The sequence below is a fragment of the Scyliorhinus torazame genome, chromosome 2, assembly GCF_047496885.1.
Source record: "Scyliorhinus torazame isolate Kashiwa2021f chromosome 2, sScyTor2.1, whole genome shotgun sequence".
In the NCBI taxonomy this organism is placed as follows: Eukaryota; Metazoa; Chordata; class Chondrichthyes; order Carcharhiniformes; family Scyliorhinidae; genus Scyliorhinus; species Scyliorhinus torazame.
The window spans coordinates 208,235,751-208,379,929 of record NC_092708.1 but is presented as its reverse complement, the minus strand read 5'-3'; the positions used below and the strand labels follow the sequence as shown (position 1 = coordinate 208,379,929).

The 144,179-nt window shown below is 47.7% G+C and overlaps 2 protein-coding genes across 6 annotated transcripts in view; both read left to right on the top strand.

The window, feature by feature from the left end:
- The window catches only part of spag16 (sperm associated antigen 16), a 1,374,442-nt gene extending 1,329,478 nt beyond the window's left edge, over positions 1 to 44,964 (top strand). For both annotated transcript variants that reach the window (XM_072483243.1, XM_072483236.1), the window contains one exon: positions 44,591 to 44,964. In XM_072483243.1, coding sequence (XP_072339344.1) covers positions 44,591 to 44,766 — 176 coding nt within the window. In that variant the 3' untranslated portion in view covers positions 44,767 to 44,964. The remainder of the gene's footprint in view (positions 1 to 44,590) is intronic.
- Positions 44,965 to 46,170: 1,206 nt separating this feature from the next.
- On the top strand, positions 46,171 to 128,430 carry vwc2l (von Willebrand factor C domain containing 2 like). Of its 4 annotated transcripts, none has more exons than XM_072483195.1 (4): positions 46,178 to 46,510; positions 47,698 to 48,162; positions 48,669 to 48,798; positions 127,561 to 128,425. In XM_072483195.1, the coding sequence occupies exons 2-4, from the start codon at positions 47,743 to 47,745 to the stop codon at positions 127,710 to 127,712; spliced, it is 702 nt and encodes a 233-aa protein (XP_072339296.1). In that variant the 5' UTR covers positions 46,178 to 46,510; positions 47,698 to 47,742; the 3' UTR covers positions 127,713 to 128,425. The 4 variants fall into 4 exon arrangements, with proteins under 4 accessions (XP_072339324.1, XP_072339296.1, XP_072339317.1 ...); XM_072483216.1 differs by lacking the exon at positions 46,178 to 46,510 and adding an exon at positions 46,716 to 46,801; XM_072483223.1 differs by lacking the exon at positions 48,669 to 48,798 and having other exon boundaries at positions 46,171 to 46,510; positions 127,561 to 128,430.
- The last annotated feature ends 15,749 nt before the right edge of the window (positions 128,431 to 144,179 follow it).

Genomic DNA, 144,179 nt, shown 5'->3' with positions numbered 1-144,179 from the left:
CGGAGCTCATGCATGCATTTTGTAGATTTTCTTTTATATAAGTAAATGATAAATCTCTGCCAGTGAGCTTACCCTGCACCCCAATCTTCATATCCACACTTCGAAGAAACACACCGAGCAATCTAATTTATCAGTTTGCACTTTTTTCATTGAGCACTCCTGCCTCCTTGTTCACATTCACATTGCAAGTTAAATAATCTAATGCATCTATATGATTCATTCACCTCAGCAGTTTAAAAATCTGAATATTGTCTTCCCAGGAACCCTGGCAGGTTGTGAATCTCTGGAATTCCTTGCCCAGTGAAGCAGTTGAGGCTCCTTCTTTAAACGTTTTTAAGAAAAAGATAGATACCTTTCTAAAGAATAAAGGGATTCGGGGATATGGTGTACGGGCCGGAGAGTGGAGCTGAGTCCACAAAGATCAGCCATGATCTCATTGAATGGTGGAGCAGGCTCGAGGGGCCAGATGGCCTACTCCTGTTCCTAGTTCTTATGTTCTTATGTTCTCTTCATCTTTTCAGAAGAAGTGAGTTCAGTTCCATCGGTCTCACTCCGTAGCATCTCTCTTCTCCCCAAGGGGGAGAAATTCTGCTTGTGTACTGACCAGTGATCACTTACTGGCTCTACTTTGAACCTTCGCCACTACTTTAATATTTGTTTGCAGAAAATATATCCAGAATTGCACCAATCCTAATCTGGCACTACCAGTACTGTACTAAAAACAGAAAAGGCTGCTTCGGGTTAAATTAAATTGATGGGAACATTGTTGATTCCAGTCCTACTTTGGAGTCCTTAGCTCAAATGTAGACTAACACTCCCCGAGGGAGTGCTGTGCTGTCAGAGTGCTGTGTTTTAAATGAGGTGTTAAATTGTGGCCCTGTTTGCCCTCTCAGGTGAAAATAAAAGATCCTTCAGCACTATTTCATAAACGAGTAAAGGACTTTTCCCGTCGTCGCGGCAATATTGATACCTTAACAGAAATCACTAAAAGATGATCCAGAAACTATCAAATTACTGTTTGTGAGCCAATTGGCTGCTGCTCTTCCTAAATTACAATGTAAAGTACTTTGGAACAGCCTGAACTAGTAAAATGTGCTTTATAAATGCAAGTTCTTTCTTTATGTCTCATGAACTATGCTTCTTCTTCATTAATGCCACATGCGTTATCCCCATTGGAAATCATTGGCTCAATCGAATGGCCTCTTTGCGGCCGACTCGCAAGAGGCTTCTCGCGAGATTTGCACTGCTTGGAACGTCTCATGAGACCTTGCAAGTCTCACGACCTGGATCTTGCCCAGTGAGGGCGAGGTCCGGATTTACATATTCAAGTTATCCATTAGGCTCATTTGAATATGTCAGCACCAGATTCTCCGAGACTCGGGAACTAACATCCGCGCCTGGAAGACCTCGTCACGGTGCCATTTAACACTGGTCTGCACAAAGGTGGACCAGGCATAATGGAATCTGGGTGAAGTCTCCCAAGTCAGAGAAAGCCCCCAGGTGGTCAGGCTCTAAGCAGGGTGGCACCCTGGCACTCCCACTGGGACCCAGGCACTTTGGCACTGAGCCTGGCACCTTCACAATGCCACCCAGGAACCCTGGCAGGAAGCTCGGCTGGCAGTGCCAAGGTTCCCAGGTGTCAGGTTGCATGTCAGGGATTGGGCCCAGAGGTGCCCTGCCCTTCAGAGGTGGGATGAGCTCGTCAGTGCAGAAAGTAAGACAAGTGAAGCCTTGGCAGGACTTTTCCGACCGAAGCCCCCCAAAAATAGATTCCTGTTTGATAGCGGGGTCATTCTTGGCGCTACAGGGGCCGAGAAACACCCACTATCAAACAGGACTCTGTTTTTTGGGTGTTAATCGCATCCCATAGTTTCTTGAATACATGGGACATCACGTCATGTCACAGCACACCTTATAACATCACGTCATGCCACATCATGTCACGCAATACCATATCACGCCATGCAATGTGCTAATTAATATATAACTAAAAAGTTACCATATTGCACTTCATAAAAGGTTCAAAGAAGTAATCACTGCTTTTGTCAGCTTTTTGTTGTCTTTCCATTTTGCATGCCACAATATTGTCCATAAAGTCAATAAAAATTGTTGCTTTTGGGGAAATAAAATCTGTTTCTGGAGACTCGGCTAGATGTTAATAAAAAGGAAATGGGTATGTGGAAATGAATTATATTGCCCATATGCTGTTCAAATCATAGAAAAGTATTTTATTTCTAAGTGTTCTATGTGACTCATTCACAGTAGCATGACAAACCATGCTTACACCGATTTTAATGCCAATTGTACTATGCTTCAATAAAAACAGAAAATGGGCGAGAGGTCATTTCAGCAGCTCGATCTGCTTCTTCCACTTTGCAGATTTTTTCCTATTTTGATTTGTGTGCATTTTAAAAGGTTCTGACTAAATAAGTTTCTACAATTGAACTACTTTCAATTAACCTCCAATGTGCAGGAAGTATTTTTTTTGTGTGTAGAAGCAATCTTCTAATAAATGTAACAGGTCGGTAAACCATACACAACCTTGACATAGTTTCACTTTAGGCCAGTTTTGCACTTCTTGATTAACTTCCTAGATGTCCTGTTGGAAAGCTTTCTCACAATGTTTCTAACAACCTCAAGGTTGTTATTCTGAGCATTTGGTGACAAGTGAAACAAATAATGTTTCCATATTTGGACAAACCACTTAAACTCCCCTTCTTTCTGCATGTTGTGTCACATGTGATTAAGAATTGGTGTTAGTGTCTTCAACGCTAACATTTCCTGGTCTAATTCATTATTAATTGGGCGGCATGGTTGCACAGTGGTTAGCACTGTTGCTTCACTACACCAGGATCCCAGGTTCGATTCCAGGCTTGGGTCACTGTCAGGTGCAGAGTCTGCATGTTCTCCCTGTATCTGCGTGGGTTTCCTCCGGGTGCACCGGTTTCCTCCCACAAGTCCCTAAAGATGTGCTTATTAGGTGAATTGTACATTCTGAATTCTCCCTCAGTGTACCCGAACAGGTGCCAGAATGTGGCAACTAAGGGATTTTCACAGTAACTTCATTGCAATGTTAATGTAAGCCCAATTGTGACAATAATAAAGATTATTATTATTATTGGATGCAAGCTTAGTGAAGTATGGGGGGCACACCAGTGATAGGTGAAGAAATGTGTACCTAAATGAAATATAAAAAGTTAATTCGTCATAGGGAAAAGACTAAGGGGGAAAGAATAGGTTACTCATTATACAGCTGGTCCGATTTCCCTTTGACTGACTCTAATGGAGGTGCAAATCAGGCAGGGTATACAATCCGGTATCGGCAGAATTATAATAAGAATAATCTTTATTACTGTCACAAGGAGGCTTACATTAACAATGGCAATTACTGTGAAAATCTCCTAGTCGCCACATTCCAGTGCCTGTTCGGGTACACAGAGGGAGAATTCAGAATGTTCAAATTACCTAACAAGCACGTCTTTCGTAATTTGTGGGAGGAAACCGGAGCACCCGGAGGAAACCCACGCAGACACGGGGAGAACGTGCAGACTCCACACAGACAGTGACCCAAGCCGGGTATTGAACCCGGGACCCTGGTGCTGTGAGGCAACAGTGCTAACCACTGTGCTACCGTCCCATACAACATCAATTAAGGTATTGTATTGGGTTAAGATGTCAAGGTGTTGTATTCAGATGATTTGGAATTTGAAGGGAAGGACAGAGAATAAATACACATGGACACAGAGAGATAATTGTCTCTGTAATTTAAAGTCTTGCATCCTATTACTAACTAAAAATCTGGTGAAAGAATTTAGTATGAATTTAGTAGAATTTAGTCCAGAACTTATTCTGGACCAAAACAAAAGGCATGGGGCGGGATTCTCCGCCCCGCTGCGCCACATTTCTGCCCCGACTGACCGGCGAGATTCTCCGATACGGCAGCCGATCAATGGGGTTTCCCATTGTGGGGCAGCCCCACACCGTCGGGAAACCCCAGGCGCCTGCATAACGGAGAATCACGCCGGCGGAGAATCTCATCCAAGAAATCGAATTTGCAGCACAAGTTTACATGTCAGGATGACACTGAAAATGTGTCTCATACCACATTGGCCACAAATGAATGTTATTTAAATATGTTAATAAGCATGAACAAGGACTTTTAAAATTCTTTCATGAGATGTGAACATCATGGCAAGGCCAGTATGTATTACGCATCCCTAATTGTCCTCGAGAAGGTGGTAGTGAACCACCTTCATGAACTGCTACAGTCCATAAGGTGTAGGTACACCCACAGTGCCATTAGAGAGGGAGTTCCAGGATTTGACCCAGCAGCAGTGAAGGAACAGTGATATAATTCCATTCCAAGTCAAGATGCTGTGTGTCGTGGGAGGAAACTTGCAGGTAACACAAGTTCCTGTGTGTTTGTTGCCTTTGTCCTTTGTGTGGAAGAAGTCACAGGTTGAAGATGCTGCCAAAGGAGACTTGTTGAGTTTCTGTAGTGCACCCTATACCTCAGAAAGAATATATTGGACTTCCAGTGTAGATTCATCAGAACGTTACCAGGACCCAAAAATTAGATTATGCGGAGCAATTGTATAATCTAGACTTGGAATGTCAAAGATTAAGGGGTGATTTATTTGAGGTTTTAGGGTTTTGAAAGAAAGTAATAGGATAGAATAAGCAAAACTCATTAAGCTGGTGAGAGAGTCAAGGAAGGGGACATATCCTTAAAATCAGAGCCAAACCATTCAGGGGAGAAATTAGGAAACATTTTCTCAAGCAAAGGGTGGTAAAGGTGTGGAACTCTCCCCCATGTAAAATTAAATTCAATCATTCTAAATCTGAGATCAATAATTATTTGCTTGTTAAGGATATAGTGGGATATGGAACCAAGACAAGTGGATGGAGTGAAGATATTGACCTGCCATAGTCTCTTTGAATAGCAGAATAAGCTCAAAGGTCTGCATGGCCAATGCCTATTCCAAAGTCCCTGTGCAATCAGGACCCTTTTCTGAAATTGGCATCCTTCTGCACCTGAAATATCACTCCCTTCACCAGCGTAGCAAATCAGGGAGGGAGCAAGCAGCAAGCAGCTTTCATCAGCCATCTTTGAAACCTCCATTAAGGGAAGTCTCTGATTAGTTGTTTCTAGGCTGCTTCTTGGCCAAGTTATCCATTGTTTTGGCAAATGTTTTCCATCATATACAGTGCGCTTTCAGAGTGACTTTATGGATAACAAGAACTGGTTCACTGCATTTTCTGGTTCTCGATTGCTGCTCACTTTTGCAGGATTATCCTGAATTGCAAAAATAACCCATAGTTTCTGTTGCCCACTACAAATTGTCTTCTGAAACCCTTCTCCTCTGCTTCCTCCATTCTCACCACCAACAATGTGAGAGGTGTTTATGGATTTTCTTGTCACAGATATTGGGACGATCTGTTCAGCTGCCTTTACCACCACCCTTCCTTCTCCGAGCACACCAGGCCAAAATTCCCATAAGCATCCCCCTGTCCCAGGCCTGAGCTCACATCTTTTTCTAGCCTTCCCATCTCCTTTCATGCTCTCTCTGGGCTCACCTTGTCCATGAAACCACCTCCTGCTCCCTCAACCCTATTCCCATCAAACCACCGACCATCCAACTTCTCTTCCTGGCCCCCATGTTGGACGATATTGTTAATGGATCTCTCTGCTCCGGTACTCCCCCCATCTTTCAAATCTGTCCTCTCCTTGCAAAAGAGTATCCTAAATCTAAACTTCCCACCCTTTGCAAAGTCCTTGAATTTACTGTTTCCTTCTAAATCTCTGTACCTCTTTCCTGCATTTCCAGTTGGGTTTCTGACAATGCCAGAGGACCAAAACAGGCCCTTATCAAGTCACAAACAGAATTTAACTTAACTGTGACTGTGATAAACCATTCTTCCCCACCTTCACAACGTGTCTGCAAGTTTTGGCATGATTGAACAAATAACCTTCCTCAAACTTGTCCTCCATCATCCAGATGGGTTGAATCACCCTTGCTTTGATGTATTCTTATTAATCCAGTCGTAGGCAAAGATTTACCTGCAGGGGCTTTCTTCTAGTTCCAGAATCATTTCCTCTGGAACCATCCCCAACCCCCTCCTCATTCCCCATCTACTTGCTGCCCCTCGGCAACATCATCCAAAAACACATTAGGTTCCACGGGTACACTAACGACACCCAGATCTAACTCTCTCGACTCGCCATTTTCTTACTTTCCCACCACAAACTCCATTCCTAGTAATTGTCTCAATCTTCTCTGCCAACCGTCTGAGTCTGAACTGCATGGTTTGCAATCTTGCTATTGCAATTGACAATGAGGTAAAGCTTCAGACCATATATCCACTCCAACTTCAAATTTGCCTAATTCTACCTTGAAACTACTTCATATAATGGGAAACACTTATAATGGGATGTCTAGTTTGGCTATTGACCTGATGGCCTCCTGAGATGCCCAGTGGAGGAATTGAGGGGCTTCTCACAACACATTTCAGTGGACAGGTTGACATGATGTGATCCATGGTCTGAGAATCATAGCCACAATAATTCTTTGGGCCATCTTTCACTTTCCGCTTGAGGACCATGTGGTTTATTGTCCATGCTCTCTATGTATTTGGTTGCATTCTGCCCGTGGACTTTGAGGAATGGCCATCCCGGTTTTAAATATTTTCTTCACGGGTTTTTAATGTCTTTCTGAACAGGAAGGTCGGTGATACTCGTGACTTTTTTCCATTTCATTGAGTAGGGTAGTATCGAAGCAGAAGACGGATACCAGGAACCACCCAGTTGGAAGGGACACAAATGTCACAGAATCATAGAATCATAGAATTTACAGTGCAGAAGGAGGCCATTTGGCCCATCAAGTCTGCACCGGCCCGGAAAGAGCACCCCACTTAAGCCACACCTCCACCCTATCCCAGTAACCCCAAGTAACCCTGCCAACCTTTTTTGGACGCTAAAGGCATTTGATCATGGCCAATCCACCAATCTGTGCGTCTTTGGACTGTGGGAGGAAACTGGAGCACCCGGAGGAAACCCACGCAGACACGGGGAGAACAGACAGTGACCCAAGCCAAGAATCGAACCTGGGACCCTGGAGCTGTGAAGCAACAGCACTAATCACTGTGCTACCGTGCAGCCCACTGTGTCTCTCGGGTTTTAGGGGTGTGAGGGGAATCAGTGTGAATCAGTTGGGGGGGGTGGGGGGGTCAGTGTGGGTCTGTACAATAGCTACTCAGAAGCAAAAACACTGGGCGAGATTCTCCACTCCCGCGCCGGTTGGGAGAATCACCTGGGCCGCCAAAATCTCCTGGGACGCCGGTCCGATGCCCTCCCGCGATTCTCCCAAGCGGCGGGAACAGCCCGGTCGAGTTTTGCGGGCCGCAGGCTGGAGAATCGCCGGAGACACCCAAAATGGCGATTCTCCGGCACCCCCTCTATTCTCAGGCCCGGATGGGCCGAGCGGCCAGGCAAAACAGCAGGTTCCCCCCGGCGCCGTCCACACCTGGTCGCTGCCGTCGTGAACGGTGCGTGAAAGCTGGGGGGGTGGCCTGCGGGGGGGCGAGGGGGGATCCTGCACCGTGGGGTACCTCTAATGTGGGGTGGCCCGCGATCGGTGCCCACCGATCGTGGGCCGTCCTCTGTGAAGGAGGACCTCCTTCCTTCCGCGGCCCCACAAGATCCGTCAGACATCTTCTTGCGGGGCGGACTTAGAGAGGACGGCAACCACGCATGCGCGGGTTGGCGCCGGCCAACCCGCGCATGCGCGGATGACGCCCGTTATGCAGCGACGGCCGCGTCATCTATGCAGCTCCGCCTTTACACGGGCGACAAGGCGTGGCGCATGTAGATGACGCAGCCCCGATCCTGGCCCATTGTCAGGGCCTGAATCGGTCGGGATCGGGGCCGTTTCGCGCCGTCGTGAACCTCGACGCCACTTCGGCGTGGGACTGGAGACTCCCGCCCACTTTTTCTGGGTAACTATCAATTTAAAAGTTTGTTTAATAACACACTTGTGAAGCGCTTTGGGATGTTTAATTACATTAAAGGGCACCATAAAAATTCAAGGAGTTGCTGTTCTTTTCCAGAAACAGCTTAAAGAATATTTCTTTCTACCTCAGTTTTTTGCTTTTTGCTTGCATTGCTCGTGGCCGGCAATCCTGACTGTCCAGTGATATTGGATGCCGATGTCACTCAGTGTTGAGACAGACTAAGATGGTGCAAGCCATTATAAAGACTCCTGGGTCATTACCAGTGATCTGTATGTCTTTGCTGAGCCTGAATGCTCGGCTCCTGATCACACTTGTTTCATTGGCGGAAACATGCATCAAGGATAAGTGAGGGACTTGCAGGCTGAAGGATTCCTGTCTTTTCCTTTTGCACGAAATTGTGGGATAGAGGAAACTTTTTCACATAAGATATTAAACCATTGAAAGACTTACACAAGTAATGATCAATGCTAAATTGATTGCGGTATTGGAAAAATTGTTGGATAATTGCTTCAAGGAGGATATCAAAACCATTTGGGAGAGAAAAGAAAAATTGGATTTTTGTGAAATAATCCTCCAAGAGTGACCTAGATTCATGCAACTAAGACTAAATGGTCCACAATTGTATGGTATTAAGACTACTATTCTCCCATTTTTTCAGACAGGAAGTGCTGGTAATGGCTTGTAATGCAGAACAAGACCAGCAGCACGGGTTCAATTCCCATTCCAGCCTCCCTGAACAGGCGCCGGAATGTGGCGACTAGGGACTTTTCACAGTAACTTCATTGAAGCCTACTTGTGGCAATAAGTTATTATTATTATTATTATTATTAATGGTTATGTCGCTGCCATTTACAGCTCCTCCAGACCAGTGTTTTTCAAACTTTTTTTCCTGGGACCCACTTTTACCAACCGGTCGACCTTCGTGATCCACACCGACCGACCTTTGCAACCCATGCTGGCCAATCTTCGCCATCCACCATTTTCGCTTACCTTTAATGTGACAGGTGAGCCTGCTTGATCCTTACAATCTCTCTTGCTTTCTCGTTCAAAGTTACATTTCTGCTGAGGACTTCATCTGATGGTTTAAGTTCTCCCTGCATCCTTTGAAAAAAATCAAGAGGTTTGTCCTCAAACTTGTCATGCTTAGTCTCCCTCTTCCTTAGAACAAAACAATCTCTCTTCAGTTCTTCACAGTTCCTTGTCTAGCTGGCTCGCAGCTAGAAAATGGAGAAATCTCTCCTCTGTGATTTTGCACCAAATGCACCAAAAGCACAGGACAAGTGACATTGCTGGACGTGGCGGGCATGTGACCTGCATTCTGACGTGGCTTCCAGCCGGAAGACTACGTCATTTCATTTAAAAGCCAGTTGCAGCTGACATTTTAAATTTACTAGCCGATCGCTGTTGTTGGGCGCTTCGCCCCCGATCAGGATCGCTGCAACTGATCGCTCCGCGACCCTTCCGACATCCGCCTGTGATCCACCCGCAGGTCGCGTGACCTGAAAAACCCTGCTCTAGACCTACCTTTCATTTCTTTACTTGCTTCATTACCTACTTCCACCTTATTACAGACCTTCCCATTTTATCTCTCTTCCCCTCTCCCACTTTGCTTGCTGCTGTGCTCTCTTCAAAACCATTACATCCCTGACATCTTCGTGTTCTGACAAAAGATCATCAGCTTTTTATTTTAACTGTTTCTCACTCGACTGATGCTGCCCCACCTGCTGAGGACTTCTGTAAAGTTGTGTTTTTAATTTCAGATTTCCTGCTTTTGTTACAGCCTGAAGGGAATTGTTCACCTTCCCTTGCAGGCTTTCTGATGGATCATTCTGAGCATGACAGAATTTCAGCAGCATCAATTAAATGCTTCAAAAAAGGGACCATCATCTCCCACATGAATATCTCCGCACTTGAAGGCATCCAGAAATGACCTGTTTACTATTTTCTTAATGCAGCAAAGAAAAGATTGGATATTAAAGCAGCTCCCAAACCATGACTGTGGTAAATGACGCACCGAAGTACTGGAACGTTTTGAATAGGTAGCCAAGTTAGCAGTCCAAAGCTATCAAGTGAATATAATTGGATTTTCAGAAGACTTTTTATAAAGCAGCATGCATGAGGCTTCTAAAGGTTAAAGCTTGCGGAATTAATGTCGCATTATGAAACCAGACTGAAAACATATGTCAATCGGAAAGGAAGCAGCAGATGATAAATGGGAGAAACCTCTGGCATGAGCAGTGACAAGGTGAGTTTTCATGGAGGTCTGCTCTAAGTCCCCTGTTGTTCACATTTTTCATGGATGATGAGAATATCTCTGATACTATAGAGTCTACTGACGACATTAAACCATTGGCCAGACGACAAGTACAAAGAAGCGTTCAAAAAGATCGAGCAAACAGATCTGAGGAAGACAGATCAAACTCCAGGATGCATGACATAGAATTTACAGCACTAAAATAGCCATTTAATCTAACTCGTCCATACCAGTGTCTACTGTCCATGAGATTCTTCCTATCCTACTTCATATAACTCGATCATTCCTTTCTCCATCATGCACTTATCTTGCTTTCTCTTAAGCACATCCATGATATTTGCCTTAACCACACCACGTGATAGCATGTTCCACATTTGAACCACTTTGGATTCAGGAGGCCCAAAAAGGTTAAACAACAAAGGTTTATTTGGCAAACAAAAATAAAAGCTGCAACTTGACATACAGCACATAAGTCCCAGTTGGGACTATCGATCATGCCGGTCCCACCAGTGGAGCTCGTATTCCACAAGCCCCATGGGGAGATCAATTGGATCATCCTCGTGGGTCTTGTGAGGGCTATTACTGTCTATGACCCCAGGTGGAACGATCTGTGAATCTATCCTATCAAATATATTCATAATTTTAAAGAACCTCTATGAGGTGATCCCCCAGTTGTTTAATTTCTAGAGAAAGGGTCAGCCTACTCATTTTCAGTTATTTTAGACATTTCATCCCAAGCTAACAAATGTTATTCAAGTCTTGTTTACAATGTTACGGATGACACAGATGGAATACATACTGTGCAGGTAACCATTAACTGATAGACTAATTGGAACAGGGTTGCAAAATGGTCTAGAATCACATTCCACTTGCAATCCGTTCATTTCCAAAACTGAGCCTAATGCTCAGTTTCTAATAAGCGGGTAGTGAGAGGGCAAATTCTCCAGCCACCCTTCCCTGCACCTCAGGGCAGTGCTAGGTCTATTTCTGGTGGACCTGTCCTGAATATGAAAATGATGTACATTGATAATAGAACATTGGGTTCTTCCACCTGCAGAGCAACTCAATTGGGTTTTTTGGCCCTGATTTTAACCCAATCCACCCTGGGTGGCTGTTGGAGCAGTCAAAACAGTGAACATCGACGTGCAGGCCCATTCCTGCTGAAACCCCACCGACCTCCATTTTATCTTGAGGCCTGGCTCTTCCTCCAAACGCATGGACCGAAAATAAGTGGATACCTCATCACAAAATGTAAATTGGGGCCTTATAATGCAATTCAGACCAGTATACAATTTAAGCTGGTCAGTTAAAACGTTTGCCCGACAGCAAATCTGCTGAGTAAAACGTTATTGGATTATCTTGACATGCTGACAGACAAGTCTGGAAACTGGATTTAAAGGGACAGCAAGCTGCAGGCCGCCTGATCACAGTACTCTGATTGTACAGTGTACTGTCCAATGAAGAAATTGCGAGGAAGTTCTTTAAACAACTGAGTGCGCTCTGAATTCTGGCCATTTGTTCAGTGCTTCCCGGTCACAAGCAGCGGGGGTTCCTGTTTCCTGACAGTAAGTTTTAAAGTACTGGTGGACAAGGATAAGAGTGGTCCGAGGATGAATGTGCTAAATTGGGGGAAGGCTAATTATAACAATATTAGGCGGGAACTGAAGAACATAGATTGGGGGCGGATGTTTGAGGGCAAATCAACATCTGACATGTGGGAGGCTTTCAAGTGTCAGTTGAAAGGAATACAGGACAGGCATGTTCCTGTGAGGAAGAAAGATAAATACGGCAATTTTCGGGAATCTTGGATGACGAGTGATATTGTAGGCCTCGTCAAAAAGAAAAAGGAGGCATTTGTCAGGGCTAAAAGGCTGGGAACAGACGAAGCCTGTGTGGCATATAAGGAAAGTAGGAAGGAACTTAAGCAAGGAGTCAGGAGGGCTAGAAGGGGTCATGAAAAGGCATTGGCAAATAGGGTTAAGGAAAATCCCAAGGCTTTTTACACTTACATAAAAAGTAAGAGGGTAGCCAGGGAAAGGGTTGGCCCACTGAAGGATAGGCAAGGGAATCTATGTGTGGAGCCAGAGGAAATGGGCGAGGTACTAAATGAATACTTTGCATCAGTATTCACCAAAGAGAAGGAATTGGTAGATGTTGAGTCTGGAGAAGGGGGTGTAGATAGCCTGGGTCACATTGTGATCCAAAAAGACGAGGTGTTGGGTGTCTTAAAAAATATTAAGGTAGATAAGTCCCCAGGGCCGGATGGGATCTACCCCAGAATACTGAAGGAGGCTGGAGAGGAAATTGCTGAGGCCTTGACAGAAATCTTTGGATCCTCGCTGTCTTCAGGGGATGTCCCGGTGGACTGGAGAATAGCCAATGTTGTTCCTCTGTTTAAGAAGGGTGGCAGGGATAATCCCGGGAACTACAGGCCGGTGAGCCTTACTTCAGTGGTAGGGAAATTACTGGAGAGAATTCTTCGAGACAGGATCTACTCCCATTTGGAAGCAAATGGACGTATTAGTGAGAGGCAGCACGGTTTTGTGAAGGGAAGGTCGTGTCTCACTAACTTGATAGAGTTTTTCGAGGAGGTCACTAAGATGATTGATGCAGGTAGGGCAGTAGATGTTGTCTATATGGACTTCAGTAAGGCCTTTGACAAGGTCCCTCATGGTAGACTAGTACAAAAGGTGAAGTCACACGGGATCAGGGGTGAACTGGCAAGGTGGATACAGAACTGGCTAGGCCATAGAAGGCAGAGGGTAGCAATGGAGGGATGCTTTTCTAATTGGAGGGCTGTGACCAGTGGTGTTCCACAGGGATCAGTGCTGGGACCTTTGCTCTTTGTAGTATATATAAATGATTTGGAGGAAAATGTAACTGGTCTGATTAGTAAGTTTGCAGACGACACAAAGGTTGGTGGAATTGCGGATAGCGATGAGGACTGTCTGAGGATACAGCAGGATTTAGATTGTCTGGAGACTTGGGCGGAGAGATGGCAGATGGAGTTTAACCTGGACAAATGTGAGGTAATGCATTTTGGAAGGGCTAATGCAGGTAGGGAATATACAGTGAATGGTAGAACCCTCAAGAGTATTGAAAGTCAAAGAGATCTAGGAGTACAGGTCCACAGATCACTGAAAGGGGCTACACAGGTGGAGAAGGTAGTCAAGAAGGCATACGGCATGCTTGCCTTCATTGGCCGGGGCATTGAGTATAAGAATTGGCAAGTCATGTTGCAGCTGTATAGAACCTTAGTTAGGCCACACTTGGAGTATAGTGTTCAATTCTGGTCGCCACACTACCAGAAGGATGTGGAGGCTTTAGAGAGGGTGCAGAAGAGATTTACCAGAATGTTGCCTGGTATGGAGGGCATAAGCTATGAGGAGCGATTGAATAAACTCGGTTTGTTCTCACTGGAACGAAGGAGGTTGAGGGGCGACCTGATAGAGGTATACAAAATTATGAGGGGCATAGACAGAGTGGATAGTCAGAGGCTTTTCCCCAGGATAGAGGGGTCAATTACTAGGGGGCATAGGTTTAAGGTGAGAGGGGCAAAGTTTAGAGTAGATGTACGAGGCAAGTTTTTTACGCAGAGGGTAGTGGGTGCCTGGAACTCACTACCGGAGGAGGTAGTGGAGGCAGGGACGATAGGGACATTTAAGGGGCATCTTGACAAATATATGAATAGGATGGGAATAGAAGGATACGGACCCAGGAAGTGTAGAAGATTGTAGTTTAGTCGGGCAGTATGGTCGGCACGGGCTTGGAGGGCCGAAGGGCCTGTTCCTGTGCTGTACATTTCTTTGTTCTTTGTTCTTTGTTCTGACAGAGTACGTTTAGTCTCATGCTATAGAACTCTCTAAGCTCACACAGCTTGTCACAGGTGTACTTCTCTTTCAATACTGTGCAAATAGAGCAGCAACTGGACCTGCTTGAGTACACCCAGTGTGAGGTGCCGCTCATCAGAGGCCTTTTACCAGCCCATAGGCATGTAGGGTAAGAGTTATTTCTTGGACGTGGTTGAGGAACACCACGTCGGGCTGCTATGCTTCCCCAGGCAGGTTGTCACTGATTTAAGCAGCCTCCCACATCAGGCATTGTTGCTTTCTAGACCAGATGATCAGTGGCTGTCACAATTGCTACTGTGCTTAACCTTTTTTGCCTCAGGCTCCTTCCAGGCTGTTCCAGGGGACGTTTCTGAGTCTGTGCAACTCACCAAGCAGATCAACAAAGCCCTTAATGTCCAGCTTGACAACAAGGCGGCGCTGTTGGGGCGAAACGTGGGCAGGGGGAGGGGCGCCTGTAGGGGGCTTCGGTGCCTGTTCGGCGCTGAGTAGGGGTGGTGGCAGTACTGACCCTCCGGTCAGGTGCTTCGGGGAGGGTGGGGGCAATGGTGCGGGTGCGCGTAGGGCTCCGGAGGGCGCCAGGTCCCGAAGGGAGACCGTTCTTGGCGGCCGTCGGAGAACGCTACATAGGCGTACTGGGGGTTGGCATGCAGCAGGTGGACCCTCTCGACCAACGGGTCCGACTTGTGCGCCCTCACATGTTTCCGCATCAGGACGGGTCCGGGTGTCGCTAGCCAGGTTGGGACCGAGGTCCCGGAGGAGGATTTCCTGGGGAAGACAAGGAGAGGTTCGTGAGGTGTCTGGTTTGTGGTAGTACAGAGCAGCGACCGAATGGAGTGAAGGGCCACTGGGAGGACTTCTTGCCAGCGGGAGACTGGGAGATCCCTGGACCGAAGGGCCAGCAGGACGGTCTTCCAGACCGTTCCGTTCTCCCTCTCTACCTGCCCGTTTCCTCGAGGGTTGTAACTGGTCGTCCTGCTGGAGGCGATGCCTTTGCTGGGCAGGAATTGACACAATTTGGCGTTCATGAAGGAGGACCCCCTATCACTGTGTATGTACGCGGGGAAACCGAACAGTGTAAAGATACCCTGGAGGGCCTTGATGACGGTGGTTGTGGTCATGTCTGGGCAGGGGATGGCGAATGGGAACCGGGAGTACTCGTCAATCACGTTAAGGAAGTATGTGTTGCGGTCGGTGATGGGGAGGGGGCCTTTGAAATCCATGCTGAGGCGTTCAAAGGGACGGGAAGCCTTTATCAGGTGCGCCCTCTCTGACCGGTAGAAGTGCAAATCTCCGCGCAGATTTGGCAGTCCCTGGTGACGGTCCTGACCTCCTCGATGGAGTAGGGCAGGTTGCGGGTCTTGATAAAAGGGAAAAAGCGAGTGACCCCCGGGTGGCAGAGGTCCTCGTGGAGGGATCGGAGGCGGTCCACTTGTGCTGTGGCACAAGTGCCGCGGGACAGGGCATCAGGAAGCTCATTTAGCTTCCCCGAACGGTACAAGATCTCGTAATTGAAGGTGGAGAGTTCTATCCTCCACCGCAAGATCTTGTCGTTCTTAATCTTGCCTCACTGTGCATTGTCGAACATGAACGCTACCGACCGGTGGTCTGTGAGGAGAGTGAATCTCCTGCTGGCCAGATAATGCCTCCAGTGTCGCACAGCTTCTACTATGGCCTGGGCCTCCTTTTCGACCGAGGAGTGGCGAATTTCGGAAGCATGGAGAGTGCGGGAGAAGAAAGCCACGGGCCTGCCCGCTTGGTTGAGGGTGGCCGCCAGAGCTACGTCGGACGCGTCGCTCTCGACCTGGAAGGGGAGGGACTCGTCGATGGCGCGCATCGTGGCTTTTGTGATGTCCGCTTTGATGCAGCAGAAGGCCTGGCGGGCCTCCATCGACAGGGGGAAGGTTGTGGACGCGGTCAGGGGTCAAGCCTTGTCTGCGTAATTAGGGACCCATTGTGCATAATAGCTAAAGAAGCCGAGGCAGCGCTTTAGGGCCTTGGGGCAGTGAGGGAGTGGGAACTCCATGAGAGGGCGCATGCGTTCAGGGTAAGGGCCTATGACTCCATTTCGCACTACGTAGCCTAGGATGGCTAGACGGTCGGTGCTAAACACGCATTTCTCCTTATTGTAGGTCAGATTAAGGAGGTTCGCGGCCTGGAGAAATTTTCAGAGGTTGGTGTCGTGGTCCTGCTGGTCATGGCCGCAGATGGTGACGTTATCAAGATACGGGAACGTTGGCGTAAGCCGTACCGGTCAACCATTCGGTCCATCTCACGCTGGAAGACCGAGACCCGTTCGTGACACCGAAGGGAACCCTTAAAAAGTGATAGAGCCGCCCATCTGCTTCGAAGGCAGTGTACTGGCGGTCCCCATGATGGAGGGGCAGCTGGTGGTAGGCAGACTTGAGATCCACCGTGGAGAAGATCTTGTATTGCGCAATCCTGTTTACCAGGTCGGCTATACGGGGGAGAGGGTACGCGTCCAGCTGCGTAAACCTGTTGATGGTCTGGCTATAGTCAATGACCATCCTGAGTTTCTCCCCGGTCTTTACCACCACTACTTGAGCCTCCAGGGGCTGTTGCTCGCTTCGATGAGCCCTTCCTTCAGCAGCCTTTGGACCTCGGACCTGATGAAGGTCTGGTCCTGGGCACTGTACCGTCTGCTCCTGATGGCGATGGGTTTGCAATCCGGGGTGAGGTTCGCAAATATGGAAGGCGGGTCGACCATAAGGGTCGCGAGGCCGCAGACAGTAAGGGGGGGGAATAGGGCCGCCGAATTTAAAAGTCAGGCTTTTCAGATGGCACTGGAAATCCAGCCCAAGGAGGGTGGCTGCGCAGAGGTGCGGCAGAACGTACAGGCGGAAATTGCGGAATTCCCTGCCTTGGACAGTGAGGTTCGCTAGGCAGAACCCCTTTATCTCCACTGTGTGTGACCCGGAGGCCAGGGAGATCCCGTTGGTTTACGGGATGGGTGACAAGGGAACAGCGCCTTACCGTGTCAGGGTGGATGAAGCTTTCCGTGCTCCCGGAGTCGATCAGGCATGACGTCACGTGGCCGTTGATAGCTATCATTGAGGTGGCTTTCGCTAGCGTCCGGGGCCGACTCTGGTCCAGGGTCACGGAGGCCAGCTGCAGCAAGGAGGAGTTCTGGTCAGGCAGCGTGGAGTCGGCAGCGCTGGGGGCTTGAGGCCCCATCCAAGATGGCGTCAGCCACGGGTCGCACATGGAGTCCGGGGATAAAGAAGATGGCGTCTACGAGGGACAAAATGGCAGCGCCCATCCACCCAGCGTGGTGGCTGGGAGGCAAAATGGCCGCGCCCGTGGGTCGCACAGTGCCTGTGGGTAGGAGGGCGGCGGTGGGCCGGGACCTGGAACAAAGGCCGATGATAGTCGCTGACGACCGCTGCCACGGCGTGTGCCTGGCAGACCGCAACATAGTGGCCGCACCCTTTGCAGGTGACGGTGCGAGCCGGGCAGCGTGCGCGCGGATGATTTGCTTGGCCACAGAAGAAGCAGCGTTGGCCGGCGGTGAAAACGGGCCGTCTAGCGGCGCAGGCCTGCGGGGTTAGCGGGAAAGTCTGGGGGGCTGCATCCCAGGGGGGTGCAGTATGCCCGGGAGCAAAAGCCAGTGCGTTTTTGTGCGCAACGTCCATAGACCCTGCCAGGGCCCGTGCCTCAGTGAGGCCCAGCGTGTCCATTTCAAGGAGCCTTCTGCGGATGTCGGGAGAAGACATGCCTGCCACGAAAGCGTCCCGAATTAAAAGTTCTGTGTGCTCATTCCCCGTGATTGGTGGGCAGCTGCAGTTCCAGCCCAGCACTAGTAGAGCCCGATAGAAGTCCCCCAGTGTTTCTTCAGGGCTCTGCCTTCCAGTTGCCAACAGGTGACGGGCGTAGACCTGGTTCAGAGGACGGATGTAATGTCCTTCTAGCAGCGTGATAGCTGCAGCATAATTCTCCGCCTCCTCGATCAGAGGGTAGATTGCAGGGCTGACTCGGGAGCATAGGAGGTGCATCTTCTGCCTTTCCGTGGGGGTGTCGGCGGCTGTGTCGATGAAGCTCTCAAAACACGCCAGCCAGTGCTTAAAAATACCAGCGGAGTTGTCTGCGTGGGGACTGAGCTGAAGGCACTCCAGCTTGATGCGGAGGTCCACCTTTTCAGAAGTAATAGCTGATTAAATTGATGCACAATCAATTACTCGTGAGACAAGGAGAGTCATACTAATCGGCTTCAATCAGCTAGAACTGTACCCAGCAGCTTCGATACAGAAAGTGAAGGCTGTTGGGACGGCATGGGTTCTTATACCCCGCCTCGCAAGGCGGAGCTATGTGCATTAGCCAATGGTAGACTCCTAGGTCTAGCCAATGGGCATCCACCTCTCAGGTACTGCAATACCTGGTATTACCACAGATAGGTTTCTCATCCCTTTCCTCTTACCTCTACTTGGTGCAGCCCCTGTGACTCAGCAGAGCTGGGGGCAGTTTGCTGGTTCCCCTGCTCTGGGACATGAGATGCCCGTCTGGATCTCCTTAGAACTTTGGAGCCTGTAAGGGCCCCGTCAAAGACTGCCCACCTCCACCTGTTCAGCGACAGACTTGGCCATCGGGGCATGTGTGCATCTGTCCGAGAAGGGTGGGGGGGGCGGGGGGGGGGGGGGGGGGGGGGGGGGGCGGCGGCGGGCAAGGGATGAAAAGTGGAGGGTGCCTTCAGAAGAATCCCCACCACCATGTGCCCTTTCTCCATCTTCTCTCTCGTGGACCACCTATACTTTTCCTGCTAGCCAAAAGCTTCAGAGGACTTGTCTGTGCGTCAGTGAAACATTGAGCAACCAAGATGAGACTTTGCTGCAAGCTGTGTAAAGTGGCAGTCACAGTGTGCAGACCTATGGTCTAGGCCAGCATGCACTTAGCGGCCTGCTATGTCTGATTCTACATGCAGGTTACAACTCTTTCCATGGAGATGAATGTCTGCACAAATGCTTGAGGCATTATTACATGCCAGAGAATGAGTCTTCCATTCTCCCTCCACGGGTGCTCTCACTACCTCTTGGAAATGCTGATAGAACCACACACATTTTCCATTGCTGCTCCACAAATTCCCTTTTCATGGATGACTCTGGAGGCTCAGTACCTGAATGTACTGTGTCCTCCAATGGAGACCCACCGCTGCTGTCCCTGTCTCTGTCATCTGCTCTTGCTCATAGAATGCTCTTGTGAACCTAAATGCAAATTGACTCTTTAGCATAATCCATTTTCCTGCCACTAATGTGACTTTTCCTTAAATGGTCAGCTGCAGCCCTGGAAGAGCTACTGCCTCAGCAGACTTTTTTTTCTTTATTCTTTCATGGGATTTGGGAACCGCTGGCAATGCCAGCATTCGGTGCTCATCCCTAACTGCCCTTGAACTGAATGGCTTTGCTGGGCCATTTCAGAGGGGCAGTGAAGAGTCAACCATATTGTTGTGGGTCTGGAGTCACATGTAGGGCAGATGAGGTAAGGACAGCAGATTTTCTTCCCTGAAAGACATAAGTAAACTAGATAGCATTTTACAACGATCGATTATATTTTCGTGATCCCCATTCCTGAGATTTGGATTAAATATTAAGGCCATTGAATGCAAGCCTCGCCGTGGGTTTCCCGACAATAAGGGATGCATTCATCGGGAAATCCCGTTGACAATGTCAGGGTCAGAAGATCCTGCCACCGTCAATGGTGGACCACCTCTGCCGTGAAACACATGACGGGCTGCACACTAAATTCCACCCCAGATTTATTCAGCGAATTTAAATTCCACCAGCTACCATGGCGGAATTTGAACCCATGTCCCCAGGGCATTAACCTGGTCCTCTGGATGATTAGTTCAGTTACATTGCCACTATACCACCAACCAAATATGCTGCAAAGACAAGTTCACTGGACAAGCTTTTCCTGTGCCATGATCCAATAAAATTAGGGACGGGAATAATTTGGTTGCAAACCAGACATATTCTCATCAGTAGAAAAGATCATCTGAAGCACCCTGGATGTCAAAGGGAATGTCGGTTAAAATAAAATAGGCGAAGGAGGTTTATGATAAATGTCAGGAGCAGAATACAATTAAAACCCAGGCAGAATGCCTGAGAGAGTGCAGGGGGAAATTGAAAAACTGTAATAAGAAGGACAAAGAGAGAGAATGAAAAATTATTAGATGACCCTTTTAGCTTTGACAAAGGGTCATCTGGACTCAAAACGTTTGCTCTTTTCTCTCCCTACAGATGCTGACAGACCTGCTGAGATTTTCCACCATTTTCTCTTTGGTTTCAGATTCCAGCATCTGCAGTAATTTGCTTTTATGAGAAATTATTATTCAGTAACATAAAATGAAACCCAGAAATGTTCTAAAAACATTTAAAAAGGAAGAGGATAACTAAAGGAAAAGTGGGGGAGATTGGGGACAGCAACAAGAACATGTAATGCACTCGGGGCCCGAGATTCAGCAAGCCACAACCCCGATATCTCCTGATCTTATGCTGCCTCAGCATTGATCTATCCAAACTCTGTGGGATCAACTGGAGAATGACCCATTTCCTTCAGATCACCAGCTGGACTCATGCTTCTACAGATACATCACAAGTATGTGTCTGCACTTGTGGTCAGAAACCTCAATGCTTCGTTGCCTTTTAAGGGAGATTGCAGGGGTGGTGCAGGACATACCCAGGCTCCACTACCACCCTCGCCTCCAGGAATCTTATGCATCACCACCCACTCTCCATCCATTTGATATCCTGGGTTGGTGTCTCCTCTTCCCCAGCCGCATGTTTCTCGGCGGCACGCCATTCGTTGGTGGCGGGATTCTCTACTCCCACCACTTGCGCCTTGAAATTAAAAAATGTATTTCTGCCTAGTTTTGGAACAGGGACACTGGGCGATGAATTTTTGACCCTGTGTGATAGTGTGAAACAGTTACAGCAAGTTGCCCATATAAATCTGTCCCTATCCTCAATAGAAAGATAAAATCCCTTTTAAAACAGGCTGTTGATTTGCTGTCACCTGTTTTATGCTATCATTCAAAGTCAGAATCTATTTCACTAAAACTGTCAGAATATTTTACTTCAAATCCTTTACAGCTAGCAGACAGACAAACACTTCTGTCCATTTACACAAAATGACCCCAGCTTCTCCAATCTTTCCCATAACTGTAATCATTCACCTCTGGAACCATTCTAGTAAATCTCTTCTAAACCCTCTCCAAAACATTCACATCCTTCCTGAGGTATAGTGGTCAGAATTGGATACATTACCTGAGCTGGGAGAAATCTACTGTATTATATAGGTTTAACATAACTTCCTGGCTTTTATACACAACACCACCATTTATAAAGCCCTGTCAGCATCAACGGGGCAGAGGTGGGGAAGGTCGACAGCTTCAAATTCCGAGGTGTGCACATCACCAACAATCTGTCCTAGTCCACCCACGTCGCTGCTGTGACCAAGAACACACAACAATGCCCATTCTCAGGAAACTCAGGAAATTCAGCATGTCCACATTGACTCTTACTCATTTTTACAGATGCGCCATAGAAAGCATCCTATCTGGCTGCATCACAGCCTGGTATGGAAACTGCTCGACCCAAGACCATAAGAAACTATAGAGAGTCGTGAACACAGTCCAGTCCATCGCATAAACCCGCCTCCCATTCATTGAGTCTGTGTACACCTCCCGCTACCTTGGAAAAGCGGGCAGTGTAATCAATGACCCCTCCCAGCCGGGTTATTCTCTCTTCCATCCTCTTCCATTGGACAGCAGATAAAAAAGTCTGAGAGCACCCACTAACAGGTTCAAAAACAGCTTCTTCCCCACAGTTACCAGACACCTGAATGACTCTCTATTGGACTGAACTGATCTCTTCACACATCTTCTCTACTGAGTAGTACTACACTCCATATGCTCATCCAATGCCTGTGCCTCTGTATTTACATTGTATGTTTTTGTAAATCCTTTTTTTCATGTATAGAACGTTCTATCTGGACTGTATTCAGAACAGCACTTTTCACTGTACCTCAGTGCATGTGGCAATAAATCAAAACCATCCAAACCAAACAAATCCATTGTTTTATTAACTGCCTTATTAACTTGCCCTGCTACCTTCAAAGATGTGTGTGCAGCATCCCCAGGTCTCTCCCTTCTTGCATCCCACTTTAAAATACCCATTGTATCATTTAACATGCATTGGGCCAGGTCTTGCAGTCAGCGGTGAAGCAAGGACATTTGCTTCTTTCTCACAAGTATGTCACGCTGACAGGTCGACTGATTCCTCTGGTGAGGATTTCAATTCTCGTACTGTGCAGTGATAGGGCAGCTAATTGCAACATTGATTGGATATTCACAGTGTGGAGCTGGAGTGAAGTCATCAGGTGATCCAAGTAGCCAATCGCATTAGAGGATTGTCACAGCCAACCCCCGAAGCAGGAAACTAAAAGTATTAATATAAAACCACTTTTTAAGAAAGTTTCCACAGAGCAAATTAAAGATTGGGCGTGCACATGAAGGTAAAGACTAAAATATTTCAAGCAATTTCTTTAAGAAATTATTTTTCTCAAATTAGCTCAAAAATCTACTAGTTTATCATTTAACATCGCATCATAATTTTAAAAAAAAATTTTCATGACCAGTTTTCTGTTGTTCATCAAATACTATTAATCACATCACCATTGGAAACTGAGTTACACTTAATTGAGCAATGTGTAAGAGATCCTTATAGGTAATGAGTGGGCAGGAAAGTTGAAATTCTCACTGATTTCCTGTGCCAGCTCCTAAGTGACAGACTGCAATTTCAGGATTTCATATTAATCTGAACAAACCTGACATCCTGAAGTTGCGGTCCATTTTAGAAGGGTAATAATGGCAAATGCTGACAGTTCGCCATCAAACCTGCTTCACCTCATCCCCACCTCCCACCCCCTCCACCCTCAATGTCTCCCCTCATTCTTCTTAGAAAGGTGAATCATCTCATAGGTTCCTGCATTGAATTTCATCTGCCATGTGTGTGATATCCCACACGGGACCTATGGAGCGGAAATGCTTGTCTTCCCTGTGCTCCTTGCGGAGTACGAGCTCCCCCGCTAGAGGCGGGGTATCTCAATTAACCCAGTGTGTGTAAGGTCAGTCATTAAGGCATTGGCCAAGGAAGAACCCGGTAAGGGGTGTACCGAGTAATGTATATATCATTTGTGCATACTAAACCGTGTTCGTATTTTACTTAGTGTGGACACCCCGTGTCCTTATTAAAATGTGCCTGCCCATTCCATTAGTCCATCTGCATCCTCATGAAGTCCTTTATTACTTTCCCCACTGCTTATCCCACTTTGAAGTTTTGTGTCATCTGAAAACTTTGAATCTGTGCCCAGTGTCCCCAGGTCCAAGCCATTAATGTGTATCAAATACATCAGTTGACCCAATACCTATGCTACTGAACAGCTCTCCAGTCTGGAAAATAGCCATTCACCACAATTCTCTGTTTTCCGATGTTTAACCAATGTTGGTATGACATTGATATGCCCCATGGGCTTCAACTTTGCTGACAACCCTGATATGTGCCACCTTCCCAGATACCTTCTCAAAGTCCAAACACACAAAATCAGCTGCTCTGTTCTCATCCACCTCCTCAGCCACCTCGTCAGAAAGCTCAATCAAGTTAGTCAAACATGATTTGCCCTTAACCCATGTTGGTTCTCCTTTATAAGCATATGCTATTTATTTTTCTCCTGGATTGTTTTTCCTAGCTTCCTTGCCGCTGATGTTAATATAGCTGGACTGCAATTATCAGGTGAATTATTTTCATCTTTTTGAAAAAGGATGTGAAGTATGCAATCCTTGGCTCCTCTGGCACCATCCCTGCCGATGAGGAACATTGGGAGATTGTAACTAGCACCTGCAGAATTTCTACTTTTTTTTTTCAACAACCTGGGATGTAAACCCACCCAAACCAGGTGAAATAATCACTTCAGGTATTGCTAAGCTTTTTAGTACCTCCTTTTTAAAATTTATATCTCATCCAGTATCCCAAAAGCCTCCTCATTTTGCGACAGTTTCAACAAAGTCCTCTTTATTGATCAACACCGATGCGAAGCACTGATTTAATGCCTCAACCTAGCCTGCTGACCCCACCAATAAATCTTAATTTTGGTCCCTAATCAGATCCATCATTTCTCTGACAACCATTTTACTGCTTATATGCATCGAGAAGAACTTTAGATTCCCTTTTCAATGAGCTGCCAATCTACTCTCATACTGTCAGCTTGCCCTTCTTATTTACTTTTTCACATCTCCTCCACACCATTTATATTCAGCCTGATTCTCCCTGGCATTATCAAGCTGACATTTCTCATGGTTCCCCTGTTCCTGCTTCATCCAACTCTCTAACTCCTTCATCATCCAAGGAGCTCTGACTTTGGTTTCCCTCCCTTTCCTGGGATGTAGACCATACCCAAACCATTTCCTCGACAAAAAACACTCATTTCACCAGTGCATTTCTGTCCGACTATCTTTTCACCTATTTACCTGTGCCAGAGCCTTCTTTAATTGGTCAAACTAGCCTTCTGCCAGTTCAGTATTTTAATTCTAGATTTCTCCTAGTCCTTTTCCGTAATCAATTTAAGCCTTTTTAAAATTATCACATGGGCTGTGGGTGTCACTGGCTAGGCTAGCGCTTAAAAAAGATATATTTTATTCCAAACATATTAAAAAGTATAAAATCATAAATAAATCAAAGTTTGTACAAGTCTTTCCCCCTTTTCACCCCCTCCCCCATTTCCCTCCCTCCTTCCCCCTCCAGCCCCCCGCAACAAACAATTCCTCAAACATGGTCAAACCGTGTCTCAAAGCCCACCGTTTATCCCCTCAATTCAAATTTTCTCTCTTCCAGCCGGAGAAAGTTGCACATGTGCCCCAGCCAGGCTGCCCCCGGTGGCGTTGTTACCGCCATTCGAACAAATCCTTCACCAGGCAACAAGAGAGGCGAAGGCCACAACATCAGCCTTCCTCCCCTCCATCAGCTCCGCCATTTCTGATACCCCAGAAATCGCTACCATAGGGTCCGGCCTGCCCTCTACCCCCACAGTCTTTGATAACGTCCCAAACACATCCTCCCAGTATCTCTCCCAAGTTCTCGCAGCCCCAGAACATATGTGCGTGATATGCTAGTCCTCGACCACACTTCTCACACATGTCGACCATCCCCTCCAAGAACCCACTCATCCTCGCCTGAGTTACATGCACCCTATGCACCACCTTAAATTGAATAAAACTCATCCTCACGCACAAATTCACCCTATTCGTAGCCTCACTCCACACTCCCCAACCTATCTCCCTGCTCCCCCAATAGCCCCTCCTCCCATTTCTCCTTCGTTCTCGCCACCTGAGCTCCCTCCTGCTCCCCCAGCCACCTGCATATATGCCAAATCCTACCCTCCCCATCCACATCCAGGAGCCGCAACCGCTCCAACAGGGTATACTCCGGCAGCTTGGGAAATCCTCTCCATTCCTTTTGCGCAAAGTCTCTCACTTGAAGATACCTGAACAAGCTTCCTTTCAGAAGCTCAAACCTCTCCGCAGCTCTTCCAGACTTGCAAACCTCTCCTCCAGGTATAGATCCCTCACATTCACCAGTCCCACTTCCTATTGTTGTGAGTTCTTTCCTATACTCTTTTCTCTGTCCTTTCTGTGGCTCTGTTCCAATTATGGCAATCAGTGAGTTTGCCTTTCTTTCTATGTTATCTATGTCCTAATGCTTAGAGTCGCCAGGTATCAAATGATACCACCACAAGTTTCTTAACCAATAAGTGGGCGGGGATCTGGATGACTGACCCCATTGTTTGCGTTTCCCTTGAACAGGGAGTGGCGCCGAAATGTTTGGGACTGTCCCGGTTGCTCGAGACCAGTCCTTTGTTTCGGTGAAGATGGGCCATCAAATGCTAATCGGCCCCATTAAAATGCTAATTGGACGGAGTTTCGATACCATCTGGACTTCTTGCTTGCAAATATGCATTTCAGGCTCTGAGCCTGCCTGAGTCTTGGCTTGTCCATTGTACCTGCTAGGCTTTGCAAATTTCTCTGTACCTAGTTGGAAGTGGCCATCCCAGATGGCTACACTCCATCCTCTTGATCCCCAACGTGAAGCGTGAAGGATCAAAATACTGGGTCTTCTTTGTTCTCTGAAATGCCGGGTACCCTCAACCAAGGACAGGTTCTACTCTACTCTGCCCTATGGGTCAAAACATTTACCTAAATTTCCCTAAAACAACACATATCTAAAAATTCCTAAGGGACCATTTAACATTCAATAAAAAAAGGGAACCTCAAACTGTCTCTAACTAGACGACACTCATGCTGCTATTTAACAATCAAAGAACTTATCTTACAATACAAAAATCCGATAGCAGCATCACATTTCTTCTTATCACTAACATTCATACACAGAAAAATAAGCTTTATTGACAAAAACAACAACCACGGAATTTATTAAAGAGGAAGGTTCAGAAAGAGTGTGGGGTTTGCTGGAGTCCGAGGAAAGGGGCTCTAAGTGTGTATATTGGAGGGCGGGAGGCTCTCCTCCTCCATTTTCGCAATCTAATTGTCTGGATGACACTGCACAATATGGCTATCACTAGTAAGGCTTCCACTGTGTAGGACAGGGAATACCACTTAACGAGATTCTCACACCATGTGGGGGTATCGGTGCCTGGGGCTATGTGTGGTGTAGTGTCCGGGCTGGGGGTGTTGTGTTGGCCTGTGTGGTGAGGGAGGTGGGGGGTAGGTAACGCGTGCAACTGTACTGTTCCAGCGACGATCATGACGTAGATCATCAGGGTTGTCTTCATCTTGTTCAGGCTTTTCTCCGTCTGTAAGTATCTTTGTATCTTCCTAGGGGAACAAGCATAATATCTATTATTATCTTGTTGCTTAATATCTCGTTTGTCTATTTCTCCTTAATGTCAATTTCCCATTAGAATCGTCACCATATGTGGCTCCCTCATGTTTTTTTTAAACCAACCATTTGCGGAGACAAGACATCCGAAAACAAAATACCGTCAAGGTGCGAGCAAGGTCAAGGTGTTTGATGGGCTGAATGGGTGGACAATTTCTCCGTCCTCTGCAAACTCGTTTTTTCAACCAAGTGATTCTGACATGTAAATAGTAGGCGTGGGGGATAGCAACCGAAGGGTCGTCGCAAAGGGGCAAAAGGTGTGGCAAAATGCATTCTTTAAACCACAGGAATGAAAACGAACAGCAAAAGGGTTTTGAAAACAATTCTCCGAATGGGGTGCGTATGATCCGCGGCAGGGCAAGAATGGGTGGAATCCCCGGGTAGGGCGGTGACCAGTGCCGTTACTCCGCTACCCGAGCTTTACTGACCAAATGTATAGGGGGTCCTCAGGCAGGGCGAGGATCAGTGCCGTTACTCCACTGCCTGAGTGACCTTTCAAGAGCGGTAAGAATTTGTAAATATATGGGCTCCAACAAACTTGTTTCTCTAACTGCCATGTGGCGTCAGAAGAGTAATTATGACTATTTCAAGAAAGCGTCCGTGAGGACGACGCACAAAATCATACAAGAGAGAACGAACAACATTTAAAAACAAACTAAACATCAAAACGGGCAGGTTCCATCAGAGTACAGGACATCGTAAATCTCAATCGGTTCCTGACTCTCATCATCTGGACACTTCAAGGTTCCATTCCAAAAATATTTTCAAAGGGGTAACCATGGTGGGAGTCAGACTCGGAGTCATCGCCATCTCCCGGGTGCCAAACCCGCTCATGGAGTTTGCGTGCTGACGCGGCGTGTGCCGATGTGGGGTCCATTTTATCATTCCTTGTCAGACGACAGGAATTATCATGGTGCCAGTGTTTCATGTGCCGTAGGGCGGTCGCAAGGGGGCTGTCGCTATCGTTGGGTGGCAGGTCAGGTTCTGGTGTGGGCAAATAAATTGTTTCAAACAGGCTGAGCGTATCGTGGTCGGGGTCTCTGGGCCTGTAGTGACTGGGGACTGGTTCGTGGGAGCTTTGTTCGGGTCTCTCAGGGGCTTCCGTTGTGCTGTCGCTGTTGCTGCCACTGTCGCTAGCAGCCAAATCAAGCATCAGGGTGAAATCTGATTCTGGGGGCGGGGTCAAGGTCGTGTCTGTGGACCTGCTGCTTCTGCTGGCGGAGGGGGGGAATGGGTTGTCAGTGGGCGGGTCCTCATTGTCTGCCATCGCCAATGAGAGGTGGTGTGTCTGGCTGCACTGCGTTCCATAAACCTTAAGCTGGTTTACATGGAACCATCCTGATTTTCCGTTCGGATACGTGATTTTATAAACTGAGGGGCTTACTTTGTCCGAGATTGAATAGGGTCCTGCAAATTTAGGGGAGAGAAATGAGCTGGGGTAGTATAAGGTGATCATTACTTGCTGTCTGACTATATACTCTGTCGGGTGTACTGTTTTATCAAAGCAGGCCTTACTCTGCTTTCGTTTAGCGCCCAATCGAGCAACTGCAGCGAGCTGTGATGCTTTAATATTTTCTACAATGTGCTGGACTGCTTTCTCATGGGTCAGGGCGGTGACTGCGGGGCTGGCCAAATCAAGTCCAAATAAGTATTTGGTACCCTTCATGGGTCGTCTGGTCATGAGGGTATGGGGGGTATATCCTGTTGAGCTCGACACTGTGTTCCTAATAAACATCAGTGCGAATGGGAGCACTTTGTCCCATGACGTGTTGTGCAGCTGCACCATATTCCTAAGTGTGGCCTTTAGTGTCCGATTCATGTGCTCCACAATGCCGCTGGACTGCGGGTGATAGGCAATGTGGAACTTTGGCTTCATCCCAAATATCGTCATCACATTTTTCATGACCCTGCCCGTAAAGTGGGAACCTTGGTCCGACTCAATACTATGGGGGAGTCCCCATCTCGTAAAAATTTGCTCTGTTGAGATCTTTGCCGTGGCCTTGGCTGTATTTGTTCTCGAGGGGAACGCTTCAACCCATTTCGTAAATGTGTCTATTACCACCAACACATATTTGTATCCATTTCTGCAGGGGGAGAGGGAACCAATATAATCTAATTGAAGGTTTGTCCATGGCCATTTACAGGGCGGGTGTGGTGCAGCTGGGCTTTTTTCGCGTACCTATCTAGGTTGTTTTGTGCACAAATCAAGCAGTTTTTGACGTAATGGGATATGTCGGTTTTCAAATCAGGCCACCAGCAGAGGGGTCTGAGTTGGGCAAGGGTGGATTCAACCCCTTAGCGTCCATGTCCATCATGGAACTTACAAATTATCTCATTCCTATCCTGGGCGGGGACTACATAAATTCAACCTTTTAAAATGATTCCCTCATGGACTGTCAAAGAATTCATAAACTTTCTGTAGGGAGCTGGGAAGTTTTGTTTTTAAATTTCCTTTAATGCCTCGTCTTCCTTTTGAGCCTGGGCTAAGTCTTGGATGTTGGTCTGTGAGACCTGAACCGTGTGTACTGGGGCACTCTCGGAGGGTTGCCAAAAGTGGCCATGTCGTGAGCCTGCCTTCGCTAGGGCGTCAGCTTTCACATTACCGGGGGGGAGGAACGATGGTGACTTCTTACTTTGACAATGCCATATTTCCTGCCTTTAGCTGTCTGAAGGATGTGTTTGAGCAGTGGGGCTGAGGGGAGAGGTTTTCCATCGGCGGAAATAAATCCTCTAGATTCCCACAGGGGTAGGAATTCCGTTCGGCTGTTGCAGACGTACAAGCTGTCTGAATATATGTCTGCAGAGGTCGGGAACGAATTGGGGTGTTGGACAATGTCAGCAATGGCTGCTAACTCGGTTGCCTGCGAACCTAAGTGTCCAGGTAATTTTAAAGCTATCTCTTCTAAAGCGCGTCCCGGCACATCCTCTACATAAATCCCACATCCTGTTATCCTTTTTCCCTCAAGGACTGTGGAGGAGCCATCTACGTAAATTCTCAGTGCTTTGTCTGTGGGCTGGGTCGTCTGTTGTCCGATACCTGTCTTTCTTGGTACTAATTCGGGAACAAAGGAGCCTGTTCTGTGCTTGGGGGCTATGATCTCGCACACATGTGGGGTTCCTGCATAGTGCAAATTATCAGCCAGAAACGTGTGCGTTTTTGTCCGTTTTACAATGATGTCGCGTCCCTGTAGGAGTAGGGTCCATCGCGCTGCTCGAATTTGGCTTACTGTGCCGTCCTTTAGTCTGCCGTCCAATAAAAGCTGCGTCGGGGTGCCCTCGGTCAAAATGGTTACTGAGTTGAGTCCGGTTATGTACGAGAAGTACTGTACCGCCCAGAAAACTGCTAACAGGTGCCTGTCGCAGGCTGAAAATCCTTGTTCCACCGGATCTAAGACTCGTGAGGCATAGGCTACAGGTCCTAGATGATCGTGCCTTTCCTGCAGGAGTACAGCCGAAAGGGTTCGGTCGGTGGTCGCTACCCCTATCGCGTATGGGGAGTGTGGATCTGGGGCTTACAAAGCAGCCAATCACAAGCAGTTCCACTTCTCCCTAGCCCACCGCAGAATCTTCTCCTTTTCCACAAACTTATGGAGCCTTACAATCACCGCCCGCAGTGGCTCCCCGTTCTCGGCTTCTGCCTTAGGGACCTGGGCGCTCTATCCACCTTTGGGGCCTTGTCAAGCACCCCCTCCGCTACCAGCCCTGCCAACTTCCTTGAGACGTATCTCATGGTAATGGCGCCTTCCACAACTTCAGGCAAGCCAATAATACACAGGTTCTCCCTTCTAGATCTGTCCTCCTAATCCTCTACCTTTGCCCTTAATGACTTGAAAAGGTCTCCCAGGAGCCCATCTCCACCTCCAATGCCACCACCCGATCACTATAATCAGACATCACTGTCTCCATCTCCTGGACCTGCGGTCCCTGTACCTCCAAGCACTTCTCAACTCTCCCCATCGAGCTTTTCAGGGGTGCTACCGCCCCCTCGATGGCCTTAGAACAATCCTCATGCGTATCCTTTCTTTGTTGGCAAAACTCCTCTCTGATGAATGCCATCAGCTGCTCCTGGGGTTTTCCAACTTGCGATGAACCTTCCCCTTCTGCCATCTTTCCAGTTGTTGCTGTGCCACAGATCTCTCCCAATTACTTGGCCAGGTCTTTAACCTTCTTCTGCCGGGTCTAGTAACCAGAAGACATGCTACTCATAGAACATAGAACGATACAGCGCAGTACAGGCCCTTCGGCCCATGATGTTGCACCGAAACAAAAGCCATCTAACCTACACTATGCCATTATCATCCATATGCTTATCCAATAAACTTTTAAATGCCCCCAATGTTGGCGAGTTCACTACTGTTGCCGGTAGGGCATTCCACGGCCTCACCACTCTTTGCGTAAAGAAAGGCGGGGGAACTTCTCCCGGGGGAGCTTCTCCTTCACACCTTCAGCTACAGTTTCCTGTCGAAATTCCCCCGCTTTTGGGTAGAAAGAGCTCAAATCAACGCCTTCGAGCCGGAGCTGCCCTGTGTGCGACCAGTCATTCCATGACTGCCACCCGAAGTCTGGCTAGGCAGGCATTTAATGTCCAATATTAACTGCCCTTGAGAAGATGATGGTAGTGAGCCACCTTCTTGAACTGCTTCAATCCATGTGGTATTGATATGCCCACAATGGTGTAAGGGAGGGAATTCCAGGATTGACCCAGTGACAGTGAAGGAACGGTAATATAGTTCCAAATCAGGATGGTGTGTGTATTGGAGGGAAACTTGCAAGTGGTGGGTGTTCTATTGTGTCTGCTCCCTAGTCCTTCTAGGTGGGCGAGGTCACAGGTTTGGGAGCTGCTATGATTCTATGGTCACTATTCCCAAGATGGTTCCCCACTATGACATTCACCACTTGACACATTTCATTCCCTAGGGTTAGAACCAGCAATGTCTAGGTCAATTACTAGGGGGCATAGGTTTAAGGTGAGAGGGGCAAAGTTTAGAGTAGATGTACAAGGCAAGTTTTTTACGCAGAGGGTAGTGGGTGCCTGGAACTCACTACCGGAGGAGGTAGTGGAGGCAGGGACGATAGGGACATTTAAGGGGCATCTTGACAAATATATGAATAGGATGGGAATAGAAGGATACGGACCCAGGAAGTGTAGAAGATTGTAGTTTAGTCGGGCAGTATGGTCGGCACGGGCTTGGAGGGCCGAAGGGCCTGTTCCTGTGCTGTACATTTCTTTGTTCTTTGTTGTTCTTTGTCTTCATTATACAGGAGACATATTGTTCCAGAAAGTCCCCCTGAACATTCTTCATAAATTCCTCCCGTTTCTGCCCTTAAGACAGTCTCTGACAGACAATAAGGTCTCCCATTGTCATTACTCTACAGTTCATGCGCCTCTCAGTAATTTCCCCGCAAATTTGCTCCTCCATCTCCTTCCCATTATTTAGTGACTCATAAAATACACCAACAGCATAATAACCCATGTACTTACCTAACTTCCCTTTAAATGCACCTTAACCAGTCCATATGGTGGCAAGTTCTCCATTCCTAACACTCTCTGGATAAAGAAGCTTCTTCTAAACTCCTTATTGGATTTAGTAGTGATTGTCTAATATTCATGGGCCCTGGTTTTGGACTTTCTCAGAAGGGGAATCAACTTTTCGATGTCAACCCTATTGAAACCCATCATGATGAAACCTGAAGTAAAGACCTGTCCACACAGATTGACCTAAAAGATCCCATTGCATTATTTTGATGGTGATCAGGGGGTTCTCCCCAACATTTACTCCTCAATTAGCATACTGAAAACAGATTATCTGCTGTTATCATAGAATTTACAGTGCAGAAGGAGGCCATTCAGCCCATCGAGTCTGCACTAGCTCTTGGAAAGAGCACCCCACCCAAGCCCACACTCCCACCCCATCCCCATAACCCAGTAAGCCCACCCAACACTAAGGGCAATTTTGGACACTAAGGGCAATTTTAGCATGGCCAATCCACCTAACGTGCACATCTATGGACTGTGGGAGGAAACCGGAGCACCCGGAGGAAACCCACGCACACACGGGGAGAACGTGCAGACTCCACACAGACAGTGACCCAGTGGGGAATCAAACCTGGGACCCTGGAGCTGTGAAGCAATTGTGCTAACCACTATGCTACCCTGCTACCCATCAGATCTGTTATCAGATTACGTGTTTTTGTGGGATCTTACTGTGCACTGTTGCCTTTGGCGTATCCTACATTTTCAACAGCGAGTATTCTCAAAAAGTATTTCATTGACTGTAAGGTGCTTTGGGATGTTGTGAGGAAGAGAAAGGCGCTATATAAATGAAGGCCCTTTTTCTCTTATCAGTTTGCCTCGCTCTCAGTCTTCCCTTTTCTCGAGAAAAGAGCTTCTGCCTATTCAGTTTGTCCAAATGGATTTGAAAAGGGCTGTTTCAAAACCAAGATCAAAAAGAATATGCTAATGTTGTAATAATATTTACCCTGGGGGGATAAGAGGTGTGCTTGTACTGCATTACCCAACTATGCGGTGTAGTCACCCTGTGAAATAATAGATCGTTAGGGAACAATGTTCATGATTATACTGCATCTACAATGAATTCAAATGTACTGGATTGGGGGAATCCCAATAATAAAATTAAATACAAGAAAAATTAAAACAGAACAAAGAACAAAGAACAAAGAAATGTACAGCACAGGAACAGGCCCTTCGGCCCTCCAAGCCCGCGCCGACCATACTGCCCGACTAAACTACAATCTTCTACACTTCCTGGGTCCGTATCCTTCTATTCCCATCCTATTCATATATTTGTCAAGATGCCCCTTAAATGTCCCTATCGTCCCTGCTTCCACTACCTCCTCCGGTAGCGAGTTCCAGGCACCCACTACCCTCTGCGTAAAAAACTTGCCTCGTACATCTACTCTAAACCTTGCCCCTCTCACCTTAAACCTATGCCCCCTAGTAATTGACCCCTCTACCCTGGGGAAAAGCCTCTGACTATCCACTCTGTCTATGCCCCTCATAATTTAAACATGCTGGAAATACACAGCAGCCCCATTAGCATGTGAAAAGAAAAGAACAGTTTAATGATTCTAATGCAGCTCCAATTCAGAACTGCTTTCACAATGTAATGTGTTATTTTATTTTTTATTTTTGTTTTGCCGAACAAACATTTATATGGTTTGCTTCATTTCTGGCTTTTAAGAGTGTCTTCGGCTCACAATATTTGCAGTAAACAGTATAGCGACATGTATACAAAAATATAATTTGTTTAGGTAACATTGTACTTCAACAAGTTTATAGAAAGATATGCACATTCAATCAATTCTAAATTATGTATGCTTCAGTTTGTTGGACTTTGGTTATCTGTGCGGTTGCTTTATTCCTTATTTATAGATAGGAATGACATTATCGGCCTTCTCTATTATTGTCTTGTCTTTTGAGTTCTAAATGCCACTTAAGCTCTGGTATTGTGATATTTACTTTGAAGAAAATTTGCATTTGTCTCTTGATAATAGACCCATAGGAAAACTGCTTATTGAAAAACTTTTCCTCATATACTGCACATAACAAATGGTTTCCATGTGGAGACCCATCCTATTTCCCCGTGTAAGATTGGATTCCAAGGGTCGCAGATGATTCAAGAGTCGAGAAGATTTACAAGCGATTTATTAAGAACTCATAATTCAAATTCAGACTAAGGACACAGAATATGACCTGTAAGAGGTGAGGATGGTTTACAGGCATGGTGTTCCGTGCTCGTCCATCCCGACCCCACGGCCCACCTGCTGGCCATCCCCCGCTATTCCCCCCAGCCCTGGCAGAAGCCCTCGACCAGTGGCACAACTGTCAGCAAACTATGGTGACATTGGACACTTTCCGTACCCCCTCTCTCTCCCTCAGCAGCCATGGCGCCTGTTTCCCGATTTTTGAAACCACAAGTGAACCTCGTCATCGGTAATTCCTCCTGGCAGAGGCGGAGCATTGCGGAGACCCCGGAGAGTACCGGGTCAGGCCAGCTAATGATATGCCAACTATACGTGTGGAGTAGAACGCATTGACGCTGCTGTCTAGGTACCGGAGCATGCCATTCTGGGGGGCACCCGACGCCGACCACGATTTTGGCTTCACAACCGATTCTCCACCCAATCGCCTTTCCCGATTTCAGCGTTGGCCGATGGAGAATCCCACCCATTATCCTTTGGTCCTCTCTCCAGCTGGCTGCAGGTGTTAATCCAAAGCTAGCATGGAGGCTTTTCCACCTCCAACATGATCTTTCCCCCTGGGCTGTCTGTTTATATATGTTATCTTCAGGACTGATGGGTACCTTATGCCAGTCACTCATTCAATCACACCTTCTCATTCAATTGTCCAATACCAGGGGGTGGGTACCCAAGTTGAACTCATGCTACTTCAACTCCTAGGCAGCGAGGTCACCCTTGACCTATCTCTTATATGGACATATTGCTACCTTCTTTCAGACAGCTTGTGTTAGATATTTGGATTTGAGATTAAATCTTATGAGGCCCAGGAATGCCTACACAAAGGCCTGTGCTTAGAGTTATGCCCTTGGCAGAGAAAGCAGCCCTTGTGAAAAATCCTGACCATGCTGTTCTGTGTCTGCGTCAGCTCTGACAAGCTGCTGATTTAGAGAGAGCAGAGAATAATTTCTTAAGATTTAATAAGGCCATTATCCTATAATTTCTTACATCCATGCTTTATCAAGGATATTTGTCCCAAATATTCTGGGAATGAGTCTAAAACTAACAAGAGGCCAGTGACAGATTAACAGAGTGCAATGGCAATTTTTCCAAGGACAATTCAATTTCTTCCATTTTCAGTTATAAAAAGGAAGGGCTAGCATTGATACGGCTCCTTTCATAACCTCAGGGTATCCCAAAGCACTTCATAGCCGATGAAATACTTTTGACGTGTAGCCACTTTTGTAATGTAGGGAAGTGAAGGAATGCCTTGGAACAGTTGAAGAATTGAATTGCCGTCTGCAATATTCAATGATTTCCACAGTGTCGAGGCTGAGCATGGTGTCAGGATGATTAATCAAATACCCTTTCCAAACATCTTTGGCTCAGTATGTTATAGATCATAGATCATTGAATTTACAGTGCAGAAGGAGGCCATTCAGCCCATCAAGTCTGCACTGGCCCTTGGAAAGAGCACCCGACCCAAGCCCATGCCCGCACCCTATCCCACAACTCCACCCTATCCCTGTAACCCCACCTAACCTTTTTTGGACACTAAGGGCAATTTAGCATAGCCAATCCACCTAATCTGCACATCTTTGGACTGTGGGAGGAAACCGGAGCACTCGGAGGAAATCCACGCAGACACAGGGAGAACGTGCAGACTCCATACAGACAGTGACCCAAGCCGGGAATCAAATCTAGGACCCTGGAACTGTGGAGAAACTGTGCTAACCACTGTGCTACCGGGCTGTTCTCAGGGGCCTGGAAGGAACATCGACTTTAAAAAATAAAAGGACAAGGGCATTCACCTGACACAAGGAATGCAGATGGTAGGTTCCAGACTGATCACTTTATTATCTTTTTGGACCTAAACTGTCAGTAATTTATCCTTTGACAAGTGCAGGCCATGTTTGCCAATGCCCCATGTAATCTAGCATATCACTTTAGAAAATCAATCATCTTTGAAGTTTGGGCTATAAAAGCCTGTCACACACTAATGAATTGAATTTAAGTATCCGGACCATAACAACTGGAGCCATGTGGCTGCATCTATAGTTACCGACTGACAGTGATAAGATTCTGAATCGGACACATTAGTGAAGTAGCTCACCAAACGCAACATAATTTGAATATTGATGAAAAAGCAATGTACTGTTGAGGTTTTTCATCTTGCAGTCATCAAGACAGACACAAGAATGCCAAATTTCAAAGAGAGCAACAATTTGTAATGCATAAACAAAGGCTGATGATTGGTTGGCAAGTTGACTCTGATTAGTCAAAGTATTTCCATGGAGAATGCACCTGGGAACTATTGGCCCACACACTTATATTTAATTCAAAAAGGCACGATGGCTGGACATATTCCTTTTGCTTGCATATTCCTTGGACATATTCCTTTTGATTGGTCCCTGTGTATAAATATGTACAACTTCTAGCAAGCATAGGTGAGCCACATTGCATACCGAACTGATAATCTTCAATTGGTTATTAGCGTAATTCCTAGCACATTCAGGATTGTTCAGCAGTGCTGTCTAATTGCAGAATCCTATCTAATGTGAAAAATTATGGTCTGGGTTTGAAGAGCATGGGTTGTTTAACAAAGGTCATTATTCTGCCTATTACAGACTGTCTAAGGCACATGGTGTTTGATACAATCTTTGGGACATAGGGCCTATGTACCTGACATCATACCAGCACTGAAACTCACATACTGTCATTTGTATGGTCGGCAGAACATCTTTTTAGTTTGACAGCAGAATCCTGTTAGTGGAAAATACCATCTGTGTTGCTACTGCAAAGTAACAATGCGAAACAGCTAACTTGTTCAAATTTTTGAAATACCTTACTCTTCCGTGGTCATTTGAGGTAGACTGGGCACTTTTCAGGGCTGAAAGTGGTGGCTTTAGGCCTGCATGATACACATTGAATAATAATCTGATCTAAGTAGCCATTATACAGCAGGATCACATTGACGATCCCTGTTTCGGTGACTTCCGGTGAAGGCCATGTAGTGTGTGGTCACACACAGGGCAGCTCCAGCTCGAAGGCATTTGTTCGTGCTCTTTTTACCCGAAAGTGGAGTAGTTTCGACAGAAAAGTGTAGTTGAAGGTGTGGAGGAGAAGTTCCCCCATGTATGGCATGTCAGCTGGTTACCAGTCCCAGCAGAAAAAGGTTAAGGACCTGGCCAAGGAATTGGGGGAGACCTGTGGAGCAGAAGCAATTGGGATGATGGCGGAGGAGGTAAGATTGTCGCAAGTTAGAAAGCTCCAGATGGAGCAGTTGGTGCCGTTTATTAAAGCACGGTAGCACAAGTGGATAGCACTGTGGCTTCACAGCGCCAGGGTCCCAGGTTCGATTCCCTGCTGGGTCACTGTCTGTGCAGAGTCTGCACGTTCTCCCCGTGTCTGCGTGGGTTTCCTCCGGGTGCTCCGGTTTCCTCCCACAGTCCAAAGACGTGCAGGTTAGGTGGATTGGCCATGATAAATTGCCCTTAGTGGCCAAAAAGGTTAGGATGGGTAATTGGGTTACAGGGATAGCGTGGAAGTGATGGGCCGAATGGCCTCCTTCTGCACTGTATGCTCTATGACTATGATTATGACTAAGAGTTCCACCAGTGATGGAAGGAGATGCACGAGGATCGGTCAAAGGCCATTGAGGGAGAAGTAGCACCCCTGAAAGGATTGGTGGAGCGAGTTGAGAAATGTCTGGAGGTACAGGGGTCGCAGTTCTGGGAGATGGGGAAGGTGATGTCCAATCACAGTAATCGGGTGATGGCGTTGGAGGTGGAGGTGGGGGTCCTAAAGTCCCTTTGCAAGTCACGAAGGGCAAAGGTAGAGGAGCAGGAGAACAGATCCAGAAGGCAGAACCTGCGTATTGTCGGACTGCTAGAGGGTGTGGAAGTGCCATGAGATACGTTTCAAGGATGCTGATGGGGCTGGTGGCAGAGGGGGTGCTGGACAAGGCCCCAGAGAAGCACATGGCGGACAGGTCCCTAAGGCAAAAGCCGAGAGTGGGGGAGTCGCTGTGGGTGATGATTGTGAGGCTCCACAAGTTTGTGGAGAAGGAAAAGGAGAAGCAGGGAGAAGTAGAACTGCAAATGGGAGGGGAACCGTGTCCGAATTTATCAAGATATCGATGCAAAGCTGGTGAAGAGCCATGCAGGATTTAACAAGGCCAAAGCAGTGCGATATCGACAGAAGATTCATTTTGGGGTACTGTACCCGCTGAAACTATGTTAACTATTGATGGTCGGGAGTACTATTTTGAAACTCCAGATGAGGCCAATGACTTCATAAGAGACCATAAATTGGGAGAGAACTGAATGTTGATGGGAGATGGAGGAGCTGGAACAGCAGCAGTCGGAAGATGTCGGTATTGTGGGGGCCGGTGGTTGGGGGGCTTTTGGGTTGGGTGATTTTGGCATTGCCGATGGCCCCTGGGCTATTCCATGGGACGGGAGTGCAAGTGGAGCTATCTCCTGAGGCTCCCCCGTCACCTGCCGCTGCCAGTCCTGGAGGCCCACTCTTGTCTTGACCAGGTTCTGCATGCTCCCGCCATGGAGCACAGGGAGCGGACCATCTCTGTCTGGGACTGCGCCAGATCATGCTGCAACTGTGCTACCACCTTCTGGGTTTGTGTCATATCAGCTAGTGACTGCACCATCTCCCTCTGGGACTGGGAAACCTCCATCTGTGTCTGTGCCACGGTGACCAGCTCAGGAGTGCCACTGCGATTTCCAGATGGCTCTGGGATATGGTCGCCTTTGAGGCTGCAACCCTGTCCTGGGCCTTGGCCAATGCCTGCACAGAATGCCCCAGGCCTTGGACATGCTGATCCATAGCCAAAATCGCCATCCCCAATGCCTCCACCGTGGACGCCACCCACGCGGTGTTGGCCTAGGTGGCATGCATTGTCGGCACTACCTCCTGGAGAACACATAAAACACCAGTGTTAGACAGTCTGACGCATGCAGCCCAGGAGTGGATAGGTGATGGCCTCAGTGGCCAGGCCACCCGGCCATTGCAGCCGGTATGGCTATCCGCATGTGGTGCAGGGTGGGAGTTCGTCCGTCCCCCGTGGGGGGGGGGGGGGTAAGGTTATGGGTGTGGGGACAGGGTTATTAGCAGGGGCACAATGCTGCCTACTCACCCTGGCCACCCTGAGGAGGTCGTCCAGTTCTTTCCGGCACTGCTGGCCCATGTGCGCCCAGACACGACAAACGGTGGCAGCTGGCAGCCTCCTTTCCGGGACGAGGTACAGGGTCATCCACTGCTCCTCCATTGCCTCCAACAGGGTCTCCAGCTCAGTGTCTGGGGACCTTGGGGCTGCTCTCCTCACTGCCATCTTGTTGGATGGGATGGTGTATTTGGAGGGAGAATTGTTTATGTGCAGCTGCAGCTTGTCAGCCTTTGCGTGTTAATCGTGAAACTGGTGAAGCCGGCACTGTTTTCGATTAGAATTGATAGTGTTCCACCTGGCGCCAGTGCTAGCCACGTAACGGTAGCAAAATCGGCCCAGGTGCGGCACCAGTTTTTCTGTTGTAAAAGACCACAGATTCAACATTGGGTGGGATTCTCCATCCCGCCGCGCGGCACACCGTCGGAATTCTCTGTTTTGCAGGCTGGTTAATGGGGTTTCTCGTTGTAGGGCAGCCCCACGGCGTCGGGAAACCCCGGGCTGCCAGCAAAACGGAGAATCCCGACGGTAGAGAATTCAGCCCTTAGTCTCAGAACCGGAGAATCCCGCCCCATGTCTCACATAATTGATTGAGTTTTTTGAAGGGGTAACCAAGAAGGTAGATGAGGGCAGTGTAGTCGACATCGCACCACGAAGACTCCTAGTGAATTGAGGAAGGATAATGTGGGGCAATACACTGAGTGAACTGTTCTGCTCTTCTTCATAAGACGACAGGGGATCTTTTACATCAATTGAGAGGACAGATAGAACCTCAGATTAGCGTCTTATCCAAGGGACCTCCAACAGTGTAGTACTCCTTCAGTGGGGCAGGGGGGTGCATTTCCATTTCCTGCGCCAGCCCCATCAGAAGATATAAACCATTTTCAAATTCTAGCCATTTGGTTTTGAAATGAGAAGCGAAAGTGCACTTTAACACTCTAACAAGAGAGGCGGGGGGGGGGGGGGCGGAGGATCATTGTTTTAAATCTTGTGGGAGCATTTAAGATAAAGTGTAATGATTCAATCTATTATCTGAATGCAGTTTTACAACTCTGGTAAGATCACGTTTCGATTAAGATCAATTCCTCTTCCACAGCATTAAATTGACCTTCTTATGCTTTGTCTGCTTAAAATGAAACTATTTTATCGACCAACACTGGGGAAGTATGTGGGCAGATTCACTGCCTCGCATTAGAGCACAGTGGAGTGAAGTGATTCTTGTATCTATTTCTTCTCCCTAATGTTCTTAGTTGTCGCATATTCAATCCTTCTGTACAGATGTGAGCCCTGTTTGCTTCTAGGGGCCATCTGTTTGGTGCTGATGGTGTGTTTATATTCCTGAGGCAGTGGGGCAGTGTCCGTTCCTCAAATTGTTGGCATCAAGAACAAAAAACACCTGGAAACTCGATGTGAAGCCTTCACTGGACTCTGTAATAAATATTAGAACCTGCTGCATTGGACACCCCCATCTATCCAGTAGCTGGTGCTGCGTCAGGTTTTGTTCTAGCTGAAGAAGCTAGCTAGTTATTAAAGGCTGGTAAACAGTGTGAATTTATCACACTTAACTGCAGACAACAAAATACACCTTTTGCAAAGGCATTGGAATATTCATGGCAATTACTGTAGAAATATTTTTCGATCTAAAGTATGTACATTCATGTAACTCTCTAGCTGTCTCAATTGTGCTGTCTATTAATAAAAGGGAGGGGATTGATTAAAGTTTATGTGTTATGCCCCACCCCCTTCCATTATTTATGTTGTGTGCAGCCAAAGTCACAGTATTGAGAGCAATTTAATTTCAATTGAGCAGCAGGACAATTCTCTGGTCACATTTACATACAGAAGGTCAGTCAAGGCTCACAGTCTTTCTTGCTGTCTCAAGTGTCTTTGATATTTTAAATCTGCTTCCCAGATTATTATTTGTATTGATTCATTGGTGTCATCACAGCACACTTTAACATGACCTAAAATATACCAGACATGATGCTGCTCGGAAGGGATTGCATTATGAGTTGTAATAAATGCCTGTCCACACCTACAACCTTATTTATACACATGGGCCCCCAAATTAGGCCTTGAAAGAAATTCATCGATTTTTCACTGAGTGCAACTCATCACTATAACATTTAGTTCATAAGCAGAAGGACATTAGCATTCTGAATTCTGGTGAGATAGATTCATTCCCTCCTAAAGGAAGCCAATACAATATTGAAAAGGGTTTCAACTATTAATGTCAAACACAATCATTAGGAGAACTGGCGTTATGTGCGGGTTTATTAAGTGGTATAAAGTTGGCTGATTTACAGACAGTGTACAATGTGTATCTTGCACAATAATTAACTGACCTAACCATCTTGTATGAGACTGTTGGTGCATGAGTTGGCCATGTTTCTTTCCACCTGGCTGCACCTGTGTAAGTAAAGGTCCATCCACTCTGGCCTACTTGATTCCATGTAAGTGGACATTCTGTACCAAAGTGGTTTTCCAGAAGCAATCTCTCAGAGCCAAATACATAGCCTGCTCTGTCAAAACAAATTCAGAGAAGGATTTCTTCCTCAACAAAAATCAGAGCAACAATATGTAAACAACACCTAGTACCAAATGAGCCACGTTGAACTCAGCTTCACAGGGAAAGTCTTCAGGCCTTCACTCATTGGACTAGGCCATTCAAGCCCTCCAGCCTGTTCCACCAAACTGTTGGATTATGTCTGATCTGTATTTGAAATCTATTCATCTGTATGGTCCCACATGCCATAATATCCTTACCAACAAAAATCTATCAATCTCAGTTTGGAAATTTTCAATTGACCCCCAACCTTAACAGCTGTTTGGGGGAAGAGTTCTAGATTTCCACTATATGGCAGTTTCATGGTCACCGTTCTGGAGATCTTGTGGCTCAGTATGTAGTGCCCCTGCCTCTGAACCAGAAACCCCAGGTCCGCATTACATGAAAGGAGTGGTCATAATCAAAAGATTTTGGGGGAAGGTGAGATCAGGCTATTGAGTTGAATGATCAGCGATGATCATAATGAATGATGGAGTAGGCTCAAAGGGTCGAATGGCCTCCTCCTCTTTTCTATGTTTCTATGATGTGGTTCAACAGCCTGATAATAAGCCTGTTAATCCGTCTAACACTTCCCCACTAATCCCCAAAGGAAAGAAAATGTGGGAGATGGAAAACAAACATGGTCACAATGTACTGAGACGAGTTCCTTTAATTCCAGATTTATGAGTTAATTGAATTTAAATTTTACTAGCTGTCATGTTGGGATTTCAGCACATTCCAGAACATTAGTCAGGACTTCCGAATTAGGAGGCCAGTGACATTTTCACTACACCACGGCCCCCTGCTTTGTCAAGTGGCATTTCCTGACATCATTCCTAAATGGTCTACCTCTAATTTTAAGGTTATCCCTTTCTTCTGCGCTCCTCCACAAGTTTCTATCTCTCTACCCTAAAAAATCCTTTAATCATCTTAACCACTTCAATTGGATTACGCTACTAATCCTCTATACCCAAGGCAATACAGACTAGTTCTAAGCAACTCTTCTCATAATTGAACCTTTTTAGGCTGACCTCAAATACAAGTTCCAGTGGAACCGTGGAGTTATAGAATCATAAAATGAGACAACAGGCCATTTGTTCAATCCAATCTGTGCTAGCTCTTTGAAAGAACTATTGAATCAGTCCCTGCCCCCATGCTCTTCCCCCATAACCCTGAAATGTTTTTGTTTTCCCCTGAAGAGTCTATCAAATTTATTTTTGAAAGTTACTATTGACTCTGCTTCCACCAGCTTTTCTGGCAGTGCTTTCCAGATCATAACAATTCACTGCCTAAAACAACTACCCATCATCTCTAACCTTTGGTTGTTGTACCATCCGTGTTTAAATCTCTGACCTTTGGGTCCCAATCGTTCTGCCGGTGGATTTAGTTTCTCCTTATTTATTCTACCAAATGTTTGATGATTTTGAACACCTTTAGTAAAGCTTCCCTGTGGGCCTTCCATGCTTTGGGGGGAACAATTCCAGTTTCTCTAGCCTCGCCATGGAACTTCAGGCCCGCACCCCTGGTATACCATTCAAAGGTTCTGTACCCTCTCTAAAGTATTGAGCCCCTTTTTCCAAAGGACAAACAGACTTTACACACAGGCACATTGCAGAAAGGACTAGGATGTTTTGTGCTCCTTCTACACGTTCGTGCACTCGGCACCAAAAGCCTAATTTCCACCTTATGAGATTGTTTGCTGCCTAAACACAGAAAGTTCATTCATTCAAATCCCTGTTGCTTTTGATCATATTGGCAATAAGAAATTAAAACAAGAACATCCGAGCTGCTGATGTGATTTCCACAGCAGGGCACTCTTGACACCATGTGACCTTTTAATGGGTACATATTATTACAAATAATTTATGAGCCATTTTGCGAGAAACTGTACGTATCTGAGGGGGGGGGGGGGTTAAGCAGGTATCAGCAGTTTTTTCTTCAGATGGCACTGGCGTTAAACCGGTGGTCGCTAGGCAGAGATTGAGTCCATCTCAATCACACTGCCCTGTTGCCGTGATGACACTGATAGTGATGCCACTTTCATTCAAGCTAATGGTTGTACATTTATCGTGTGTGTTTTGTGTTCCTTCCTAGCTCACCTGGTGGTCATGGCCAGCAACGATGGAACTGTGAAGATACTGGATCTGCCCTCGGGCCAGTTGCACAGTCTAGCGGGACATGAAGATGCCGTCCAATGTGTGCGGTTTGATCACAAGGGCGAGTATGTGGTGTCAGGCGGCTCTGATGGTACTGTCCGCCTCTGGACTTGAAGCAGAAGAACCTAACATTGAGTCTACATTTCCTTCAGTTTAACACGTGCCTTTGACTCTTGCTGTAATGAATCGGATTTATTTCTGTAGAAAAAAATGGATAGTATAATGGGCCCGTTCTTCTAAACTTTGTATCTGCGGTGTGCAACTATCAGCCTTGTTCAACTTCTGTCACTTAATAAACTGTTGTGTTTAAAATCGACTCTGTTTTTTCCAAGTAAACAATGTTGGTATTTAATCGCGTCAGTGATGTTCATTTAAATATCAAAGCTCCATAACTAGGAATTGTTCGTGTCTGTGTTATTTGCAAGAAGCTGCATTAATTGACGCAAAAACAGTTAACCCAGCTTCGACAAAGAGTCATCCAGACTGGAAACGTTAGCTCCCTTCTCACCTCCACTGATGCTGCCAGACCTGCTGAGATTGTCCAGTATTTTCTGTTTCTATTTCAGATTCCAGTATCGGCAGTAATTTGCTTTTATTTCGCCTTGTTGCTCTGCTAGCTGGTATTGGGATACTCCAAGTTACCCTCCCTGAAAGGGGCCTGAGGCAGACTCAATATCAGCTTCCAGCAAATAGTTGGATAAAATAATTGGAGGAGAGGAAATTGGGAAAGAACAGCTGTGTGGGAATAGCCCCGGCACGATGGGCCGAGTGGCGCTTGCAAGATCCAATCATAAATCTGGCCAATTGGAATTGGGGTCACTGCAGAAGCCGCAGTGTCCCAGTGTTTGGTATGTTCTGTGTGTTACAGCGCTGCATTTGCACTGACCCTGACCTGTGCGTTCTGTGCTGGGGGGTAACGATCCCTCGGTCTCACCCCCACCCCCTTCCGATCGAGATATGCATATGCTTGCTTGACAATGACGCCTAATGACAACGCCAATGTACTGCATGCCTGCAAACCTCGTGGCCTCTGTCCCTCTTCCGGGAGTCTCAGCCAAGAGAGCAACATGACCTGGAGTGGAGTGGATAGCTGCGAGCTGCAGCCCAGTGAGAGCGGGGGAGCTGCAGGGAGGGAGTCACAGTGCCTCCCCGGGCCAGGACACTCAAACCTCATGTAGACAGGCTGCAGTGCCGACAGCAGAACATTAAAACCATTTCCGAGAGGCGAGGAACAGCTTCAAATTGTGAACAGAAATAAGCAGCGCCTCGCTCAGCAGCCAGTGAGGGGGCTCCAGACGGGGTGGTGAGGGAGATCCAGCCAGGGTAGTGAGGGGGCTCCAGCCAGGGTGGTGAGGGGGCTCCAGCCGGGGTGGTGAGGGGGCTCCAGCCGGGGTAGTGAGGGGGCTCCAGCCGGGGTAGTGAGGGGGCTCCAGCCGGGGTAGTGAGGGGGCTCCAGCCAGGGTGGTGAGGGGGCTCCAGCCGGGGTGGTGAGGGGGCTCCAGCCGGGGTAGTGAGGGAGTTATTGAAGGGCTCCAGCCGGGTGTAGGATGGGGCTCTCTCCCTTGCCGCTGGGAGCCTGTTTGCAGTGAGACATTAGCGGGCGGTGCAGGCAGGGCGCCGGGTCTGGAGCATCAACAACAGAGTGGGAGAGCTGTCCGCGGTGCTGTCCGTGGTGCTGCCCACGGTGCCTGTCCGTGGGGCTGTCCGCAGTGCCTGTCCGCGGTGCTGTCCGTGGTGCTGAAACTGCATTCCTGGCTGCAGCCAGTGAAGGTGATGCTCAGTGAGTGTGGACACTTGGAGGGATTGCGAGCAGGAGGGATCGGGAGCTGCTGACATGCAGGATCTGCCAGACACCCAGGTGGGCTCCGCACCGCTTTCCCCACACTCTCGCCACAAGGCGGCTTCTCTCGGTTCTACCCTCACTTGCCACCGAGCCTTTGAGACGGGCAACTTTCTATTATTTTACCGGGTTGGCCATTCCCGTTGGGGTGGAGTGCGGAGGGGGGGGGGGGGGGATGTGTACTTCCCGAGCTCCCGCTTCGCCACTCTCCTCCTGCCTTCATTGAAGATGCGCTTTGCGTAAACAAGTGTCAACTGAGCACAAATCATCTTGCGAGAGACCGTCGCGATCATAGTTTATTGGGACCAGGTACAGTCTCCCCCACACACCCACATGGTCACTGTATTGCACTGAGCTCTAACCCTGCTGTGGGCTGCATGTTTCCATTACCTGCTCCAGCCCAATGCTATTCACCCGCGCACAAGTTGCCAGGCGAAAATGCGGCAATGTGTGCAACTGGTGTCAATGTTGCTCCCATTCCCGGGCTTCCCGTTCTGTGGAGAGAGCTCGTGTCCAGGAACTGATCCCACACACCCATCTCCCAAGTCACCTTGTCCTAGCTTCCTTCGCCAGCCAGTGAATATTGCGGAGCTGGAAAGCAGCCTGCACTCGGTGTAATTCTGAATCCCGGAAGACCGCAGGTCCTGCCACTTCCCGAGGAGAATGAGACTCCGCGCCGGGGCAGGAGGTCATTCTGTCTCTCTGCACCCCACGCCCTATTTCTTTTGTTTTAAATGTAAAGTTTGACCTGCTTGCCATGCTGCAGAATGGGCTAGTGTTCTCGGTTGAAAGTTTCCCTGTGCTTCGCCTTTGCTGTGTGTGTGTGTGTGTGTGTGTTTGAGATGCAGCTACTTTGGTGTCAGCCTGGGTTCAGGGGGCAGCACTGGGTATCTGGGAGCTGCAAGGTTGTGGGTTCAAGACCCACTGCAGAGACTCAAACACAGCCCAGCACAGCGCTGAGGGGGTGCTGCACATTGGTCTTCTCGGGTGGATTTAAAAGATGGCATTATTGGGGAAAGAGCGCTTGTTTCTGCCGACGACACCGAAATCGGGTGCTTGACTGAGAGCTTGCTGAGGATTGGCAGGTCGCCGCGGTCCCTGCAGCTTCACAAAGTACTTGAGGAAGATGCGCTGGGTTGTGGCGAAAGGCGATGTTCAAAGACAAGTCTTTCTTTAAACTTGTTATTCTACCATGTGTTTTGCAGTGTGGAGTCGATGGGCAGCTGTAGCCCGGTGCAGAGCACGAGCTGATGGCCAGGCAGAGACATTTGTGGACTATGGCTCCTGGGCTTGCTGCGGAGTGTGTCCTCCTGCTCCTCCTGAGCCCCGTGCTCCTCAGCCCGGCTGCAGCCCACCAGGAGGATGAGCTGGAGGTTGACAACACCCTGGGGCCGGCCAACAACGACATGGACTTCGACGACTATCGAGGCAAGGGCTGCGTGGACGACAGTGGTTTTGTGTACAAGCTGGGCGAGCGCTTTTTCCCCGGCCACTCGAACTGCCCGTGTGTGTGCACCGAGGACGGCCCAGTATGCGAGCAGCCCGAGTGCCCCCAAATCCACCCCAAGTGCAGCAAGGTGGAACACAACGGCTGCTGTCCCGAGTGCAAAGAGGTGAAAAACTTTTGCGAATATCGGGCGAAAACCTACAAAGTGCTAGAAGAATTCAAGGTAGGAGCATTGCAACGCCAACACAGCTGTGTACACCATTCCACATCTGTCACCATGCCAGAGCTTAAAGGCAGATGTGAGTGCAAACACTGATCCCAGTGTAGAGGGTGCATTATCTTCCTAAAGTGGCCCATTGCAACATGAAGGATTCCCTAGCTGTACTTAATCCCGAGAATGTAATGCCCCCGCGCCCTGGCTACCCAGAGGAAACGGTGGCAGATCGATTTTCTTAAATGGCATTACACAAATTAAACAGGCCATGAATCAGATTGAGTGGGCAGCAGAACAGTAAGGAAGCGAAGTGAATTGGTGTGAGGAAGCATTTTAAAGGAACCCTCCCCGCCTCCCAGATATTTATTTCTTTCTCTGCTGATTTATTTTAATTTGGGGCGGCAAAGGTGGTGGGTGCTGTTAAGTGTGCTGTAATGTGAGTGTGTGTCTCCACTTGGGCGACTGTGTGCAGTCTGAGGATCTGAGTTAAACACCAACCTGTGTGGTTCTTTCAGCCGTCCCCCTGTGAATGGTGTCGGTGCGAGGCGAGCAGTGAGGTGCACTGTGTGGTGGCGGACTGTGCCGTGCCCGAGTGCGTCAACCCGGTGTATGAGCCCGAGCAGTGCTGCCCCGTGTGTAAGAACGGTAAGGAGCTGTGAACCGAGACGAACTCTTCCTATCCCCCTCCTCGGGCCACTCACTCAGTCAGCAGCAGGGGCTTTTATTTCAGAAAACAAAATAATTCCACATTTCCATAAGATTCACATTGGAACACTTGTCAGACGGGTTTTGTCACCTGTCCGGGAGGTGAGAGTCAGAACTAACCAAATAAACTTTCATTCCACCCCAAAGCCATTCTAATCCGCTTTCTTTCACCGCCCCGCTTCGGGGGAATTACAATTGTTGTGTATTTCCAAAGCAGACGGTATTAGGAAGGAACTCAGGCACCAAGTAAATTGCAAGGAATACATGAAAGTGCAGATGAAGGAGGAAACTGGAGACATCAGGAAAGACACAAGAGCAGGGGGCCCAAACATTCTGAGGTGAGGACTTCAGAGATGGCGAGATGCCCCCACCTCCTCAGTGGACACTGATGTGTGATTAGCCTAAGCCTGCCTGCTCATTATTCATTTCAACTTGCAACCAGTGCTGAGAGAGCTGCTGGTTCACAGGGGGCCTGAGCAGAGAACCAATAATGTGGATGGTTCGGACCAGTTCAAGTCAGCCCACAGCTACCTTAAAGGAAGGGGAGGGTGTGGTGGGGTGGGCGGTGAGGTGCCTTGAGGCGGGAGCTGGTATTCAGAATCGTGCAGGAAGTGATCCCGATCCCAGCAATATTGAATAGTGGCACAGCTGGGAAGAGAGCTGGCTCCAAGGTTTTTGGATGCTGTATTGGATACCTTGATGGAGGAAGTGCAGAGGAGAAGAGCTGTTCTATCTGTACAGGGAGAACAGGTGGCCATCCATCCTCAAGGTTAAAGGCAGTGGGAGCAGATGTCAGTGAAGGTGAATGCCAGCGGTGAATGAAAGCGGACTGTAAACGCTTTTATAAGTATATTAAAAGAAAACGATGGGGCAGTACAGTGGCGCAGTGGTTAGCACTGCTGCCCCACGGCGCCGAGGTCCCAGGTTCGATCCCGGCCCTGGGTCACTGTCCGTGTGGAGTTTGCACATTCTCCTCTTGTCTGCGTGGCTCTCACCTCTACAACCTAAAGAGGTAGGTTGCAGGGTAGGTGAATTGGTCATGTTAAATTGCCCCTTAATTGGGAAAAAATGAATTGGGTACTTAAAAAATTTTTTAAAGTGAAAAAAAAGGAAAAGGATGAGTGAAATAGGTCCCTGACAGTCTGAAATGGGAGAATTTCTAATAGTAAACAAGGAAATGCCAGAGCAATTAAACAATGACTTTAGCCCTGCCTTCACGGAGGACGACACAAATAATTCCCCAGAAATGCTGAGGAATTGAAGGAAATTAGCATTACTAGAATAATAGTGCTGGAGAAATTAGTGGGACAATGGCGATACATCCCTAGGGTCTGATTCTCTACAGCCCAGAGTACTAAAGGAGGTGGCCATGGAAATCTTGTCATCTTCCAAAATTCTGTAGACTGTGGACCAGCCCAACAGATTGGAGGGTGGCAAATGAAACCCCGCTATTTAAAAAAAGAGAAAGGGAGAAAACAGGGAAATACAGGTCAGTTAACCCAACTTCGGTAGTAGGAAAAATATGCAATAACTGGACACATGGAAAATATCAAGGGGATTAGATAAAGTCAACATGGATTTATAAAGGGAAGTCACGTTTGACAAACCTACTGGAGTGTTTTAACAATGTAACTAGTAGAGTAGATATTGATGAATCAATGGGTGTGGTGTATTTGAATTTTCAGAAAGATTTTGAGAAAGTCCCACATAAGAGGTCAGTGTGCAAAATTAAAGTGTTGGGGTTCGGGGTTCGATATTGGTATGGATTGAGAATTGGTTAGCAGGGAGGAAAGAAAGAGTAGGAATGAATGGGCCTTTTTGAAGTGGCAGGCGGTGACTAGTGGGGTCCCGCAGGGATCAGTGCTTGGGTCCCAGCTATTCACAACATACATCGATGATTTGGATGAGGGAACCAAATGTATATTTCCAAGTTTGCCGATGATACAAAACCTGGTGGGAATGTGAGTGGTGAGGGGGATGTTTAGAGGCTTCAGGGTGATTTAGACAAGTTGAATGAGTGGACAAACACTAGCAGTTCAGTATATTGTGGATAAATGTGATGCTTCCACTTCGGATGGAAAAACAGAATGGCAGAGTATTATTTAAATGGTGATAGATCAGGAAATGTTGACGTTCAATGGGACCTGGGTGTTCTTTTACACCAGTCACTGAAAGGAAGAATGCAGGTACAGCAAACAGTAAGGAACGCGAATGGTATATTGGCTGTCATTGCAAGAGGACTTGAGTACATGAGCAAGGATATCTTACTGCAGCTGTACAGGGCCTTGGTGAGACCACACTGGGAGTATTGTGTGTAGTTTTGGTCTCCTTAACTAAGAAAGGATATACTTGTCATAGAGGGTGCACAGCGGAGGTTCACCAGACTGATCCTGGGATGATAGGATTATTTTACAAGGAGAGATTGAGTCAACTGGGCTTGTATTCATTGGAATTGATAAGAATGAGAGGGGATTTAATTGAAACATATAAGTTCTGACAGAGGTGGACAGACTGGATACAGGGACGTTGTTTCCTCTGGCTGGGGGCCTAGAACAAGGGCTCACAAACTCAGGATATATGGGGTAGGCCATTTAGGACCGAGATGAGGAGAAACCTCTTCTTTTTTTTTAATAAACATTTTATTGAGGTATTTTTCTGGCATTGTAACAGCAGCAATATAAACAACGTACATAAAAATATAAACATAATGCAAATACCACGTCTCTCCCCCACAGGTCCCACCATTAATTAACCCCCTAATCTACGCTAACCTAACCCCCTCCCCCCACAGCCCTTCTGCTGATGATTAATTCTCTGCGAAGAAGTCGATGAATGGTTGCCACCTCCGGGCGAACCCTAACAGTGACCCTCTCATGGCAAATTTAATTTTCTCCAGGCAGAGGAAGCCAGCCATGTCCGATAGCCAGGTGTCTGACTTTGGGGGCCTTGAGTTCCTCCATGCTAGTAATATCTGCCTCCGGGCTACCAGGGAAGCAAAGGCCAGAACGTCTGCCTCTTTCTCCTCCTGGATTCCCGGATCCTGCGACACCCCGAAAATCGCCACCTCTGGACTCAATGCCACCCTTGGACATGATATCAGCAAACCCCTGCCAAAATCCCCTCAGCTTTGGACATGCCCAAAACATGTGGACATGGTTCGCTGGTCCTCCCGCACATTTTGCACACCTATCCTCCACCCCAAAGAATCTGCTCATCCGGGCCACTGTCATGTGAGCCCGGTGCACGACCTTGAATTGAATCAGGCTGAGTCTAGTATAAGTTGCGGTCACGTTGACTCTACTCAGCGCGTCCGCCCAGAGACCATCCTCTATCTCTACCCCCAGCTCTTCCTCCCACTTTCGCTTCAGCTGCTTGGTCTGCATCTCCTCTGATCCCATAAGCTCCTTATAAATGTCAGAAATGCTCCCCTCACCAATCCACCCTCTAGAAACCACCCTATCCTGAATCCCCCTTAGCGGCTGGATTGGGAAGGTTGGTACCTGTCTACGCAGAAAGTCCCGCACCTGCAGATATCGAAATTCGTTTCCCCCCGCCAATGCAAACTTCTCCTCCAGCGCCCTCATCCTCGGAAAGCCCCCCTCTCTAATCAAGTCCGCCATCCTCTCAATCCCCCCTCTCCGCCATATACGGAACCCCCCTTCCATCCTCCCCGGGGCAAACCAGTGATTATCGCAAATTGGGGACCAGACCACATATCTCCTCTCAAGGCTGCCACCAGCACGGGGCTGGTGGAGTACCGCGCCGGCGGGATCAGTAGAGGCGCAGTTACCAGCGCCCCCAAACTTGTGCCCCTGCAAGAAGCTGCCTCCATACGCACCCATGCCGACCCCCCCACCCCCACCAGCCACCTCCTAACCATGGCTATGTTAGCCGCCCAGTAATAATTGCTAAAGTTCGGCAGCGCCAGCCCGCCCTCTCCCCGGCTCTGCTCCAGCATTACCCTCCTCACTCGCGGGGACTTGCCCCTCCATACAAAGCCCGCTGTAACTTTATTGACCCGCTTAAAAAAGGACCGCGGAATGAAGATGGCGAGATATTGAAATACAAACAGGAATCTCGGGAGGGCCATCATTTTCAACGTTTGGACTCTACCTGCTAGAGACAACGGGAGCATCTCCGGAGATCATCTTTCATCTGATCCACCAACCGGGCCAAGTTCAATTTATGTAGCCGGTCCCAACCCCGCGCCACTTGGATACCTAGGTACCTGAAACTGTCCCCTACCAATCTAAACGGCAGTTCCCCCAGTCGCCTCCCCTGACCCCTCGCCTGGACCGCAAACATCTCTCTCTTCCCCATAATAAGCTTATACCCTGAAAACCGGCCGAATTCCCCTAAAATTCCCATGATTTCTTCCATCCCTTCAATTGGATCTGAAGCATACAGAAGCAGGTTGTCTGCATACAGCGAGGCTCTGTACTCCACCCCCCCGAACCAGCCCCTTTCAGTCCCTTGAGGCCCTCAGAGCAATTCCCACCGGCTCTATAGCCAGCACAAACAGCAGTGGGGAGAGGGGGCAGCCCTGTCTCATCCCGGTGCAGTCTAAAATAGTCCGAAGTCATCCTGTTCGCCTGCACACTTGCCACAGGAGCAACCTGACCGAGTCAATAAAGTCTGTCCCAAATCCGAACCACCCCAGAACCTCCCATAAATAATCCCACTCAACCCGGTCAAAAGCTTTTTCCGCATCCATCGCGACCACTACCTCCACCTCCCTGCTTTCCGGGGGCATCATGATCACGTTTAACAGCCTTCTTACATTGGCCACCAGCTGCCTGCCCTTAACAAGCCCGTCCGATCCTCCACAATGACGTTCTGTACACAATCCTCAATCCTGGAGGACAAAATTCTGGCCAGCAGTTTGGCGTCTGCGGTCAACAGGGAAATCGGCATGTAGGACCCACATAACTCCGGGTTCTTGTCCCGTTTCAGGATAAGCGAAATCGTGGCCTGTGACATCATCTGGGGCGGAACCCCCCTTTCCCTTGCCTCATTAAACACCTTCATCAGCACCAGTCCCTATATCCCGGAGAACTTTTTATAGAACTCTGCTGGGTACCTGTCCGGTCCCGGATCCTTACCCGACTGCATGGCCTTCAAGCCCTCCACTATCTCTTCCAACCCGATCGGGGCTCCCAACCCTTCTACCAGCTCCCCGTCCACCTTCGGGAAAGTCAGCCCCCCCAGGAAGTGCCTCATCCCCTCCGGCCCGGCAGGGGGTTCCGACCTGTACAACCTGCTGTAAAAATCCCGAAATGCCTTACTCACCATTGCTGAGCCCCCAACTAAGTTCCCATCCCCGTCAATAACTTTCCCTATTTCTCTAGCTGCCTCCCTCTTTCTGAGCTGCTGTGCAAGCATCCTGCTGGCTTTCTCACCATACTCATCTCTCGCCACCCTCGCCTTTCTGAACTGTTCCACTGCCTTCCCTGTGGTTAACAAGCCAAACTCCGCCTGTAGCCTCCGCCGTTCCCTTAAAAGCCCAATCTCTGGAGTCTCCGCGTACCTCCTGTCAACTTGCAGATTCTCTTTCACCAGTCGGTCCGTCTCTGCCCTGTCTGTCCTGTCCCTGTGAGCCTCCCGGATCGAGATCAACTCTCCTCTCACCACTGCCTTCAGCGCTTCCCAGACCACCACTGCTGAGACCTCCCCCGTATCATTTACCTGCAGGTAATTTTGTATACATTTCCTCAGCCTCTCGCACACCGCTTCGTCTGCCAAGAGCCCTACATCTAACCTCCATTTGCGGGTGCTGATTGCTATCTGTACTAACCTGCAGGTCAACCCAGTGTGGAGTATGGTACGAGATCATAATCGCCGAGTACCACGTGTCCACCACCCCTGTCAGCAAGGCCCTACCCAAAACAAATCCGAGAGTATATCTTATGCACGTGGAAGTAGAAGGAAAACTCCTTCACCCTCGGCTGCCTAAGTCTCCATGGATCCCCCCCCCCCCCCCCCCCCCCCCCCCCCATCTGCTCCATGAACCCTTTCAGTTCCTTTGCCATTGCTGGCACTCTGCCCGTTCTCGAGCATGACCGATCCAGGCTGGGATCAATAACTGTCCCCTCCCATGATCAGCTTGTGCGAGTCCAGGTCCGGTATCTTCCCCAACATCCTCTTTATAAATTCCACGTCATCCCAATTTGGAGCATATACATTAACCAGCACTACCTTCAACCCCGCCAGCTTACCACTAACCATAATATATCGACCCCCCACATCCAAAACTATTCTACCCACTTCAAATGTCACCCGCCTTCAATCCCCTCAGGTGCGCGAACACACGTGCCCTCTTAACCGGTCCATTTAACCCTCGAACATTCCAGGTGATCAGCCTAGTTGGGGGCAAAGTGCCCACCCCCGCCGCCGATCTGCCATCCCCTTTCTTGGGCCCGCCTCCAGCCCATGCGCCGCGTCTCCTTCGGCCTGCCCCCCGGCGGCACCCGCCGCCGACCTCCTCTCTGTCCCTCCACCAAAGTCCCTCCCTCGACAGCAGAACCACTACCCCCCTCCCCCCCTGGAAACACTACTCTGAAACCTAACCCATACAATAAACTAAACATATGCACCCCCCCCACTGTGCTTCCGTGAGCTAGCTCACCCAGCTAACTTGGTGGCCCCTGCCCCCGGCGCCAAAAAAATCTCCCACCTATTGTTCCCTCACTCCCCTCCCTCCCCCTCGCTCATACAAACAAATTCCCTCATCTAACAATCCCCACACAATCACCCAGCTGAAAAAAAAACACCCACCGAAACCCAAACAAGCACGTCTCCATCGCACAAAAGTGCACATCAACAAAAAAAACATTGCCAACATCCACCAAAAAGAAAACCCGAAAACTAAAAAATCTTTTCCCCCCCCCCCCCCGCCTTCTTAAACAGAACTCAAAAATAGAAGAGAAAAAAGAAAAGGAAAAAGAAAAAGGGCCCAATATAAGCCAACAAGTTGCATCAAAGTTTGAAAGTTCTCAGCCCCCCACCAGTCCTTTTCTTTTCGCGAAGTCCAGCGCATCTTCGGGCGACTCAAAATAATGATGCTGGTCCTCATATGTGACCCACAGATGAGCCGGATACAGCAGTCCGAACTTCATCTGTTCCTTGGAGAAGATTGACTTTACTTAGTTGAAGCCTGCCCGTTTCCTAGCCACCTCCACAGTCAGGTCCTGGTACACCCGCAGGATACTGTTGTCCCATTTACAGCTCCGTGTTCACTTGGCCCACTGAAGAATACATTCCTTGTCCAGGAACCTGTGGAATCTCACCACCATTGCCCTCGGAGGGTCCCCCGTTTGCGGCTTCCTCGCAAGCACTCTGTACGCCCTGTCCACCTCCAAGGGGCGAGAGAATATCCCCTCCCCCAGCAGCTTTTCGAACATACCCGCTACGTATGCCCCAGCATCCGCTCCCTCAGCCCCCTCCGGGAGCGTGACAATTCTTAAGTTCTGCCAGTGGGACCTATTCTCTAGGTCCTCCGCCTTCTCCAGAAGCCTTTTCTGCTGGTCCCGTAGCATCCTCACCTCCAGCTCCACTGCTGTTTAATGCTCCTCCTGCTCAGCCAGCGCCTTCTCAACCTTCTGGATCGCCCGGTCCTGGGCGTCCAATCTGTGCTCCAGCCGATCAATCGACTCTAATCGGATCCAGGCAGTCCCGTTTCTGCTTGGCAAAGCCGTCCTGGATGACCTGCATCAACTGCTCCGCTGATCGCTGGGCCGACACCCCAGGGGTCCGGTCCTCGTCCATGCTGTCTCCTGCTGCAGCTTCATCACAGCTCTTGCCTATCTTCCCATTTCTGCCTTTTCGTGCACTTCTGGTTCTTTTCTCCATACACCAATACATGGAAACGGTGCCCAATTGCCTCAGCCTTCGAATTTACCGTTTAAAACCGGAAAGGTCCCAAAGTCCGACCAGAGCGGGAGCCACCAAATGTGCAACTTACTCCTTCATAGCCTCCACCGGAAGTCAGGAGAAACCTCTTCACTAAGATAGTGGTGAATCTGTGGAATTCTCTACCATAGAAGGTGAGGCCAACTCATTGAATATATTTAAGAAGTAAATAGATAGATTACACTCTAAAGGTATCATGGGGTATGGGGAGAGCGCGGGAGTGTGGTGTTGAGATAGAGGCCAAAATTCTCTGGCCATTCATTGGTGGCAGGATTCTCTGATTTCCCCCCCCAGCAGCACACCCCTCCCTGTGGGTTTCCCGGTGGTGTGGGGGTGGCTTCAATGGGAATTCCCATTGACAGAAAATCCTGCTGCCAGCAAACGGCCCTCTGCCTCCCGCCACTGAGAAACACGCAGCTGGGGGGCAGGAGAATGCCACCCAGAGGATCAGAATTTATTTCTTGAATGACGGAGCAGGCTGAAAGGACAGAATGGCCTACTCCTCCTATTTTCTATGTTTCTATGAGCCACGTCCTAGATGCAGTGCCGTCAGAGGATCCATGACCTCACAAAATGGTCAGGTCAGCAAATACATCTTCAAATGCTGTATCCCACCAACGGCACCTCAAGCTTTTGCTCACGCACCACAATTCCATCACTCATCTACCAACAATTTCAATCAATCACAGCTCATACAGGCCCTTCGAACCTGCTCTGCCGTTCAACACGATCATGACTGATCTGTTATGACCTCAGATACACTTTCTGCCTCCATCACATAAGCCTTGGCTCCCTTGCAGATTTAAACGCTGTCCAACTCAGTATTGAATACACTCAGTGGCCCAGCCGCCACTGCTGTTTGGGGTTGAGAATTCCATAGATTAGCAACCGCCTGAGGGAAGAAATTCCTCCTCATCGCTGATTTAAGTGGGAATCACAGTTCTGAAACTGTGCCCCAGAGTTCTTGCTTTTCCTGCACAAGAGGAAACTTCCTTTCGACATCTACACTGTCAAACGTCCTCAGAATCCTATTTATTTCAACAAGATCACCTCTCAGTCTGCTAAATTCCAATGGGAATGGGCCCAGCCTGCTCAAATATTCCTGCTAAGACAATCCCATCATCCCACGGAGCAACCTAGTGAACTTTGTCTGAACTGTCTCTGATGCAAGTATATTGTGATGACGTCACACCCATCTCTCACAGCTTGCACACACTGCTAGCTATTCAACCTCGATAGCAACATCAGTCAAGCATGTTGCACAAAATTCGCTGACACGCTTCCCGTTCTCTTGGAGGACAAGGTGATATACAACCAGAGGCAGCAGGAGCTAACCAGAGGGAGACGGGCATGCCCGAATGCACAATCCCAATGGAGGAGATGATGCTGGCTATTATTGGGAAGCCCTTTACCGAGATTGTGACCTGTGACTAAGGCACCACTCCAAGGAGGTGGCAGTGGCTCATGAATCTGTGGTCTACTCTAAAGTTGACAGCATTTGACACCTCACCCCTGCCACTCCACCAGTGCTCTCATTAGCATCCAACCCAGTCTGAGCCTACACTGAGATGGTGCGATGTGCAGCTGGGCCTTCTAGAGACAGAGCTGCTCGGGGTCATCCTCAAGGCAGTCTGAAAGTGCTTCCATTGAAAGACAGCATCCTTCCGTAAGCCGTGTTCCAAAGATCCTCCTCCCCTCCATTTCTCTGTTCCTCGGCTGATCAATGTATAGCCTCTACAAGGGCTATCCCCTCAGAACACCATAGCTGTTGCACTCACTCTACCAAGTACTGCAGGGCTCCTCCAGAGTGGTCTAGGCAACAGAAATGTTGTTTAAGCACAACAATAGTCTACACAATCACATTCCTTGTAGTAGCATGGATTTCATTTCATGTGGTCAGCAAATTATCCATGATGTGCGGCAGCCACACTTTAGTTTGGAACTGTAATATCACAGAATTGTTACGGCGCAGAAGGAGACCATTTGGCTCATCGAGTCTGCACTGGCTATCCAGACGAGTATTTTGGCTTAGTGCCATTCTCCTGCCTTTTTCCCGTACCCCTGCACATCGTTTCTATTCAAGTAATCATCTTATGCGCTCTTCAATGCCTCCATTGAATCTGCCTCCACCACACATCCAGGCGGTGCATTCTACACCCCAACCACTCGACGTGTGAAAAAGTTTTTTCTCGCATCACATTTGCTTCTTTTGCAAATCACCTTACATCTGTGACCTCTCATTCTTGATCCTTTTACGAGCCGGAACTGGCTCTCCCTGTCTACTCTCTCCATCCCTCTCATGATTTTGAACATCTCTACCAAATCTCCTCTCAATCTTCCTCTCTCCAAGGAGAACAGTCCCAACCTCTCCAATCTGAAGTTTCCCATCCTTGGAACCATTCTTGTAAACCTCTTCTTCACTCCCTCCAATGCATTCACATCCTTCCTATAGTGTGATGCCAATATTCCAGCTGAGGTCAAACTAGTGTCTTGTATAAATTCAGCATAATCTCCTTGCTCTTGTACTCTATGCCGCTATTAATAAAACCCAGAATACTACATACTTTATTGACTGCTCTCTCTACCTGTCCTGCCACCATCAATGATCTGCACACATATACACCCTGGTCCCTCTGATCCTGCACCTCTTTTAGAATTTTACCCCTTATTTTATATTGTCCCTCCATGTTTTTTCTACCAAAATGTATTACCTCACTCTACTCTGTATTGAACTTCATCTGCCACCTATCTGCCTATTCCTTGTCTATGTCCGTTTGAAACGCTGTTCAGTTTGCAACACTTCCAAGTTTTGTGTCACCTGCAAACTTTGAAATTGTCTCCTGCACACCAAGGTCTAGATCATTAATATATATCAGGAAAAGCAAGGGTCCCATTACCGACTGCGGAGGAACACCACTCTAAACTTTCCTCTAGCCTGAATGATATCCATTGACAATTCCTCTCTGCTTCCCATTATTCAACCAATTTTGTATCCCCATTACTACTGTCCCTATTATCCCGTGAGCTATAGCTTTTCTCACAAGTCTGTTATGTGGCACTGCATCAAATGCCTTCTGAAAGTCCATGTGCACTATATCAACAACATTACCATCACCAACCCTTTTTATTACCTCCTCAAAATACCTCAGCAAGTTAGTTAAACAAGAATACAGGGCACTGGGAAAACCCAGCAGGTCTGCCAGCATCTATTAGGAACATTTATTATCTCCTGATAGATGCTGGTAGACCTGCTGAGATTTTCCATGTCCTCTGTTCTTGTTTCAGATTCCAGTATCTGTCGAATAGTGCTTATTTTAGTTGAACATGATTTCCCCTTTAAAAATCTATGCTGGCTCTTGCTAATCAACCCATATTTTTCCACGTGACTACTAATTCTATCCCAAATAATTATTTCTAGAAGCTTGTCCACCACTGGTGTTAAACTAATAAAATTAGTTAGGGTCTATATTCCATACAGCTTTGAAGAATGGAGGCTGACCTCATTGAAATTGACCAATTTCCTATGGGGTGTGATGGTAGATAAGATGTTTCCCCTGGCTAAAACCAGGGCACATAATCTAAGGACAAATGGCAGACCATTGAGATGAGGAGGAATTTCTTCATTCAGAGGGTGGTAAATCTTTGGAAATCTCTACCCCAGAGGGTTGTGAAGCTCAGTTGTGGAGTATATTCAAGACTGAAATTGATACATTTCTGGAGACCAATGATATCAAGGAATTTGGAGATAGTGCGGAAATGTGGTATTGAAGTAGATGATCAACCATGACCAAATTGAATGGCGGAACAGGTTCGATGGGTTGAATAGCCTACTCCTGTTCCGATGTTCCTAGCATTGAGTAGAGAGCCTCAGTGACCTCCATTACACACAACAGTGAACAATGAACTGTACAATGTTGTAAATGCTTGCAGTTCTAACCTGAAAGACACCATAAAAGTTCAGCTCCACAGTCACTTTCGCAGACGTGACGATGTGGTCCTTGACCTGCTGTGAGGTTGGAGTTGTGACTGCAGAAGGTGGACTCATCTGTACTGAAACACAGATGTCTCAAGTAGTGTTGCTCACTGAGCTTTAGGTAGAGAATCACTCCCTGAACATCCTGGGAGGCTATGGCCCCCTGCTAAGAATCCTTCACCTCCGCCCTCTTCCAGCAACTTGGCTTGATCTGGTCATTCTCCAAGTCATGTTGTATTCCAGGGCAGTGCCTACTAATGTACCCAGGTCTAAGAGCAACTGCTTTGTGTAGGAGCCTTGGAGTCAGTAAAAGCTCATTCACTAGCTGCCACACCACTTTTGCAACTTTAAACAACTATACAAATGCTTGTAGAGTTGGGGCAACAGCCAGAAGAAATCAACCTGTAAGTAGCTGATGATCCACCTGCTTCTGGCCATGCCTTCAACTATGGACAATGAAGGGAGGACACTGAACTCTAATATGGCAACCCCAGCGTGAAATGACACTGTGACATTGTACGCCCAGCATACTACTTCATTGCATATGTGGCAACACCTACAATAATATGGCATAGTCTGAGACTTAGCCCCAAAATTGAGCTGTGCGCTGTGCATTCCTTTTTTGAGATCTAAGGCCACTCTTGGAGCATAAAAAACAGGCAAAATCAATCCTAATTTCAAGCCCCGGGTCTTTTGGTTGCTTAAGAGGAACTCTATCAGGAACATTATCCGTGCACAGGAACTGCTGTTTTAAACCATTGCAACACTGACGTAAACAAGCATAGAGTCAATCTACTTGAGTGTTTTGCACCGTCAATCATAGTTCGCCCACTGTTTACAATCTCAGCGGGGAAAAGAAAATCAACCAACCTCAAGGTTTCTGCCAGAAAGTTCATAATCACATTTAACAATACAGGGCCTGCACTGGTGGGTACTGAATAAAACATGTATTGAAATTGACTAATGAGGCACAGTGTGCATTTCTTTGACCCAATCATTGTTAAACAAGACCATTCAGGGGTGATGTTAGGCAGCACTCTTTCATGCAGAGTAATGAAAATCTGGAACTCTCTTTCCTACAAAGTTGTCGAGTCTGGGGGTTAATTAAAAATTTCAAGACTGTGGCCAACAGATTCTTCTTAGGTAAGGGTAATAGATATGTAAGCAAGGCAGGCTGATTGTGTTTAAGTTATTAAATTATTAATCAGCCATGTTCTAGTTGAATAGCAGAACCAGGGGCTGAATGGCCTATTATTGTTCCTGAGGTATGAACAACCTGGCCCATTAACCTATCCAAGACTTTTCAAACAAAATGCATTTCCCCTCCATACTACTTTTTAATTGCTTCAGCAACTCAGGCCTGGTACTTTTGGAAGAAAAATTGTGAGGTATTGTGCAGACTGCTACAAGCAGTTTACTTACTTTCACATATCCTACAATAAAACGAGTGGCTATTTATAAATAATCCCCCTGATGCAATGTACCATTTATAGATTGCAGTTCTTCAACTGCAGTTAACATTTCAAGTTTGTTGATTGTTTTATTTCACCATACTACATTTGTCACTACTTTGGCCTCAGTATCTTTTCCATATATAATTTGTTGATTTGTGCCAAGTTACTTGTAAACTTTGGAAATTGTGACAACTTTGCTGCTGCATTACCCACCGTTCCATTTTGTCTGGGCTCTAAACCCATCTATTTCATCCTTGCACCTCCCTGCCTCTCCACCTTCCTCTCTTCCTTTATGATGCTCTTAAAAATCTACTGCTATAATACTTGTAGAGACCAATAACTTTTAAAAACAGACATAAATTTCTGCAAAGAATTGCATAAGATTTCACATGTTAACACATTTACTATAACAAACCAACTAAAATCAACACAACTAAACACTACTAGTAAGCAACCAATATACTAAACTGTAGAAAAGGTACTCTCCAGTAACTTGTTAACATAACCAAAACCTCACGCCACATTTACACATTAGGACACACTCTCAGAAGAGACACAGGTTTGTATGTAAAATTTCAAATGCCTCCCCGCAATTCAACTGGCTCTTTTTTCTGTGTCTCTGCTGGACAAATCTTCCAGTATCCTTTTAAACACAGTTCTGTTCACGCATTCCTTCTGAGCATACTTGAATGGACCTCCAGCAGCAAGGCACCCACTAGTGATTCTTTAGCCTTCAACTATCCACAACAAACTTTGTTCCTTTGGACATGGGTTCCATCCTCACCAGGTATTTGCTTGGTGATTAACAGAAAAGCATCCTTTTCTTCTGCCTGACACAGCAGCACCTTCTTTCAGTTGAATAAGCGAGATTTTGAGTCTGCAAGAAGCAAGGCCAGCTGCTTCTCCCTTTGTATCCAGGTGTTAAAGTTAGCATCTGACTTTCAATAGGGCTTGACCTCTCCCCGCACCCCCCCCCCCCCCCCCCCCCTCCCCCACCCCCCCAAACCCATGGCAATCTCATTTGGGCCTTTCATCAAGCAGAGACCAGCAACATTTCACAACATCTCCCCTCCCATTCCATCCCAGCGCATTCTGTTTTACCTTATATTAAAAGAGACAGTTCAAAACATAACTATCTGGTTAGTACTGCTGCCTCACAGTGCTGAGGACTCGGGTTCATTCCCAGCCCCAGGTCACTGTCCATGTGGAGTTTGCACATTCTCCCCTTGTTTGCATGGATCTCAACCCAACAACCCAAAATGTTGTGCACTGTAGGTGGATTGGCCACACTAATTTGCCCCTTAATTGGGAAAAAAAGAGAATTGGATACTCTAAATTTTTTTTTTTTAAATAAAAAAAAATAAAACATAACATTTCACATGTGTAACACTACCTCTTTGACCAAGGCTTTGGTTACCTTTCCTGCTATCTCTGCTCCTGTGGTTTGGCACCAGATTTTGTCAGGTGGTAACCTGTGAAGCACCTTTTACTACATTAAAGGTGCTTTATAAATGCAGGTTGTTGTTGTTACGTGGTGACAACGAGTGTCATTCTTCCAAGACAATATGACTACTAGATAACTGTTTGCATAGTTTTGCTGAATATTGGGAGATTCGGGTCCAAGATAGTCAAGGTACGTGTACAGCGATGGTGAACTATGCATTAGCAAAAGGTAGCAAAAGTATGGAAATCAGACCCGGTTCATTTCTCAACCTGTGTTAGATTTTTATTTCATGTGTTATTGAGAATTTGCTATGTGATAAAAGGCCTTCCCAGTTTTTAATTCTTTCATGGGATGTAGGCATCACTGACAAGGCCAGCATTTTTTGCCCATCTCTAATTGCCGTTGAGCTTAGTGGCTTGTCCAGAGTCACATACAGGCCAGACCATGTTAGGGCAGCAGGTTTCCTTCCCTAAAGGATATTAGTTAACCAGATAGGTCAGTTTGGCAATCAAGGTCACCATTTGTAATTGCCTGAAATCAAATGCCACCAGCTGCCATGGTGGGATTTGAACCCATGTCCCCAGAGCATTATCCTGAGTCTCTGGGTTACTAGTCGAGTGATGTTACCACTATGCCACCATCTCCTCCGGTCTCCCATTGGTTATTTCTCCCGGCAGCAGTCTGTGCTTTAGGCTTATCATCATGAACATTTTAATATAAGTCACAGGGCATGAATTAGGTGGATTGCTGCTTGTACACCACCTCCAGCCACCCACCAGTTTGTAAAGCTAACATTGTGCCAGATCCTATCAGTTTGACAATGGATGGATTAGGTTAAAGTTGCCCAGAGGTGCTCGTACTCTACAAGTCAAAATCAGGCTTGTGCTGAGATTTTCTTCCATGCTGCAGAGGCTCTCAAAGATGCTCAGTTCATTGCATCTTTTCTATTGCGTCACCGACCAACTCAAACATTTATCCAAATGAATTAAGCGCAGGTAAAGGTGCCCTCCTTGCTCATTCTTCCAGAATGAGCACAAAGCATCTGTCTTGTCACAGTTTGACTTCTGATCACCTGAATCGCCGCCACCTGATGAATTCATAGTTACCAGATTGAACCCAAATGCGGTGAAATCAGATCCGATCAAAGGTTTACGAAAGCCACGTTCAGACCCCCCATTTGCAGATGAAGGGTTTTGTCATTATTTAGGATGTACTCTCCATTTAAAATGTTCATTGTTATAAGCAAAATAAACCTTTCTCCTTGGTGGAGGGCTCAATGACCAGGGGGCATAGGTTTAAGGTAAGGAGCAGGAGGTTTGGAGGGGATGTGAGGAAATACATTTTTACCCAGAGGGTGGTGGGAGTCTGGAAGGGTGGTGGAGGCACAGACCCTCATAACATTTAAGAAGTATTTAGATGTGCACTTGTGATCCCAAGGCACACAAGGCTATAGGCCAAGTTTTGGGAAACGGGATTAGAATAGTTAGGTGGTTGTTTTTGACCGGCACAGTCTCGATGGGCTGAAGGGCCTTTTTGTGCTGTCTGCCTCTATAAATCTCAATAACCCTGATTTCTGCATCCAGCAGAACTTGGTGAAGGCAGTGGAAATCATTACTTGGATTTCAATTGCATGAGTGTAAAGTGCAACCTGATCTGCTCCACTTTGGTAAAATGCTTACAATGTTTCAGTGTCAAAACGCACAGTACCCCTCATTTGCTGTATCAGTGACGTCCCATTTTCTACTTCCCAACATTAGATTTTTTAACCCGGTACTAATGGTTATGCCAATTCACTTAACTAAAGTGGTGGGAGGGTCAATAACTAGAGGATACCAAAAGAAGTGGGGCGTGAAGATAAGATTTTCTTTGTTTACTTAGTGAGTTGTTGTGATCTGGAATGTACTTACTCAATGGATAGAGGAAGCTCTGTGTGGAGTTTGCACTTTCTCCCCGTGTCTGCATGGGGTTCCTCCGAGTGCTCCAATTTCCTCCCACAGTCCAAAGATGTGCAGGTTAGGTGGATTGGTCACGCTAAATTACCCCTTCATGTCCAAAAGGTTGGTTGGATTACTGAGTTACAAGGATAGGTTTGGGGCGTGGGCCTCGATAAGGTGCATTTTCAGAGGGTCGGTGCAGTCTTGATGGGCCAAATGGCCTCCTTCTGCACTATAGGGAGCCTATGATTTTATGAAGCAGATTTTGCAGAAAATGTCAAACGGAATTGGATCTTTGTTTAAAGTAAAAATTTGCAGGGCTCCGAGGAAACCATAGGGGAGTGGAGCTTGGACAAATCTGGCAGACACATGATGGAACAAATGGCCTCCCGTTGGACAACATAATTCTATGTTTAAGGCATATCATGGCGACGATTGCTGACCATAACCTTGCCACATTTAATGAACACAAATTTTTCCTTAACTCATCAGAGATACATGGTGAGGTACATGGAGATACATGGTGAGTTTCCATTACTTTGATTTTGGGGGAACCCACATTCTGTAGACATGTGGGGCTGGATTCTCTCGTCGCCGCGCCAAAATCACGTTCGGCGATCGGCCAGAGAATCAAAGTTTCCGATGCTGCACCCCCTCCAAAGTGGCGTACTCTCCAGGTACGCCGAGCCACGTATCGATGGCCTCAGAACATTGCCTGAGGCCCGCCCCCCAATGCTCCGCCCCCAACTGGACGAGTTCCTGATGCACAGGCCACGTGTGGTCTCATCCGTCAGGAACTCGGCGTAGCGGCTGCGGACTCAGTCCAGCGGCGTCATAGTTGGGGAAGGGCCGCTCACGGGCAGGGGGATTTCATCAGGGGCTGGGGGTACTGTGGGGGGAGGGGTCTGGGGCATGTGAGCCCACCGAAGGGGAGCCTATTTCACAGGCCGGGTCTGCGAGCGGCCGCAGCCATGTTGCACAGCGCAGCCGCTGTGCACATGCACGGCCACGGACCTGGCAATTCTCTGGGCCTTATCAGCAGCTAGAGCCGGGTGCTGTACGCTGCCTTCCTGCTAGCCCCAGTAAAAGGGGGATCGGTGGCCATTTACGCCATTTTCTCTGGCGTAAAACGCCACTGTTCCCACGCCGGCGTGGAGTCATAGCCCCAGAACGGAGAATCCAGCCCGTGGTATCCCCTCTCATGAACAGATTAGTTTATCAGGAGAAGGGGCTAAATGCTAACTGGGAACTAGCAAATGATTTTTAAAATCTCATTGTGTGGAATACAGATGAGCTGGGAAATACTTCAAAGGGGATATTGTACTCCTTTCCCCTTTGAAAAGAAATCCCTGTTTACAACTTTTATCATGTGCAGTATTCATCCAGTGAAGAAAGAGTTAATACTTCTGGATTTATTTTTAAAAATTGAGCATTCTCTGTGGCCAATTGATTGTTGACGTCATATGTATTCGTGATCCTGAATTGCTTCCACATCACAAAAACCCATTCCTCCACAAATTGATTTATTTTCTCGTAGGTAGCTTTCTGCCTGTGTCCCTTCATATTGGTCGGTGACTAGACAAATTGGTGTTGGGCCATCACGTCTCATCACCTCCCCACCCCCCAACCCAAAGTATTCCAATCTTTGATCTGTTTGTACTGCCACATTATCACAAAATAAGGGCCCTTTATTTTCTCAAATAAATTTAGAGTACCCAATTATTGTTTTCCAATTAAGGGGCTTTTAGTGTGGCCAATTCAACTACCCTGCACATTTTTGGGGCTTTTGGGGGTGGGACCCCACGCAGACAGGGGGTGAATGTGCAAACGCCACATGGACAGTGACCCGGGGCCGGGATTGACCCCGGGTCCTAGGCACTATGAGACAACAATGCTAACCACTGTGCCACCATGGTGCTCTTGTAAGGGCTGTTTGTTTCCAATTTTAAACCTTTGCTGTCTGTTTCCAATTAAATCAGAGACTTTTGCACCCACTTGGCCATTTTAATTTCACCTGTAATTTTTTTAATAAAACTTCACAATTGGTTCCAAGATCTGACTGACATCAATTGCACTGGATATTGCATTAGATTTTGCCGTCAAAACAACATTGAGGATAATTGCACTCCCAACATTTATGTGTAAATGGTACAGCAATTTCAGGTGAAGAACAGATTCACAACTAAATGTGAATACCATTGAAGTTGCTATCTGAGTTGCAGCGCTTCACCATTAGTTTAGTTAAAATGGCACCTCCTGTCTGCTTCATGATTGACATGTATTGAATGTCATGTAGCTACTGCTTTTGCTGGTATACACAAACTATAGTTGCCAGTGAATTAAGTCTTGTAACCCTTTTAACGATGTTGTAACTATTGATTACTGCCATTCAACCTCTCTGGTCCTGAAGAATAACTTTCACAACTGTAGAGATTCGTTCCTTCAAGTAATCAGTGGAGATTTTAAAAATATCAAGTTTAACATTTTTAAACACTTTTGTTAATTTCCTTTGTCTTTTTTCTCTCAAAGCCAATCTTTCTTTCCCCCAGTTGCCATTTTTTGTACCTGATTTGATGTTGAATTCACCCACACGAATGCATACTTCCTTCTCAGTCCTTGCACAGTTTATTTGACAATCCTTCCATCTAATTGGTGAAAAGAATATTGGGCATGATACTGGCATCATCATGACCGACCTGATGATGCAGCAAGGCCATTGAGTCTTGTGAGAGGCTTCTCGTGGGATTTGCGTCGCTCGAAACATCTCAAGAGATGTGGTGATCTGGATCTAATCCTCGCTGGGTGAGATCCAGATGAGCATGTTTAAGTGAGTCATTCGCCTCATATAAATATGTCTGCGCTGGATTCTCCCACCGCCCTGGACTTAACAGTCATGCTGGGAAGACCTTGCCAGGATGCCATTTAGCACTGGTCCACACAAACGCGGACCATACGCAACGGCACCTTGGGAGGGTCTCCCAGGCCATTATAGATCTCTGGCAGGGTGTACCCTGGCACTCCCGCTGGCACCCAAGCACCTTGGCACTGCCACCTGGACAACCTGGCAGTGTCACCCTGGCAGGGCCAGGGTTCCCAGATGGCACTCCCATTGCACCAGGGTGCCAGACTGACAATGCCATGGTGCACTGGCATCAAGTTCCTGTGCCAGGGGTCAGACCTGGGTGCCTTGCCCACAAGAGGTGGGATTGGGGGGGGGGGGTGCTCCAGGAACCCGCAAGAGGTAAGTTGAGTGCAGTGGGGGAACCGGAAGCCACAGTGGGATATCTGAGGGTGGTCAAAAGATCGGGGCGGCCTTTAAAATTGGCGCCCCGATCCACGAGTCCTCTTCCTGCGCTGGTGAGTTGAGCCCATCAGTGCAGGAAATTATGTAAGTGTGATCCGGATGGGGCATTTCCCACTGAGGCCAGAATAACCCCAGCAAAGTGTTGTTGCATGGCAGGGTCTTTCAGAGCGCTGAGTTACCAAGAAGCATCCTGCTAAACGTGCCGGAAGCAGCACTGTTTTCGTCCCGTTGAATCGTGCCCATTGTCTGTCCTGATTACTCACATTCCAGATGCCCTGTTTTGCTCACTGTGCCACTCTGAGCTCACACTTAAAGCAAAAATGTTTTGAGCTTAAGGGGACAGGGACAAGTCTTAACAAACTGCAAATGTGATCAGATGCCCTGCTGCAGCAAATTCTGGGCACAATGGCTCGAAGTGTGAATGAAGATAGAGCTAAAGGGAATGGGGACTAACTGCAGCTGCAAAAATGATAGGATATTTCAAGGCTTTGGGGTCACAGTGTATTCTGCACTGCAATCTCAGAATGGCACAGATTGTTTTGATTCCTTCCAAGTTCAATTGGTGAAATGTGGGGGCAAAAGACCAGGAAAATGAGAACTACTTGCAACTGCAGAGCAGTTTTCACAGCTGCATGACATCACAAAACACTTTACTGCCAATGAAGCAGTATCCGCAGTGCAACCACAGTTGAAATGTAGAAAATCAGGCTTGCTCATTTGTGCACAGAAAGATCCTGCAAATAGTAATGTGATAATGACCAGATCATCTCTTTAAGTGATATTGACTGAGGGATAGATATTGACTAAGGCACCAGGAAAAGTCCCCATTTCCTCTCTGAAATAGAACCATCTTTGTGTCCACTTGAGTGGGCTGTTATGGGCGAGGTGTTTTCAGAACCCCAAAATGTATCATGGAGTTCAACCAACCTCTCCCTTTAATGGATTGTTGCTTTTGAAGCACAAGGCTTGTTCCCCAGGTGTGATATTACAATTATGGACACGTGGTTTTTAAAACAAAACAATGTTTATTCCATGAACTCAAATTAACCTATTAAATATACATTGGATCTCTTAACACCCCTTACTTCAAAGATAACCCCGGAAATAATACAACACTAAATAATCCCTCAGAATGTTCCTTCAAACATCCAAAAGGCTTCAAACCTTCAAAACAGTAACACACCAGGTCACAGAATATATATATTTTCTGTTTGATGGCAGAGATATATCAGCTTTGTTGACTTCAGCTCCAGCACCTTGCTTTTCTTCCTGGAGCTCTCTGGAAACACACAGACACACCCAAGCTGATTTTTAAAACTGGCTTTCTCCCTTCAAGCAGCTCACAGCAAACCAGAACTTCTCAAGCTGCTGGCTCAAACTGGCTTTCTCCTTTTAAGCAGCTCACAGCAAAACAGCCAGGCACTTTTAAGCTGCTCTCAGCAAAATCAGCCAGGCACTTTTCAGCTGCTCTTCACCCAAACAGCCAGGCACTTTTCAGCTGCCCTCAGCAAAACTGAAACCAAAAGCAGAAGTGAGCTCATCTCCCCCAACCTCTGACATCACTTCAGTAATATGATCATCTCCATTCCTGAGAGGTAAACATCCATTTCTTAAAGGCACTCTCGCATGACACCTCTCCCCAAGAAAAAAAAACCCATCAACTTCAAGATGGTTTCATTTTTCACTTTTGCACCATCGACTAAGAAATGCACACAGTAAAAATACTTTTTCGTTTCACAAAAAAAACCACACGCAAACAGGCATAATAATATAGTCCATTTTTCTTTGCTCTTCTTCCTCCAACCAAAATCTTTCTCGATTGACAGTCTGTTTGAACAAGAAAGTCTCTATGCGATCCATCCATTCCTCTACTCCTTGGCATTTCTCTTTAAAATCAGATACTTTAGTTCAATCTGGCCACAGAGACCCTTGCAATTCTCCAATACAGGAGCATTGGTTACCACAGTTTTCAGGCAGTCAAATGCCTGTTGAAAGTCTGCTGTCCATTGAAATTTTTGACGTTTCTTTAGCAAGTCCATCAGTGGAGTAATCACGCCACAAAAGATTTGCACAAATGTTCGATCAAATCTACTCATGCTAAGAAATCGCATTATTTCCCTTCATCTTGAGGGTATCGGAAACTCCTCAAGGAAAGTGACTTGGGCTTCTCCAAATTCACTTTCGGCTAGGTTCATCACCAAACCCACCGCCTGAAGTCGATCGAAGAACTCCATACGATGTTTTAAATATTCTTTCCATGTCTGGAAGTTGGAAATAAAAGCAGATTGTCCCATTTTCGCAATGCAATCCTTCAAACGTGGGATAGGATAAGAGTCCGTTCTTGTAACTGCATTCACCTTTCGATAGTCCACGCACAGCCGTGGGTACCGTCTGGTTTAGGTACCATCACTATAGGTGAGCACCATTGGCTGCAACCCACTTCAATTATGCCATTTTTAAGCATACTCTCAATCTCTCTGTTAACCTGTGCCAATTTTAAAGGATTAAGTCGATATGGATGTTGTTTGATAGGAACAGTATTTCCCACATCTACATCATGTATAACCATTTTAGTACTTCCCAATTTATCTCTACAAACTTGCCCATGTGATATCAATAACTCTTTCAGGTCAGTTCGTTTTTCCTCTGGAAGGTAACTTAACAATTTATCCCAATTTTTAAGAACATCCTCATTTTCCAATTTAATTTGAGGTCTGTCAAATTCACAGTCATCTGGATTTGGTTCGTCACTTTGAGTTATAAGCATTAAAACCTCCTTTTTCTCTCCTTCCCTTTCAAAGTACCTTTTTCAGCATATTCATACGGTCCACAAAACCTAGCTTTTAAAGGCTCACTTACCACTGGTAACAAGACTATCCCCACTGGCAAAACTCCGAACTTTGGATTTCTTGTCCGCCACCCGTTTCATCACATTTTGTGCAACTTTCAAATGTTGTCTCGCCAATTCACCTGCTCTATTTAATCGTTCCCTAAAATTTGACACGTAATCCAATAGTGTAATTTCCGATTTTTCACCCACCAATTTTTCCTTAATCAATTTAAGTGGTCCTTTTACCTCATGGCCAAAAATTAGTTCAAAAGGACTAAATTTGGTAGACTCATTAGGTGCATCCCTAATTGCAAACAATATGAATGGAATTCCTTTATCCCAATCCTCTGGATAATCTTGACAATACACCCTCAACATTGTCTTTGATGTCTAATGCCACCTTTCTAATGCTCCCTGTGATTCTGGATGGTATGCAGTTGATTTAAATTGTTTCATTCCTAAGCTATCCATAACTTCTTTGAATAACTTTGAAGTAAAATTTGATCTTTGATCCGATTGAATTTCTGTGGGTACTCCATATCTAGTAAAGAATTTAAGTAACTCCTCCACAATCCTTTTAGCTGTAATATTACGTACTGGAACGGCCTCTGGAAACCTATTACACCCATTATAGTCAAAAGATATTGATCCCCGCTTTTTGTTTCAGGAAACGGTCTGACACAATCAATTAGGACCCTCGTAAAAGGTTCCTCAAATGCTGGAATGGGTATTAAGGGCGCTGGTTTTATCACTGCTTGAGGTTTCCCTATCACTTGACATGTATGACATGATTGACAAAATGTTTCATGTCTCTTCCACCCTCGTGGATTTATTTTTTAGTCTGAGGTACAGTCTCCTTATTATCTACCATCAGATCAGCTTTACCACTTGAGTATTTCTCAAGTCCCCAGTTTCTATCCCTCACAGGCTGAAACTGATGTGGGAAACCAAACTTTGATTTACGAACTAATTCATAATCATCTGCCATTTCTGCTGCTAATCTCGCAGTTTTAACCCTCTGCTCTTCCACATGAGTTCTCACTACATCAGGAATTGAATTTTTAAACTCCTCCAAAAGTATAATTTCTCTGAGCGCTTCATACTTTTGGTCTATTTTCAAAGCCCTTATCCACCTATCAAAATTACTTTGTTTGATCCTTTCAAACTCCATGTATGTTTGACCCGGTTCTTTCCTTAAATTTCTAAACCTTTGTCTGTAGGCTTCAGGCACTCGTTCAAATGCACCGAAGATGGATTTTTTCACCTCCTCATTTGTCTCAGGTACCGATTGAATTTCTGTGGGTAGTCCATATCCTGTAAAGAATTTAAGTAACTCCTCCACAATCCTTTTAGCTGTAATATTACGTACTGGAATGGCCTCTAGAAACCTAGTAGACATATCCATTACAGTCAAAAGATATTGATTCCTACTTTTTGTTTTAGGAAGCCGTCCTACACAATCGATTAGGACCCTTGTAAAAGGCCCCTCAAATGCTGGAATGGGTATTAAGGGTGCTGGTTTTATCACTGCTTGAGGTTTCCCTATCACTTGACATGTGTGACATGATTGACAAAATTTAACTACACCTTTATGTAGTCCAGACCAACAAAAATGTTTCTGGATTTTAGCTTGAGTTTTCCTTATTCCCAAATGACCTCCCACTGGTACATCATGTGCAACTCACAACACATCCTTTCTATATCCTACCGGCAATACTACTTGATGAACTTCTGCCCACTTTTCATCTGCCTGCATATGTACAGGTCTCCATTTTCTCATCAAGACATCACTTTTACTGTAATAACACTCTGGTATACTCCCAGATTCCTCTTCCGTATATGCTTCCTGATATATCCGTTTTATTTCTACATCTTTCTGTTGTAACTTTCCTGAACTAAAAATATCAGCCTCATCCGCCACCTGTTCTTGTTCTTTTTCAACCATCTGATCAAAAATCATTTCTGATAATTGCACTTCAACTTCATCTTCACTCTTTGATTTCTCCTCTTGTTTTAACCTGTGACTTTTTTTTTTAACCTGCAATCCGGAGAAATCCCAGGATATTTGTCCTTCAACCCTTCAGATGTCTGATTTTCCACTGGCTTATCAACCACAGTAGGCATCACTCCCACCTGCGATCCAGCTATATCATTACCCAAGATAAACTGTATTCCTGGACAAGATAGTTTATCTATTACTCCTACTACCACTTCACCACTCTTCACTGGACTTTCCAACCTTACCTTATATAATGGAACGCTACTCCTCTCACCCTGAATTCCACATATCACCACCTTTTCTGGCAACATTCTTCCCAAACTACATAATTCCTCATCTCTTGCCATTAAAGATTGACTAGCCCCTGTATCTCTTAAAATTGTGACTTCTTTACCTGCTCCTCCTGATACACGAGTAAACTTTACCCACACAAGTAAATTCTTTAAAGACATCTGGCACCTTCTTAATAATCACTTCTTGAACAGGCTGTACAATCGTTTGCACCTCCTTTGCTTCCCTTGGGCTTTCCTTGACCACTCTAACAAATCCCACTGTCTTATCCTCTTTTGCCACATCAGCCTTCCCAGTGCTTTTCTTCAACCACCAACATTGTGACTTTACATGGCCTAGTTTATTACAGTGAAAACATTTGAAACTTTTCCACCCTCCTGGATTTCTTTTTTAATCTGAGGTACACTCTCTTTATTGTCTCCCACCAGATCACTTTTACCTTTACCACTTGAGTATTTCTCATGTTTCCAGTTTCTCACTGGCTGAAACTGATGTCGGAAACCAATCTTTGATTTATGAACTAATTCATAACCATCTGCCATTTCAGCTGCTAATCTCGCAGTTTTAACCCTCTGTTCTTCCACATGAGTTCTCACTACATCAGGAATTGAATTTTTAAACTCCTCCAAAAGTATAATTTCTCTGAGAGCTTCATACGTTTGGTTTATTTTCAAAGCCTTTATCCACCTGTCAAAATTACTCTTTTTGAGCCTTTCAAACTCCATGTATGTTTGACCAAATTCTTTCCTTAAATTTCTAAACCTTTGTCTGTAAGCTTCAGGCACTAGCTCACATGCACTTAAGATGGATTTCTTCACCTCCTCATACGTTCCAGATACCTCCTCCGGTAGTGATGCAAACAATTCACAAGCTTGACCTACCAGCTTTGTTTGAATCAGTAATACCCACATGTCCTGTGGCCATTGCATTTGTTTAGCTACCTTCTCAAATGAAATGAAAAAGGCGTCTACCTCCTTCTCGTCAAACCTTGGCAATGCTTGGACATATTTAAATAGATCTTCACTACGTCTTCGACTATGATGCTCTGTCTCATTATCCTCATCCATCTCCTCCAACTGTACGTGTCCCTTTGCGTCTGCCAATTTTAACTGATTTTCATGTTTCAGAGCCATTTTCCGAAGTTCAAACTCTCTCTCGTATTCCCTTTCATCTCTATCTCTGTCTTTGTTTCTTTCTTCTCTCTCCTTTTCTTTTTCCTCTCTATCTCTATCTTTTTATTTTTCTTTCATTGCATATTCAAGCCGCTTTAATTCTTTTTCATGTTCAAGTTGCTTTAATTCTTTTTCATGTTCAAAATGCTTAATCTGCAACTGGAGCTTTGCCATATCTAATGAGTCAGAATGTATCACAGGCAAACGTAAATGCACAGATACTGCGTTAAGTACTTCATATTTTCGTATTTTGCTAAGCAGTGTTAACTGCAATGTTTTTTGCCAAATCTAACAGTCTGTTTTTAGTCTCTGTTCGTAAGGTATCACGTGTCACCGCATCCAACCCCAACAACTTCTGAGCCTCCGAAAGAGCCATTGTTCACAACATTCTCCCCACTTAAACTAAAATACCACACTGGAAAAGAAACAATCCTTCACTGTCTTTAAGTTCACAAAAGCCAATCCAATAGATAGTCTTTTATCCCCCTCGAGCCCCCAGTTGTTATGGGCGAGGTGTTTCAGAACCCCAAAATGTATAATGGCGTTCAACCAACCTCTTCCTTTAATGGATTGTTGCTTTTGAAGCACACGGCTTGTTCCCCAGGTGTGATATTACAATTATGGCATGTGTTTTTTAAAACAAAACAATGTTTATTCCATGAATTTAAATTAACCTATTAAATAAACACTGGATCTCTTAACACCCCTTACTTCAAAGATAACCCCGGAAATAATACAACACTAAATAATCCCTCAAAATGTTCCTTCAAACATCCAAAAGGCTACAAACCTTCAAAACAATAACACACCAGGTCACAGAATATATATATTTTCTGTTTGATGGCAGAGATATATCAGCTTTGTTGACTTCAGCTCCAGCACCTTGCTTTTCTTCCTGCAGCTCTCTGGAAGCCCAAGCTGCTTTTTCAAACTGGCTTTCTCCCTTCAAGCAGCTCACAGCAAACCAGAACTTCTCAAGCTGCTGTCTCAAACTGACTTTCTCCTTTTAAGCAGCTCACAGCAAAACAGCCAGGCACTTTGAAGCTGTTCTCAGCAAAACCAGCCAGTCACTTTTCAGCTGCTCTCAGCAAAACCAGCCAGGCACTTTTCAGCTGCTCTTAGCAAAACTGAAACCAAAAGCCGAAGTGAGCTCATCTCCCCCCAACCTCTGACATCACTTCAGTAATACGATCAACTCCATTCCTTAAATGTATATTGCTTAAACATCCATTTCTTAAAGGTACTCTCACAATGCAGGGCTGAGGACACCTCAATTTAACACTTTATTTGAAAAGCAGCTCCTCTGACAGTGCAGCTTTCCCTCACTACTGCACTGGTGTGTCAGCCTAGATTTTGTGCTCAAGTCTTTTGGAGTGGGTCTTGAACACACAATGCTGTGATTCAGAGCCATGTTCATTTTCTATTAATTCATGGGGTGTGATCTTCGTTGGCTAGATCAGCCTTCTTTTCCCATCATTAATTGCCCTTGCAAAGGTGGTGGTGAGCTGCCTTCTTGAACCAGTGCAGTCCACAATGCTGTTAGGGAGGGAGTTCCAGGGTTTTGACCCAGCGACAATGAAGGAACGGTGATGTGTTTCCAAGTCCAGGTGGTGACTGAATTGGACGGAAACTTCCGGGTGGTGGTGTTCCCAGGTATCTGCTGCTCTTGATGTTCTCGACGGTAGTGGTTGTGGGTTTGGGAGGTGCTGCCCAAGGAATCTTGGTAAGATCCTGCAAGTGCATCTTGTAGATGGTGCACACGGCTGCTATTGTGTGTCGTTGGTGGAAGGAGTGAATGTTTGTGGAAGGGGAAGCAGTCAGGTGTGCTGCTTTGTCCTGGAATATGTTGAGCTTCTTTGAGTGTTGTTGGAGCTGCACTCATCCAGGCAAGTGGGGAATTTTACATCACACTCCTGACTTGTGCCTTGTAGATTGGACAGACTTTGGGGAGTCAGGAGGTGATTTACTCACTGCAGGATTTCTAACTTCTGATCTGCTCTTGTAGCCACAGTATTTATATATCTACTCCAGTTCAGTTTCTAGTCAATGGTAGCCTCCAATGAATGCCAAGGGGCGATGGTAGATTCTCTCTTGTTGGAGGTGGGCATTGCCTGGCATTTGTGTGATGGGTATGTAACTTCCCACTTGTTAGCCCAAGCCTAGATATTGTCCAGGCCTTGCCCATTTGGACTTGGACTACTTCAGTGTCTGAGGAGTCACGAATGATGCTGAACATTGTGAAATCATCAGTGAACACCCCCACTTCTGACCTTATAATGGAAGGGAGGCCATTGATGAAGCAGCTGAAGGTGGTTGGCCCTAGGACACTACCCTAAGGAATTCCTGCAGTGATGTCCTGGAGCTGAGATGATTGACCTCCAACCACCATAACCATCTTCCTTTGTGCCAGGTATGACTCCAACCAATGGAGAGTTTTGCCTTTGATTTCCATTGACTCCAGTTTAGCTGGGGCTCCTTGACACCATACTTGGTTGAATACTGCCTTGATGTCAAGGGCAGTCACTCTCACCTCACCTCTGGCATTCAACTCTTTTGTCCATGTTTGAACCAAGGCTGTAAAGAGGTCAGGAGCTGAGTGACCCTGGCGGAACCCAAACTGAGCCTCTGTGAAAAGGTTATTGCTGCGTAAGTGCCAATTGGTAACACTGTTGATGACTCCTTCCATCACTTTGCTGATGATGGAGAGTAGACTGTTGGGTGGTAATTGCCTGGGTTAGACTTGTCCTGTTTCTTGTGTACAGGACACACCTGGGCAACTTTCCACATTGCCAGATAGATGCCAATGTTGTAGCTGTATTGGAACATCTTGGCAAGGGGTGCGGCAAGTTCTGGGGCACAAGTCTTCAGTACTATTGCCGGAATATTGTCAGGGCCCTTAGCCTTTGCAGTATCCAGTGCCTTCAGCCGTGGAGTGAATTGAATTAGCTAGAAACAGGCAGCTGTGATGCTGAGGACCTCTGGAGGAGACCGTGATGGATCATCCACTTAGGACTTCTGACTGAAGACTATTGCGAATGCTTCAACCTTGCGTTGTGCACTGATGTGCTGGGCTCCTCCATCATTGAGGATCATAATTGAGGTGATATTTCTAGCGCCTCCTCCTTCAGTGAGTTGTTTTATTGTCCACCACCATTCACAGCTGGATGCGCAGAACTTAGGTCTGGTTCCTTGGTTTGGGATCGTTTAACTCTATCACTTGTTGCGGTTTAGCTTCACCAGGTTGACACCTCATTTTTCGGTATGCCTGATATGGCTCTTGGCATGCCCTCCTGCACTCTTCATTGAACCAGGGTTGATGCCCTGGCTTGGTGGTGATGGTAGACTGGGGGATATGCCGAGCCATTAGGTTGCAGATTGTGGTTGAATACAATTCTGCTGCTGCTGAGGGCCCCCAGCGCCTCATAGTTGCCTAGTCTTGAGTTGCTAGATCTGTTCAAAATATCCTATTGAGCACGGTGGTAGTGCCACACAGCACGACGGAGGGTATCCTCAATGGGAAGTGAAGATGGGACCTCTCCACAAGGACTGTGCGGTTGTCACTTCTACTGATACTGTCCTGGAAAGATACATCTTCAGTTTAGGATGTGATCAAGTGTGCTCTTCCCTATTGTTAGTTCCCTCACCACCTGTTCCAGACCCAGTCTAGCAGCTATGTCCTTTATGCCTCAACCAGTTCGGTCAGTAATGGTGCTACTGAGACACTCTCGGAGAAGTCCCCTACCCAGAGTACTTTCTGTGCATTTGCCACCCTCAATGCTTCCTCCAAGTACTGGTTCATCAGCTGAGGGGGGTTGTGGTGGTTGGTGCTGTATGTGGCAATCAGCAGGAAGTTTCCTTGCCTGAGACAGTCTGGAGTCGATGTTGATAACCTACTCACAGGGAACTTCCTCCCTACTGTGTCACACCTCTGCTGGTGGCATGGTGATGGTGATGTCTGGGACATTATTTGTCAGGTATGAGTCCGTGAGTATGACCAGGACAAGGCTGTTGCTTGACTAGTCTGTGAGACAACTCTCCTAATTTTGGCATTAGTAAGGAGCAGAGGGCCGTCAGGACTGGGTTTGCCATTGTCGATGCTGGGTGTGTCCGGTTCTTTTTCTAGACACTGGAAAGCTTGGAGAGGCTCACTAGGCCATTTCAGACCAAACCGCAATGCTGTGGACTCTGGAATCACATGTAGGCCAGGCCAGAACAGGAAAGAAGGGCAGATTTCCTTCCCTAAAGGACATTAGAGAACCAGATGGGTTTTATAACAATCGGTAATGGTTTCATGGTTATCATTAGAATTTTAACTCCAGATTTTAAAACATTCTAATGTCACCATCTGTCATGGCGGGATTTGAACCCAGGTCCCCAGAGCATTACCCTGGATTTCTGGATTGCAAGTCCAGCAACAATACCATTCTCAGCCACCTCCCCTCAGTGGTACCTATTGAGCCCCGGCTGACATCTTGTCATATCTTTCCTTATCTTTTTCCAATGACCAATATCAAATTTATAAATTCCTCTAAACGTCTCTTACCATGAATCCACACGGTGCCTTGTACGACACCATGTACAAACAAGAGATTAAAATCATAGAAGCTGACAGATAGCCTTTTGAGTTTAATTAGATGGGAGGTATTCACAGCAGACTGTGGCACCCCTGAACAGAGGTAGCTGCATTCAAAGCTCAGGCTAGGTTGAATTTTTCAGTGGTGCATTGACAGTTTCACAATAAAAGCTGCATCATCAGAACTTCAGAAGAGCTAAGCTGTAGGTCGGCTCATTTCAGTTGCCGACCGAGGAGTTAATACCCAGAAAATTCAAGTCAGGACATCCCAGAGTAATTTACAGACGTGTGTGCATTTGCGTGTGCATACATGTGTGTGTGTGCATGTGTATGTGCATGTGTGTATGCATGTGCATGCATGCATCTGTGTATATGCGTGTGTGTGCATGTATGTATGCATGCGAGTCTGTGTGCATGTGCATGCATGCGTGTGTGTGTAGATGTGTGTATGAGGATGTGTGCATGCCTCTGTGTTTGTGTGTGCATGAATGTGTATATGTGTGTGTACATCTGTGTGTGTGTGTACATGTGTGTATATATCTGTATGTGTTTATGTCTGTGTGTATGTATCTTTATATGTGTGTGTGTATATGTGTGCGTGTGTATGTATCTGTATGTGTTTATGTCTGTGTGTATGTATCTGTACGTGTGTGTGCATGTGTGCGTATCTGTGTGTGTGCATGTATCTGAATGTGTGTATGTCTGTGTGTGTGTGTGACCATAAGACCGTAAGACATAGGCACAGACTTAAGCCACTCGGCCCATCGAGACTGCTTCACCATTTAATCATGGCTGATATTTTTCTCATCTCCATTCTCCTGCTTATCCCCATAACCCCTGATCCCCTTATTAATGAAGAACCTATCTATCTCTGTCTTAAAGACACTCAGTAATTTGGCCACCAGAACCGTCTGTGGCAAAGAGTTCCACAGATTCACCACCCTCTGGCTGAAGAAATTACTCCTCATCTCTGTTTTAAAGGATCGTCCCTTTAGTCTGAGATTGTGTCTTCTGCTTCTAGTTTTTCCTACAAGTGGAAACATTCTCTCCACGTCCACTCTATCCAGGCCTCGCAGTATCCTGCAAGTTTCAATAAGATCCCCCCTCATCCTTCTAAACTCCAACGAGTACAGACACAGAGTCCTCAACTGTTCCTCATACGACAAGCTCTTCATTCCAGGGATCATTCTTGTGAACCTCCTCTGGACCCTTTCCAAGACCAGCACATCCTTTCTTAGATACAGGGCCCAAAACTACTCACAGTCCTCCAAATGGGGTCTGACCAGAGCTCATACAGCCTCAGAAGTACATCCCTGCTCTTGTATTCTGGTGTATGTGTGTATGTAACTGTGTGCGTGTATGTCTGTGTCTATATGTGTGTGTATATCTTTGTGTGTGTATGTGTTTATCTGTGTGTTTCTGTGTGTGTATCTGTGTGTGTATCTGTGTGTGTTTGTATCTGTGTTTCTGTACGTGTGTGTATCTCTGTGTGTCTATGTGCTTGTGCGTATATGTGTGCGTCTGTCTGTGTGTGTGTCTGTGTGTGTGTATCTGTGTGTTTAATCATGTGTCTGTGTATGTTTCTGTGTGTTAGTGTGTATCCGTGTGTATGCGTATCTCTGTGTGTCTGTGTGTATCGGTGTTTGAGGGGCGGCATGGTGGCACAGTGGTTAGTACTGAGGACCCTCGTCCGATCCCGGCGCCTGTCTGTGTGGAGTTTCCACATTCTTCCTGTGTCTGCGTGGGTCTCACCCCCACAAGTCAAAGTTGCGCAGGTAGGTGGATTGGCAACGCTAAATTGCCCCTTAATTGGAAAAAAAATGAATTGGGTATATCATAGAATTTACAGTGCAGAAGGAGGCCATTCAGCCATCGAGTCTGCCCCGGCCCTTGGAAAGAGCACCCTACTTAAGGACTCTGCAGCTGTGAAGCAACTGTGCTAACCACTATGCTACTGTGCAATGGAATTTAAATTAAAAATATATTTAAGTGTGTGTATGTGCATGTGTTTGTGTGCGTGCGTATGTGTCTGTGTGTGTATGTGTCTGTGTGTGCTCGTGACTGTATGTGTCTGTGCGTGCGTGTGTCTGTGTGTGTGTGTGTGTGTGTGTGTGTGTGTGTGTGTCCTTACCCGCAAGTGATTATTTCCTCATTTCTGGTGATTTTTATAAGCAAAGAAGGTTGTTTATTATCGCAGTCTTTCCGCTGATGTTTCAAAATACCGTCTCGATCACTTGTCTCACTCACACTATCACACACGCAAAGATTAGATCCAGATGAAGCTAAAACTGTAATTATAAATGGTATTTCTAAGTTGGTCTTTGTATGTCATTCATGTTTGAGTTCATGCTTTAGTTGGAGTGAAACGGTGTGATTTTCCGGGCTCTTTGGTTGCGGGCGCAAATCCCATCATGGTTGCAAAATATCACGGGAGGCCAAAAACAGGGGGGGTGGGAGGGGTGGGGGGGGGGGGTGAGGGGGGGGGGTGGTGGGGGTGGGGGGGGTGGGAGGGGTCTGTTGGTGCAGGGCTTATGAAGTGGAGGGGGAAGGGTGTGATGTGATGAGACTGAGGAAGGTCGGCCTCAGGGGCCGGTTGGACGAGACTCTGAATGAAAAGGCAGGACGGTGACCAGCCTGGCGGCGGGTGGGGGATGGAAATGGGCAAGCATTTAAAATTCATGTGTAAAGACTTGACAGCAGTGATATCTCGGGGATGATGCAGCCTGAGTAGGGACTGTGTCTTTCGGTCTTGCCTGTACATGATTGAGAGAGTAATTGTGCCCTCGAACATTCCCGAGACTCATGCTCATCAAACTAATTGGCCACCATGAGTTAATCCTGAACAATGTCAGCTGTCCACATTCTCAAAGTCGGAGGGCGCGATTCTCCACTCCCACACCGGTTGGGAGAATCGCCTGGGCCGCCGAAATTTCCGGGGACGCCGGTCCGACGCCCTCCCGCGATTCTCCCGAGAGGCGGGAACGGGCCAGTCGAGTTTCGCAGGCCGCAGGCCGGAGAATCGCCGGAGATACCCAAAATGGCGATTCTCCGGCACCCCCGCTATTCTGAGGCCCGGATGGGCCGAGCGGCCAGGCCAAAACGGCGGGTTCCCCCCGGCGCCGTCCACACCTGGTCGCTACAGTCGTGGGCGGTGCGTGAACGCTGGGGCGGCGGCATGTGGGGGGGCGAGGAGGGATCCTGCACCGGGCTTCACCTGCAATGTGGGGTGGCCCGCGATCGGTGCCCACCAATCGTCGGGCCGTCCTCTCTGAAGGAGGACCTACTTCCTTCCGCGGCCCCGCAAGATCCGTCCCCCATCTTCTTGCGAGGCGGATTTGGACAGGACGGCAACCACGCATGCGCGGATGACGTCCGTTATGCGGCGCCGGCCGCGTCATCTATTCGGCGCCGCTTTTACGCGGGCGACTAGGCCTGGCGCGGGTAGATGACGTGGCCCCGATACTGGCCCATTGTCAGGGCCTGAATCGGTCGGGACCGGGGCCGTTCCGCGCCGTCGTGAACCTCGACGGCGTTCACGACGGCGCGGCCACTTCGGCGCGGGAGTGGAGAATCCCGCCCTAGGCTCCCCCAAAAGAGTTCAAAGTCAAGGATATGGATGAAAACTCAGATTTCAAGGATAAAACGTTGGGTGCAGGGGATCGAGAGGGAAGATGTAAGCATAATTACCGGATCCCAATGCCTGTCATAGAGGATCCAATGGCTCTCAGCTCTCAAGCTCACATAATTGTCCGTTGACCCTGGGCTGGATTCTCTCAAAATGGGACTGTCCCCACGCCGGCGTAAAAACGGTGGAGTTTTACTCCAGAAACTCAGAGAAACAACTTGGGCTAATTCAATGCCCCTGCATGGGGCTAGCAGGGACCCGGAGTAATTCACGCAGCGGATATGGGCGCCTGCACTTCCAGTTTGGAGTCTGCGCATGCGCACGGCGGCGGCCTCCAGTGGCCACGGCAAGCTCCATAGCGGAGCCAGCCGGAAAAATGAGACCCCCCAATCGACCACACGCCTGAACATCAAACTGCGCAGATCTAACCCCCGGCCGCCTATAAGGCAGATCTAACCCCCAGTGTCCGATCCGCCTGCCCGCGACCAGGGCGGCAGAGGACTGAGCCCGCAGCCGCCACACCAGCATTCTGACTGGCAATAGGTGGTTAGTTCCACGCCGTCGGGAACTCGGCCAGTCGGGTGCGGAGGATTGCTGGGCAGGCCTCTGTCAGTGGGCTCCCAGCCGTGCAGCGTACTCCGCGGTCAAGCCGATTTTCAGGTCCCGGGGAATCGCCGAACCGACGCCGGGCCCAATTATGGCGTGAGAGTGGATTCTCCGCCCCCGTGCTGCCCGCGATTTTGGCTCACGGCTGCGGAGAATCCAGCCCCCTGTCCATGAGGGATGGGCAACCATTGAAACAACCTGCCAGAATCCCCAGTGATGTATATATTACAGGAGGTAACTACCAGATGGGAGGCCACAGGGGGTTCTGAAGGGGTAAGGGTACTGACCGGGGCTGGTCAAGCAATGAAGTTGGACAGCAGCAGACATAGAAGTGAGCTCGAGCCACCGGGTAAGATGTAGGAGTGGCTGTTTCCAGGACCAGGAGGACAAAGGGTGAGGGGAGGGTCTGAAAGCTGGGGCACCAACTTGACTGTCTCTCCCTCTCTGTCTCAGATCCATCGCAGCTTTCAGAGATCCCGGGATGGAGCCAGTGGAGTGACCAATTCTGCTTATAAAAGCACAGACTCCGGCAGCAATGGACAGCCACAACCAGGGAGAACCCAGTGCCAAAAGGCCAAGGGGGCACAGGGCAGGCTGAAGGGCCGAACGCAGCACAAGCTGAACAGGGGGCTCGAAGAAGAAGAAGGAGACCAAGGGTTTACAGGACCCGTGTGCCGCTCATGGAACTGTCAGACAACATGTGCCGTAGGAGAATCCGCCTCAACAGGGATGCTGTGTGGCACTTGTGTGACTTTTAGCCAACTTTCGATCATGTGGTGGAGGAGGGCACTCGCTCCTTGTAACCATAAAGGTCACGGCAGCCCTTACCCTCTACGTCACGGGACCATTCCAGGGCTCAACGGGTGACCAGCGTACCACATCGCAGTCATCCACCCACAAATGCATCTGTTAGGTCACGGATCCACTCTATGCCAGGATATCGGACTACATAAATTTACACCTAGACCAGACCCATCTGGAGAGAGGGCTGCAGGATTCATCACCATAGCTGGTCTACCACAGCTGCAGGGGGCCATCGATGGAACTCATGTGGCTCGATACGCCCCATGGCATCATGGAGTCCTGTTCATCAACAGGAAGGGGTTCCACTCCCTTAATGTTAGGATGGTCTGTGACCACCAGGTGAGGTTCATGCACGTGTGTGCACATTTCCCAGAGAGCGTGCATAATAGCCTCAGCCTTGGGCAATCTCAAATCCCTGGGAATTTCAATGGTCACCCCAGGTTGCAGCGATGGCTCGTTATGGACAAAGGATACCCGCTGATGTACTGGCTGATGACGCCAGCGCAGAGGCCTGAGACCGACGCAGAGGCACGGTACAATGAGGCTCACAGTGCCACCTGTTCTGTGATTGACTGGTGGATCAGGTTGCTGAAGATGCACTTCTGCTGCCTCGACCATTCCGGTGGGGCCCTGCAGTCTTGTCCTCAGAGGATTTTGCGCATCGTCTTGGTCTGCCATGCCCGACATAACCTGGCACCGCAGTGGGATGACGTCCTTGATGATGGCAAACAGGAGGAGCAGGATGCCTCCCTTGATGAGGAGGTAGTGGAGGGAGAGGGCGAAGAGGAGCTGGAGGATGGAGCTCAGGGCGGGGATGATGGTTTGCATGGGCAGGAGGACCAGGGATACCCTCAATGCTTCCCGCTTTGCACAATGGCACCATCATGTTGTCCGATAGCTCTGCATCCCACATGCCCAAGAGCCTCATGATCACACCACGATTGAGGGAGGAGGTCCACATGAAAACCAAATCTTCAGGATCCTGGGCCTGGGGAGTCCTTGTGCCTGCTCTGCCTGTCAATGCAGGAGAGTGATAACAGCTCGCAGCGGGAAAAGCTCTGATTCTCCTCAGCTTTGACTTATGTCTGACTCCTCTCTGTCTGCTGCCTGTCCGCTGATTCCCGGCTCATGAGCGAGTGAGGTTCAGACCTACATCCCTTTGTCCATAGCACTAGAGGGAATTAGGGTCAAGGGTCTCGGGTTCACTGATTAATGCCAGCGTCCTTCAAGGATGTATGTTATTCTTGGTTTGATTGTGTCTAACTGTTTCCCTTACATTGAGGGCCTGTGAGAAAAGCTGTGTTCAGATGAGGTGAAGACCTACCTCAGTGGGAGGATGGTCAAAGAAGTAAGTCCTTAAAGTTGTGAATAATAAGAAATTTTAATAAGGTGATAAGTGCAATTCTGATATTTCATTATGACCCCCAACAATCTGGGCCTAACTCCACCCATGCCCACTCAGTGCCCCTACAACCCCTTACTCTTGCAAACCCTCCCACTCCACCTCAGTGTATTCTGCACATCTGAAGTGGAGACGGCCTGCTGCCGGAGGTGCCTTTAACAGGCATCCTCTGGAGGACTGGGACCTGGAGGGCACCAGCCTACTTTCTGGGTCATCAATGTTGCCATGTAACCTTGTTCTGCCCACTGCTCCTGAGATGCGCCGGTGTCAGAAAGGTGGGATTCAAAAGGGTTTGTATCTCCCAGGGTCTCCTGGGTGGAAGGCCCAAGCTTTGCTCAAGCGATTCCTCCTCCCTCCAAGTGCTCATGGGCCCCTGGGTTACTCCATGGGATGAAGGGGCAGCTGGAGTGAGTTCCAGAAGCCCCAAAGTTATTTGGTACTGCCAGTCCTGGCGGCCTACAATTGTCAGCACCATGGTGTCGAACCCCTCAATCATAGAACATAGAACATTACAGTGCAGGACAGGCCCTTCGGCCCTCGATGTTGCGCCGACCCGTGAAACCACTCTAAAGCCCATCTACACTATTCCCTTATTGTCCATATGTCTATCCAATGACCATTTGAATGTCCTTAGTGTTGGCGAGTCCACTACTGTTGCAGGCAGGGCATTCCACGCCCTTACTACTCTCTGAGTAAAAAACCTACCTCTGACATCTGTCTGATATCTATCTCACCTCAATTTAAAGGTATGTCCCCTTGTGCTAGACATCACCATCCGAGGAAAAAGGCTCTCACTGTCCACCCTATCCAATCCTCTGATCATCTTGTATGCCTCAATTAAGTCACCTCTTAACCTTCTTCTCCCTAACGAAAACAGCCTCAAGTCCCTCAGCCTTTCCCCATAAGATCTTCCCTCCATACCAGGCAACATTCTGGTAAATCTCCTCTGCACTCTTTCCAATGCTTCCACATCCTTCCTATAATGCGGCGACCAGAATTGCATACAATACTCCAAATGCGGCCGCACCAGAGTTTTGTACAGCTGCAACATGACCTCATGTCTCCTAAACTCAATCCCTCTACCAATAAAAACTAACACACCATGCACCTTCTTAACAACCCTCTCAACCTGAGTGGCAACGTTCAGGGATCTATGTACATGGACACCGAGATCTCTCTGCTCATCCACACTGCCAAGAATCTTACCATTAGCCCAGTACTCAGTCTTCCTGTTATTCCTTCCAAAATGAATCACCTCACACTTTTCTGCATTAAACTCCATTTGCCACCTCTCAGCCCAGCGCTGCAGCTTATCTATGTCCCTCTGTAACTTGTAACATCCTTCTGCACTGTCCACAACTCCACCGACTTTAGTGTCATCTGCAAATTTACTCACCCATCCTTCTACGCCCTCCTCCAGGTCATTTATAAAAATGACAAACAGCAGTAGCCCCAAAACAGATCCTTGTGGTACACCACTAGTAACTGGACTCCAGTCTGAACATTTCCCATCAACCACCACCCTTTGTCTTCTTCCAGCTAGCCAATTTCTGATCCAAACTGCTAAATCACCCTGAATCCCATGCCTCCGTATTTTCTGCAGTAGCCTACCGTGGGGAACCTTATCAAATGCTTTACTGAAATCCATATACACCACATCAACTGCTTTACCCTCATCCACCTGTTTGGTCACCTTCTCAAAGAACTCTATAAGGTTTGTGAGGCATGACCTACCCTTCACAAAACCGTGTTGACTATCTCTAATCAAATTATTCCTTTCCAGATGATTATACATCCTATCTCTTATAAACCTTTCCAGGATTTTTCCCACAACAGAAGTAAGGCTCACTGTCCTATAATTACCGGGGTTATCTCTGCTCCCCTTCTTGAACAAGGGGACAACATTTGCTATCCTCCAGTCTTCTGGCACTATTCCTGTAGACAAAGATGACTTAAAGATCAAGGCCAAAGGCTCAGCAATCTCCTCCCTAGCTTCCCAGAGAATCCTAGGATAAGTCCCATCCGAACCCAGGGGACATATCTATTTTCACAGTTTCCAGAATTGCTAACACCTCCTCCTTATGAACCTCAAGCCCTTCTAGTCTAGTAGCCTGAATCTCAGTATTCAACTCGACAACATTGTCTTTTTCCTGTGTGAATACTGACGAAAAATATTCATTTAGCACCTCTCCTATCTCCTCGGACTCCAAGCACAACTTCCCACTACTGTCCTTGACTGGCCCGACTCTTATCCTAGTCATTCTTTTATTCCTGACATATCTATAGAAAGCTTTAGCATTATCCTTGATCCTACCTGCCAAAGACTTCTCATGTCCCCTCCTGGCTCTTCTTAGCACTCTCTTTAGGTCCTTCCTAGCTAACTTGTAACTCTCGAGCGCCCTAACTGAACCTTCTTGTCTCATCTTTACAAAAGTCTCCTTCTTCCTCTTGACAAGTGTTTTGACTGCTTTAGTAAACCACGGTTCCCTCACTCGACCACTTCCTCCCTGCTTGACAGGTGCATACTTATAAAGGAAACGCAGTAGCTGTTCCTTGAACAAGCTCCACATTTACATTGTGCCCATTCCCTGCAGTTTTCCTCTCCATCCGATGTATCCTAAGTCTTGCCTCATCACATCATAATTGCCTTTCCCCCAGATATGACTCTTGCCCTGCGGTATATACCTATCCCTTTCCATCACTAAAGTAAATGTAATCGAATTGTGGTCACTATCACCAAAGTGCTCACCCTACCTCCAAATCTAACACCTGTCCTGGTCCATTACCCAGTACCAAATCCAATATGGCCTCGCCTCTCGTTGGCCTATCTACATACTGTGTCAGGAAACCCTCCTGCACACATTGGACAAAAACGGACCCATCTAATGTACTCGAACTATAGCGTTTCCAGTCAATATTTGGAAATAACAACTACCCTGTTGCTTTCGCTCCTATCCAGAATCATCTTTGCAATCCTCTCCTCTACATCTCTGGAACTTTTCGGAGGCCTATAGAAAACCCCTAACAGGGTGACCTCTCCTTTCCTGTTTCTAACCTCAGCCCATACTACCTCAGTAGGCGGGTCCTCATCAAACGTCCTTTCTGCCACCGTAATACTGTCCTTGACTAACAATGCCACCCCTCCCCCTCTTTTACCACCTTCCCTGAGTTTACTGAAATGTCTAAATCCCGGCACCTGCAACAACCATTCCTGTCCCTGCTCTATCCATGTCTCCGCAATGGCCACAACATCGAAGTCCCAGGTACCAACCCATGCCGCAATTTCACCCACCTTATTCCGGATGCTCCTGGCATTGAAGAAGACACACTTTAAACCACCTTCCCGCCTACCGGTACACTCCTGCAACTTTGAAACCCTATTCATGACCTCACTACTCTCAACCTCCTGTATACTGGAGCTACAATTCAGGTTCCCAAGCCCTCCTGAAGAGCATTAGCAAATTTCCCCCCCAGAATATTGGTACCCCTCTGGTCCAGGTGCAGACCATCCCATTTGTAGAGGTCTCACCGACCCCAGAATGAGCCCCAATTATCCAGAAATCTGAAACCCTCCCTCCTGCACCATCCCTGTAGCCATGTGTTCAACTCCTCTCTCTCCCTATTCCTCGTCTCGCTATCACGTGGCACGGATAACAACCCAGAGATAATAACTCTGTTTGTCCTAGATCTAAGTTTCCACCCTAGCTCTCTGAATTCCTGCCTTACATCCCCATCCTTTTTCCTACCTATGTCGTTGGTACCTATGTGGACCACGACTTGGGGCTGCTCCCCCTCCCCCTTAAGGATCCCGAAAACACGATCCGAGACATCATGCACCCTGGCACCTGGGAGGCAACACACCAACCGTGAGTCTCTCTCGTTCCCACAGAATCTCCTATCTTTTCCCCTAACTATGGGGTCTCCAATGACTAATGCTCTACTCCTCTCCCCCCTTCCCTTCTGAGCAACAGGGACAGACTCTGTGCCAGAGACCTGTACCCCATGGCTTAACCCTGGTAAGTCCCCCCCCCCCCCCCCCCCCCCCAACAGTATCCAAAGCGGTATACTTGTTACTAAGGGGAACAGCCACAGGGGATCCCTGTACTGACTGCTTCCTCCCAGCCCCTCTCACCGTCACCCATCTATTTTTATTCTTCGGAGTAACTACATCCCTGAAGCTTCTATCTATGACCAACTCTGCCTCCCGAATGATCTGAAGTTCATTGTCCTCAAGGCAGGAACCATGGTTCAGAGTTCACCAGTCATGGCTCTGACATCCTGCTCCAGGCTTTCCACAGCAGACCCCACCCTTGCAGTGTTGGCCTGGGTGCCACATGTATTTGGCAGCATCCTTTGTGACCAAAGGATTTGGAACTCCTCCATTTGGCCTTGCATTTGCAGGAATGTTGCTGACAACCCCTCCTGCCTTGCACCTTAGCAGGTGAGTGACCAATGTGTCCAGAGGCACGGCACCTACCTGCAGCACAGCTCTGTCCTGGGATGTTCCTGTCTCCACCTGATGTGCATCAGAAGCTGTGTGGTGCTCACCAGATAGTGACCCAGAAGCCTGTCTGCTAAGTGCGCCCACTGAAGTGCTTGTCTCTGCAGATGGTGGATGGTGTCATTCGTGTCCTCCTCGGAGATCTCCTCTGAGGTGCTGCTGAGGGTGGCTGGCTGGGGCACAGTTGGTTGCCAGCCGAGGGCCATCGGTTGATGTTCCTGCAAGGCAGGGTACATGGTTTTAGGACGCGGCCTGGACAACAAAAAACTCACTTGAGACTGGTGAACCGAATGAAGGTGCAGTTGCTCCTCACTTTTCTGTCGCAAGCCAACCTCGCACTCTGTGTAGGCCCACTTATGCTCCTCCCGTGCGAGCCCCATGGCCCTCTCCTCGAAAAGATCCAAGATCCTTAATTTGGGCTTTCATTCCACCGCCCATCTTATCTCTGCGGTTGTGGGCTATCTTCTGCAGGGACACAAAAGGGGATAACGCGAGTCAGACACTTAGCAGGTCAGAAGGCGAGACAGCCTCTCCTCCACAGCATCCAGCAATCGAGTGAGAGCCCTCTGTGAAACTCTGGGGGTTGGTCTTCTCGCTGCCATCCTCCTGGCTTGAATGAGACCAAGTGTTGTGGATTTGTTCAAATGTGACGCTTCCTTGATTGAAGTGCTCAGATGAGCCCTGGGGAGGGTGAATGACAGCATTGCATCTCAGGTGCAGCGTTTTTCACATGGAGACAGAAATCATTTTCAAACTGCCTGAAGATTGCGATCCAGACCGCACCGGAGCCGACAAGATTTGCACCAATATTTGCTCCGAAAATGATACTTTGCCATTTTTTCGGTAAATTCCACCCAATGTCATTTCGAAGCAAAGGATTCTCACAAAACTGCAAAACCTGCAAGCGAATAGCAATCTAGAGATTTCATATTCCTCAAATACTGGTACATTCTTACACTATGAGACATTTATACTTCACAGGTGGCTGTGAAGTCCCCTTATTTAGGTTCATGTGTAACTAATATTAGTCCCAATATTCATTACTGTCCAAGATTCAAAAGTCCATAGTGACATGTTAATTTGTCGCCATCTTAACAGAGTTTGTAGCCACTCTCACAAAGTATGATCTTACAATTCACAATACCCAATATCCTTCTGCTTGTTCTGAGTGTGACAGTTGCTTTCCTGAACCACTGCAATCCTTGTGATGTGGGTACACCCACTGTGCAGTTAGGAAGGGAGATCCAGCACTTTGACACAGCGACAGTGAAGGAACAGTAATATATTTCCAAGTCAGGATGGTGAGTGGCTTGAAGGGGAACCTCCAGGTGGTAATGTTCCCATGTGTCTGCTGCCCTTGTCCTTCTAGATAGTAGAGGATTTCTTAAAAATTTATTCATGGGACATGGGTGTCACTGGCTAGGCCAGCATTATTGCCCATTGTGCATACAGATGCACTACAGAAAGCATCCTATCAGGCTGCATCACAGACTGTTATGACAACTGCTCGGCCCAAGACGTTAAGAAACTTCAGAGTCGTGAACACAGCCCAGTCCATCACACAAACCTGCCACCCATCCATTGACTCCATCTACACCTCCCGCTGCCTGGGGAAAGCGGGCAGCATAATCAAAGACCCCTCCCACCCGGCTTACTCACTCTTCCAACTTCTCCCATCGGGCAGGAGATACAAAAGTCTAAGAACACGCACGGACAGACTCAAAAACAGCTTCTTCCCTGCTGTTACCAGACTCCTAAATGACCCTCTTATGGAATGACCTGATTAACACTACATCCCTGTATGCTTCATCCGATGCCGGTGTTATCTAGTTACATTGTGTACCTTGTGTTGCCGTATTATGTATTTTCTTTTATTTCCTTTTCTTTTCATGTACTTAATGATTTGTTGAACTGCTCGCAGAAAAATATTTTTCACTCTACCTCGGTACACGTGACAATAAACAAATCCATCCATCCATCCCTAATTGGAGTTTGCACGTTTCTTCTGCATAGGTTTCTTCTGAGTGCTCTGGTTTCCTCCCACAGTCCAAATAAGTGCAGGTTAAGTGGATTGTCCATGTTAAATTGCTTTTTGTGCCAGGGATGTGTAGGTTAGGTGGGGTTACGAGTGGGGGAGTGGGCCTAGGCAGGATGCTCTTTCATGGGGTCGGTGCAGAGCCGATAGGCCGAATGGCTTCCTTCTGCACTGTAGGAATTCTATGGATTCAAATTGCCCTTCAGAAGGTGGTGGTGAGCTGAATTGCTGCAGTCCATGGGGTGTAGGTAACCCCACATTGCTGTTGGAGAGGGAGTTCCAGGATTTTGACCCAGGCCATGGGTTTGGAAGTTGCTGTCGAAGTAGCCTTGGTGAGCTCCTGCAGTGCATCTTGTGGATGGAACACACTGCTGCTACTGCGCGTCAGTGGTGGAGGGAGCAAATGTTTAAACTGGCAGATGTGGTGCCAATGAAGCTGGTTGCTTTGTCCTGGATGATGTCAAGGGCAGCAGTGGTTAACACTGCTGCCTCACAGTGCTAGGGACCCGGGTTCAATACCGAACTCTGGTGACTGTGTGGAGTCTGCACGTTCTCCCCGTGTCTGTGTGGGTTTCCTCCGGGTGTTCCGCTTTCCTACAACAGTCCAAAGATGTGTAGGTGGATTGGCCATGCTAAATTGCCCTAAGTGTGTAAAGGTTAGGTGGGTTTGCAGGGATAGGACGGGGGATTGGGCCCAGGTAGGGTGCTCTTTCAGAGGGGCGGCTCAAACCCGATGGGCTGAATGGCCTCCTTCTGCACTGTAGAGATTCTATGATTCTTGTATGTTGTTCGAGCAGCACAACTGGATGCCAAGCACCAGTGTATTACAAAGCCAGCAGCCTGTAACTTCCTCAGAGAGGTAATTTCCGGTGTATTGCCACTCTCGATGCGATTCTGAAGCTCCTGTCTCGCCCAACCTTCCTCAGTCAGCCTGGGTGAGACAGCAGCAGCGAAGCGTGCCCCCAGCTGCACCAGCGAGCAGTAACTAGGGGGCAAGGAAGAAAGGAATGTCTGCTTTTTAAAGCACAAGCTCGAAGGAGACACGGAAGGAGGGCAGAGGGGAGAGAGGGAGGTGTAGGAGGGTTGATAGTGGTGGGGGAGGGGGGAGAGTCAGACCGGAGTGGGAGGGGTTGGATTGAAGTGGATGGGCGTTGGAATCAGACTGAAGGGGAGTCAGTCCAGGGTTGGCCTTGGGTTGAATCGGAGGGGGTGGGGTGTCTGTCCGTGTGGAGGTGGAACTGGAGTGGGGGTGGTCAGCCTGGGAGGAGGGATCGGACCGAGAGGAGGGGTCGGACCAGGAGGGGTGGGTATCGTGTCGGGTCAGACCAAGAGGGGGGGTCAGATCGGGGCAGGGCGGTCACACCAAACCGGGAGGGGGGAATTGCACCTGAGCGGGGGTTCAGACACAGATGGGGGGGGTCAACTCAGGGGTTGGACTGGGAGCGGGAGGTGCTTGAACAGGGGTTTGTCAGTCACAGGTGGGGGGGTTTCAGACTGGGTGGGGGGCGGGGAGGAAATATCTGTCATCTGACTGGGAGAAGGGAGTCATACCAGAGGGGTCGTCAATCCGGGAGGAGGGGCGGGGGTTGTCAATCCAGGAGGGACCGGGAGGGGAAGGGAGGACTGGAGGGGGCGGAACGGACAGGAAAGTGCGGGTGTCGGGTCTGGTCAAGTCGGACCGGGGGTGGGGGGGGGGGGGTTTGGACTGCAGTTGGGTCAGGGTCAGGGGCGGGTTGGTGTGGGGGATCCGCTGGGGGGTTGTGTGTGTGTGTGTGGGATGTCTCATGCAAGACTAGGGACTAGGTCTGGGTGTTTAAATAGTTGCTCTGGATTTATAAGCGTTTTTGCCTTCTAACGTGTCCTTGATATGTATGTCCCTGTCAGGCAGGGAAGAGATGGTCGAGTGAGGGAACCATGGTTGACAAGAGAGGTTGAATGTCTTGTTAAGAGGAAAAAGGAGACTTATGTAAGGCTGAGGAAACAAGGTTCAGACAGGGCATTGGAGGGATACAGATAGCCAGGAGGGAACTGAAGAAAGGGATTAGGAGAGCTAAGAGAGGGCATGAACAATCTTTGGCGGGTAGGATCAAGGAAAACCCCAAGGCCTTTTACACATATGTGAGAAATATGAGAATGCCTAGAGCGAGAGTAGGTCCGATCAAGGACAGTAGCGGGAGATTATGTATTGAGTCTGAAGAGATAGGAGAGGTCTTGAACGAGTACTTTTCTTCTGTATTTACAAATGAGAGGGGCAATATTGTTGGAGAGGACAGTGTGAAACAGATTGGTAAGCTCGAGGAAATACTTGTTAGGAAGGAAGATGTGTTGGGCAATTTGAAAAACTTGAGGATAGACAAGTCTCCTGGGCCTGACGGGATATATCCAAGGATTCTATGGGAAGCAAGAGATGAAATTGCAGAGCCGTTGGCAATGATCTTTTCGTCCTCACTGTCAACGGGGTGGTACCAGGGGATTGGAGAGTGGCGAATGTCGTGCCCCTGGTCAAAAAAGGGAGTAGGGATAACCCTGGGAATTACAGGCCAGTTAGTCTTACTTCGGTGGTAGGCAAAATAATGGAAAGGGTACTGAAGGATAGGATTTCTGAGCATCTGGAAAGACACTGCTTGATTAGGGTAAGTCAGCACGGATTTGTGAGGGGTAGGTCTTGCCTTACAAGTCTTATTGAATTCTTTGAGGAGGTGACCAAGCATGTGGATGAAGGTAAAGCAGTGGATGTAGTGTACATGGATTTTAGTAAGGCATTTGATAAGGTTCCCCATGGTAGGCTTATGCAGAAAGTAAGGAGGCATGGGATAGTGGGAAATTTGGCCAGTTGGATAACGAACTGGCTAACCGATAGAAGTCAGAGAGTGGCGGTGGATGGCAAATATTCAGCCTGGATCCCAGTTACCAGTGGCGTACCGCAGGGATCAGTTCTGGGTCCTCTGCTGTTTGTGATTTTCATTAATGACTTGGATGAGGGAGTTGAAGGGTGGGTCAGTAAATTTGCAGACGATACGAAGATTGGTGGAGTTGTGGATAGTGAGGAGGGCTGTTGTCGGCTGCAAAGAGACATAGATAGGATGCAGAGCTGGGCTGAGAAGTGGCAGATGGAGTTTAACCCTGAAAAGTGTGAGGTTGTCCATTTTGGAAGGACAAATATGAATGCGGAATACAGGGTTAACGGTAGAGTTCTTGGCAATGTGGAGGAGCAGAGAGATCTTGGGGTCTATGTTCATACATCTTTGAAAGTTGCCACTCAAGTGGATAGATCTGTGAAGAAGGCCCATGGTGAGCTCGCGTTCATTAACAGAGGGATTGAATTTAAGAGCCGTGAGGTGATGGTGCAGCTGTACAAAACTTTGGTAAGGCCACATTTGGAGTACTGTGTACAGTTCTGGTCGCCTCATTTTAAGAAGGGTGTGGAAGCTTTGGAAAAGTTGCAAAGAAGATTTACCAGGATGTTGCCTGGAATGGAGAGTAGGTCTTATGAGGAAAGGTTGAGGGTGCTAGGCCTTTTCTCATTAGAACGGAGAAGGATGAGGGGCGACTTGATAGGGGTTTATAAGATGATCAGGGGAATAGATAGAGTAGACAGTCAGAGACTTTTTCCCCGGGTGGAACAAACCATTACAAGGGGACATAAATTTAAGGTGAAAGGTGGAAGATATAGGAGGGATATCAGAGGTAGGTTCTTTGCCCAGAGAGTATTGGGGGCATGGAATGCACTGCCTGTGGAAGTAGTTGAGTCGGAAACATTAGGGACCTTCAAGCAGCTATTGGATAGGTACATGGATTACGGTAGAATGATATAGTGTAGATTTATTTGTTCTTAAGGGCAGCACGGTACATTGTGGATAGCACAATTGCTTCACAGCTCCAGGGTCCCAGGTTCAATTCCGGCTTGGGTCACTGTCTGTGCGGAGTCTGCACGTCCTCCCCGTGTCTGCGTGGGTTTCCTCCGGGTGCTCCGGTTTCCTCCCACAGTCCAAAGATGTGCAGGTTAGGTGAATTGGCCAATGATAAATTGCCCTTAATGTCCAAAATTGCCCTTGGTGTTGGGTGGCGGTGTTGAGTTTGGGTAGGGTGCTCTTTCCAAGAGCCGGTGCAGACTCAAAGGGCTGAATGGCCTCCTTCTGCACTGTAAATTCAATGATAATCTATGATTAATCTAGGACAAAGGTTCGGCACAACATCGTGGGCCGAAGGGCCTGTTCTGTGCTGTATTTTCTATGTTCTATGTTCTAACTCTTTCAGAGAAACTAACAGGATAAAACTAGCAGAACCATCGGAAGTTAGCGATTTAAATCTTTTCTGTCGGATGGCTCCCAGTAAAGTGCAATTGTCCAGGGGAATTTAGAGTTTCTGGACAATTGTCAGGGAACCCTTACCTGGGAACTTCCTACAGGGATTGCACAGTACATCTTTGGGGTACCCCCTAAATGCAACACTGGGGAACCAGGAAGTTGTACCAATGTATTGTCAGAAGGGAGAACTGGAAGAAGTAAGGTGGTATATATCCATTCGCAAGGCACTAAATGCTATGTTTTCAGAAAAACGCAATGTAACAAATGACCTGATTCGTTATCCATAATGCAGTTGTCTTCTAATTGATATTCTTTTGAGGTGATCGGTAATTTTATGGCCTGTACAATCCACTTCACAGGATTGAAGCTCCAAGTGAATAATTCAAATGGTTGCAATGACGCATTGCTGGAAAAGAGTTAGCAGCAGGCTGCATTGCTGCACAATTCATTCAAAGATCTATCGGGAGCTGTGTAACTCAAAGAATAAACACAATATCCCACCGGAGGTAACAGATTTCAGGCTGCCTTGGGAAGGATGTCACCACTTGCCTTAGTATTTAAGCTATCATATCCATGGAAGGATGCCTAACCTCCCAGTCACCAGTGGGACCATTTAATATTATTTACAACAGTCATATGTTTACAGAGTGTGAGTGATGCTGTTAGAAAGAGCATGTGGCACATTTGAACAGAAAGTACTGGATAGAGGGAAGCAATTAGAAAACACTTATCTAATCACCAGGTCCAGGTGAAATTGTAAAGCGAGAGGGCAGTTTAAAAGTACAGTGCCTGCTGAGCTTTGAGGTTACATTACTGTCTTTTCATCTCTTTCTGGTAACTCTTATTGCTTGTAATGTGCATTGTCTGAATTTGCTGTGTTTCTCCTTAGTGTGTGCAGGGGAGTGACTGTGCTCTTCCTACAAACTGCAGTTACACTGGAAGTTGTGATTTTACCCAGGGCAGATTGGAAAGAATTACACAGAATTTACTGCCACTAAAGCCCCTCACATGCTTCCTCCCAAATCTAATTCATCTCTACCTAACAGCATCCTTGCTTAGATGTGTGTTTATCCAGCTTCTCCTGAAAAGTGTCAAAGATTATCACACCAACTAGTCCCAGTGGTACAAGTTCCACATTCTATTCACTCTCTGGTTGCATATGAACAAGGAACAGGAATGGGCCCCTCAGCCCTCACACATGCTCCACCATTCAATAAGATCATGGCTGATCTGATAGTAACTTCAAATCTGCATCTTGACGACCCCCGATAACCTATGACCCCCTTGTTTGCCAAGAATCCATCCACCTGTGGCTTAAAAATATTCAAAGACTCTGCTTCCACCGCCTTTTCAGGAAGAGAGTTCCAAAGACTCACGACCCTCTGAGAGGGAAGATTTCACCCCATCTCTTTTTAAATGGGTGACCCCCTTATTTTTAAAAAGTGACCCCTGATTCTAGATTCACCCACAAGAGGAGACATGCTCTCCACATCAACCGTGTCAAATCCCCTCAGGTTTCAATCAAGTCGCCTCTTACTCTTCTAAACTCCAGTGGATACAAGCTAGGCCTGTTCAACCTTTCCTCATAAGACAATTGACCCATTCTTGGTATTAATCTGGTAATCATTTTCTGAACTGCTTCCAACGCATTAACATCTTTCCTTAAATGCCCACTCACTTAACCTATTTATGTTCTTTTGTAAACTCCTTATGTCTTCACAATTTACTTTCCTACCTATCTTTGTGTCATCAGCAAATCTGGAAACCATCCCTTCATCCAAATGATTTACATAAATTGTCTACGGTTTTAAAAGGTTTATTCCGAATTACCCACTGCATTTATTTGTGACTATCTTGTATTTATAGCCCCTGGGCTGGATGCTCCGCAGCCCCAGGCTGAAATCGAGTTTGGGGCGGGGGCGGAGAATCGACATTCCCGACTGAATAACGCCCGGCGCCGCTCTGGCAATTCGCTCGTCCGTGAATCACGCCACGCGGCTCGGGGGCCATTGCCAGAGGCCCTCCCAGCGACACTCCACTCCCGACCAGCCAATTTCCCGACGCCATGCTTCCAACCAAGTATGGCCAGTCGGGACTCTCATGCGGCGGCTGTGGACTCAGTCCGCGGCCTCCCTGGTGGGGGGCAGGGTGATCCAGCACCAGGGGTGGCCTTAGGGCAGACAGGGCAGCGATCGGGCCGGTCCAATGCAGGGGCGAGCGGCCGATCGGGGGGACCTCGTTTCTTCGTGACGGTCCGCGGTCCGAGTCCACCATGGCGCGCCACGCGGCCGCAGGAGGTCGCCGCCATGCGCATACGCGGACTCGGAACCGGAAGTGTGGGGGTCCGTATCAGCAGCCAAAGCTGCTCCCCGGGTCCCTGCTAGCCCCCTGCAGGTAAATGAATTGCTCTTTATTTTTTGCAGGAAACTGGGGAGTGAAACGCCAGCGTTTTTACGCCAGCGTGGGGACATAGCCCCATTTTTGGAGAATCCAGCTCCCCTTTTTTTAGAATCACACAGCTGGGAGGCTGAAGAATCCCACCCCAGGTGTTCTAAACATGCAACAATAGGAAATGGAACACTTAATGAGACCATGCGACCTGGGATATGAACACACTGATCAGGGCTGGAATCTCCGGTTTCACTGCCACGTGTTTCTTGGTGTTGCGCTGATTCTCTACTCCCGCCGCTTGTCAATGCAATTTCCCAATGAATCCACCCCACGCCACCGGGAAACCCAGGGGTGCACTGCCAGCGGGAACAGAGAATCCGAACGGCCGGAGCATTCTGGTCCAGATCTGTTAACTGTAAGGAAACCACTGCTGAAGGGCCCATCTCCTCCGCCTCAGATATGCAATGAAATATGTCGCCTTTCATCTATTTTATATCTGAGGGCCTTTCATTTTTAAAGCTCATTTTTTCCTATTGGTTGGTGGCAACATGGATATGACATTGACTGAGCGACGGAGTATAGTAGTGAGTGGTTATTTATTGGGTTGGATGAAAGTATGTAGTGGTGTCCTCCTGGGTCAGAATTAGAACCAGCGCTCTGTTTGTTGTTTAAGATACCTGGCAAAATAAAAGCCAAGAGAGAGATGAAGGGAATTTTTATTTTAACGCAGCGAGTTGTCACAATACGGAAGAATGGCAGAAACTGATTCAGTAATAAGTTTCAAAAGGGATATAACTAGAAAATGTTTAAAATTGCATGTCCATGGTGAGTGAGGGTGGCGGCCGTGGAGTGAGTTGCATATTTGGTGGCTCCCACTCGAGATGGAATGTTTTGGTCCTTCCCCACCTGATTTGAAGGGTTTTGATGGCAAAAGGTGCATGAGTACTGAGGGACTGTAATACTCCTCTAGTGGGTCAGTTTATGGCTCATAAGACAAGGAGTGCAATGAGCAAGAGGCAGCAGCTTGGCCGAGAGATTAATAGAAGTGCGACACAGGAGAAGATGGCAGAGTAGGGGGGGCAGCACTGCCTGCCCAGTGGTCTACGAAACAGCTGGCAGAGTTCCTAAATGGCAAATTCCAGCAGCAGAGGAAAGAGGCCTTGGAGGACCTGGCTAAGGTGTTGGAGCAGCTTAGGGTGGCATGTGGAGCAGGGGCAGGAGACACAGGGCCTGGCAATCCAGAAGATGGAGGAGATGGTGGAGGAGCACGAGGATTGGTTGACCTCGCTGGAGGTGAAGGTGAGGTGGTGGTGAGCAGTCAAAAAAACCTGAGGGAGAACAGCTCAGAAAGGCGAAGGGGCGATCTACAAGCATGGTGAGAAGGCCTGCAGGATGTTTGCACAGCAGCTCAGAAAGAGGGAGCCAGCTAGAGAAATAGGGAAAGTTTTTGACGGGGATGGGAACTTAGTTGGGGACTCGGCAGGGGTGAGCAAGGCGTTCAGGGATTTCTACAGCATGTTGTACAGGTCGGAACCCCCTGCAGGTCCGGAGGGGATGAGACGTGGGGCCAGAGGGGATGGGGCTGACTTTCCCGAAGGTGGACGGGGAGCTGGTAGAAGGACTGGGGGCCCCAATCGGGTTGGAAGAGATAGTGGAGGGCTTGAAGGCCATGCAGTCTGGTAAGGACCCAGGACCGGACGGGTACCCAGTGGAGTTCTCCAAATTGTTCTCCGGGATATTGGGACCGGATGAAGGTGTTTAATGAGGCAAGGAAAAGAGGGGTTCTGCCCCAGACGATGTCACAGGCCACGATTTTGCTTATCCTGAAATGGGACAAGAACCCGGAGCTATGTGGGTCTTACAGGCCGATTTCCCTGTCGAACGTAGACGCCAAACTGTTGGCTAAAATTTTGTCCACCAGGATTGAGGATTGTGTACAGAACGTCATTGTGGAGGATCGGACGGAGCTCGTTAAGGGCAGGCAGCTGGTGGCCACTGTAAGAAGGTTGTTAAATGTGATAATGATGCCCCCGGAAAGCAGGGAGGTGGAGGTAGTGGTCGCGATGGATGCGGAGAAAGCTTTTGACCGGGTTGAATGTGATTATTTATGGGAGGTTCTGGGGCGGTTCGGATTTGGGAGGGGCTTTATTGACAGTGTCAGGTTGCTGTACCAGGTTTCTGTGGCAAGTGTACGGGCGAACAGGACGACTTCGGACTATTTTAGACTGCACCGGGATGAGACAGGGCTGCCCCCTCTCCCCACTGCTGTTTGTGCTGGCTATAGAGCCGCTGGCAATTGTTCTGAGGGCCTCAAGGGGCTGGAAGGCACTGGTTCAGGGGGGTGGAGCACAGAGTCTCGCTGTATGCGGATGACCTGCTTCTGTATGCTTCAGATCCAATTGAAGGGATGGAAGAAATCATGGGAATTTTGGGGGAATTCGGCCGTTTTTCAGGGTATAAGCTTAATATGGGGAGGAGCGAGATGTTTGCGGTCCAGGCGAGGGGTCAGGAGAGGCGACTGGGGGAATTGCCGTTTAGATTGGTAGGGGACAGTTTCAGGTACCTAGGTATCCAAGTGGCGCGGGGTTGGGACCGGCTACATAAATTGAACTTGGCCCGGTTGGTGGATCAGATGAAAGATGAGTTCCGGAGATGGGATGCGCTCCCGTTGTCTCTAGCTGGGAGAGTCCAAACGGTGAAAATGACGGTCCTTCCGAGATTCCTGTTTGTATTTCAATATCTCCCCATCTTCATTCCGCGGTCCTTTTTTAAGCGGGTCAATAAAGTTACAGCGGGCTTCGTATGGAGGGGCAAGTCCCCGCGAGTGAGGAGGGTAATGCTGGAGCAGAGCCGGGGAGAGGGCGGGCTGGCGCTGCCGAACTTTAGCAATTATTACTGGGCGGCTAACATAGCCATGGTTAGGAGGTGGTTGGTGGGGGAGGGGGGTTGGCATGGGTGCATATGGAGGCGGCTTCTTGCAAGGGCACAGGTTTGGGGGCGCTGGTAACTGCACCTCTGCCGTTCCCACTGGAACAGTACTCCACCAGCCCCATGGTGGTGCCGGTCTTGAGAGCCTGGGGGCAATGGAGGAGACCTGTGGGAGCAGCGGGAGCATCGGTCTGGTCCCCAATCTGCGATAGTCACCGGTTTGCCCCGGGAAGTATGGGTGGGGGGTTCCGGATATGGCGGAGAGCGGGGATTGAGAGGATGGCGGACTTGTTTATAGAATGGAGCCTTCCGAGTTGAGGGCACTGGAGGAGAAGTTTGCATTGGCACGGGGAAACAAATTTCGATATTTGCAGGTGCAGGACTTTCTGCGGAGGCAGGTACCAACCTTCCCACTCCTGCCGCTAAGGGGGATTCAGGACAGGGTAGTTTCCAGAGGATGGATAGATGAGGGGAGCATTTCAGGCATTTATAAGGAACTTATGGGATCAGAGGAGACGCAGACTGAGGAGTGAAGTGAAAGTGGGAGGAGGAGCTGGGAGGAGAGATAGAGGAGGGCCTTTGGGCGGACGCGTTGAATAGAGTCAATGCGACCGCAACTTGTGCCAGACTTAGCCTGATACAATTCAAGGTCGTTCACCGGGCTCACATGACAGTGGCCCGGATGAGCAGATTCTTTGGGGTGGAAGATAGGTGCACAAACTGTGCGGGAGGAACAGCGAATCATGTCCACATGTTCTGGGCATGTCCAAAGCTGAGGGGATTTTGGCAGGGGTTTGCAGACGTCATGTCCAAGGTATTAAATACAAGGGTGGCATTGAGTTCAGAGGTGGTGATTTTCAGGGTGTCGCAGGATCCGGGAATCCAGGAGGAGAAAGAGGCAGACCTTCTGGCCTTTGCTTCCGTGGTAGCCCAGAGACGGATACTATAAGCTTGGAGGGACTCAAAGCCCCCGAAGTCAGAGACCTGGCTATCGGACATGGCTAGCTTTCTCTGTCTGGAGAAAATTAAGTTCGCCTTGAGAGGGTTACTGTTAGGGTTCGCCCGAAGGTGGCACTCGTTCATCGACTTCTTCGGGGAGAGGGGGTTAGGTTAGCGTAGATTAGGGAGTTAATTAATGGTGGAACCTGTTGGGGAGGGAGGTGGTATTTGCACTATGTTTATATTTTCCTGTACACTGTTTCTATTGCTGCTGTTACAATGCCAAAAAATACCTCAATAAAATGTTTATTAAAAAAAAACCTGAGGGAGAAGTTGGAGGATCTTGAAAACCGCTCCAGAAGACAAAATCTCTGGATTGTGGGATACATGAAGGTGTTGAAGGAACGCAGACTGCCAAGTGCGTGGCAAGTCTGATGGGGGAGAGGGTCTTTGACCTAATTCTTGAGGTGGACCGAGCACACAGGACTCTGAGGAGACCGAAAGTGGGGGAGCCGCCGAGGGCGATGGTGGTGAGGTTGCATCGTTTTCTTGGCAAAGAGAAAATTATGAGGTGGACAAGGCAGACAAAGAAGTGCATCTGGGAGGAGAACGAGCTGCGTATTCATCAGGACCTGGGAGCAGAGGTGGCTAAGCGGAGGGCTGGTTACAACCTTATCAAGGTGGATGAAGTTTGGGTTGTGTAACCTGCTCGTCTGTGGATTATGCACCAAGAGTTCTATTTTGACTTGCCGGAGGAGGCAAAGGACTTTATGAGAGACTATGAGCTGGGAGGAGTGTGAGGACATTGAACTTTGGAGTTGTGCTCTGAATAGAATATGGGCGCACAGGGTGGGTGGATTTGAGAAGGTTATCAAAAAGAAGGAGGTAGTGGGTGTTTTAAAAGACATTAAGATAGCTGTTTCCTGGGCCTGATGGGATTTACCCCAGAATACTGAGGGAAGCAAGGGAGGAAATTGCCGGGGCCTTAGCTGACATCTTTGTATCCTCATTTGCTTCAGGTGAGGTCCCAGAGGACTGGAGAATAGCTAATGTGGTACTGCTGTTTAAGAAAGGTAGCAAGGATAATCCAGAAAACTATAGGCCGGTGAGCCTCACGTCGATAGTAGGTACATTATTGGAGAGAATTCTCAGGGGCAGGATTTATACCCATTTGGAAACAAATGGACTCATTAACGACAGACAGCATGGTTTTGTGAAGGGGAGAACGTGGCTCACTAACCTGATCGAGCTTTTTGAGGAGGTGACAAAGATGATTGATGAGGGGAGGGCAGTTGATGTTTTTTACATGGACTTCAGTAAAGCCTTTGACAAGGTACCTCATGGCAGATTGGTACAAAAGGTGAAGTCACACGGGATCAGAGGTGAGGTGGTAAGGTGGATACAGAACTGTCTTGGTCACAAGGCAAAGGGCAGCAGTAGAAGGATGTTTTTCTGAAAGGAAGTGTGTCTAGTGGTGTTCCACAGGGATCGGTGCTGGGGCCTCAGTGATACATAAACGATTTGGAGGAAAGTCTAGCTGGTCTGATTAGTAAGTTAGTGGATGACACCAAGGAGTGTCAGATCGTGTTGAGGATTGTCAGAGGATACAGCAGGATATAGATAGGTTGGAGACTTGAGCAGAGAAATGGCAAATGGAGTTTAATCTGGACAAATGTGAGGTAATGCATTTTGGTAGGTATAACATAAGAACATAAGAACATAAGCACTAGGAACAGGAGTAGGCCATCTGGCCCCTCGAGCCTGCTCCGCCATTCAATGAGATCATGGCTGATCTTTGTGGACTCAGCTCCACTCTCCGGCCCGTACACCATATCCCCGAATCCCTTTATTCTTTAGAAAGGTATCTATCTTTTTCTTAAAAACGTTTAATGAAGGAGCCTCAACTGCTTCACTGGGCAAGGAATTCCAGAGATTCACAACACTTTGGGTGAAGAAGTTCCTCCTAAACTCGGTCCTAAATCTACTTCCCCTTATTTTGAGGCTATGCCCCCTAGTTCTGCTTTTCCCGACCAGTGGAAACAACCTGCCCGCATCTATCCTATCTATTCCCTACATAATTTTATATGTTTCAATAAGATCCCCCTGCATCCTTCTAAACTCCAATGAGTACAGTCCCAGTCTACTCAACCTCTCGTCATAATCTAATCCCCTCAACTCTGGGATCAACCTAGTGAATCTCCTCTGCACTCCCTCCAGTGCCAATATGTCCTTTCTCAGTTAAGGAGACCAAAACTGAACACAATACTCCAGATGTGGCCTCACCAACACCTTATACAATTGCAGCATAACCTCCCTAGTCTTGAACTCCATCCCTCTAGCAATGAAAGACAAAACTCGATTAGCCTTCTTAATCACCTGTTGCACCTGCACACCAACTTTTTGCACCAGCACACCCAGGTCCCTCTGCACAGCAGCATGTTTTAACATCTTACCGTTTAAATAATAATCCATTCTGCTGTTATTCCTCCCAAAATTCCTCACTAACATAGAGGGAAATACACAGTAAATGGCAAAACTCTTAGGAATGTAGAACGCCAGAGAGATCTGGGTGCAGGTCCACAGATCTTTGAAGGTGGCAACACAAATGGACAAGGTAGTCAAGAAAACATATGGAATACTTGCCTTCATTGTACGGGGCATCGAGTATAACAACTGGCAAGTCATGCTACAGTTGTGTAGAAACGGGGCAGCACGGTAGCATTGTGGTTAGCACAATAGCTTCACAGCTCCAGGGTCCCAGGTCCGATTCCCGACTTGGGTCACTATCTGTGCGGAGTCTGCTACGTTCTCCCCGTGTGTGCATGGGTTTCCACCGGGTGCTCCGGTTTCCTCCCACAGTCCAAAGATGTGCAGGTTAGGTGGATTGGCCATGCTAAATTACCCTTAGTGTCCAAAATTGCCCTTAGTGTTGGGTGGGTTACTGGGTTATGGGGATAGGGTGGAGGTGTGGGCTTGGGTAGGGTGCTCTTTCAAAGAGCCGGTGCAGACTCGATGGGCCAAATGGCCTCCTTTTGCACTGTAAATTCTATGAACTATGGACAAACTTGGTCTGGCCGCACTTGGAATATTGCACACAATTCTGGTCGCCACACGACCAGAAGGATGTGGAGGCTTTGGAGACGGTGCAGAGTAGGTTTACCAGGATGTTGCCTGGTCTGGAGGATGTTAGCTATGTGGAGAGGCTGAATAGACTCGGACTGTTTTCATTAGAAAGATGGAGGTTGAGGCGTGACCTGATAGAGGTCTACAAGATTATGAGAGGCATGGATAGAGTGGATGGGCAGGCACTCTTTCCCAGGGTGGAGGGGTCAGCCACCAGGGGGCATAGGTTTAAGGTCCATGGGGCAAAGTTTAGGGGAGATGTGCGAGGCAGTTTTTTACGCAGAGGGTGGTGAGTGCCTGGAATGTGCTGCCAGGGAAGGTTGTGGAAGCAGATACATTAATGGTGTTCAAAAGGCATCTCGACAAATACCTGGATCGGATGGGTATAGAGGGATATGGCAGTCAGAAGTGCTGAGGGTGGGACTTCCGGTTGCGGCTATGCGGAGCTAAGCAGCACGATTCGGCAGCTCCCGCTATCACGGACTTTCGGGCTCTTTAGAGGAGCCCCAACGGAAATTTTTTTGAAGACGACCCATGGGGAAGGGAAGAGCGAGGTCCCCCTTCAACTTTTATGGACCGGACCAGAAGTGAAACGGCCAAAAAAGCGGCATTGGAGCAGCGGGAGAAGAAAAGCAAAATGGCGGCGGCCGGGGACAAAGCGGAGTCCGGGCCGGAGCTGCAGGAATTCATCAAGCGCTGCTTCGAGGAGCTGCGGAAGGAGATGTTGGCGCCTATGCTGTCGGCGATTGAAGGACTAGGGATGACCCAGAAGGCCCACGAGGTGAAGATCCAGGAGGTGCAGAAAAGAGTCAGTGAGAACGAGGACGAGATCTTGGTCCTGGTGGTGAGAGTGGAGCAGCACGAGGCGCTGCACAAGAGGTGGGCGGGAAGATTTGAAGACCTGGAGAACAGGTCGAGGAGAAAGAATCTGCGGATCCTGGGTCTCCCAGAAGGAGTGGAGGGGGCCGATGCCGGGGCATATGCGAGCACGATGCTCGGGTCGATGATGGGCGCAGAGGCCCCTTCGAGGCCGCTGGAGCTCGATGGGGCACACCGGGTGCTGGCGAGGAGGCCCAAGGCCAACGAGCCGCCAAGGGCGATGGTCGTGAGGTCTCACCGTTTCACGGACAGAGAGAGGGTCTTGAAATGGGCCAAGAAGGAGCGGAGCAGCAGGTGGGACAATGCGGAGATCCGGATATACCCGGACTGGAGGTTGCAAAGAGGAGAGCGGGTTTCAACCGGGCCAAGGCGGTGCTGCACCGGAAAGGAGTGAGTTTCGGAATGCTGCAGCCAGCGCGATTGTGGGCCATATACAAGGATCAGCACCATTATTTCGAAACGCCTGAAGAGGCGTGGACCTTTATTCAAACCGAAAAGTTGGACTCAAACTGAGGGTTTGTGAGGGTGGGGGGGATGTTTGATGGTTGTTGTATATAGGGGGTCAATCACGCACAGGAAATGTTACATGGGCTGGGGGAGAGAGACAAGGCCGCGACAGGAGCTGCGCCAGAGGGGGCGGGGCGGGCTTTGGAAAGCGCGGGGTTTTTCCCATGCGTGGGAAGAAAGGCGGGAGGGGGAATGGAGGAACGCACACTGATTGGGAGATTCCCACACGGGGTGGTCAATGGGACGGCGGGGGAAGCCGGGGTCAGCAGGTGTCAGCTGACTTACGGGAGTGATATGGGGGGAGCAAAAAAGCTAGACAGGGGTCTAGCGGGGGGGAGGGGAGGGGGGGAAGGGGGGGAGGGTTGCTGTGCACTGGCCGAAGGGGAATGGGACACAGAAAGTGAGGGGCCTGAATGGGCCGGTGAAGAGGGCCCGAGTGTTCGCGCACTTAAAGGGACTGAAGGCAGATGTGGTCATGCTCCAAGAGACACATTTGAAGGTGGCGGACCAGGTCAGGTTAAGAAAGGGATGGGTAGGCCAGGTATTCCATTCGGGGCTGGACGCGAAGAATAGAGGGGTGGCAATATTGGTGGGGAAGCGGGTGTTGTTTGAGGCCATGAATATCGTAGTGGACAACGGAGGGCGATACGTGATGGTGAGCGGTAAGTTGCAGGGGATGTGGGTGGTATTGGTAAATGTATACGCCCCGAACTGGGATGATGCCGGATTCATGAAGCGCATGTTGGGGCGCATTCCGGACCTGGAGGTCGGAGGCCTGATAATGGGTGGGGATTTCAATACGGTATTGGACCCAGCACTGGACCGCTCCAGATCGAGGACTGGAAAGAGGCCGGCGGCGGCCAAGGTGCTTAGGGGGTTTATGGACCAGATGGGGGGAGTGGACCCATGGAGGTTTGCCAGGCCGCAGGCCAGGGAATTTTCTTTTTTCACCCACGTGCACAAAGCCTACTCCCGGATAGATTTTTTTGTTCTGGGCAGGGCGCTGATCCCGAAAGTGGAGGGAACATAGTATTCGGCCATAGCCGTTTCAGATCATGCCCCGCACTGGGTGGAACTGGAGCTGGGAGAGGAGAGGGACCAACGCCCGCTGTGGCGGCTGGATGTGGGACTGCTGGCAGATGAGGTGGTGTGTGGGAAGGTGAGGGGGTGCATCGAAAGGTACTTGGAGGCCAACGACAACGGGGAGGTGCGGGTGGGGGTGGTATGGGAGGCGCTGAAGGCGGTGATCGGGGAGAGCTAATCTCCATCAGGGCTCATCGGGAGAAGATAGAGGGCATGGAAAGGGAGAGGTTAGTGGGGGAAATTTTGAGAGTGGACAGGATATACGCAGAGGCCCCTGAGGAGGGACTACTTGGGGAAAGACGACGTCTCCAGACGGAGTTTGATCTGTTGACCACAGGGAAGGCAGAGGCACAGTGGAGGAAGGCGCAGGGGGCGACCTACGAGTATGGGGAGAAGGCGAGTCGGATGCTGACACACCAGCTCCGTAAGAGGATGGCAGCGAGGGAAATAGGGGGAGTCAAGGATGGAAGGGGAGCCACGGTGCGGAGTGCGACGAAAATAAACGAGGCATTCAAGGCCTTCTATGAGGAGCTGTACAGATCCCAGCCCCCAGCGGGGGAAGAGGGGATGAGACGATTCCGAGACCAATTGAGATTCCCGAGGGTGGAGGAGCAAGAGGTGGCTGGTTTGGGGGCACCAATTGTGTTGGAGGAGCTGAGCAAGGGTTTGGGGAGCATGCTGGCAGGAAAGGCCCCGGGACCGGACGGGATCCCGGTGGAGTTCTACAGGAAGTACGTAGACCTGTTGGCCCCGATACTAGTGAGGACCTTTAATGAGGCAAGAGAGGAGGGGACCGGCCCCCGACAATGTCGGAGGCGACAATTTCTTTGATCCTAAAGCGGGACAAGGACCCACTGCAATGTGGATCGTACAGGCCGATCTCGCTCCTTAACGTGGATGCTAAGTTGCTGGCAAAGGTGCTGGCTACGAGGATTGAGGACTGTGTCCCGGGGGTGACCCACAAGGACCAGACGGGATTTGTAAAGGGCAGGCAACTAAACACCAATGTGCGGCGGCTGTTAAACGTGATAATGATGCCATCGGAGGAGGGAGAGGCGGAGATAGTTGCAGCTATGTACGTGGAGAAGGCCTTTGACTGAGTAGAGTGGAAGTACCCCTGGAAGGTGCTGCGTAGGTTTGGGTTCGGGGGAGGGTTTATCAGTTGGGTTAAGCTCCTTTACAGAGCCTCGGTGGCGAGTGTAGTGACGAACCGGCGGAGGTCGGAGTACTTTCGGCTGTACCGTGGGACGAGGCAGGGGTGCCCCCTGTCCCCCCTGTTGTTTGCATTGGCGATCGAACCCTTGGCCATGTCATTGAGGGAGTCTAGGAAATGGAGGGGGGTGGTCCGAGGGGGAGAAGAGCATCGGGTGTCGCTATATGCGGATGACTTGTTGCTGTATGTGGCGGATCCAGTGGAGGGGATGGTGGAGGTCATGCAGACTCTAAGGGACTTTGGGAATTTTTCGGGCTATAAGCTCAATGTAGGGAAGAGTGAGCTCTTTGTAGTACAGGCAGGGGACCAAGAAAGGGGGATAGGCGATCTACTGCTGAGGAGGGCGGAGGGGAGCCTTCCGTACCTGGGGATCCAGATAGCCAGTAGTTGGGGGGCCCTACATAAACTGAATCTGACGAGGTTGGTGGAGCAGATAGAGGAGGACTTCAAAAGATGGGACATGTTACCGCTCTCGCTAGCGGGTAGAGTGCAGTCGGTCAAAATGGTGGTCCTTCCGAGGTTTCTTTTTGTGTTTCAGTGCCTTCCCATCGTGATCACCAAGGCCCTTTTTAAGAGAGTGGGCAGGAGTATTATGGGGTTTGTGTGGGCGAATAGGACCCCGAGGGTAAGGAGAGGGTTTCTGGAACGCAGTAGGGACCGAGGAGGGTTGGCGCTGCCGAACCTAGGGAGCTACTACTGGGCAGCAAATGTGGCGATGATCCGCAAGTGGGTGATGGAGGGAGAGGGGGCAGCATGGAAGAGGGTGGAGATGGCGTCCTGTAAAGGAACGAGCCTGGGAGTGCTGGTGACGGCACCACTGCCGCTCTCGCCGTCAAAGTATACCACGAGCCCGGTGGTGGTGGCAACGCTAAGGATCTGGGGCCAGTGGAGTCGGCACAGGGGTGCAATGGGAGCCTCGGTGTGGTCCCCGATCAGGTGTAACCACCGGTTTGTTCCGGGGAGGATGGACGGGGGTTGCCAGAGCTGGAATCGGGCGGGGATTAGAAGAATGGGCGACCTGATCATTGATGGCACGTTTGCGAGCCTCGGGGCACTAGAGGAGAAGTTTGAGATACCCCCGGGAAATGCTTTCAGATACATGCAGGTGAGGGCGTTTGTGAGGCGGCAGGTGAGGGAATTCCCGTTGCTCCCAGCACAGGAAATTCAAGACAGGGTGATCTCGGGTGTATGGGTCGGGGAGGGCAAGGTGTCGGCAATATAGCAGGAGATGAAAGAAGAGGGGGAAGCACTGGTAGAGGAGCTGAAGGGTAAATGGGAGGAGGAGCTGGGGGAGGAGATTGAGGAGGGGTTATGGGCTGGTGCCCTAGGTAGGGTTAATTCCTCCTCCTCGTGTGCCAGGCTCAGCCTGATACAATTTAAGGTGGTTCACAGAGCTCACTTGATGGGGGCAAGGTTGAGTAGGTTCTTTGGGGTAGAGGACAGATGAGGAAGGTGCTCAGGGAATCCGGCGAACCATGTCCATATGTTTTAGTCATGCCCGGCATTGGAGGGGTTCTGGAGGGGAGAGGCGGGAGCAATATCTCAGGTGGTGAAAGTCCGGGTCAAGCCAAGCTGGGGGCTAGCAATATTTGGAGTAGTGGACGAACCGGGAGTGCAGGAGGCGAAAGAGGCCGTTATTCTGGCCTTTGCGTCCCTAGTAGCCCGGTGAAGGATCTTGCTAATGTGGAAGGAGGCGAAGTCCCCCAGCCTGGAGGCCTGGATAAATGATATGGCTGGGTTCATTAAGCTGGAGAGGATAAAGTTTGCCTTGAGAGGGTCTGCGCAGGGGTTCTACTGGCGGTGGCAACCGTTCCTAGACTATCTCGCGGAGCGTTAGAGGAAGGTCGGTCAGCAGCAGCAGCAACCCGGGGTGGGGGGGGGAGGGGGGGAACGTCCTGTGGGGGGGGGGAGGGGGGAGGGGGGAAGGGGGGTTTGCCTAGGGGGTGTTTGAGCAAGAGAACACATGAAAGATTTGGGAAACTGGCACGTACGGGAGAGAGCCAGTGTACAAAGCTATGTAACATATCGTTTTACCATGTATATATCTTGCTATGTGCGATTTCTTTCTATTTTGTTATGAGGGGGGTTGTTTGTAAGGGTGAAAAATTGTGTTAAAAAATTTAATAAATATATTTTTTTTAAAAAAAGGAAGTGCTGAGGGTTTGGGCCAAGGGTGGTATCTTGACCGCTACAGGCTTGGAGGGCCGAAGGGCCTGTTCTTTGTCCTTTGTCATGGTGAGGGGAATGGAGAGGGTGAGTGTGTCTTTTGTTTTTTATTGTATGTTTGTTGTTTGGGGGGGGGGAAAGGGGTGGAAGGGCAGATTGAGGGGATGGGGAGTAGTCAGAGGCCAGGATGGGGGTCACTATGGGCAGCACAGTAGCACAGTGGTTAGCACAGTTGCTTCACAGCTCCAGGGTCCCAGGTTTGATTCCCGATTGGGTCACTGTCTGTGCGGAGTCTGCACGTTCTCCTCGTGCCTGCGTGGGTTTCCTCCGGGTGCTCCAGTTTACTACCACAGTCCAAAGATGTGTAGGATAGGTGGATTGGCCATGATAAATTGCTCTTAGTGTCCAAAGAAGGTTAGGTAGGGTTACTGGGATAGGGTGGAGGCATGGGCTTAAGTGGGGTGCTCTTTCCGAGGGCCGGTGCAGACTCAATGGGCCGAATGGCCTCCTTTTGCACTGTAAATTCTATGATTCTATGCCACCTGGTTGTGCGAGTTAACAGGCGTAAACTGGGGGGTTGTCAGGAAGGAGGGTGCGGCAGAACGGGGAGTGGGTTGGTTCTTTGTTTTGTTATGGGGAGGGATGCTGACGTGGGTGTGGGTCTAGTTTGAGAACACTGTTGTTGGCGCCCCTCCCATTCTCGCCAGTCTGGTATCCCGTGAGCCCGTTGGTGGTCTCAACATAGAACATAGAACATTACAGCGCAGTACAGGCCCTTCAGCCCTCGATGTTGCGCCGACCTGTGAAACCACTCTAAAGCCCAGCTACACTATTCCCTTATCGTCCATATGTCTATCCAATGACCATTTGAATGCCCTTAGTGTTGGTGAGTCCACTACTGTTGCAGGCAGGGCATTCCACACCCTTACTACTCTCTGAGTAAAGAACCAACCTCTGGCATCTGTCCTATATCTATCTCCCCTCAATTTAAAGCTATGTCCCTTCATGCTAGACATCACCATCCGAGGAAAAAGGCTCTCACTGTCCACCCTACCCAATCCTCTGATCATCTTGTATGCCTCAATTAAGTCACCTCTTAACCTTCTTCTCTCGAACAAAAACAGCCTCAAGTCCCTCAGCCTTTCCTCATAAGATCTTCCCTCCATACCACGCAACATTCTGGTAAATCTCCTCTGCACCCTTTCCAATGCTTCCACATCCTCCCTATAATGCGGCGACCAGAATTGCACGCAATACTCCAAATGCGGCCGCACCAGAGTTTTGTACAGCTGCAACATGACCTCATGGCTCCGAAACTCAATCCCTCTACCAATAAAAGCTAACACACCGTACGCCTTCTTAACAGCCCTCTCAACCTGGGTGGCAACTTTCAGGGATCTATGTACATGGACACCGAGATCTCTCTGCTCGTCCACACTGCCAAGAATCTTACCATTAGCCCAGTACTCTGTCTTCCTGTTATTCCTTCCAAAATGAATCACCTCACACTTTTCTGCATTAAACTCCATTTGCCACCTCTCAGCCCAGCGCTGCAGCTTATCTATGTCCCTCTGTAACTTGTAACATCCTTCTGCACTGTCCACAACTCCACCGACTTTAGTGTCATCTGCAAATTTACTCACCCATCCTTCTACGTCCTCTTCCAGGTCATTTATGAAAATGACAAACAGCAGTGTCCCCAAAACAGATCCTTGTGGTACACCACTAGTAACTGGACTCCAGTGTGAACATTTCCCATCAACCACCACCCTTTGTCTTCTTCCAGCTAGCCAATTTCTGATCCAAACTGCTAAATCACCCTGAATCCCATGCCTCCGTATTTTCTGCAGTAGCCTACCGTGAGGAACCTTATCAAATGCTTTACTGAAATCGATATACACCACATCAACTGCTTTACCCCCATCCACCTGTTTGGTCACCTTCTCAAAGAACTCTATAAGGTTTGTGAGGCACGCCCTAATCTTCACAAAACCGTGTTGACTATCTCTAATCAAATTATTCCTTTCCAGATGATTATACATCCTATCTCTTATAAACCTTTCCAGGATTTTGCCCAAACAGAAGTAAGGTTCACTGGTCTGTAGTTACCGGGGTTGTCTCAACTCCCCTTCTTGAACAAGGGGACAACATTTGCTATCCTCCAGTCTTCTGGCACTATTCCTGTAGACAAAGATGACTTAAAGATCAAAGCCAAAGGCTCAGCAATCTCCTCCCTAGCTTCCCAGAGAATCCTAGGATAAATCCCATCTGGCCCAGGGGAGTTATCTATTTTCACACTTTCCAGAATTGCTAATACCTCCTCCTTATGAACCTCTAGCCCTTCTAGTCTAGTAGCCTGCATCTCAGTATTCTCCTCGACAACATTGTCTTTTTCCTGTGTGAATACTGACGAAAAATATTCATTTAGCACCTCTCCTATCTCCTCGGACTCCAAGCACAACTTCCCACTTCTGTCCTTGACTGGCCCTACTCTTACCCTAGTCAGTCTTTTATTCCTGACATATCTATAGAAAGCTTTCGGGTTATCCTTGATCCTACCTGCCAAAGACTTCTCATGTCCCTTCCTGGCTCTTCCTAGCTCTCTTTAGGTCCTTCCTAGCTAACTTGTAACTATCGAACGCCCTAACTGAACCTTCATATCTCAACTTTACATAAGCCTCCTTCTTCCTCTTGACAAGTGTTTCAACTGCTTTAGTAAACCACGGTTCCCTTGCTCGACCACTTCCTCCCTGCCTGACAGGTACATACTTATCAAGGACACGCAGTAGCTGTTCCTTGAACAAGCTCCAAATTTCCATTGTGCCCATCCCCTGCAGTTTTCCTCTCCATCCGATGCATCCTAAGTCTTGCCTCATCGCATCATAATTGCCTTTCCCCCAGATATAACTCTTGCCCTGCGGTATATGCCTATCCCTTTCCATCACTAAAGTAAACTTAATCGAATTGTGGTCACTATCACCAAAGTGCTCACCTACCTCCAAATCTACCACCTGTCCTGGTTCATTACCCAGTACCAAATCCAATATGACCTCGCCTCTCGTTGGCCTATCTACATACTGTGTCAGGAAACCCTCCTGCACACATTGGACAAAAACAGACCCATCTAAAGTACTCGAACTATAGCATTTCCAGTCAATATTTGGAAAGTTAAAGTCCCCCATAACAACTACCCTGTTGCTTTCGCTCCTATCCAGAATCATCTTTGCAATCGTTTCCGCTACATCTCTGGAACTTTTCGGAGGTCTATAGAAAACCCCTAACAGGGTGACCTCTCCTTTCCTGTTTCTAACCTTAGCCCATACTACCTCAGTATACAAGTCCTCATCAAACGTACTTTCTGCCACCGTAATACTGTCCTTGACTAACAATGCCACCCCACCCCCTCTTTTACCACCTTCCCTGAGCTTACTGAAATATCTAAACCCCGGCACCTGCAACAACCATTCCTGTCCCTGCTCTATCCATGTCTCCGAAATGGCCACAACATCGAAGTCCCAGGTACCAACCCATGCCGCAAGTTCACCCACCTTATTCCAGATGCTCCTGGCATTGAAGAAGACACACTTTAAACCACCTTCCTGCCTGCCGGTACATTCCTGCAACTTTGAAACTTTACTCATTGCAAGCCTGGAAAAAGTACGGGCAACATTTAGGGTCGGAAGGCATGTCTCTGTGGGCACTGATATGTGATAATCACAGGTTTGTGCCGGCGGGGCTGGATGTGAGGTTCCGGGGTGGCGGCAGGTTAGGATAGATAACTTCAGGGACTTGTTCGTAGGGGATAGGTTTGCAGGCCTGGAGGAGCTGGAGGGAACGTATCAGTTGCCTCAGGGAAATGGATTCAGGTACCTGCAGGTGGGGGACTTTGTGAGGAAAGAGGCCATCCTTCCCAGGACTGCCACCTTTGGTGCTACAAGATAAACTGTTGTCTGAAGATGACATTGGGGAGGGGAGAGTGACAGACATTTATGGAGAGTGAGGACGCTCTGGCAGAGGAGATCAGGCGCAAATGGGAGGAGGAGTTGGGTAGTGAGGGCCGGGCTGTGGAAAAAAGTGGTTGCGAGGATGAGCCGGTTCATTGCAGGGTTGGAGGAATGGTGTGGGCATTGCGCGGGGTGGCCCGTGAACCACGTCCACATGTTCTGGGCGTGTCCAAAGCTGGGTTGTTTCTGGCAGGACTTCTCAGATGACATGTCCCAGATTCTGATTGTAGAGGTGGCCCCAAGTCCGGAGGTGGCTACATGAGTGTCAAATTTGGCCAGTGCCTCCCTGATAGTCCAGAGTTGGATTTTGCTGGGCTGTTGGGACTCGGAGCTGCGAAAGGTGGGGGTGTGGGTGAGCGACCTGGAAGAATTCCTGCACTCGGGAAAGGTTAAGATCACCTTACGGGGAGCGGAGGACAGTTTCACCCGGAGGTATCAACTTCTTTAAAGTGAATTAAGGTGTCTGCGGGGGGGGGGGGGGGGGGGGTTACGTCTTTTCTTTGTTTCGGGGGTTGGGGAGATAAGGGGGGAAAATAAGGGGCGAAGTGAGTGGCGGTCTGGTTATCAGTGGCCACGGTTGGATTGTGTTTTATATCTATTGTTTTCTTTTATCTGATATTTTGATGTTTCTATGCAAAATGCCTTCAATAAAAAATGTTTTTAAGTAGTTGGGGTCTGAGGACTGTACTCTGTGGCACACCACTGGTTACATCTTCCCAAGAAGAAAAGGATCCATGTTTCTCCCTGTTATAACCTGCCCCGAGCCTTTGGCTGGGGACTCATGAATTACACTCCAACCCGTTGGACCTTACTTTGTGTGTGGCACCTTATCAAATGCCTTCTGGAAACCCAGATACACTGGGCTGGATTCGCCGATTCTGAGACTAAGTGCTGACACCGGCGTGGGTATGGTGGCGTTTTACGACCGACAAAACGGCGCAAAACGGCCACCGATCCTCCATCTGGTGGGGGGCTGGCAGGCACGCAGCATAGAGCACCTGGCTCTAGCTGGGGATACGGCTGGAGAATTGCCAGGTCCGTACCCTCGCATGTGCACTCGGCGGCCTACAGCGGCCGCAACGTGCAACATGGTGCCGGCCGTGCGCAAAACCGGCCTGCCAAATAGTGATCCCCTTTGGCCAGGCTCGCCATCCCCTGACCACCCACCACCAGTGCCCCCGCCAAAGCACCCCCTGCCCGCGGATCGGCTCCTCCCTGACTGTGGCGGCGCTGGACGTAGTTCACAGCCACCATGCCAAGTTCCCGAAAATAAATACCACACACGACCGACACCGTTGGGAAATCGGCCCAATGGGTGCAGAGCATCGGGGGGGAGGGTCTCAGATAACGTCCTGAGGCTATACCGATGACGTGCGGCGCACTCCTAGAGTACGCCATTTTGGAGGGGGCAGAACATCGCGAATGTGGCGCCACCCCCGATTTCGGCGCCAATGTGAATTCTCCGGCTGATAACCGGAGAATCACGCCCACCGCTTCTACAGGAGCCCCAGTATCCACTTTGCTTGTTACACTTCAAAGAACTCCAGCAAATTAGTCAAACATGATTTACCCTTCATAAAACCATACTGACTGATAGATTACGTTTTGACTTTCCAAATGTCCAGTTACGACTTCCTTGTGTGTGAATTCTGTTTTGAACAGGATGGGGGTTAATTTAAAAGGCACCAATTTCTCCTCTCATCTCCCATCCATAAGTGGAAAGATGTTTTGATTGTATTTCCCTGTTTCTAAGCAGTGAAGTATTTCCCAACCCCTCAGTTTTGCTGTGATCCAATTTTCCATTAATAACCACACAGCAAACTCACAATAGGATGAACTCAGCAGATTAGTTTATTTGCACACTCAAAATGCAGAAGGAGGGTCGCAAAGTTGCCTCCGCTGCATTCATGCAGTAAAAGAGGGATAGAGAAAAAAAGATTTACAATGCAGAAATAACAGAGGAATTACATATTGGGGGTGATTCCCTGGCTGCAATGCACCCAACGCAAATCTCGCCATGCCGAGAGAATTGCGAGAGAGCCCGGAAATGGGATTTGTGTTGAACGCAAATCAGTTTCCCATTCTCCCAGCCTGCTCCAGCTGCATTGATCAGGACCTCACCCAGAAAGGGAAGAACCGGATCAAAACTCACTTGCATTAATTTTAATCTCATTTGTGAGGTTAAAGTTGATTGCAGCAGTCCCCCAGTATTAACCCACTAACCTTCCCAGTGGGAAGTCACCCAGGTGCGAAGCGCTACTGGCACGTACAAGTGGGAACCAGATGCTATGGACACAGAGTGGGGGCAAAGGGGTGAGTACCATCTGTACATTTACCTCCAGGTTGCTGAGTGTGATCCTTCAAGGGAGGTGGGGGTCGTAGAGGGCTCGGGCTGGGCTGGAAGTTGAGGGTCTTTCCCAGGATGGGGGTCGTGTGACAGGTCTTCCCTCGAGCTTTGAAAATATTTAAACTCTCATCATGCCAAGTTCAAAAATCTATCAGATGAAAGTAAACATCTTGCTTTTGATGTGTTTGAAACTTTTGAAGTGCTTTTCTCACATTCAATTTCATTCCCCTTTAACCTTTCCAAGCCTTTGGGTTTGCTGAAAAACCTAAACGCTTTGAATGCATTGTCTACATTCAATTTCACAGTTCATTACCTTTTACAAGTCTCTTGATTGACAGGTCCAGGCTATTTCAAAGGACGGATATTTTTTGTTTATAATTCTTCACGGCCCATTAACTCTAAGGTGCTCCCTCTTTTGAGCAGGTGTTCACAGTTTTTTCATAGCGGCTTTTTCTTTGTTCTGAAGTGCTTCTGAGAAGGAGCAGATGTTGTTTTTAACCACAGGTTTTTTTCTGCCAGGATTTCCTCTCTTCTGAAGTCCTTCCTGGAAAGACCAGGTGCTCTGTCTGACAGCTTTTTTTCAGAGTAGGTCTTTTTCAACCTCTTATACTGGATCAGCATGTCTCTACCGAAGGTTGTTTCCAGCCATTGAACAAGTTTTTTTTTGTAAATTTAGAGTATCCAATTATTGTTTTCCAATTAAGGGGCAATTTAGCGTGGCCAATCCACCTACCCTGCACATCTTTGTTTGTGGGGATGAGACCCACACAGGCACGGGGAGAATGTGCAGACTTCACACGGACAGAGTCCGGGGCCGGGATTGAACCCCGATTCACCACTCTATGTGTGAAGAAAATTCTCCTCACCTCAGACCTAAAAGGTTTACCCTTTTCCTCAAACCATGACTCTGAGCTCTGGACTCCCCACCATTGGGAACATAGAGGGCTCGGGCTGGGCTGGAAGTTGAGGGTCTTTCCCAGGATGGGGGTCGTGTGACAGGTCTTCCCTCGAGCTTTGAAAATATTTAAACTCTCATCATGCCAAGTTCAAAAATCTATCAGATGAAAGTAAACATCTTGCTTTTGATGTGTTTGAAACTTTTGAAGTGCTTTTCTCACATTCAATTTCATTCCCCTTTAACCTTTCCAAGCCTTTGGGTTTGCTGAAAAACCTAAAAGCTTTGAATGCATTGTTTACATTCAATTTCACAGTTCATTACCTTTTATAAGTCTCTTGATTGACAGGTCCAGGCTATTTCAAAGGACGGATATTTTTTGTTTATAATTCTTCACGGCCCATTAACTCTAAGGTGCTCCCTCTTTTGAGCAGGTGTTCACAGTTTTTTCATAGCGGCTTTTTCTTTGTTCTGAAGTGCTTCTGAGAAGGAGCAGATGTTGTTTTTAACCACAGGTTTTTTTCTGCCAGGATTTCCTCTCTTCTGAAGTCCTTCCTGGAAAGACCAGGTGCTCTGTCTGACAGCTTTTTTTCAGAGTAGGTCTTTTTCAACCTCTTATACTGGATCAGCATGTCTCTACCGAAGGTTGTTTCCAGCCATTGAACAAGTTTTTTTTGTAAATTTAGAGTATCCAATTATTGTTTTCCAATTAAGGGGCAATTTAGCGTGGCCAATCCACCTACCCTGCACATCTTTGTTTGTGGGGATGAGACCCACACAGGCACGGGGAGAATGTGCAGACTTCACACGGACAGTGTCCGGGGCCGGGATTGAACCCCGATTCACCACTCTATGTGTGAAGAAAATTCTCCTCACCTCAGACCTAAAAGGTTTACCCTTTTCCTCAAACCATGACTCTGAGCTCTGGACTCCCCACCATTGGGAACATTCTTTCTGAATCCTCCCTGTCTAATCCTGTTCGAATTTTATAAGTTTCTATGAGATTCCCTCTCACTCTTCTAAACTCCAATGAATTAATCCTAACCGATTTAGTCTCTCCTCATATGACAGTCCCACTATCCCAGGAATCAGCCTGGTAAACCTTCACCGCATTCCCTCCACAGCAAGGTGACCTTTCTATGGCTTTGTTTGATTTTTTTAAACTCATTCACAGGATGTGGACTACTCTGGCTGGGCCAATGTTCATTGCCCATCCCTAATTGCCCTTGAGAAGGTGGTGGTGAGCTGCCTTCTTGAACCGCTGCAGTCCACGTGGTGTGGGTACATCCACTGTGCTGTTAGGGAGGGATTTGCAGGATTTTGATCCAATGACAATGAAGGAACAGGATATATTTCCAAGTCAGGGTGGTGTGTGGCTTGGAAGGAAACTTTCAAGAGGTGGTGTTCTCATGTGTCTGCTGCCCTTGTCCTTCTAGATGGTAGTAGTTGTGTGTTTGGAAGGTACATGTCCAAGAAGCCTTGGTGAGTTCCTGCAGTGCATCTTGCAGATGGTACACACTGCTGCTACTGTGGAAGGAGTGAATGCTTGTGGAAGGAGGAGCAATCAAATAGGCTGCTTTGTCCTGGATGGTGTTGAGCTTCTTTTTTTAAAAATGTTTTTATTCTCCATTTTCACATTTTCCTTCAAAGTTTACACCCCACCAACAGGCAACAAAATGGTAACAAATACAAAGTCAATATCCTTAACATCAACAACGATCCCATCCTCCCACCACCCCACCCAACTGTCAATATATGCCTCAAATAAAACAAACCCTCCCACGTGGGGAAAAAAACAAAAGCGAAAAAGAAAAAGGAGTCCGGAATCGCCCATGGCCACCATTAACCGATAGAGTCGCCCCACCCCCCCGCCCACGACAACACTCAATGCCATCCAACCTCCAAAGGAGTACCGTAAATGACACCCAAGAGTTGTAAACCCCCCATCCCCAACTCCTCCCCCTCCACTTCCTCTTGTAAAACTCTTCCCCCCAACCTCGGTTCCTTCCCCCCCAACTTTACACCCCGGCTAGACCACTCGGACCCTGTTCTGCCAGGCAGCCCCTCCCCCTACCTCACTCCCGTTCACTGGCCGGCTTAAATCGGCCAGCGTGGAGGTCCCCGCCCAGGTCCCTTTCCCCCTTGCCCGGCCCCAGGAAAAACCCAGAAGTCCCCTTTTAGCACACAAACCCCAAAAAGCCCTCATTTCGACTGAAAGTCCATTTCTTCCCTTGTCCAAATATACACAACATTGGCTCCTATAGCCCATACACCAGCACGCAGTGAAACAAAACAAATACAGTCATGAGGCTACATTGCTACATGACCATTTCTCAGTTCTGCCACAGACCTTCTGCCTTCGCAAACTCCTCTGCTGCTTCTGCTGTCCCGAAATAAAAGTCCTTGAACTTGTAGGTCAGCCTCAGCTTCGCTGGATATACAATGCCGCACTGCACCCTGCTAACGTACAGTGCCCTCTTCACCCGGTTGAAGGCAGCCCGCCTCCTCGCCAGCTCCACCGTAAAGTCCTGGTATACGCGTATACCAGCTCCAGCCCACTGCACCACCCGCTTCTGCTTAGCCCAGCACGGGATCTGGGTTGGTACCTGGGACTTCGATGTTGTGGCCATTTCGGAGACATGGATAGAGCAGGGACAGGAATGGTTGTTGCAGATGCCGGGAATTAGATATTTCAGTAAGCTCAGGGAAGGTGGTAAAAGAGGGGGAGGGGTGGCATTGTTAGTCAAGGACAGTATTACGGTGGCAGAAAGGACGTTTGATGAGGACTCGTCTACTGAGGTAGTATGGGCTGAGGTTAGAAACAGGAAAGGAGAGGTCACCCTGTTAGGGGTTTTCTATAGGCCTCCGAAAAGTTCCAGAGATGTAGAGGGGAGGATTGCAAAGATGATTCTGGATAGGAGCGAAAGCAACAGGGTGGTTGTTATGGAGGACTTTAACTTTCCAAATATTGACTGGAAACTCTATAGTTCGAGTACATTAGATGGGTCCGTTTTTGTCCAAGGTGTGCAGGAGGGTTTCCTGAAACAGTATGTAGATAGGCCAACGAGAGGCAAGGCCATATTGGATTTGGTACTGGGTAATGAACCAGGACAGGTGTCAGATTTGGAGGTAGGTGAGCACAATTCGATTACGTTTACTTTAGGTGATGGAAAGGGATAGGCATATACCGCAGGGCAAGAGTTATATCTGGGGGAACGGCAATTATGATGCGATGAGGCAAGACTTAGGATACATCGGATGGAGTGGAAAACTGCAGGGGATGGGCACAATGGAAATGTGGAGCTTGTTCAAGGAACAGCTACTGCGTGTCCTTGATAAGTATGTACCTGTCAGGCAGGGAGGAAGTGGTCGAGTGAGGGAACCGTGGTTTACTAAAGCAGTCGAAACACTTGTCAAGAGGAAGAAGGAGACTTATGTAAAGATGATACATGAAGGTTCAGTTAGGGCGCTCAAAATGAAATGAAATGAAAATCGCTTATTGTCACAAGTAGGCTTCAAATGAAGTTACTGTGAAAAGCCCCTAGTCACCACATTCCGGCGCCTGTTCGGGGAGGCTGGTACAGGAATTGAACCGTGCTGCTGGCCTGCCTTGGTCTGCTTTCAAAGCCAGCGATTTAGCCCAGTGTGCTAAACCAGCCCCAAGAGTTGCAAGTTAGCTAGGATGGACCTAAAGAGAGAGCTGAGAAGAGCCAGGAAGGGACATGAGAAGTCTTTGGCAGGTAGAATCAAAGATAACCCGAAAGCTTTCTATAGATATGTCAGGAATAAAAGAATGACTAGGGTAAGAGTAGGGCCAGTCAAGGACAGAAGTGGGAAGTAGTGCTTGGAGTCCGAGGAGATAGGAGAGGTGCTAAATGAATATTTTTCGTCAGTATTCACACAGGAAAAAGACAATGTTGTCGAGGAGAATACTGAGATTCAGGCTACTAGACTGGAAGGGCTTGAGGTTCATCAGGAGGAGATGTTAGCAATTCTGGAAAGTGTGAAAATAGATAGGTCCCCTGGGCCGGATGGGATTTATCCTAGGATTCTCTGGGAAGCTAGGGAGGAGATTGCTGAGCCTTTGGCCTTGATCTTTAAGTCACCTTTGTCTACAGGAATAGTGCCAGAAGACTGGAGGATAGCAAATGTTGTCCCCTTGTTCAAGAAGGGGAGTAGAGATAACCCCGGTAACTATAGACCAGTGAGCCTTACTTCTGTTGTGGGAAAATCTTGGAAAGTTTTATAAGAGATAGGATGTATAATCATCTGGAAAGGAATAATTTGATTAGATAGTCAACATGGTTTTGTGACCGGTAGGTCGTGCCTCACAAACCTTATAGAGTTCTTTGAGAAGGTGACCAAACAGGTGGATGAGGGGAAAGCAGTTGATGTGGTGTATATGGATTTCAGTAAAGCGTTTGATAAGGTTCCCCATGGTAGGCTCCTGCGGACAATATGGAGGCATGGGATTCAGGGTGATTTAGCAGTTTGGATCAGAAATTGGCTAGCTGGAAGAAGACAAAGAGTGGTGGTTGATGGGTGATGTTCAGACTGGAGTCCAGTTACTAGTGGTGTACCACAAGGATCTGTTTTGGGGCCCCTGCTGTTTGTCATTTTTATAAATGACCTGGAGGAGGGCGTAGACGGATGGGTGAGTAAATTTGCAGATGACACTAAAGTCGGTGGAGTTGTGGACAGTGCGGAAGGATGTTACAAGTTACAGAGGGACATAGATAAGCTGCAGCGCTGGGCTGAGAGGTGGCAAATGGAGTTCAATGCAGAAAAGTGTGAGGTGATTCATTTTGGAAAGAATAACAGGAAGACTGAGTACTGGGCTAATGGTAAGATTCTTGGCAGTGTGGATGAGCAGAGAGATCTCGGTATCCATGTACATAGATCCCTGAAAGTTGCCACCCAGGTTGAGAGGGTTGTTAAGAAGGCGTACGGTGTGTTAGCTTTTATTGGTAGAGGGATTGCGTTTCGGAGCCATGAGATAATGTTGCAGCTACACAACACTCTGGTGCGGCCACATTTGGAGTATTGTGTGCAATTCTGGTCGCCACATTATAGGAAGGATGTGGAAGCGTTGGAGAGAGTGCAGAGGAGATTTACCAGAATGTTGCCTGGTATGGAGGGAAGATCTTATGAGGAAAGGCTGAGGGACTTGAGGCTATTTTCGTTAGAGAGAAGAAGGTTAAGAGGTGACTTAATTGAGGCATACAAGATGATCAGAGGATTGGATAGGGTGGACAGTGAGCGCCTTTTTCCTCGGATGGTGATGTCTAGCACGAGGGGATATACCTTTAAATTGAGGGGAGATAGATATAGGACAGATGTCAGAGGTTGGTTATTTACTCAGAGAGTAGTAAGGGCGTGGAATGCCCTGCCTGCAACAGTAGTGGACTCGCCAACACTAAGGACATTCAAATGGTCATCGGATAGACATATGGACGATAAGGGAATAGTGTAGATGGACTTTAGAGTGGTTTCACAGGTCGGCGCAACATCGAGGGCCGAAGAGCCTGTACTGCGCTGTAATGTTCTATGTTCTAGGACCTTCTCCTTTACACGGTAACTACGGAAGCACAGAGCCACTACTCTTGCCGGCTCACTCGCCTTTGGTACAGGCCTCCACGACCGATGTGCCCGATCCAGCTCATATCGGGAAGGATCCTCCCCCTCCCCCAATAGTTTCGCCAACATCGTGGCAAAATACTCAGTCGGCCTCGGTCCTTCAACTCGTTCAGACAGACCCACAATCCTCAAATTCTGTCGCCTGGATCTGTTTTCCAGGTCTTCCATTTTGCCTCGCAGATCCTTGTTGATCTCCATCACCTTCCGCATCTCATTCCCCATCAAGGTAAGTTGACCACTGTGCTGCAGTACTGTCTCTTCCACTTCCTTCAGCGCCTCCCCTTGCTCTCGCACATCCTCCACTGCGCTCGCCACCGCCGTCCTCACCGGGGTAATCGCCTCCTCCACCAGCACTTTCAAAATCGCCCCCATCTCCTTCTCATTGTCTCCATATGTTTCGTAAACTGCCTTTCGAATTCCACGGCCATCACCTTAGTTATTTCTTCAGCCGTAAGCAATGCGGCCTCCCCTAGCGCTCCAGCCTCCATTTTCTTTACTGACCCCGCGGTGACCTTTTCACTCCCCGACGGACTTTCAGCTGCTTTTTTCACGGCCTTTTTTTGCCGGTCTTCGAACTTTCCCTTCTTTGTGCTGTCTCCCGACTTTCACTGCCTTCACTGGCCCTAAGACCAGGCGTTAACCCCCGACAATGTCAGTCCTGAACGGGAGCCCTCCAACGTGCAGCTGCCTCCCGCCCGCCGTCACCGGAAGTCCCACAGAGAGGGAATCCTTTTGGCAGTGTTCGCTTCACCAATCTGCCCCAAAAGTCTGTGTAAACTCCTGAAAAATGTCTGAGAGTCCGTTCCAGAGGGGAGTTGCCGAATGGGTGACCTACTCCTCCATGGCCGCCACCGGAAGCCTCGTCCCCGCTTCTTCAATGGCCTTGGTGAGATCTTTTTACAGTTGTTCCCTCTGCTGCTAGAATTCACCTTTAATAAAGGCCCTCAAGTCAGCTTGAAGCCTTTAAGCTTGCCCTTCCCCCGCCTGCATGCTGGAAGAGGCTTTTGTCTTTACTGCAGCTCCAGCCAAATCTTTTACTGTTTCTGCCGGGTCTGGTAACCAAGAGACATACCATTCCTGGGGGAAAGTACCCCTCCAACATTCACCTACGTCTTTTCATCAAAATTCCATCCTGTATTGATTAAAAAAGAGCTCTTTTCTGTAACCTTGGGCAGGAGCTGCCTTGTGTGTGACCACTTACTCCATGGTCCACACCGGAAGTGGTGTTGAGCTTCTTGAGTGTTGATGGAGCTGCGCTCATCCAGGCAAGTGGAGAGTATTCCATCACACTCCTGACTTGTGTATTATAGATAGTGGACAGGCTTTGGGGAATCATGAATTGAGTTACTCACTGCAGGAACCCTAACCTCTGACCTGCTCTTGCAGCTACATTATTTAAATGACTAGTTAGTCCAGTTGAGTTTCTGGTCAATGTTATCCCCAGGATGTTGATAGGGGGCGATTCAATGATGGTAATGCCATTTTGATCTGAGCAGCCCACAGAAGATCAATAGTGGCTCTTCAGGGATAACGAAGTGTGCGTTTCCTCATACTGCCGAGTAGTTTCTTTTGTTTTGGGTTGCAGAAAGATATAGATTCAGCCCTTTTAGGCCATGGTCCTGTTTGACATTTTAGAGATAGCAAGAGCATATCTGTATAAACAAAAGTACAGGGTGAGGTTTTAGTCCCTCCCAAATCACTCCAAATCATAATATTTAAAATTTGTCTATATTATAATCAACTCAGAAGAGCTAATAAACTAGTGTAGAATAAAAAAAACTTGTTCCCATTTAATAGACCATCAAATTACTGCTTCATTGAATAGGCTAAAATATATCTTCGGTTGGCTGATCTGTGTACGATTAAATTGTACGAGGATAAAGACCTGTTTATGCACATAAATAATATTTTTATTTTCATTACACTTCCCATACATATTAAGATATTTAACATTAAAAATGCTTCAATAAAGTTAGAAAGTGGTTTAGACCGTTGGAAGCATCATGATAAACAGTGTGCACAGTTATATCGTTTTACGTACCCCAATCATCAGCCCAACCTTATATAGATGTCAGTCGGCTGGGACTTTCCGGTACCGCTGACAGCGAATGGAGTTTTGGCGGGAACGCCAAATTCTCTGTTCTCACTTGCATGGGGTCCCCCCCGCCCCCACACAGGGTGACATTTTCCCCCAGCAGGATTTTCCACTCCCGCCAAAATCAATTTGAATGGCTTGCCCCATTTTCCAGCCCTGCCGCCTATCCACGGCAGTGCCCATATTTCTACCCGTTGACTGAGACATGTGCATGTCTCCCAGCATTTCCCTATTTTGTGTGTGCTTCAAACGTGCGGTGTTTATTAACGTGAAATGAGTGGCCCCAACACTAATTCTCTGTGCCCTGGTACGCCTGTTTACTTCTCTGTTTAGGTCCCAACTGTTTTGCAGGCTCGACGATAATCCCAGCGGGGAAGGAGGTGAAAGTGGACGAGTGCACCATCTGCTACTGCTCTCAGAATGGCGACTGGTGGAAGACAGAACGACAGGCGACGTGTGTCAAACGCGAGTGTGAGCACCTGTGAACTGGACAGCGCAGCAACTGTTCCACCTTTAACTAACTGCCAGCAAAGCAGCACCTTAGGGTCCTGTATAGCCAAAAACAAAATATTGCCTCGCTCTACCCATTGCAACAGTCACCAGAAGGTCTAAATTCCTGGTGCAAGCACTGTTTGGTGAAACACTATTTTTTTACATTGTCAATTGTCTCATTCTCCCACTCTGGTTAAAAGTTAAATTAACGTCTTGACTGCTGATTACCAATATATTTTAGTTCTGCTGTCCTTATGCCCATTGCTATCGCTTTTTTGTGTCACCTGAAGGATTTTTCCTTGTCCTCAATTCCACTGCCTGTTTGCATTTCACATTTAGAGGCTGTTTGCAGACAAACTGATACTTTTAGAAATTCTGAGTTTAGTTCAGCTGTGACTATCTGCACTTTGCTGTACGCGTCATCTTCACTTGACGCTTACCGAAGGGAAGCTGTCATATGAAAAGACTGTTCATTTTATAGTCTGATACACTAATGTTGTGCCTGAAACTGTAAATGAGAATATTCTAATGAAAATAATTTACAATGTGGAATTATAGCGCAACTGTACTTAGTGTGGCAAATAATCATATATTATAAAATATATTATTTTGTTAAATATAAATTGTGACATTCCGCAGAATTCATTCAGTTGTCTTTTTTTCCCCAATGAGGTTGCAAAGGTATCAATTGTTCACTGGTACAACTGTTAAGGTTGTGGTATTGGGCAATTGGGGAGGGGGGGGTGGTTGCGGGGGGGGTAGAAAACATCTCATCCTAATTTTGACTTATTTCTTGCAATGCTTATATATCGATATGCTGATCCACACTGTATGTTGAGGCTCAGTGGGCACTCTCCCCTCTGAGTTGAAGAGCTACGGGTTTCCAGTAGGTTAGTGCAAAATCTGGACCATCATTCCACTGTGGGAGCCCTGCTCTGTCAGAGGTGCCGTTCCAAGATGGAACAAAGGGGGAATGGAGTTTGCCTTGTGAGGTAGGTGACTCCTATTGAAGTCAGTGCCAATGAAGATTGGGTGGAGTGTATGACGCTGCTATAATTATACAATGCTAGTTCTGAACTATACACCCCAGAGGCTTTCTGCACATCATTCTTCCCCCTAACCCCCGCCCCTCCCAACACTATCAAAGCCCTTTGGTTATAACTGGTTATTTATCTCTTTGAGTGTGGGACTTTTACTGTGTACAAAATGGTTTCTGTGTTTGCGGACGAAAGAACTGTAATTCATTTCATGAGGTTTATGTGATAAGGTATTATTAAATGTAAGTCTTGTCTGTGAGTTGCAATGGAATATTTCAAATTCAGGTTTTAACAGTACTTATTTGATTGAGTGTAATCTTTAGTCTTCGTCATAGAATGGGCCAGATAATACTGAGGCTTGTACGGGGAAATTCAAATGTACTTCTTTTAATTTCTTGATGTGGAGATGCCGGCGTTGGACTGGGGTGAGATCAGTAAGAAGTCTTACAACACCAGGTTAAAGTCCAACAGGTTTGTTTCGATGTCACTAGCTTTCGGAGCGCTGCTCCTTCCTCAGGTGAATGAAGAGGTATGTTCCAGAAACATATATATAGACAGATTCAAAGATGCCAGACAATGCTTGGAATACGAGCATTAGCAGGTGATTAAATCTTTACAATTTCTTGGTCACTTAAATGGCTCCTCACTGGATGAGAATAGCTATCCCTCCCCTGGATGAACCCCTGATTTTCCACTCTCTCAACCTCTGTTCACTGTCTTTCTGTGAGGCTTTGTGATTTTAACCTAACTCACCCTTTGGCGAACAGATGGGTCTGGGTGCAGGCCCTGTCTGTTAAAGCCGCAAAAGGTACCAAGGCTGCTGTTGAAACAAGTGCACACCCCCAACCTGAGAATGAACTTACTCGACATTCCTTTGTCAGGCTGATGGACTGCACCGGGACCTTGATTTCCCACCACAATGACCTCAAAATGGCCGATGCCTCCTGACAGGACTCACCAGCATCAGCTTCCCAAACACCACTGGGAGGGAAGGGCTGAGTTCTACCTCAACATCTGTTCTTCGTAAAGAACAATAGCTTTCACCTTTAACATACGAATAACATCTTAAATTGCTCCACAGGGGTATATTGTCAAGCACAATCTGCCACTTGGTCACTATAAGTCAACGTTGAAAAAGGCAGGATTTCCAACCCTTCAGGACTGGCCTGGAGTTCCCAGCGTTTGAAGATCAATCTCTAGGTCACCGTTGTGTGCAACCCTGGAGAAAAATCATCAGGACATTGCAAAATGATGGGGTGAATTCCCTGACGGTGGGATTCTCCGTTCCACCGGCAGCGCGTCCCACCACCGGGTTTCCCGGCAGCGTAGGGTGCCTAAAATGGAAAATCCCATTGTCCAGCAGCAGGAACAGAGAATTCCCTTGCCAGCAATAGCGTGTCGCTGAGGAGCACGCGCTAGGGAGGCGTTTTTCTTTGGAGATTTTTCTTTTCCAGATATGAAAGTATGAAAATGGGGATAAGGTGGCTGGCTGCCTGTGGAGCATCATACAGTTGAGCAATGAGTATTTTTGCTTTCCAATTGGTGTAGGAAGGCCATACGTCACAACATCACAAGAATTAAGGTTTTGGCCGATGAATAGCTGGGGGGCAGGTTATATGAGGAAACCTTCAGGAATTCATTTAATCAGTTAGGAACCCTAGAAAAAAGTAAACAAAATGCTTGGCCAAGGACATTTTAAGGAGTATTTGAAAGGAAGAGAGAGGTGGAGCATTTCAGGGAGGGAATTCTATGGCATGCGGCCTTTGCAGCTGAAGGCGAAATAGACGGTGGTAGTGAGGAGAAACTTGAGGATACCCAAGGCTCGAATTCGAGGAACACTGAAGCATCAGAGGGTTGTAGAGCTGAAAGGGTAACAACATGGAGGAATTTGGAAACAAAAGTGTGAATTGTGATGGCTTGAGACATGTACCAGAGGCTTCCAGTAGTTAACAAAAGGCCTTATTGATGAAAGGCAAAGGCAGTTAGATAGCAGGCACAGAACACTTGACAACTCTTCAGCTCCGTGGTCCACACTGCCGGGATCCTTCTCCCAAGACCCGCACACACTCCCCAAGACAGTCAGATGGTCAGTGGAGCTTGCACCCTTAAAGGGACCACGCAATCACATCCTTCCCCTTAAGTGCCTTAATACATTTCCCCATAGCTATGTACAAAAGTTACAATTGCTAACATGAACAACCGAGGAATATGAGTCCATCAAAAAGTCAATTGGTCCGGACACCTTTGGGTCCTCCCTCCCGGACCTCCAAAGCCCAGCCACAAGCTCAGCACTCCTTTGGGTGATTGGGTAAACCACAGTCGATGCCACCTCAGGAAGGACCACTTCAACAATGGGCGAATTAGCCTCACCAGCCTTGACAGATGCAGCTGGTTGAATAGAAATGGAAGCACCTGGCTCCCATTGGCTGGGCCGAGTTACAGGAGTATTCATGGTGCTCACAGGATTTGTCGACTCCATGCTGGAGTTCATCACCTCGCGACTCCTCAGGTTGTCAACGTGTTTCTTAACGGTCTTTCCTGTAAACATAAACCACATAAGACACCGGCCCAGACCAGGCCGCACCCCGTGAAATTTCAGGCCAACACCAGGACTCCCACTCGGAATGACCTGTCGTCCCTCTGCTTTACAGCTAACTCTTCTAGGAAGCCTGACGTTCCTCCACCCTTACCGCTAAATTTTGAAATACAAGATCCAATCAGATTCTCAACCGACAGCCCATAAGCAGGTCAGCTACTATAACCGCCATGGTTGAATGAGGGGCTGAGATGTGCAGCAACAAAAAATTAGCCAACCTCTGGTGATGCAGTTTATCTGACTGCTTTTTCATGGCGTTCTTGAAAAGTTTGAATGGCCCATTCACCAGAGTGTTTGATGCTGGGTGATAGGTGGCTGTCCTCGTGTGTCGTATGCCATTCGCTCTCACAAAACGCTGGAAATCATCGGCGGTGAAGCGGGTGCCATTGCCTGAAACAATTGCCTTGGGAAGCCCATGAATGGCAAACACATGGCACAACATCTCCACCATGAGGTAGTAGTTCCCATCTGCTGGACCTATATCTGCTTCGAGTGGGTATCTACCGGCACCAAAAACATCTTGCCCAAAAGTGGGCCTGCATAGTCAACGTGGACCCTGATCCATGGGTGACCTGGCCATTCCCAAGGGTGAAGGAAAAGGTGGAAAAGATTACTACATTTAGCAAGGGTGGCACTGTTGTACTAATTCTTCAATGGCTTTCTCCATCCCTGACCACTAGATGTAACAACGCACCAACATCATCATATTTGTTTGCCCTGGGGAGACACTGTGTAACTCTTGAAGGTGGCGCCTCCAGGCTTGTCTACTACCTTTCCTGCTAATCTCTGTGACCAGTTCACCTTAGCTAACTCTATCCTCATTTCATTATAATTTTTAAAATACTGCATCTCGTTTTGGTCCTCTCACATGTCGGATGATGTAGAAGCCATGGACAAAATACAGGAAAGAGCCGCATACTTTGATAACCACTTTAACGGTTTTCATTCCATGATGGAGAGTTGGTGCCATTTTGCTCGACAAAAGTGCAGGCTTGGTTTTGATTGAAGCCTTTGAAATAATTGAAGTATTTAACTTGGTTTTGGTGGATAAGCTATTCAGGTAAGTTAGGAAGGACACATGTCCACATTTAAAATAGGTGCTTTTCTCTGCAGAGAACCATTGTGCAATGAGAGTGCCACAGGGATACTGGGGCCTCAACCTTTTACAATTTATATAAATGGTTTGGATGAAGGGACTGAAGACATGGTTGCTAAATTCACTGACGACACAAAGTTGGTTGCAAAGTAAATTGTGAAGAGGACATAAGGAGGCTACAAAGGGATGTAGACAGGTTCAGTGAGTGGTCAAAGATCTTGCAACTGGAGTATAATGTGGGCAAATGTGAAATGGTCCATTTTGGCAGGAAGAATAAAAAGTAAACTTATCAAAATGTGAGAGATTGCAGAGCTCTGAGGTGCAAAGGGATCTGGGTGTCCTAGTGCATGAATCTCAAAAAGGTGAGTATACAGTTACAGCAGTAATTAGCAAAGCTAAGAGAATGGTATTTATTGCAGGGGAATTGATTACAAAAGCAGTGAGGTTATGCTTCAGTTGTACAAAACACTGGTGGGACCTGTGTTTTTATGGTCAACTCTCGTTAAGAGTAATAATATTAATCCTTTCTGAATTACTATATCCGATAACTTGTTAACTAGTTGGCCACTCTAAGGTCTTCTATCCCTTAGACTCTCTTGCTGATACCAGATGGGAACTAATCTATTTCAAACTATATTTCAAGTTATAATAGGATCCCAAATCTACACGGAAGAATTCTAACTCACTTACCACTCAATGTCCTTTAAGGCTCTGGATCTGTTGAGGATGTATAGGTGAGTCTTATGGGTAAACCACTATTTCAGATTCAGATTTAAAATAAACCACTATTTCAGGTTTAAATTTAAAATCACACTTTTATTTGCTTTTACAAAATCTTAACAAATTACTTCCTATTGAAAAGCCTCTTTTAGTTGATCAGACTTAAAGAGCTTTATTTAATGATTTTTCTACTGCCTTGATGGCTTGTGGTTGTTCTTATTCTTTGGTCTTCCAGCGTCTTCCGATTCTCATGGACCAATGAACTGATTCGAATCGAATCTAAGAATAAATTCGAACCGAATGGCTCGGCCTGTCTCTTCTCCTCTCTCTCTCTCTCTGCCCTTTCTGCCTTTTGCCACTGGCATTCCGAGATTTTATACATTTTAATTCATCTCTCCAGCGCATGACAATTACAAAGCTTTGTCTCATATTGAACAAAATAGATGTGTTCCATTTAAAACCGCAATTTTGCACCATGCCCAAGACTGCCATACATTTCAAAAGCACGTGGTGCATTCTGCTCAAAGTCTAAAAAACCGTTAAGCTGTGTCTATCTTTGTCTATTTCAGCCATTCGCATTCTTTGTAAACTTCCTCTGCCATGCTGCTAGCTTTAAGCCGTTGCTCAAGGTTCCTTGCTCAAACACCTTGCTCAAGATTCTCATTGTTCGAGTTTGCAATGTTTCCAAAACTACTGGTTCCACTTTTTCTCAAAGGTTCCAAAAACTCGTTACGCGTCTTAAAATAATTGATAACTATTTCCTGTCTATTTTAAAAACAGCAACTTTCTTAATGATCTTTTCCTATGCCCGCTATTCTTTCTCAAATTTTATCAAACTTTTGACCTTCTGCGTACTTGCTATTTTTCAAGCTTTTACAAGCACTCTGATATTCCCTCATGTTCCTTTACCTATAATTTTATATGTTTACTTTACTCTATTTTGTTCCAAACTACATTCTTCCTTCCAATTATTAGTTACACCCCCTCTTGGAGTTTGGAACAAAAAAACCAAAGGCCTTTTCTGCCAGCTGGTGGGACGGAAATCAGTCTGGCGCGGGCCTAGCCCCTCAAGGTTAGGTCTCGGCCCCCCAAGATGCGGAGGATTCCGCACCTTTGGGACGGCACGGTGCCAGACTGATTAGCGCTGTTTTTGGCGCCGGTCGGCGGACATCGCGCCGATACCGGAGAATTTCGCCCCATATTTCCTATCTTAACCTGCCCTTTCTCGGGGTCCCATTGAGTACCATTAGTTTTTCCCGAATATTGTCTAAAAATCCTTAATCCGTCTGGTAGGTTTAGAACGTATCCCAGGCTGCTTGTAAGCGCTCCCCACATTTTACTGAACACGTCGTTACTGACACTTTTTCTTGATTCTAACATACTACCGTTAAACCCTATCTCTTGGATGTCTTGGAAATTAATGATTTTTTCTGTTATGTTTAAACATTTGTTTATTCTTATTTTTATTACATGTTCGATGTGATTCAATCTGGTGTCTATTTTTCCATACCCCATTACTTCACTTGATTTTCCTACGTTGATTAGCCATGCTAATATTCCCAAACTAATTACTGTAACCTCCATTAACATTTTCGCCCCCCATTTTAACCAATCTAGTCTACTTGCATTCTGGACCCGAAGCTTCTTTATTTTTAGGCGTATTCCAATCCTTGCCCGTGCCAATTTTCTTCCACTTATCTATCTTCCGAGTACTTTCTCCATCTGCAAAATCATAATTAACAATTTGGATTAGGTGGAGAGGGTCCCTTCATTTTTCATTCAACATCTATTTCTTGGAGATTCTAGAAGTACCCTCTCTGGAACTTCCAGATCTCCTTTGCCACCAGAATGGCCTCCTTTTGCACTGTATGTTCTATGTATCTATGTATGTATCTCCTCTTTTCTTATCTAACTGGTTTGTTTTTTGGATTATTTACATGTATCATACAATTGAAGCCTGTTAAGCCTCCTCCTTCTTTCATTTTGTTTGCTTGGACTTCATCTGCCCATTTACATAATGCTTTGGAGGTGGCACTGGAAGTCGAGCCCCAGAAATAGGGCAACGCAGAGATGGGGAAGGACGTTGAGCTTAAAGTTAGTGTACACTACGCCTTGTACAGTAAGGGTCGCGACACAGTACCCCCGGATTTCTACTGAATGTAATCCGGAAGCCAGGGAGATTTTCTGGGTCGCGGGTAACATTGGGAGGGAGCAGCGCCTTACCGTATCTGGGTGAATGAAGCTGTCTGTGCTCCCGGAGTCGAAAAGGCAGGCCGTCTCGTGCCCATTGATCCGGACGGTCATCGTAGATATTGTGAGGTGATGAGGCCGGGATTGGTCGAGCGTGATGGAGGCGAGCTTCGGAAGGTGATGGGTAGGCCAGTCGGAGGTGGCAGCTGCCAGCGTACGACTGGGTGAGCAGGGCTCCTGGGAGGTGGCGGAGTAGTCCCAAGATGGTGGCCCCCATGGGCCACACGTGGCGGGTGGCATAATAGATGGCGTCAAAGATGGTGGCCTCCATGGGTCGCGCGTGGCGGGTGAAGTGCAAGATGGTGTCAAAGATGGCGGCCGAAATCGGAGATGGTGGTGCCCATGGATCGCACATGGCGGGTGGCAGCGAAGGTGGCGGCGCCCACGGGTCGCACATGGCGGGTGGCGCGGCAGTTGGGGGCGGCCCTGACAGGCAGCAGGCAGCGCTGCTGGGCCTAGGAGTTTTAGAGAGAGATCGGGCCTGGCAGGCTTTCGCAAAGTGGCCCTTCCTCCCACACCCTTTGCAAGTCGCGTTCCACGCAGGGCAGCGTTGTCTGGGATATTTACCCTGGCCGCAAAAGTAGCACTTCAGGCTTCCGGCGTTGGCGGGCTGCTGCGCGGCACAGGCTTGCACTGCACTCGAGTTGAATGGTTGCGGCGCCCACGAGGTCCACGATGGTGCCGCGTGGTCGGAGGTGTAGGCCTCCATGTTCTGGAAGGCCACCTCCAGCGAGTTTGAGAGCTGCACTGTCTCTGGGAGGCCAAGTGTACCCCCTTCTAGCAATCGCTGGCGGATGTAGATCGATTTAATGCCTGCGACATAGGCATCCCTGATCAACAGCTCCGTGTGTTGGGTAGCCAATACCGCCTGGCAAGCACAGTTCCGGCCGAGTAACCACAAGGCATGCAGGAATTCAGCTTGTGATTCCTCAGGGCGTTGTCGCCTCGTGGCAAGAAGGTGCCTAGCATACACCTCATTTACAGACTTTACATATTGTCCCGTCAGCAGCATTATCGCCTCCGTATACGAGGGGGCGTCACTGATGAGAAGGAAAATTTGCGGGCTCACCCGTGCGTTGAGTATCTGCTGCTTTTGGAGGTCGGTGAAGTCTTCGGTGAAGAATCTGAGGTACGCTTCGAAGCAGCTTAGCCAGTGCTCGAATGTTGCAGTGGCGTCGGCTGCCTGTGGGTCCAGCTCCAGGCGATCAGGCTTGAGCGATTAATTCATCTTAGAAGTTTAGCTTATTAAATTGATATGCCATCAATGAACACAAAATGAGTAGTGAACGTAACTGAGGCTTTAATAAGCTAAACAGAAAGCCTCCTGGCCTCTGATCCCGAACTGGGTCAGAGGCAGAGACCAGCCACCTTTATACTGGGCCCGATGGGAGGCGGAGCCATCAGGCAGTGGTTTACCACATTACATGTAATACAGTAGCAGTTTACCACAATACACATATTATATACTACAGTGGCTTACCACACCCTGATCCAACTTAATCTTTCTTGTTTCAAGGTTTTCCACAATCCTTGTATTTCACCATCCCTCTCCCCCTTATTCCAGGGGAGCAGAGCTATCGTGGTGATCATTACTTCGAGATTTTAAATTTTCTATTTGAAAAACTTGAGGATAGACAAGTCCCCCGGGCCTGACGGGATATATCCAAGGATTCTATGGGAAGCAAGAGATGAAATTGCAGAGCCGTTGGCAATGATCTTTTCGTCCTCACTGTCAACAGGGGTGGTACCAGGGGATTGGAGAGTGGCGAATGTCGTGCCCCTGTTCAAAAAAGGAACTAGGGATAACCCTGGGAATTACAGGCCAGTTAGTCTTACTTCGGTGGTAGGCAAAGTAATGGAAAGGGTACTGAAGGATAGGATTTCTGAGCATCTGGAAAGACACTGCTTGATTAGGGATAGTCAGCACGGATTTGTGAGGGGTAGGTCTTGCCTTACAAATCTTATTGAATTCTTTGAGGAGGTGACCAAGCATGTGGATGAAGGTAAAGCAGTGGATGTAGTGTACATGGATTTTAGTAAGGCATTTGATAAAGTTCCCCATGGTAGGCTTATGCAGAAAGTAAGGAGGCATGGGATAGTGGGAAATTTGGCCAGTTGGATAACGAACTGGCTAACCGATAGAAGTCAGAGAGTGGTGGTGGATGGCAAATATTCAGCCTGGATCCCAGTTACCAGTGGCATACCGCAGGGATCAGTTCTGGGTCCTCTGCTGTTTGTGATTTTCATTAATGACTTGGATGAGGGAGCTGAAGGGTGGGTCAGTAAATTTGCAGACGATACGAAGATTGGTGGAGTTGTGGATAGTAAGGAGGGCTGTTGTCGGCTGCAAAGAGACATAGATAGGATGCAGAGCTGGGCTGAGAAGTGGCAGATGGAGTTTAACCCTGAAAAGTGTGAGGTTGTCCATTTTGGAAGGACAAATATGAATGCGGAATATAGGGTTAACGGTAGAGTTCTTGGCAATGTGGAGGAGCAGAGCGATCTTGGGGTCTATGTTCATACATCTTTGAAAGTTGCCACTCAAGTGGATAGAGCTGTGAAGAAGGCCTATGGTGTGCTCGCGTTCATTAACAGAGGGTTTGAATTTAAGAGCCGTGAGGTGATGATGCAGCTGTACAAAACTTTGGTAAGGCCACATTTGGAGTACTGTGTACAGTTCTGGTCGCCTCATTTTAGGAAGGATGTGGAAGCTCTGGAAAAGGTGCAAAGAAGATTTACCAGGATGTTGCCTGGAATGGAGAGTAGGTCTTACGAGGAAAGATTGAGGGTGCTAGGCCTTTTCTCATTAGAGCGGAGAAGGATGAGGGGCGACTTGATAGAGGTTTATAAGATGATCAGGGGAATAGATAGAGTAGACAGTCAGAGACTTTTTCCCCGGGTGGAACACACCATTACAAGTGGACATAAATTTAAGGTGAAAGGTGGAAGATATAGGAGGGATATCAGAGGTAGGTTCTTTACCCAGAGAGTAGTGGGGGCATGGAATGCACTGCCTGTGGAAGTAGTTGAGTCGGAAACATGAGGGACCTTCAAGCAGCTATTGGATAGGCACATGGATGACGGTAAAATAATATAGTGTAGATTTATTTGTTCTTAAGGGCAGCACGGTAGCATTGTGGATAGCGCAATTGCTTCACAGCTCCATGGTCCCAAGTTTGATTCCGGCTTGGGTCATTGTCTGTGCGGAGTCTGCACGTCCTCCCCGTGTCTGCGTGGGTTTCCTCCGGGTGCTCCGGTTTCCTCCCACAGTCCAAAGATGTGCGGGTTAGGTGAATTGGCCAATGATAAATTGCCCTTAATGTCCAAATTGCCCTTGGTGTTGGGTGGAGGTGTTGACTTTGGGTATGGTGCTCTTTCCAAGAGCCGGTGCAGACTCAAAGGGCCGAATGGCCTCCTTCTGCACTGTAAATTCAATGATAATCTATGATTAATCTAGGACAAAGGTTCGACACAACATCGTGGGCCGAAGGGCCTGTTCTGTGCTGTATTTTTCTATGTTCTATGTTCTATCTGCTCCCAATTCGTCCTTCTCTGCTGCAGCGCTGAGATTAAGGCTGGGCTCTCCTTTCTGGATTATCCCCAAGGTACTGAAGTACTTTGAGCTGTTTTAATAAACCAATATTTCAGGTAAGGGTAGGAAGGCGACTTTGCCTAGTGAGAAAGGGCGTCCCCGATTTTCTAGGTTCCTTTGTCACCTATCCTTCCTTACTTAGAGCTCTTGGGTTTCCTTCTTAATTGGTAATGGACCCGACTATTACCAGGCTGGTGAATTCCAGTTCAATGCTGCTTACTAACTGTTTGGGTTATGAGTACAGTGAGATTCAACTACTGGTATTTCCAACCCCATTCTCTAGCCCCACAATCCACAGATTGGTCCCGAAGTAAGATTAAAATAGCAATCGCTATTAAACATAACACGATGGGTATGGTTTAGCTATACAAACCACATATTGGCTCGAAACGTCTATATTCGAGGCCCCACGTTGGGTGCCATGTGTTTTTATGGTCAACTCCAAGACCAATGATATTAATCCTTTCTGAATTACTATATCCTATAACTTCTTAACTAGTTGGCCACTCTAAGGTCTTCTATCCCTTAGACTCCCTTGTTGATACCAGGTGGGAACTAATCTATTTCATACTATATTTCAAGTTATAATAGGATCCCAAATCTACACGGAAGAATTCTAACTCACTTACCACTCAATGTCCTTTAAGGGTCTGGATCTGTTGAGGATGGATAGGTGAGTCTTATGGGTAAACCACTATTTCAGGTTTAGATTTTTAATAAACCACTATTTCAGGTTTAGATTTAAAATAAACCACTATTTCAGATTCAGATTTAAAATAAACCACTATTTCAGGTTTAGATTTAAAATAAACCACTATTTCAGGTTTAAATTTAAAATCACACTTTTATTTGCTTTTACAAAATCTTAACAAATTACTTCCTATTGAAAAGCCTCTTTTAGTTGATCAGACTTAAAGAGCTTTATTTAATGATTTTTCTACTGTCTTGATGGCTTGTGGTTGTTCTTATTCTTTGGTCTTCCAGCGTCTTCCGATTCTCATGGACCAATGAACTGATTCGAATCGAATCTAAGAATAAATTCGAACCGAATGGCTCGGCCTGTCTCTTCTCCTCTCTCTCTCTCTGCCCTTTCTGCCTTTTGCCACTGGCATTCCGAGATTTTATACATTTTAATTCATCTCTCCAGCGCATGACAATTACAAAGCTTTGTCTCATGTTGAACAAAATAGGTGTGTTACATTTAAAACCGCAATTTTGCACCATGCCCAAGACTGCCATACATTTCAAAAGCACGTGGTGCATTCTGCTCAAAGTCTAAAAAACCGTTAAGCTGTGTCTATCTTTGTCTATTTCAGCCATTCGCATTCTTTGTAAACTTCTTCTGCCATGCTGCTAGCTTTAAGCCGTTGCTCAAGATTCCTTGCTCAAACACCTTGCTCAAGATTCTCATTGTTCGAGTTTGCAATGTTTCCAAAATTACTGGTTCCTCTTTTTCTCAAAGGTTCCAAAAACACGTTACGCGTCTTAAAATAATTGATAACTATTTCCTGTCTATTTTAAGAACAGCAACTTTCTTAACAATCTTTTCCTATGCCCACTATTCTTTCTCAAATTTTATCAAACTTTTGACCTTCTGCGTACTTGCTATTTTTCAAGCTTTTACAAGCACTCTGATATTCCCTCATGTTCCTTTACCTATAATTTTCTGTTTACTTTACTCTGTTTATTTTGTTCCAAACTACATTCTTCCTTCCAATTATTACTTACAGGCCACATCTGGAGTATTGTGAATCATAGTGATCTCCTTATTTAAGGAACGATGTAAATGCATTAGAAGCAGTTCAGAGAAGGTTTGCTGGACTAATAACAGGAATGGGAGGGTTATCTTATGAGGAAAGATTGGAGAGATTAGGTTTGTGTCCACTAGAATTTAGAAGAGTAAGAGGTAACGTGGGGCAGCACGGTAGCCTTGTGGATAGCACAATTGCTTCACAGCTCCAGTGTCCCAGGTTCGATTCCGGCTTGGGTCACTGTCTGTGCGGAGTCTGCACATCCTCCCCGTGTGTGCATGGGTTTCCTCCGGGTGCTCCGGTTTCCTCTCACAGTCCAAAGATGTGCAGGTTAGGTGGATTGGCCATGATAAATTGCCCTTAGTGTCCAAAATTGCCCTTAGTGTTGGGTGGGGTTACTGGGTTATGGGGATAGGGTGGCGGTGTTGACCTTAGGTAGGGTGCTCTTTCCAAGAGCCGGTGCAGACTCGATGGGCCGAATGGTCTCCTTCTGCACTGTAAATTCTATGATAATCTATGATAACTTGATTGAAACCTTTAAGATCCTGAAGGGTCTTGACAGGTTGGAAGTGGAGAGGATGCTTCCTCTTGTCGGAGAATCGAGAACTAGGGGTCACTATTTAAAAATATGGGGTCGCATATTTAAGACAGAGACGAGGAGAAACATTTTTTCTCAGAGGATCAGGAGTCCCTGGAACTCTCTTCTTCAAAAGGCAGAGAAAGCAGAGTGTGACTATTTTTAAGGCAGAGCTGAAGAGCGGCACGGTAGCACAATGATTAGCACTGTTGCTTCACAGCACTAGGGACCTGGATTCAATTCCAAGCTTGGGTCACTGTTTGTGTGGAGTCTGCGCGTTCTCCCCGTGTCTGTGTGGGTTTCCTCCGGGCGCTCCGGTTTCCTCCCACAAGTTTCTAAAAACAAATTCTCCCTCAGTGTAACCGAACAGACGCCGGAGTGTGGCGACCAGGGAATTTTCACAGTAACTTCATTGCAGTGTTAATGTAAGCCTACTTGTGACACTAATAAAGGTTATATTGTTAAAGAAAGATTCTTGGTTAACAAGGAGGTTGAAGGCGATCGGGGGTAGACAGGAGTGTGGGATTGAGGTTACAATCAGATCAGCTATGATTTTATTGAATGGCGGAGCAGGCTTGAGGGGCCGAGTGGCCTACTCCTGCTCCTAATTCATATGTTCATAAGATAAAAGCTAGCACCACCTACATTTTTTCTCTGTCAAACAATGCATAAATACAAATCTTAATAAGTTTAGGCACAGCGGTTTACCTCAGAACGTTTTCATTCTCTCATCTGCTCCATCCTTCAATTAATTTAATGAAATAGCATAGAAAGTGACCATCCAACACATAGCACCTGTCCTGGCTCTTTGAAAGAGCCTACCACTCAGTCCCACTCTCCTGCTCTTCCCCATAGTCCTGTCAATGTTCTGAAAGTTGCTATCACATCTGCCTCTCCCGACCTTTCAGGCAGTGCTTTCCAAATCATAAAAAACTTGCGGCCTAAAGAAGTAGGAACTCCCACCGGCCAATTCATTTCAATCTGTATGCCCTGGTTACCAATCCTTTAGCTGACTTGATGAACCTTTATTTTATCCATCATGGAATATAAGATTTGCTGGTGAGACCAATATTTGTTATCCATGTCTAATTGCCCTTGAGATGGTGGTGGTGACAAATACTTCCAATGACCTCTGGACAAGAGGTTACTGGTGCAGAATTGGAGCACTCCTGTACCACCTGGCACAACGTCAACCGTGAGACAAGTGGCCTTTTGGTAGCAGGGGATCCATCTTATAATTAGATTCAGGAGTGAAGTCCAATATTTCTTTTCTCACTACGTAGTAGAGAAAATGTAGAACTTGCTCACTGAGAAGGCTATGGATGCTGGGTGTGTGATGAAAATTGCAACATAGATCTTAGTTGGGTAAACTGAGTTGATGTACAGGTCAGACAGACAGTCACGGAAGGGGAGAGCTGTATGTTGGGGCCCATCAGTCCCTCCAGCAGCAGCAACGTGACACTGAGAGGAACAGTTCTTAACTGGGTAAAGAGTGTGTGTTAAGAACAGTGCACCAGAGCTCAGGATCTTGCACCTGGAGGCCTTGTTCATCGTGGCCAGTGACTTCAACCAGGCCAAACTCAAGAGTGTACTGCCTAAATTCCACCAACACATCTCCTGCCCCAATAATCTCGTGCCAACATTCTCAACCATTGCTGCACAAAAATCAAGGGCGCCTACCGATCCATCCCCTGGCCGCACTTCAGAAAATCGGACCATAAGACGGTGCTCCTTCTCCCGGCATACATGCAGAAACTTAAACGGGAGAATGCGGTTAAGAAGGTTATTCAGTACTGGTCCGAGGCAACAGAAGAGCTTCTACGTGACTGCTTGGAGTCAGTGAACTGGTCCATATTTAAGAACTCAGCGACCAACCTAAACGACAGTCTTCATCAGCGAGTGTGTAGAAGACTGCGTGCCAAAGAAGGTAGTTCATATGTTCCCCAACCGGAATCCATGGCTTAATCGGGAGATTGACGCCCGACTGAAGGTCAGGTCAGAGGCGTCAAGAAATCCAGGTACGACCTCCGCAAAGATATCAGGGATGCTAAGAGACGTTCCGGGTGCGGCGATGACCAGCTGAGTCGCACGTTTTGGCAGCTCCCGGTGAAACGGACTTTTGGGCTCTTGATAGGAGCCCCAACGGCAATTTTGACGGCTAAAAACACTGTGCGGTAAACCAGAAGGGAATCCCCCCTGGATACGGATGAAAAAAGGAGGAGAAAGTGGCCGGATTGCAGTGGATCCTTTAGAACAGCGGCAAGGAAGGCAAGCAAAAACCAAGATGGCGTCGGAAGGTGGCAGTTTAACATGGGGCCCTGAACAACAAGAGTTCTTGAAATGCTGTGTGGAAGAGCTCAAAAAGGAAATGAAGAAAGAGCTGTTGGCCCCGATACTACAGGCGATCGAAGGGCTAAAGGAGGAACAAAAGACCCAGGAGCGGGAGCTTTGGGTCGTGAAGGCAAAGGCAGCCGAGAATGAGGACGACATACAGGGCCTGGTGGTGAAGACGGAGATGCATGAGGCACATCAGAAACGATGTGTGGAAAGGTTGGAGGCACTGGAGAACAATGCAAGGAGGAACAACCTGAGGATTCTTGGTCTTCCTGAAGGTGTGGAGGGAGCAGACGTCGGGGCATATGTGAGCACGATGCTGCACTCGTTAATGGGAGCGGAGGCCCCGGCGGGTCTGTTGGAGGTGGAGGGAGCATACCGAGTGATGGCGCGAGGACCGAGAGCAGGAGAAATTCCCAGAGCCATAGTGGTGAGATTCCTCCGTTTTAAGGATAAAGAAATGGTCCTTAGATGGGCAAAGAAAACTCAGAGCAGTAAATGGGAGAA

What these genes read in the sequence shown, in the direction of transcription:
- vwc2l (XM_072483195.1), top strand. Translation starts at nt 47,743, where the DNA reads ATGGCCAGGCAGAGACATTTGTGGACTATGGCTCCTGGGCTTGCTGCG. An exon ending in AAGTGCTAGAAGAATTCAAG is followed by an intron (nt 48,163 to 48,668) that starts GTAGGAGCATTG and finishes TGGTTCTTTCAG; the next exon opens with CCGTCCCCCTGTGAATGGTG. An exon ending in CTGCCCCGTGTGTAAGAACG is followed by an intron (nt 48,799 to 127,560) that starts GTAAGGAGCTGT and finishes TTCTCTGTTTAG; the next exon opens with GTCCCAACTGTTTTGCAGGC.